The sequence below is a fragment of the Tachyglossus aculeatus genome, chromosome 14 (assembly GCF_015852505.1).
Source record: "Tachyglossus aculeatus isolate mTacAcu1 chromosome 14, mTacAcu1.pri, whole genome shotgun sequence".
Lineage (NCBI taxonomy): Eukaryota > Metazoa > Chordata > Mammalia > Monotremata > Tachyglossidae > Tachyglossus > Tachyglossus aculeatus.
The window spans coordinates 43,844,933-43,989,111 of record NC_052079.1 but is presented as its reverse complement, the minus strand read 5'-3'; the positions used below and the strand labels follow the sequence as shown (position 1 = coordinate 43,989,111).

The window sequence follows — 144,179 nt, the reverse complement described above, 5'->3', positions numbered from 1 at the left end:
TGCCAACTTGTACTTCCCAAGCGCTTAGTACAGTACTCTGCACACAGTAAGCGCTCAATAAATACGATTGATGACGATTTATTTTATTTTGTTAGTATGTTTGGTTTTGTTCTCTGTCTCCCCCTTTTAGACTGTGAGCCCACTGTTGGGTAGGGACTGTCTCTATATGTTCCCAACTTGTACTTCCCAAGCGCTTAGTATAGTGCTCTGCACACAGTAAGCGCTCAATAAATACGATTGATTGATTGATTGCAAAGTATAGCGACAGGTTGGGGAGGGGAAGGTCCCTTGGCGAAGCAGCATGGCTCAATGGAAAGAGCGCGAGCTTCAGAGGTCTTGGGTTCAAATCCCTCTCCGCCGAGTCACTCATTCATTCAATCGCATTTATTGAGCACTTACTGTGTGCAGAGCACTGCACTAAGCGCTTGGGAAGTACAAGTGGGCAACATATAGAGACGGTCCCTACCCAACAATGGGAAATTGTCAGCTGTGTGACTTTGGGCAAGTCACTTAAATTATCTGTGCCTCAGTTACGTCATCTGTAAAATAGGGATCAAGACTGAGCCCCAAGTGGGACAATCTGATCACCTTGTATCCTCCCCAGCGCTTAGAATAGTGCTTTGCACATAGTAAGCGCTTAACAAATACCATCATTATTGTTATTATTATTATTATTATTAAAGTCTTCCAGAGACACATGCTGATTGTATGTGCCATGGTGCGGTCGGCTTTTAAGTTCATTCATTCATTCAATTGTATTTATTGAGCACTTACTGTGTACTAAGCGCTTGGAAAGTACAGTTCTGCAATAGAGACAATCCCTGCCCACAAAGAGTTTACAGTCTAGAAGGGGGAAGACAGACATCAAAACAAGTAAACAGGCATCAATATGAATAAATAACATTGTAGATACGTACACATCAAAACAAGTATATAGGCATCAATATAAATAAAGTGTCGTAGGGTGGGGAGTGGGAGAAGAGCAAGGGGAGTGAGTTGAGGTGATGCGGAGGGAGCGAGAGATTATTAAAAGGCATTAAGGGATTTCGGAGGAACCGTTCCCTAGACCTTGGAACAGGGAGACGGATTTTTGTGGGGGGATAAAGGACATTTGTTTGGGGGAGGGTCGGAGTGGGGGAGGGTGTTTAATCAGCCAACACTCCATCCTTAGCACTTCTTTGGAGAGTGCAAAGAAAAGAGCCATTGGCTACCGAAAGTCAAGGTCAAAAACTGCCCCGTCTTAGTATTCCAGACAAGTGAAATCTTTCACGCTGACGACTACGTCTGCCCCCGTCGCACACGTTTTAAAATAGCTGGCTCGGACAGAAGGGAGCGGTAAAGTGTGTCCCAATACATTTCCACAGTTTGCATAAGCATCCAAAACTTGAAAATAGCCTACAATGCTAACCCCAAGACACCGTCTACTAAATCAAACTAGTGGGAAATGTCAAGTATGCAGTAACATTTACATTCGCAAATAAATTGAAAGCTTGCATTATTCTAACCCAGTACATAAACTGATTTAAAATCTCCGATTACTCACATTTACATAGCGTTTTCCGGTCAATAAAGTAGACATTGACAAATTGTGTGTAAATCACTAGCTTGCATGCGTGTAAAAAAAAAACTAGAAAAACTTAAGTTTTCACTAGGTTAATTTATTCTGGTTAACTGCCTAGAATTACTGACCTCGAGGACACGAGCCTGTTTGAAAGAACAATGATCAGAACTATTTTTTCCTTAAAAATAATATCTAGCCAATATTTGTGCACAACCTCAAATCATTTTAATGCATACTTTATGGGTTCTCCCTTCAGGAGGAAAGTGGGGCAGAAAGGGTGTGGGCAGTCAAAAGTCACCGCCTTTTCACACCTTCTTCGGTCACAAAAGACAGTAATTTCCCATTTTACCTGTTGAGCAAAGACGAATCAATTAATCAGTGCTATTGACTGGGCACTTACCATCTACAGAGCACTGTACTAAAGCGTTTGGTTTTTTATTATGTTGATGAGCTGGGTCTCTGAACGGTGAGTCTTTTATTTCTCTTTAATGGCTTTTCTTAAATGCTGTTTGGACTTGGTTTTTCTTGACAGACTGTAATTTAATCTAGGGGCTTTTGTTCTTTCTGATACTTATTTAAGCCCTCTCTTTGAGCAAAGCACTAGGTACTAAGATGTTAAGTCAAATGTCGTCCCTGGCCTTCAGAGGCTCTCAAACTAAAAACCGGGGCAAAGCACAGACAGACACTCTAGGGTAAAGTCAGTTAGAAGCAACACTACAGTGGTAGTGACATTCAGAAAAACTAATAGGCTCCTAGCCCGGCCAGGCAGAGCCGTCCCCTATCTAAGCAGACACAACTCCATAGTTGTTCTCTAAGTGGGAAAGGTGCAGTGTTTGGGGTTGTTCTAGAAGGAATTACAGGCCCCACCCCATGGCCCTAAACTCTGAACCCTGGCCTGTAGCCGACTTCTTCCTCCCTCCAAGGAGGACATGAACAGAATCAGAATCAGAAGAAGAGACATCAAAACTTCTGTATTGGTTCATTAATGAGGATAATGGGAACCGAAATTATTCAGAATCTACTGTATGCCAAACATTGTGCTAAGCCCTAGTGTAGATACAAGATTGTCAGGTAAAACACAATCCCTGTCCCACAAGGGACTCATAGGCTAGGAGGGAGAATATCCTCATTTTAGAGACCAGGAAACTGAGGTCCATCAGTTGCAGAGCTGGAATTAGAACTCAGGTCCTCTGATCCTTCTCTCAGCCTTCTCTCTGATCTCCCATCCTCGTGTCTCTTCCCACTTCAATCCATACTTCATGCTGCTGCCCGGATTGTCTTTGTCTGGAAATGCTCTGGGCATGTTACTCCCCTCCTCAAAAATCTCCAGTGGCTACCAATCAATCTGCGCATCACGCAGAAACTCCTCACCCTCAGCTTCAAGGCTGTCCATCACCTCGCCCCCTCCTACCTCACCTCCCTTCTCTCCTTCTACAGCCCACCCCACACCCTCCGCTCCTCTGCCGCTAATCTCCTCACCATGCCTCGTTCTCGCCTGTCCCGCCATCGACCCCCGGCCCATGTCATCCCCCGGGCCTGGAATGCCCTCCCTCTGCCCATCCACCAAGCTAGCTCTCTTCCTCCCTTCAAGGCCCTACTGAGAGCTCACCTCCTCCAGGAGGCCTTCCCAGACTGAGCCCCTTCCTCCCACTCCCCCTCATCCCCCTCTCCATCCCCCCATCTTACCTCCTTCCCTTCCCCACAGCACCTGTATATATGTATATATGTTTGTACATATTTATTACTCTATTTATTTATTTATTTATTTTACTTGTACTTATCTATTCTATTTATTTTATTTTGTTAGTGTGTTTGGTTTTTGTTCTCTGTCTCCCCCTTTTAGACTGTGAGCCCACTCTTGGGTAGGGACTGTCTCTATATGTTGCCAACTTGTACTTCCCAAGCGCTTAGTACAGTGTTCTGCACACAGTAAGCACTCAATAAATATGATTGATTGATTGATCCATCAACTAATCGTATTTATTGAGTGCTTAATGTGTGCAGAGCACTGTACTAAGCACTAGGGAGAATGCAACATAATAGAGTTGGTAGACAAGTTCCCTGCCCATGACAAGTTTACAATCTAGAGGGGAGTCTAGTCTGACTTCCAGTCCTCCGCCCTTTTCACTACCTCATGGCTGCTTCCCTTTATAGACAATCCAACAGCGTTTGATACCATCAGCGTTCTGGTAATTACAAGTGCTAAGTAAATTTGGCTGCCCTGAGAGGTTCATTAAAATCTTGAGCTGGCTCCACAGTGACATGACTGGTTGTGCCAAGATGAGGATGTTTTGTCTGATTCTTCTTCCTCAGCTAATTTACTGAAGAAAACCACACTAATGTAGCAAACTGTATCTGGGAAACTCAACCCTCAACCGAAGATCTTCATCAGCAACATGGAACTGCAGGCTGTCCGGGAAATCTGTTATCTAGGCAAATATCTAGGCAACGCTCCAACATTTAAATACTAGACCAGAAAATAGAAAACCAAATCATGATGGCCAGCACATCATTTAGGAGACTATCAGATGGAGTGTGGCAGCTCCCATGCTCTGCACACAGTAAACGCTCAATAAATATGATTGAATGAATGAATTCAGCTTCAGACCAAATTCAAGGTCTACAGAACTGAAGTTCAAAATCAGCCTACTCCCTCAGACACTGCTGTAATAATGTATACCAATGGCACGACTGGTAGCCCCAAGGGATTGGTGATGCATCACTGCTATATGAGAGATGGAATGTCAGGCCAGTGTGAAAGGATACCTGGCCTGGGCCCAAAGGAAACGTATGTTGCTTATTCACCATTGGCTCATGTCCTGGAATTGACAGCAGAAATATCATGCTTTACCTATGGCTCTAGGATTGGATACTCTTCTCCACTCCACTATTTGGTCAGCCCAGTAAAATTAAAAGAGGAAGCAGAGAAATTGTAGTGTACTCAAATCAGCATTTATGGCAGCTGCACAAAACCATAGTCAGACTGTATAAAACCGTTACAAGTAAAATCGAGAAGATAAAATATTTTCAGAAGATGCAGTTCAAGAAAGGCCATGACTATAAACTGGAACAGATTGAAAAAGGTTAGGCTGCACCTCTGTGTCATCTGCCTCTATTTAAAAAGGTCAAAGCATTGTTAATGGGGAATGTGTGTAGGATGCTGTCCGAAGGAGCCCCTCTTTCACCTCAGTCACATAGGTTTATGAACGTCTCTTTCCGCTGCCCAGTTAGCCAGGGTTATGGATTAACAGAAACATGTGGTGCAGGAACAGTTATTGAAGTTACTGATTATAGCACTAGCTGAGTTGGAGCTCCTTTTATTTGCTGGGAGATTAAAACTGGCAAGAAGGAGGCTACACATCTCAAGACAAGCCAACCTCCAGGAGTGAAATTGTAATTGGTGGGCAAAATAGCTCCATGGGCAATTTTTAAAATTAAGAGAAAACAGCAGAGGTTTACTTTCTGGATGAAAATGGCAAAGGTGGTTTTCTACTGGAGATCTTGGTGAATTTCATCCTGATGGGTATTTGCAAAAATAATTGGTCAGAAGAAAGATTTAGCAAAGCTGCAAGCAGGAGCACGCATATTGCTCGGGAAAGTGAAGTCGACTTTCTTCAAGCACAACATCTGTGCTTTTGCCAAAAGTGATCAGTCTTACATGATCAGCTTTGTGGTTACAAATTTAAAAAAAAACTGACTTTATTAGGAGCAGAGTGGAGTCAAGGGGTACTGGGTGGATGTCTGTAACAACCCTACCAAGGAAGCAGAAATACTGAAAGAGATCAAAGAGGCTGCAAATACAATGAAGTTGAAGCGATTTGAAATTCCAATCAAGATAGGGTTAAGCCCTGAACCCTGGACCCCAGAAACTGGCTTGGTAACCGCTGCTTTCAAATTGAAAAGGAAAGAACAGAAAAATCATTACCTCAACGACACTGAGAGAATGTATTGGGGCAAATGAACCTCTGTGCTTTGATGCGAAAGCTGTGCTGGAGGTGCCCTGGTCAGCTGTCATTTCTAACACTTGAAGCCTCCTAGAAGGGGAGCATCTGGTGATACAGATCTGAAGACTCATAAGATACCAAAACTCAAAAACAAAATTTGATTAAAACAGCTGTTGGAAAGTCATTCAACTTTGGGGGTCTCATGTTGTTCAAGTGAAACTGAAATCGGAAAATAAATGTTTTCTTCCATTTCCTGTATCGAACTCAAAATCCTCTCCCCTATGTGAGTTAGAGAATGAAAATAGCATTTTCTCCTTGGGCCTGTATGAATATCTAAAGCAGAAAAAAGTAATGGCAAATGGAGGTGAGGGATTTCAGGGAGTTTACAATCTAATGGGGAAGCTCTATTTCCTCACTGCTTTTTTTCTGCTTTTCTTACTTAAAAATATTTTCCTTTATTAATTTCCTGAAGGACACAAGCTACTGTTATCCCTATGAGCAAGATAATCTGGATATATCAATTGTAGTGATATGTCTCATTTCAGTTGAACTCTCCCAAGTGCTTAGTACAAGTGCTCTACACATAATAGGAGCTTAATAAATACTGTTGATTGAATGATGAATTATTAACTCACTAAAGAGTATAAAAAAATCTCAAGGACTAAGAGGATTCAATGGAAGGAGAAACTGAATCCTCTATTTTTCAAAAGAAATTAGAAATAAAAGATTAGAAATGAAATTATCTTTGGGACAGAATACTAGGAAAAATGGAGCAAAGGGTGTAATGCAGCTTCTAGAATTAGACATCTGCAAAAATTAAAATTATGGGAACTGGGGAAAGCTTTCACACAAAGAGATTGCATCTTGCAGGAGAAATCCACACTCAGAGGTTTGTGGATGTCCTCTAGAAAACCAGTCAAAGAAGAGATAATGTTGAAAATGAAAGCAGTGTGCATATCCTCAAGCTTTAGAAACAGCAGCAAAGAGGGGTTGACAAATTAAAGGCTGAAAAATCAGCCCTTTGAGTTAGGCAATATCCTTAAGGCATAAAGAGACTACAGCTCACCTGAGAAATTAGAATTGAGAAGAAAAGGAAAGGAAGAGGCAAGGGGACTTTATTGGGATTTGGGGGGCTGTAGAAGTCAGTTAGTAACACTTATTCATCATGTATTTTGGGCAGAGCTCCATGCCAGACACAGTGTGAAATTACAAAGGAAATAGAAGACCTAATCTCTGTCCTCAAGGATTTTTGAAGCCAATATGGAAGGCAGAATAGGCACAACTAAAATCAATACGTAAGAGAAGGAATGTGGCTTAGTGGCAAGAGCATGGGCTTGGGAGTCAGAGGATGTGGGTTCTCATCCCAGCCCCGCTACTAGTCTGCTGTGTGACCTTGGGCAAGTCACTTGGCTTCTCTGTGCTTCAATTACCTCATCTGTAAAATGGGGATTAAGATTGTGAGCCCCACATGAGACACCCAGGTTACCTTGTATCTACCCCAGAGCTTAGAACAGTGCTTGGCACGTAGCAAGTGCTTAACAAATACCATAAACACAAGTGAGCAAAACATAAATATATAAATCCCATGATAGTTGTATAATCAGTATTTATTGAGTACCTAAGCGTATCATGCCTTGGAGATAAGTTCTCCTAAAACCCGTGTTTTCATTATGCAATTTTGATAGAATGCTACTGAAGAATTAGGAAACTTTCTTTCCACAACACATATCTGTCCAGATGGAACATGATCACAAGTCAGCGCATAGGTGTGTTGTAGCAAGAATCACTTGTTGTGTATGCATGTGGTGTGGATCAAGGCTTGAATACTGTAATGTAAGAACACAACTTTCACACCATAGGAGAACCCAGTGAATATCCAGAAATAAATACTGCATGCTAACTTGAGAAGCCTAGGAGGTTGAAAGGTGGGAGGAAGATTACTGGAAAGATTGGAGTGCCTAGAGCCAGATAGAATTAGTCTTCTTGGAGGAGCTTACATCTGAGCAGAGTTCGAAAGCGTTAAGAATAGGGTTTGGCAGAGTGGAGCAGGGAGAGCAATCCCTAAGAGAGACTAAAATGGGCAAAGACTGTGTTTTGGATGAAGGAGATCAAAAGGCAGGAATAGCAAGTAGTTTTCCTGTCTGGAGTGGGCAAACTGGGATGTAGGCAGCTGGGAGAAAAGAACAGTGGATATGTGTTTGGGGAGTGTTGAATAAGTGTTGGAGGCAATAAGAAACCTGGAAAAATTCTATTATTTATGGCTGTGATTTGTAAGGATTAACCTTACCCCATCACTCCATCACTGCAGAGCAGTAATACCCCACTTATGGTCTGGCATAAATTAAACAGGATCTCAGAGCAGTAATTCCCTACCCAAACAACCATCTTTCTTTTCCTCCATAGAAACAGGGAGAGAAGGCTGAGGGAAACTCCTAAAGAATGTTAACCCAGAGAAACAGAAGGTGGAGGCAGTCCAAGAAGAACAGATGCCCCAAGAAGGTCACAGAACTCCTACTTTTATTGCACTCTCCTAAGCACTCAATACAACGCCCAGAGTGAATGTTTAATAAACACTACTGATAGACAGGTCTATTTTTCACTCTGCTGCCCAGATCATTTTTCTAAAATGTGATTCTGTTCATAACTATCCACACCTCAAAAACTTCCAATGGTTATTCATCCCTCTCCACATCTAGCAGAAATGCCTGACCATTGGCTTTAATAACTCTCTCCTCTAATCAATCAATTGATAAATGGTATTTTTGAGTGCTTACTACATGCAGAACACTGTACTAAGCACTTGGGAGAGTACAACAGAGCTACAGACATGCTCCCTGCCCACAGTGAGCTTAAAGTCTAGAGGGTCTAGAATCTCCTTCCTACTTACTCATTCTCTTCATCAACTACACCCCAGCTCACATTCTTCAGTCCTCCCAAGCCAACCCATCCACTATGCCTTGTTCTCATTTCTCTCACTACCAACCCCATTTTCATGCCCTGAACCAGCCTGCAGCTTCCTCCCCCTTCAAATCCTCATTTTCAAAGCCCTCCTAAAATCACATCTCCTCTAAGAGGCCTTCCTCAAATGAATTTCCAGGTCACCGCAGAATTTTTGTACCATCTGACCACGTTTGACCTCACAACCTCCCCTAGCACATATTGTATAAATCTTACATACCACATTACTCAAGCACTAACGTATGTACATATCCTTTTCCTTTTTCTTCCTATCTGTAAAATATTTCGATGTCTGACTCCCCTACTAGAAAGTAAGCTCTTTGAAGGCAAAGACTATGCTTATCAACTCTTTTGTGCTACCAAATGCATAGTAGTAGCAGTAGTAGTAGTTAGTAGTAGTAGTAGTGGTAGCCACCTCATCAAATGATGCTTCATTTTCTCTGGAGAGCAACAAACTATTATTGAAAATATAATCCTTGTACAACAAGTGCAAAACTGGTTAAGAGAAGGATAGATTTTGATGATGATGATGGAGTAGGCTGTCAGGACAAACAGCTTAGGATCTGAGACTTCAGGGCTGAGACCCTGTGCAGGTGAATTGATTACAGAACTACAGCCTTGGGTAGAGCACCTTAACTCTCTCTTTCCTGACAGTCCTATTTCTACAGGGCTTGAATGCTACAGATTTAATAATAAAGTGAAGAAGTGTAGCCTCGTGGAAAGAGCATGGGCATGGGAGTCAGAGGACCTAGGTTCTAATCCCGGATCCACCACTTGTCTACTGTGTGACCTTGGGCATGTCAGTCACATCTCTGTGCCTCAGTTACCTTATCTGTAAAATGGGGATTAAGATTGTGAACCCCATTTGGGACATGGACTGTATCCATCCTGATTAGCTGGTTCTATCCCAGTGTCTAGTACAGTGCCTAGCTCATAGAAAGTGCTTTACAAGCACATTTAAAAAGTAATATGAAATAAGAAGAAGATAGATGAAATATATTTTCAAAATTGAACTTAAGGGACCCTTTTATTCCTTTCTTCCTGCTCTCTCATTTTCCCTTTTCTTCTCCTCTGCCTTCCCCCCCAACCCCTGCCACCCCCGGTTCCTCCTCTCTCTTTCTGACCCCCGCCCTCTCCAGGCACCCCATCCCATCCACCTCTGGCTAGGGAAAATCTGGCCACCCTTCTGTAGAAGGAAATAGTTCCATAGAAGGGAATGAGGGGAGGAAGTTGACTGAAAGCAAGGATTTGAAGGGCCAGATTTAGAGAAGAGAACAGAGAGAGAGCACCATAAAGAGAACAGTGGAAAGAAGCCATCATTACCCCGATTAACACAGATAAGTTGAGTAGTGAAAAAGAGAGATGGAAGAGACTAATACAAAAGCAAAGGAATTTTGGAAAGAAAGAAAGAAGCGGGAAATGATTTAGAGGAAAGAGAGCAAACGGATTCAGAAACCGAGGAACTCGGAGAAATAGGGTGTGAACTACAATCACAACCAAGATAGAGAAAAATAGATCAGGTAATATTGGAAGAGCTGTACTGTTTTCCCTTCCTTTTATCTGGTTCCCGGTTTTCTCTCAGATGTATTGACTCCATTTTGATATTTTACATTGGATATTATTGTCATATTAATAATTATGGTATTTGTTAAGCACTTACTATTGTCAAGTATTGTTCTAAGTGCTGTGGTAGATACAAGTTAATCAGGCTGGACACATTCTGTCCCATATGGGGCTCCCTGAATAAGTAGGAGGAAGAACAGTTATTGCATCCCCATTTTACAGGTGAGGAAACTGAGGTGCTGAGAAATTAAGTGACTTGCCAAAGGTTACACAGCAGGCAAGTGGCAGGGACAGGATTAGAACCCAGGCCCTCTGACTCCCAGGCCCATGCTCTGTCCACTAGGCCATGCTGTTCTTATTCTAATATTCCCGTTCTCTCCCTTTGTTCAAGTCACCTGTGCGGATTCTCATTAATTGGAGGAAGGATGGAGGTTCTGAGCCTGATTGTTTTTGAGTTTCCCCTAAGGTTTATTATATTTCCCTGATGAAGTATTTCCCTCCAGTTGCTTTGGGGATTTTCATCTGCCAGAGACACACCTTACAAGGGTCCTTGGGAAAGACTTCCCTCCTCAATTGCCCCTTCTCCGCAAGAAGGCTCCTGGAATGAGGAAAAGGAGTGTTGCATTCAGGAAGGCATTGCTTGGCTATTTTTCCTCAAGCAAACTGCCTTTCAGTATGTCTGAAACCAGGCATGGGGATTTAAGTGAATAATAGAATGTTAACTTTTGTAAAGCACTGATTTGGGATGGTCAGAAAATAAAGAAACCCAAGAGCTTATCCCAATATAGACAGGTTAAGAAGAACTGTTGTCTTCAGTTTCTGTGGTTATAAATAAAGTATTAAATGGATTACCTCTTCGATGAAAGATCAGCCAGGTATTTCCACCCTCATTCATTCCTCTGCCTAGCCTTTACAAAAACTTTCTTAGATTCCTTCGCTCAGAAAAACAAGCAGCATGTGAATGGAATGTTAGATGTTTCTGTGACTCCTCTCTAGACACGTGAATCTATCACTGAGACTATGAGAATGGCTTTAAACGAAACAATAAAGTCAAGTCCAGAAACAACTCATTACAAAGACAGAGAACTTTCGATAGAATTCTATGCACCCTTATTGGGAGAGGATCATTTTTCTTCACGACTAGATCAAAGTAAATGTTACCTGAACTGACCGTTCCAAAGCAAAGAAGAAACTTAAAGAAGAGTTGATAGGCACGATTCCTGCCCTCAAGGAGCTTACAGTCTAATCATTCTAGACAGTGGATTGCAAATATTTATCATCCTTAAAACCCTACAGCCACAACACTTTACACTCCTGTTCATAAATCCAGTGATTGGATTGACTGGAGATTGAGGAAATGAGACTTTACGAAGGGGGCATATATGTCACCTTTGAAAAGCCCATGTTGGTGCTTTCCCAGATTCATTATTGAGTGCTTACTGTATGCAAAGCACTGTACTAAGTGCTTAGCATTGTACTAAGAACTAGCACAGATCCAACTGAGGTCCCATTTATAGTTGTGGAATTAATTCCAAGAAGGTCCCTCCTGAGCAAAGATTAATGACTGGAGCATGAGGAAGATGCCATCACTTAACCTGGAGCATGGATCAACTAGACTGTAGCCTTAGGCTAAACTCCCTGTGGACAGGGAACATGTCCACTAATTCTGTTTCACTGCATTCTCCTAAGTGCTTAGTACAGTGGTCTGCACACAGTAAACTCTCAATAAATACCATTGATTGATTTATGTACCAACTGGGCTCGCAGAGAATTTCCCAGAACTCTTGAGAAGCAGTGTGCATTCTGAAACAGAGCACGAACCTGGGAGTCAGAGGATGTGGGTTCTAATTCCAGCTCTGCCAATTGTTTACTGTGTGACCTTGGGCAAGTTAATTAACTTCTTTGTACCTCAGTTTACTCAACTGTAAAATGGGGATTCAATACCTGTTCTTCCTCCTACTTAAGATTGTGAGCCACCATATGGGAGAGGCACTGTGTATCAATCAATCAATTGTATTTATTGAGCGCTTACTGTGTGCAGAGCACTGTACTAAGCGCTTGGGAAGTACAAGTTGGCAACATATAGAGACAGTCCCTACCCAACAGTGGGCTCACAGTCTAGAAGGGGGAGACAGAGAACAAAACCAAACATATTAACAAAATAAAATAAATAGAATAGATATGTACAAGTAAAATAAATGTATGACCTAATTAACTTGTACCTGCCCCAGTGCTTAGAACAGTGTTTGACACATAGTAAGGGCTGAACAATTATGTTAAAACAAACACTTTCACCTTAGTCTCTCAAGCTGAAGGAGAGATAGGAGAGATGCAGTTTGTTTTTTAAAGAGAAAACACAAATCGGACTGTACTTAGAGGGTAGGGCCAAATCACTCAATAGCATTTATTCATTCATTCAATCATATTTACTGAGCACTTACTGTGTGCAGAGCACTGTACTAAGCGCTTGGGAAGTACAAGTTGGCAACATATGGAGATGGTCCCTACCCAACAACGGGCTCACAGTCTAAAAGAAGACAGACAACAAAACATGTGGATGGGTGTCAAGTCATCAGAATAAATAGAAATAAAGCTAGATGCACATCATTAACAAAATAAATAGAATAGTAAATATGCACAAGTAAAATAAATAGAGTAATAAATCTGTACAAACATATATACAGGTGCTGTAGGGAGGGGAAGGAGGTAGGGCAGGAGGGATGGGGAGGAGGAGAGGAAAAAGGGGGCATTTATTGAGCACTTAATTTGTGCAGAGCACTGTATCAAGCACTTGAGAGAGTGTAGGGTAATTAATGGACATGATCACTGCCCGTAAGAATTTTATAATCCTACAAAGTTGTATAATCCACAATTTTACAAGAGAAGCATGAGAAAATTTAGGCATAGTTGTAAGCTCCTTGAGGGCAGGATCAGGTCTACTGCCCCTATTGTACTCTTCTGAGTGTTTTGTACAGTGTTTTGCCCATAGTTACTATATTACTACTTAATAGTGTCATCAGCATCACCTGGATCAATGTTGAATGAGTGGCTTTGAAAGTTAAAAATAAATCCAACAAATCATTTTTATATGCTGATAAAGAATGACTAACGTATATGCAATGGCTCAAATTACTTCTTTGAATGTGGCAGAAGTGGAAGGGAGTTCACAAACATTCTGACACTAAACCTTTTGATTTCAGAGACTTCCCAAGTGGGAAAGTGGGCTTAAATAAAACATACATTACCATTATGGCAGGCGTGCTGACATTAATATTCCCAGACAGACTCAGTTGTAGTCATAGTATTAGTAGATAATAAGCTGCCACTTGCTTCAGTGCACTATACTAGATGCTTGAGAAGCACAAAATAAAGAAGTAACATGTTCCCTACCCACAAAGAGGAGACAGACTCAACAAATGTTCACCACTAGATTAGCCAAAATAAATAGCTGAATGTTCAAGTGAATCTACTGAAGTTCTGAAGATGAGTATAAATAAGTGCTAGAGTTGACAGATGTGGATTTATTTGGCTCAGGATGCTGGAAAATTAATCCAGGAAGGCATGTTGGAGGAGAAGGCTTTTTATGAAGGCTTTGAATGTGGGGAGAGCAGTGGACTGATGGATTTGGGGAAGGAGGGAGTTCCAAGTCAAAGGAACAACATGAGGGAGAAGATGGGGGCAGGGAATATCGTTATCTAGCTCTGTAAATGTTCATTTTGTCTTCATGACCCAACCATCAAAAACAGTATGTAGAAGCTAATCATACAGCTTGCCCTGTGTAGATGTGGGATAAAAATGAAATTTTCTTATAACAGATGATCTCTAAAACACAGCATTACCCTAAAATAAAAATCCAAATCTAACAAAATGGCACCTGTTTATTCTCTGAAAATGTTAAAGTCATACTCTTCTCTTTATTACATGTATTTCTTACTTTTTATCTTCTGTCAATGAGAACTATCATAATAATGTGATGATTACTAGAACAGCCATCGTAATATGACCCGTCAGTCACGCAAATTTTTTCTGTCCCTTTTACAACTGTCAGATTTTACATTTGATAGCTTCCTCTTCAGACAAAAAGGGCAGTGCTGTATAATATTCAGAATCCCATTCACCATTCCACAGTGGCATCCTCAGTAACTCTTGGAAATGCACTAGAGTCCCTTATGATAAGAATCTGTTCTATTATTTATTAAATTACTTCCTATCTTATTCTACATATATCAGAAGAAGAAAAAAATGGCCACACTTGGATCTGTGATTTTGTTTTCAATGTTTAATTTGGAATTACATTTTTACATTCACCCTCAACAGGCATCCTCAACCAGAAACAGAGGGGCAGACACCAGATGAAGAGTCTTTCCATTTGCTTCAGCAATTTACACTGTAATATCTTTACATTGGGAAAATTACTACTTCAAATTGCCCCTCCTGAGCCTCCTCCTATTTTGGCACCAAATTGTATAAAAAGCAGGCCGTTCCAAGCCAACTCCAACCCATGTCCCTGTCCTGTCTGTACAAGGCCAAAGCACAAACATCTTCATAATCAACTGCACTTGTAATACAGGGGAAATTTTATTTCAAAAGAACTAGGCAGACTGACAGGAAGTACAAAAATCACACGAGTGAAATGTGTACCCACAACTGAAAGGAAGGTTTAGAAGGAACATCACCTTAGCCTTCAAGGTCCTAGGTAATCTCTTTATTATAATGACGAACAACGGTTTCAGGAAATAAAAGAAAAACAGCCTAGCAGTAGGTGGAAACCAACTCAGACAAAAATTGCATGTAGTGGTTTGGCAGTTTGCAGAACAAGTGTAATTGAGGAGACCATGTTCAAACAAGTGAGGAAACACCAGAGATTTTACTGATTTTTTTTTTGTTTGTTTATTTGCCAGTATTCTTCTGATTGTAAGAATCGTGGCCATGAGGCGGTGACTTCAACTGTCTCTGCTTTGTGCTGGCCCAATCTCATTGATGACTTATAATAAAAATAAAATCAGTCTGAAAATAACAACATGTCAGACCCCTGCAGTTAACCAAATTGACCAGTTACCAAACTGCTTTTAGGTGCCTGGTGAATGTCACTAGATGCATACAATCTAGATCTGGTAGTGTTCTGCACACCTTAAATTCTCAATAAATACCATTGATTGATTGATTTACCTTTTCCCACCATTAAGCAGTACATTCCCTGAGGACAGAGACTGTGACTTTTGCTTTCATTATACTCTTCTAAGCATCTATTACATTTGGTGCTCAATAATAAATATTTCTGAATGAATTGAATAAATGAATGAATGAATGTATGCATGCATGAGTGAGTGAGTAAATGAATGAAAAATGATGAAAGGAAATGAACGAGTAACTTCTTGCAATCTCTTCCATCTCTAAGATTCTGGGTCAGTGTTGCACTAATTCTCTCCATATAGCCCTCTGTTCCATTCCACAGTTCCCTACTTTTCCAAAGCTCATTCTTCCAAAAGATTCTAGATCCATTTTTTTCTAATGAATCACCTGATCTTTAAAATCTTCCCCTATAGACTGCAAGCTCATTGTGGGCAGGGTAAATGTCTACCAACTCTGTTATATTGTAATCTCCCAAGTGCTTAGTACAATGTTCTGCACACAGCAAGTGCTCAATTGATATGATTGATCGATTAATTGATTCATCAACAGGTGGGTATTTTGCTCAGCATTCACTCCTTTCTTTGCCTCTCTCACCTTGGGAGTCAAAAGCCATTTCTCACCTGGGTCTCTGGAACTCCTCAGCTTGCAAAGCACTTGGACTTCAAAGAGAACTCTGCAGGGATCAGCTCCATGGACCCTGGAGCAAGACAAGAAACGGCCCCCTTAATGAATGAAATAGAATGAAAGGTCATCCAGTTTTCTGGCAGCTTCCGTAAGCACTCTGAATCCTGTGCTGACATGCCATTTTATAACTTTTTACCTCCCTTCAGTTTGGAGAACCACAGGAGATTATATGCTGCTTTTAGCAATAATACTGAGAGCAAACCGTCCGTTTTTCTTCCTCTTCAGCAAAATGACACCACTGCCACAGCCTCAAGTAGTTCTTAATCCCCCGCTGAATTATTTCTGTTACATTTGGTGACAGTGAAAAACATAAAAAACCTCACAGATCAAAGACATAGGATACACACCAATAGATATTTTTTTTCTATAAAGTGTTTACTATTTTCCAAGCATAATGCTAAGGGCTGGGGTAGATATCAACCTAATAGATCAGACCCAGATAAGAATAATTGATAGGTTATTTCTAGATAAATAAGTTATAACAGACATGGAAGTTAGTTTCTCTGGGAAAACTCTTACGATAACATTTTTAAAAATTGCATATTGATGAGATGCAGAGGGGTTGGAAGTGTGATTTCTGCCCTGCAAATAAAGTTGCATCTGCTAAACTAATTACTTTAATCCAGGCTTGTCCCTTCAGCACCTCAGAGCCCAGAGAACTGGGTTCTAATCTAGCTCTCCCACTGGCCTCCTATTTGACTTTGGGCAAGTCAATGAACTTTTCTGGACCTCAGTTTCTTCATCTGTAAAATAAGGATTAAATTCTTGTCCTTCCCCTCCCTCCTTGTCCTCCCCCTGTGAGCCCAGGTGGAACAGGGACTCTGTCTGACATGCTGGGGAGAAGATAAATATGTTTAACAATATTTTCTAGTGTCCTATTCTAGCTCAGCTGAAATGAGCTTTAACTTTCTGTTAGTTAATTTTCAAACCATTTCAGAATGTACTCCAGGAACAGCTGGTCAAAATTAGGCCTAGTGGCCCAGAATTTTCATTTTTTAAAAAATCCCTGGTAACAAATGTGAAAAACACCCAAAGACCAAAAACCCGACTTGAGTAGCTAAAACCAGTTGGATCATATGGTTCTGTGTCACCAAGAGGAGTCCCGAGCCATGAGCCAAGATCCAGGGAGGGCTGCCATCAGCCACTGCCCCATCCCAACCTGCCTTGCTCCATCCCCTCAGAAGGGGCAGAAGCAGCAACAGTGGACACTTTGGCCTTCCACTCCTCTTTATCACTGAGCCACTTCCCCGGTTACCCACACCTCACCTTGTGGCATTGACAAGTCACTTAACTTCTCTGTGCCTCAATTTTCTCATCTGTAAAGTAAGGATTTAAAACTTGTTTTCCCTCTAAACATCTATTTTCACTCCTGCTTAGACTGTGAGCCCTAGGGGTCCCAGGACTGTGCCCAACCTGGTTATCTCGTGTCTACCCCAGTGCTTAGTGTAGTGCTTGGCACATAGTAAGTGCTTACTAAATACCGCAATTATGAATATGATTATTATCTGGGGACTTCCTTCCAGACCTGCTTTGCTGCATTTCAGAGGGAAAGACAGAGGCAGCAAAAGCAGGCTTCCTTCACCAAGGGGAGAAAGTCTGTATGTCACAGCTGTGTGTGATCATTGTGGCTAAGACTGATGAACTCTGAGAGGCAAGAAGCCTGAAACTCTGATCTCCAAGTTACAAAATAAAATAAAAGTTACAGGTTATCTCTCCCTGACCTCATCTATTATGTTGATTTTGTGTTCTTATCCTATTTTTTCCCTCAGTGTCTGTCGCTAGTCCCCTTTCCCCCTAAATTTGTAGATTGTGAGCCGCTTGAGAGCCAGAAACCCTGCCTAATTTTCACCCATGTATCCTTTCCCAACACTTAGTACAATGCTTTCAGTAAGCCAATCATATTTATTGAGTGCTTACTGTGTGCAGAGCACTGTACTAAGCTCTTGGGAGAGTACACTACAGCAATAAACAGATACATTCCCTGACCAGAGTAGTTTACGGTCTAGATGGGGAGACAGACATTAATATAAATTAATAAATTACAGACATGTACGTAAGTACTGTGGGACTGGGAGTGGGGATAAATGAAAGGAGCAAGTCAGTGTGACACAGAACGGGGTGAGAGAAGAGGAAAGGAAGGCTTAGAGAAAGCTTCTTGGAGGAGATGTGTCTTCAGTAAGGCTTTGCTCAAAGTAATAAATATGATTACTACCATTCACCCTCTAGATTTTAAGCTTGTTGTGGGTAGGGAACATGTCTACTAACTCTGATGTACTCTCCCAAGTGCTTCGTAGAGTGCTCCACATACAGTAAGAACTTCTTTATGGTATTTATTAGGTGCTTACTATGTTCCAGGCATTGTACTAAACTCAGGGGTAGATACAAGCTAGTCAGGCTGGACACAGTCCTTGTCCCATATGGGGCTCATGGTCTTAATCTCCATTTTACAGATGAGGTAACTGAAGGCCAGCAAAGTGAAGTGACTTACCCAAGGTCACACAGTAGACAAGTGATCCACCTCTAAACTGTAAGCTCATTTGTGGGCAGGGAATGTGTCTACCTGTTCTGTTATATTGCTTAGTACAAGGCTCTGCATTCAGTAAGCACCCAATAAATACGATTAAGTGATGGAACTGGGATTAGAATCCAAGTCCTTCTGACTGTCAGGCCCGTGCTCTATCCACTAGGCCATGCTGCTTCTCATGACTTAATAAATGCCATTGATTGATTGCCTGAGCAGAGCTCAGCTTCCCTCCTCCTTTATTTTTTTTTTTACCTATATCTCTACTGCACCATGCAGAGTACCTTTAGGTACTGCTGCAGTTAGACTTACTACACACAAATAAATAGGATCTTCCTGAAGCTAGAAGCAGCTGCTCTGCTCTTGGTCTGCCAGTCTGCCAAGAGCACTCTGCCATAAAGCTAATTGTGTGTCCCCACCAAAGAACTCTTCAGTGGGTATGGCTCCCCTGCTAGTTTTGCAGTGCCTTTCCTCACCTGCCAGAAGGTCCTACAGGAAGCATTAGCAGTCACAGTAGTAATAGAATTTATTAAGCATCTACTGGGTGCAAAGCACTGTCCTAATTGTTGGGAAAAAATACCCAGGGGAGAATTAGACACAGTCCTATTTGCCTCGGAGGAGCAACTCTTTGCAGCTGTGTGACAGCTGTAAACACCATGTTAATCCCTTTTTTATTAAGGCCACATTAAAATGAAAGGGCTGTTTATCCCCCCTGGCTAGTATTTGCCAAATGCTGCTCACACCTGGTAATAATGGCCCTTACAAATGGGAGAAACCTACTGACTGTCCTCCAGTGAGGAAAATCCAGGAACTGCTTCAGGGGCCAAGCCAAAGCACTGCAAGTACACCTCTCCTGGAGAAGATGGAGAACCAACTCTGGCTAGCCAAAAAAAATAGTTAATTCTAATTTGTGAATTTGGATTACCTTGCCCGGTAACCTAGAGCACAGGTTCATAATAATAACTGTGATATATATTAAGTGCTTGCTATATGCCAAGCACTGAACTGAGCACTGGGGTAGTTAGCAGCACAACCAGATTAGACATAGTCCCTGTCTCACAAGAGGTTCACAGTCTAAAGGGGAGGAAGTTAATGCCCATCTTGCAGATGAGTAAACTGAGACACAGAAGGTCACACAGCAGAGCTGGGATTAGAACTCAGGTCTTCTAACTTCCAGCCCTGTGTTCTTTCTACTAGGACATGCTGCTTCTCAGGTGAAGAAACTGAGCCCCAGAGAGGTTAAATAATTTACCCAAAATAATCCATCAGATGATTAAAGAACAAGGTCACAAGGACTGATCTTCTCCTGCCATTGAAATATTCTGGGAGGGGACAGGCCTCTTGGCCAATAAAGGGAAAAAGTCCACTCTCCTGGGGATGGGGATGGAGCCGATCTCTCTGGAGAGCAGGGTGACTAATCGATTAACCAATCAATCAATAGTATTTAATAATAATAATAATAATAATGGCATTAGTGGGCAAGGAACATATCTATCAACTCTGTTATAATTTATTATCCCAAGTGCTTAGTAACAGTGCTCTGCACTCAACAAGCATTCGATAAATATGATTGATTGATTGACTAAGCCAAACACACAATATTGGAAAGGGGAGAGTGTTGCAAAGAGCAAGACAGCAAGAAATAATTCCTGAAACAATAAAATCACTCTGGAAAAGTGAATTTTTTCCCCTTGGAGAAATGTGAAGTTTGGTGAGTCACCAGTACTCTAACTCAAGCCGTACTTGTGGAAATTGTTAGACGAAAGGAACTCTTAACATTTTGTGCTTAGACTCATAGTTGAGTAGAGAAGCAGCATGGCCTAGTGGCAAGAGCATGGGCTTGGGAGTCAGAGGTTGTGGGTTCTAATCCCAACTCTGCCACTTGTCTGCTGTACGATCTTGGGCAAGTCACTTAACTTCTTTGTGTCTCAGTTACCTCATCTGTGAAGTGGGGAGTGAGACTGTGAGCCCTATGTGGGACAGGGACTGTGTCCAACCTGATTAGCTTGTATCTACCCCAGCACACAGAACGGTGCTTGGCACATAGCAAGTGCTTAACAAGTGTCATTATTATTATTATTACTAGCAGAAGCAGCATGGCCTAATGGAAAGAGTCTCCTTAGACTGTGTGCCCCTGAGGGAGAAGGACTGTGTCTGGCCTCCTTATATTGTATCAACCCCACTGAGTGGTACAATGCTTGTTACATAGTAAGCATTTATCAAATAGCACAATTACAATTATTATGAGGTGAACTTTAGCCTGGCCAAACCAGGAAGAGTGGCACTGGGTTTTCTCTACACTGTAAGCTTGTTGTGGGCAGGGAATATGTCTATCTGTTTATCTAAGGAGATGGAGAATAGGTATTGAACCCCCATTTTCCAGACGTGGAAACTGAGGCATAGAGAAGTGACTTACCTAAGGTCCCACAGCAGAAAGATGGTGAAGCCAGAATTAGATTCAATCAAATCATATTTATTGAGTGCTTACTATGTGCAGAGCACTGTACTAAGCACTTGGGAGAGTACAATACATCAAAATTATCAAACCCTAGAATCCAGGTCCTCTGACTAACAGACCTATGCTCTAGGAACACTAGTCTCCATTGGTTCTTCCTGTCCTCCTCCCTCCCTTCTCTGAGGGTCCAGACATGGCCAACTCTGGGCCTCTACTCCTCTCATTCAATTGTATTTCACTCAGTCATATTTATTGAGTGTTCACTATGTGCAGAGCACTGTATTAAGTGCTTGGGAGACGACAATATAACAATAAACAGACCCATTCCCTGCCCACAGTGAACTTATAGTCTCCTCAACGTTGCTCCCTGGCAGCCTTAACACAGGGTGTGAGTGGGAGGAGCGACTATCAAAATAACCAGGCAGTGAGCCCCTTCTCCTCCCCACCATGGCTGAGGAGGGTCCCCAAGGACAACCTCCCTGTCTGCCAATGATTAAAGCAGCTCTGGTGCCTGTATGTACAATGCGTGTTTATGTGAGAGTTTCCTTGTTTATTTGGCTGAGAGACTATGTTCTAGCTTTATTTTCTCTGCTTCTTTTCTCAGCCTTGATATATCTCTTCATTTCTGTTTTCTTTCACCCCAACCTTGTGTTGTTTACTTTTGTTAATCCCTTTATATAACCTAATGGGTGTGAGGGTGAAGGTTGGGAGGGAGAGAATTAGTCAAACCCTGATCTATCCTTGATAAAACCCTGCATTTTTCCCAAAGGAGATAGCACTTAGAGATTTTTCCTCCACACTGAAAAAACACAGTGCAAGGAAAAGTATAACCAAATCAATGTTCCTGCCTGTCCTTCCCACCCCTTCCCTTTCTCTCCTCTCCCCACCCACTTATAAACATATCATTCATGTCACATTCACCTCTTCTCAAAGAAAGCTTTTAATAACGGGCAAATAGCTCTAGTTTATCTCTAATTTACTAAGGGGTGCCTGCTAAATTAATCCTTGTATATCTACCATCCCCCAATTAAATGGTAAACTTGTCTACAGCAGGAACTCCATCTTCTGCATTTTCTGTATGTCAATCAGTCGATACTATTTATTGATCTTTAATCTATGTAGAGCACTGTACTAAGCTCTTGGGTGAGTTAGTAGCTATGGTTTCCCAAGTGCCCAGCACAGTCTTCCCTGTCCAGTAGGAACTTAATAAAACCTGTTTATACCGATTCTAATAATAAGATTCTTTGCACTTGCATCAAAAGAACCGCATATATTAACAATCAACAGCGGTATCATCAACAATGTTTTAATATTAAAACACCCACTTGGACCCCAACGCTGCACTCACTGCAGAGGCAAATTACACAAGAAAAATACGTCCCTGCCCTCAACGAGTTTAGAGTATAATGGAGGAATAGCAAACAATTACAAATACACATAATATCAGACAAAAAGTCCAGTCAATCTATCAGTTGTACTTATGGAATGCTTATGATGTGCGGAGCACTGTACTAAGTGCTTGGAGGCCTGCAAGACAGTAGAATCAGCAGAAACGTTCCCTGCCCAAGTCCATGGACATAAAATTTCTGAATTTGCATAACAGATTTACAGAACATACATAGAAGTAGTATAGCTGGAGACAGTGGCGTGTCTAGGAATCAGGGGAGAGTTAATCTGAGAAGGAGAGAAACAAAATGGCCTTGTAGAAGCAGTAGGCCTTGGGAGTCAGGGAACCTAGGTTCTAATCTCAGCTTCACCACCTGTCTGCTTTGTGACCTTGGGCAAGTCAGTTAACTTTTAAGTGCCACAGTTACCTCATCTGTAAAATGAGGATTAAATCCTGTCCTCTCCTATTTAGACTGTGAGCCAAATGTGGGACAAGTACTTTGTCCAACCTTATTATCTTGTATCTACTTCAGCACTTGGTTACAGTGCTTGGCACATAGTAAGCACTTGACAAATACCATTTAAAAATAGAAGACTTGCCAGGACAAAGCCCCAACACCTATAAACTCTGAAACCCATTGAGTGTTCATAACCTAGGTGCTTCCTCACTTGCCATTTTATGTTTCTTATCTGGCTTGTCGGGTTTTTTTAAAAAATGATATTTTAGTGGTATTTGTTAAGTGCTTACTGTGTGTAAAATACTGTCCTAAGCACAGTAAGGAGAGTCCCTGTCCCGAATGGGGCTCACAGTCTTAATTGCCATTTTACAGATGACTTTTCCAATGTCACATAGGAGAAAAGTGGCGGAGCCAGTATTAGAAACCAGGTTCTTCTGACTCCCGGGCCTGTATTCTCTCCATTAGGCCATGCTGCATCACTGTGGGTAGGGAATGTGTTTACCAACTCCATTGCATTGTCCCCTCCCAAGTACTTTGTACAGTGCTCTGCACATAGTAAATACTTAATAAATTCTATTTTTAAAACCCTCTGTTGTATGCTCTCAAGCACTTAGTACAATGCTCTGCACAGAGTATGGGCTCAATAAATTAATCACTGGTATTTATTGAGCATTTACTCTATGCAGAGCACTGTCCAGCGCTTAGAACAGTGCTTGGCATATAGTAAGCACTTAACAAATACCATTATTATTATTATTATTATTATTATTATTGTTAAGTCCTTGGGAGAGTATAGTACAACAGAGTTGGAAGACACATTCTCAGAGCACAACAAGCTTACAGTCTGGAGGGGAAGAGAGACATTAATATAGATTAAGAAATTATGGCCATGAACACAGGAGTTATGGAGCTGAGGTTGAAGTGAATTCCAAGCGCCCGAACGGTACAGATCCCAGTATATAGATGAAGCAGAAGGGAAAGGGAGTCGGGGAACGAGAGCTTAATCAGGGTAGGCCTCGTGGAGGAAATGTGACCTTAACCTAGTAGCTAATGTGTGACAGAATAAATACAATAATAATTCCTATTCTTATAAATCCACTCAGATTTTAAAGCTATAATGAAATTCCTGAGAGATCATTTCCAAATGGGTGTGGCGTCCCTACTGGGGAGACCTCTGCGGATCTAGAAAGGTCTGGGAGCTTAAGGAGGGGAAAGACTGAAAGGCAGGAGTCTAGTGGGAGTAGGGGGGGGGACATAATTTTATCATTGAAATTCACAATTCTGGACTGGGGTCTGGTGCGGAGGAGTTCAATCACAGCTCAGGGTGGTTTAGGGTTGGGCTGGGGGCAGGCTACAGCATCAAACACGATCTGGAGAGGCCTCAGCCAGGTGTATAAAAGTCAACCGACTCAACCATACCAACAATCAATCCTATTGACTGATTGATTGGCCTTCACATCTGGACCCCATGAAATGTCAATCTCCATTTCCAATCCCTGTATTTCTCAGAAATCAGGAAGCTGTGTATGTGTATCCCAAAAATACAACTATACAGAGAAAGAAGATAATAATTTTTCAGATCCTTTCTTTGGCTGTGAGTTTCCTTTGTTTCTGGCACATCAAGTATGGCTTGAAGTGTGAAACTCAATTAAAATCAACACTAGAGAGTAACAGAAAAAAAATCAAGAGCCTGGAGGTTTGATTTCATCTCCTGATGATATAATATTTATTAACCGTGCCCTATGTGAGCAACGTTGCTCTGATAACCAGAAGTCTACATAATGAGTTTTTCACCCAGGACTATAACATACCTCCATTCCTTAATACAGTTTCTGCAACATTCCTCCCCACACAACAAATCAGTGCCCATCTTAGATGATATATTTTGGAACTGGAGAGATTTAGTCCCAGAGAGATTAAAGAATTTGGTGGGATTACAATCCAGTCTGCTCTGCTTGTCCTGGGCATGGATATTATTGGTTCAGAAGAAACTCAATCAATCCATAAATAGTATTTATTAAACCCTTACTCTGTTCAGAGCACTATACAAAGCCCCTGAGAGAGTAATATAGAAATAGTGGAGATGATCCCTGCCCTCAAGGAGTGTGCAGAGCTCTGTACTACACACTTGGGAGAACACAATGGAATTATTAGACATGACCCCTGCTCTCAAGGAGTTTACAGTAGAGCAAGGGAGATGGGCACCATGATAGATTACAGGTCAGAGAAAGCAGCAGAGGTCCAGAAGTGCTATGGGGAGAAAAGCTAAGGAACTGAAACTCCTTAGTTTCTGAATTACTATTTTGGTTTTAGGCAGAAGGAGATGGGCTCTATAGAAGAAATCCCAACACCTTTTTCTTCATACACTGAGTGCACTGATATTAATGTGCAGATGAATTTTTAATGACACTAGGGGACACTCATCTAAGGGATAATGGGTAAATATTTTTCTTGTTTTTGTGTGAAATAAAAAATGGCAATTGCTAATCATTAAAAATAGAAAGTAGATAAATAAGTGGAGTAATTGCTACATTTCTCTTCATAGAAAACAGCAATATGCACTAGTTGTCTATAAATATTAAAAAATCTGTAATTATCACCGGAGATTTTTATAATTTATCTACTTTACAGATTTTACTTATGGAAACACAACTGGTTTAGAAAATAAAAAGTCACTCAAACTTATTATCTTTCTGATGAATTTGCTATTAGACTTACTGGCAAAAAAGATTTAGACAGGCTCTGGGGGCAGAGTTTATTGTTTTTAATGCAGAATGTCGACTAAATTGGAAAAGAAAAACAAAATATGGAAAAACCCAGCAAGTAATTCAGCCCCCCAGCCAAGACCTGCTGCAGTTTCAGGAGATCTAATTAATGCATGTGGAATTTATATAATAACTGAAAGGTTGGTTTTTCCTCCTCCAGCTCACAGTGCTTTCCTTTCATGTCAAACCCAGATTGAACTGTGAGGTTCTCAGAAAAAAAGTCTCTAATGGAAAATGAATATTTCTCTGTATTAGAATGAAACCATTTTCAGGTCTTTCAGTCCAAGACTTGAAACATTATTTATTTACTGAGAAATTTATAAAGGTAAACTTATAATAGAAACTGAATACATTTAAACTGAAGTGAACAATCTCAGTGCTCATCTCCTGATGGACAGACAGGGCTGGTTTAAGCGAGGGCAGAGATAATAGGTGACCATTGCCAAGAATTCCTCAGCTCTCTGATCTCTTGAATACCTACCTGGGCACACTAGCCAAGTTATCTACACACACTAGCCAAGCCACCAATACACACTAGCCAAGTTACCTGCACACATTAACCAAGTTATCTCACCTACTAGCCAAGTTACCTACACACACTAGTCAAATTACTTACACATTCTAGCAAAATTACCTACATGCACTAGCTAAGCTACCTATACACACAAGCCAAGTTCCTATGCACACTGGCCAAATTACCTATACACAATAGTCAAATTACTTAGATACTTTAGCCATTACCTATTTACACTAGCCAAATTTCTCTCATATGCATTAGCTAAACTACTTCTACACAACAGTCAAATTACTTACAACGTACTAGTCAAACTACCTACACATACTAGCCAAGCTATCTATACACACTAATCAACTTAGCTACGCACACTAGCCGAACTCCTTATACACACTAGCCAAATTACCTACATATACTGCTTACCTGCCCTTGCCAAGCTACCTATACACACGAGCCAAATTTCCTATATACAAGCCAAGTTACCTAAACACACTAGTCAAGCTACCTATACACACCAGCCAAATTATCTACACGTATTAGTCAAGCTACCTACACATACTAGCCAAATAAACTACTTATAATAGCCAAGATACCAGCAGGGGCAGTGTAATAATGATAATAATAATAATAATAATAATAACAATGATACTTGTGGTATTTGTTAAGCACTTACTATGTTCCAGGCACTTTACTAAGCGCTGGGGTGGATACAAGCAAATCAGGTTGGACACAGTCCCTTTCTCACATGAGGCTCACAGTTTCAATACCCCTTTACAGATGAGATAACTGAGGCCCAAAGAAGTTAAGTGACTTGCCCAAGGTCACACAGCAGACAACTGTCAGAGCTGGGACTAGAACCCACGACCTTCTGATTCCCAGGTCTGTGCTCTATCCATTATGCCATACTGCTGTGTAGGAGTGTAGGGAGTTGCACTCTGCTTCCTGGAGGAGCAGGTGATTTTGTCAGACCTGAGGGAAGCACGTGGAAGAGTTCTCAGATGTGGGATAATAACAACAATAATAATAATAATAATACTTACTATGTGCCAAGCACAGTGCTAAACACAGTGTTAAGCATAGTATTAAACTATGTTGCTGTGAGGGGTAAAATATGATCAGATTGGAAATAGTTACATTCCCTCATGGGCTCACAGTCTAAGGAGGAGGATGAGAAAACATTTGTTTTCCATTTTAAGGAAACTAAGCACAAAGAATTTAAGTGATTTGCCCATACTATGTGTCAACAGTATTGTAAGCGCTGAATTTGCTTAGCAGTAGAGTCAGGAAGATACCATATATTTTAAAAGTCATTCAAGATCTTTTGCGTTGAAGGTTCGAAGGAATGGAAATAACCCTGACTTACCTTTTCCCTTGGCCTTGAAGAGAAAAAGAGACAAGGAGGATCCTATAGACTAGGACTATTTCTAGATTGGACTCAATCCCAGCTGGATCCAGAATTGTCCCCAGAGGAGGTGGCCTGGGAAAATGCCCCTGGCTGTTCTTCGGATTGCATGTGTGGGGAGAAGAGCTGGCTGAGCTACACTGGGCTGGATTCTGAACTGATGCTTACTGGGAACCAGGGAATGTTCTTCCATGTCAGTTCAGGGAAAGCATAGGCCTGGGCAAAGAGAGGATTCTGACGGCTCGGCCAACGAGGGAGAGAGGGGGCGGGCGCCGGCCCCTGTGCTAAACGCAGCATGGCCCAGTGGAAAGAGCCCGGGCTTTGGAGTCAGAGGTCGTGGGTTCAAATCCCGGCTCTGCCAATTGTCAGCTGTGTGACCTTGGGCAAGTCACTTCACTTCTCTGGGCCTCAGTTACCTCATCTGGAAAATGGAGATTAAGACTGTGAGCCCCACGTGGGACAACCTGATCACTGTGTATCCTCCCCAGCACTTAGAACAGTGCTTTGCACATAGTAAGCGCTTAACAAATGCCATTATTATTATTATTATTCTGGAGACTGGCTAGAAAGTCACCTGAGGTACAGCTGTAGTAATTCTGTCAGGAGACTGCATAGGAATGGGATTACATATGATTGCCTCAGTTTCTCAAGCCCTGGCCTCCCTCCAGCCCTGGCCTCCATCAGGCTGTCTCTGGCTCCTCTGCATTATCTTGTATCTACCTCAGCACTTAGCACAGTGCTTGACACATAATTAGCGCTTGATAAATCTCACAATTATCATCATCATCATTAGCAGCAGCATCAAGCCTGGGACATTTAACATTGTTGCTCTGTTGCTCTGGCAATTCCTCTCAGTTACCAGTTGTTGATGCCTTGCTCAAAGTGTGGTTGGACTATAGAAAAACAGACATTCCCTGTCCTGCTCTGCCCTGCTCCCTGCTTCCCACACCCCCTGTGATGTTTACTATAGCTGAGTAGGGGAAGGAAGGAGCTTCTGTGTGTCGTTGGCAGAATTCTCCCTTGAAGGTGTGAGGCCCACCACCATGCCATGTGGTTTTCAGAGCTGGATTCATCAGACCCTCTCCCTTTCCCATACTGAAATAGGCTCTTTTCCTACTATTCATCCTTTCAGGTTACTTGGGTGGAGAAGGAGGGTTAAGAGCTGGGTTGGGTTCAGATTGGAGGCTGGTAAGGCGACAGGAACCCACTGAAGACTGGCTTTTAAATTTAACCTGAACTTAAATGTGTGTGTGTGTGTGTGTGTGTGTGTGTGTGTGAGAGAGAGAGAGAGAGAGAGAGAGAGAAAGATGTAAAATGAAATCTTCATAAATCACTAAATGTTGACTTCCTAGGAGAGGAGAATTTTCCACAGTGTTACATCAATTTAACACATTCTCATTTTTGGAAGCACTTTTCAGAGGATTTTCAAATAGTGGTGAGCTATGTGATACACGATCACCCTATGGCCATAACAAAGAACGATTAAAGCTCATCGTTGCTCCTGTAGCCCAATACTTCCACAGTCATTTCTGGGGAGGTAGTCCTGACATAAATTGTCCAAGTTTACAGGTCTGCTTTGTCAGCCAGAGGATTTGAAATGATATTTCTCCCCTCAGCGCATGCATCTACCATTGAAGGAAATGGGTGAATGCTGACAGCAGTCATTATGGTTCTGGAGTTATTTTGTTTTTTTGCACTTGATTATGATCTTTCGGCTGAATTCTAAACCCTCAGAGAGATGTTTCCAGATGGTAGCGGAGGCAGAAATGAAACTTCATTCTCTTGTGCTAATCCAAGGTGGAGAATTGAATAGTATGAAACACTCAGCTGTCTCCCTCTTACCTGTCCACTCTCCCCCCCACCCCACTCACATCCGTGAAATTTCATTTTTCCATTATTTATTATCATTAATTATTATTATTATTATTATCAATGGTAAGGACTTGCAGGATTCAGAACTGTGATCCTAACATAGTTTGACACAAGGACCTTTTTTTAAAAAAAAATGGTATTTGTTAAGCACTTATTAGTGTCAAGCACTGTTCTAATCATTGAAGTAGATACAAATTAATTAATTATTCTTTCATTCAATCATATTTATCGAGCACGTACTGTGTGCAGAGCACTGTACTATGCACTTGGGAAAGTACAACACAATAATAAAGGTCACATTCCCTGCCCTTGACGAACTTACAACCTAGAGGTGAGAAGGTAGACATACAATACAAATAAATAAAATTATAGATATGTACATAAGTGCTGTGGGGGTAAGAGGGGGGTAGAGCAAAGGAAGCAAGTCAGGGCATCGCAGAAGGGAGTGGGATAAGAGAAAAAGTGGGGTTTAGTCTGGTAATGCCTCCTTTTTTTTAACTTCTATTGTACCTTCTCAAGTGCCTTAGAGAAGCAGCGTGGTTAGAGAAGAGCATGGCTCAGTGGAAAGAGCACGGGCTTTGGAGTTAGAGATCATGGGTTCGAATCTAGGCTCCACCACGTCTGCTGTGTGACCTTGGGCAAGTCACTTAACTTCTCTGAACCTCAGTTATCTCATCTGTAAAATGGGGATTAAGAATGTGAGCCCCACGTGGGACAACTTGATCACCTTGTATCCCCCCCAGCGCTTAGAACAGTGCTCTGCACATAGTAAGTGCTTAACAAATGCCATTATTATTATTATTATTATTAAGTGCCTAATACAATGCTCTGCACACATCAGCTCAGTAAGAGCTCTTGATGATAATGACTATAAAGGACTGACATAGAGAAAGAAACAGTCACAAAGAGGAAGGCCCCCCACAAATTGAAAGAACAGGAAGAGTGGACAGAATTCTGAATTTGGTTACCACTTAATTTCTTCAATCTCCTTTCACATAAATTACGCAGTTTCTTTGTGTAAAGGAAGGAGGGAGAGGCAGTTATTATTATTCCCATTTTGCCAACAAGGAAAAAATACTGAAGCAAAGAGAGGCTTTAAATCCTACTTCCTCCTACTTAGACTGTGAGCACCAGTTGGGACAGGGGCTGTCTTCAGCTTGATTATCTTGTATCTATCCCAGCGTATTGTTCAGTGCTTGGCACATAGAACAAGTACCATTATTAGTAGTAATAGTAGTAGTAGTAGCATTAGCTTAACTCATGGCCTATGTGTTTCCAGTAAACTACAATGAAAGAGATGAAGTTAGAGAAACAGAGGCAGAGACAAAGACAGAGACAGAGGGAAAAAAACCAAGTGAGAGTCAATTTTTTTAGCAGTGGGGGGGGTACTTTTTGTGTTTAAAAAGTATACAAACACAAAACACACAAATCATTTTCTGTGTAAGTAAATTAAGCTTTATAGTAGGAACCTTCACACACAGAGGGCACTGCTTCTTCCCTCAACAATCTAATTAGAGTTGTTGATAACATTTCCCAATCTTCAGATTCCATTAGCAGCACCCTGGGAGAAATGGGAGGTAAGCTTCCCCTCAGGCAAAAAACCTAGGGCAGTTCCAACTCCAAGGACACCTTTGACCCAGTTGGCCAGAAATGGCCGAAAATAGAAATGAAATAAAATGGCATAAAATTTTATGTGAAATTAACTATAAATGAAATGGCATCTCATATCGCTTTGTGTGCCCATCATCAAAGCCTGTCTGGGTCTTGGAGTCACCAAGGGAATAAACCAGCTGACTTGAACAGGAAGCAGGTTATACGTTTTAGAAAGGTGCTAGCCTGCCAAACTGCTTTTTTCCAGATATCCCTATAATAAGGTGACTGAAATTGCCATGTGCCATGCCTGCCTCTGTGAATTGTTGTGTGCCCATGGCTGTGGCTGGCCTCTTTGTTTTTTTGGTTGCCCCAGCCCACAAGGAAGGGGATGAGTCTGGAGTCCCTGAAAGTCTCTGCAGGGCCCAATAGAGTGAGTGCTCCATCATGTTCCTATTGCCACAGGGCATGACTCCCAGGGCAAAGGCTGTTCTGGGGTACAGAGCCCTGTGGTTCTAGGCAAAACCAGAAATGTGGCCACCACAGCAGGACCAGAATGGCCTACGGGGATCCTGGGAAAATCCCAGTGAATTGGAACCTTAGGGAAACCACCAGAGCTGGGGTGAATTTCCGGTGCTCCTCCCTTTTCAGAGCTGCTTCCTGGACCCTACTCAGAGCAAGGGCCCTTGCTGTTTTCCGGGCTGAGTAAAGGATTAGTATAGCACATCCTCATTCCAGACAGGTAATGTAAATGTTCAATAAATACCACTGATAAATGATGACAGGAGGAGGAGATAATATTTTCTACTATAACACATCTGGTCCAATGACTTCTTACCGGTTAAAGTTTTCCATGGGCTCTGTTCTCCGAATCTGCTAGTATTTAAACGCCTCTTGTGAAGTTAAATAGTAAACTGGGATAGTTTCCTCTAGATTTCTGTTGTTCAGTAGGAAATGTCTGATAGATGTCACTAGCCAAGCCTCTCTCCTTTAAGTAATGCTCTTCATTTCCTGAACCATTTCACTCCCAACCAAACGCACATTCTGAGCTCCACCTAGTGGGGCTAGATGGTCGCCGTGATTGTTGCCGATTGAATGCTAATGTTGAAGGAGGAAATGTTGAAGGAGGAGTGGGAGTTTCAACCACTGTCACATGCCTAAATGTTCTTCATGTAAGAACCCATTTTGCATCCTCCTGCCCATTTCACTTTGCTAAGCACCAAGTCTAAAACTTCAGTGTGAATACAAACATACTGGAATGGCTATTCTAGAGTAATTGTTCACGATTCCAGCTTCTGCTTTTTACAGAGAAGCAGCATGGCCTAGTAGAGAGAGTATTGGCCTGGGAATCAGGGGACCAGGATTTAAATTTGGGCCCTTCCACTTGCCTGCTTTGTGACCTTGGACTTGACTTGACTTCTCTGTACTTCACTTTCCTCATCTGTAAAATGGGGATACTCATTCTCCCTCCTATTTAGACTGTGAGTAGACAGGAACAGCACATAGTAAGAGCTTAACAAATGTCACATTTACTACTGTTATTATTACATCACAAGCTAATCTGGAAAGCTTATGAACCTCATTCTCTCCAGTAATGGTCTTCATGAGGTTGATCAGACCTGGGACTCATTGTTTTATCAATGTGAAGGTTGGATCAGGCCAGGTCTCCCCATATCTAGAAAGGTTTGGGTCAGACTTTCAGTTTTTCCTTACCTCCACCCCTAGCCCTGGTTTAATAATAATAATAATTAATAATTGTAGTATTTGTTAAGCATTTACTATGTGCCAGGCACTGTACTAAGCGCTGTGGTGGATACAAGCAAATCAGGTTAGTCACAATCTCTATCCCACGTGGGGCTCACAGTCTCAATCCCCATTTTACAGATGAGGCAACTGAGGCACAGAGAAGTCAAGTGACTTTCCCAAGGTCACACAGCAGAAGAGTGGCAGAGCTGGGATTAGAACCCAGGTCCTTCTGGCTCCCAGGCCCATACTCTATCCACTAGACCACGCTGCTTCTCCACCCCAACAACTAAAACACCGCACCATACACATTTGCCGTGGAGGAAAGAGAGGGGGCACATTCGTCCCTCTTTAGCCAACATACTCAGTTATCTCGTAGACATTCTCATCTCTCCTACGGCAGACTTCTTGCTCACACTACTTGCCTCTGCTTGCCTACTCCAACTTCACATCCCACAGACCACTGCTCTCCCACAGTCTAAACCCTTCCTCTAAACTGCCAGCTCCTGGTGAGCAGGTAATGTGTTTACCAACTCTGTTGTATTGTTCTCACCCAAGCACTTAGTACAGTGCTTTGCACACAATAAGTGCTCAATAAATATGATTGATTGATTAAACAATACAACAATAAGCTCTGAATAAATACAATTGATAGATTCATTCAAAGTCCTTCTGAAGTCATATCTCCTCTAGGAGTTCTTTCCTGATTAATCTCTCACTTCCTCACCCTAGTTCTCAGCACTGTAAATCCCCTCCAACTATGACTTTAGCCCTTCCTTATCATGTAAACACTTGGATGCTTCACATATCTCCATTGTGGGCAGGGATCATCATCTACTAATTCTGTGTACTAGCCCAGTGCTTAGTACAGTGCTCTGTCTACAGTATCGTTTTTATCAAGTGCCATCTAGTTGTTTCTGATTTATAGCTATTCTATTGATATATTTTCTCCAAAACATCCTGTCTTCTGCCATAATCCATAATCTTCCTAACAGTTCTTCTTTTATCCTTGGTATGGTTTCTATCCATCTAGCTGCTGGTCTGCCTCTTCCATGTTTTCCCTGTACTTTCCCTAGCATTAGCATCTTCTCCAGAGAATTAGCCTTCCTGATTATGTGTCCAAAATATGCTAATCTAAGTTGAGTTATTTATTTGGCCTTCCAAAGACCACTTTGGCTTAATTTGCTCCAAAATCCATTTGTTTGTTTTCCGGACAGTCTATGGTATTCGCAAAAGCCATCTCCAACACCACATTTCAAAAGAACTGATGCTCTTTCTATCCTGTTTTTTCACTGTCCAGCTTTCAGATCCATACACTGTCTCTGGAAACACCATAGAATTGGCAATTTGTATTTTTGTGGCAATTGTTACAACAGCACGTTTCATGACTCTTCCCAGGCGCTTCATAGCGATTCATTAATCTTCAGTATATTTCTTGACTACTAGTTCCTTTACTATTGCTTATTGATCCTGGGAGAGAAAAATTGCCAACTATGCCAATCTTCTCTTCATCTACTACAAATGTGTTAAAACTTTCAGTTGTCATGATCTTTGTTTTCTTGACATTCAAATGTAGGCCCATCTTTTTGCTCTGTTCCTTAACTTTTAATAATAAGCCCTTCAAATCTTCTTCACTTTCTGCTAGTAGGGTAGTATCATCAGCATAATGAAGGTTGTTTATCTATCTTCCTCCCTCCAATATTTACTCCCAGGTCGTCTTCATCCAATCTGGCTTATCTCCTTATGTATTCGGTATAAAGGATGAACAGATAAGGCAATAAGATACATTAAGAGCTCAATAAATATCTCTGATTGAAGAATCAGACTCAGTGAGTGAAGAGTTATGCAGGGAGAGATACTGTATTTATTTAAATCATATAAAAATGCAGTTCTTTCATGGCCATATTTTAAACCAACAATAAGTACTAGAATTTGTTCCTCTTGACTTCCTGCCAGTACTCAGACAGTCTCTTTTTACACTCCAGAGCTGTAATTGTCTACACCAGGTGAAATTGACTGAAAACATAACCATTGAATGAGATTTAATGAGGTACAGAGGAGGAGTTTGAGGAAAGTTATGAATTCCTGTTATGGGTGATGCTGAAATAAGGACTAATCTCCACAGAGCTGGGAAATATCACCTATATTTATTGAGCACTTACTGTGTGCAGAGCACTGTGCTAAGTGCTTGGGAGAGTACAATATAACAGAGTTGGTAGACACGATCCCTGCCCACAACGAGTTTACAGTCTGGAAGGAAAATATTAACTGTGGCACCTGCTAAGTACTAAGCACCGTGGTAGATAGAAGATAATCAAATCCCACACTGGACTCACATCCTAAGTAGAAAGGAGGACAGGTAGTGAACCCCCATTTTGCAGATGAGGGAATTGAGGCACAGAGAAGTGAAGTGACTTGCCCAAGATCACTCAACTGTCAGTGGCAGAGCTGGGATTAGAGCCCAGGTCCTCTTACTCCCAAGGCCCATTCTCTTTCCATCAGGCATCACTACTTGAAAGAGCACAAAATGCCTCCTAGGTGAGCATTCTGCTGCTGGACAATTCTAAGTTGACCAAGCAAGTCAAGAAGGTCTGGAGCTGGAAGGAACCACCTACCTTTAATCCTGGCTCTGCCACTTGCCTGCTTTGTGACCTTCAGCAAGTTGCGTAACTCTGCCTCAGTTTCCACATCCTCTCTCAGGCTGTGAGCTCCATGAGGGACAGGGACTGTGTTTGATCTAATTTTATTGTATCTAACCCAACACTTAGTACTTAGTAGTAACAATAATAATAATAATAATAATGGTATTTGTTATGTGCTTACTATGTGCAAAGCACTGTTCTAAGCGCTGGGGAGGTTACAAGGTGATCAGGTTGTCCCACGGGGTCTCCCAGTTTTAATCCCCATTTTACAGATGAGGTAACTGAGGCACAAAGAAGTTAAGTGACTTGCCCAAAGTCACACAGCTGACAGTTGGTGGAATGGGGATTTGAACTCATGACCTCTGACTCAAAAGCCCATGCTCTTTCCACTGAGCCATGCTGTCTGAGTACTGGCATTAAGCAGACACTTAGCAAATGCTACTGTCATTAATAAAATCCAAATCAGTGTGTCCTTCCCCATTCCTGCTGCTTTGAACACTAATCTTCTTCTATCCAGGCACCAAGAGGAGGCTTTGGGGAGCTCTGGTGGTATTGTGCTGCCACCGACCCTCTAATAAAACAGAGAGGAAGTGGACAACAGCTCCCAAGGATTTGGTGTCAGTGGAGGGAAATAGAGAGGCAGCTTTGGGAAGGGTAGAAGCCAGGCTCATTTAGTGTCCCACATCCCCCCTCCCCAGCTCCTCCTGTTGTTGCTAGGTTGGTGAATAAAGTAGCAATGGAAAGGCATTATAATACTGTGACAGTTTATCCAATTGTCTTAAAGACTTTGTCAGGTAAATGAGTCACAGTTTAAAATGGCAATAGCTCTTCACGCATCCCATGGCAAGGAGAGTGGGCCGGGGTGGGGGCCGGGGCCGGGGAAGGAGACAGAGGCAGGAAAGGGAGACTGAGGCAGGGAAAGGAGACTGGGGGCAGGGGAAGGAGACTTAAGCAGGGGAAGGAGACTGAGGCAAGGGAAGGAGACAGGCAGGAGAAGATGGAGACAAGGGAAAGAGACAGGCAGGAGAAGGAGAGAGGCCGGGGAAAGAGACGGGGGCAGAGAAAGGAGAATGGAGGCAGGGGAAGGGGCAGGACAGAGGAAGGAAAGTGAGGCAGAGGAAAGGAAGTGAGGATGGGGATAGGGACAGGGGAAGGGGACTGGAGCAGGAGAAGGTTGCCTTGGGACTTAGGTGGGCTCCAGCATCTCAGAGCAGCCATTCTAACAACCTACTGAGCACAACCTGCGTGAGGCAATAATTAAGACCCTGAACAGTCTGGCCATTGACAAGTAAACACGGAGGTTTGCCAAGAAGCTCAGAGAGCAAGACTCTCTTTGTTGGGAATGGGTGGGTAGGGGAGGTGGCCGGGGACAGGGCGGAGGGGTGTGTGATAATGGGCAAAAGGTTCATCTGCTGCCGCTGTTTTCCTCTGCATCAAACCACAGACTGGCGCCCCGGGGAGGCCAGGACCTGGGGTAGCCACAGTGCTGTAGTCTGCCCCGGGAAACACTGGCAGGAGTGACGGACAGTGGGGTGGAAGGAGAGAGCAGGGCAGGGAAGGAACCTGGGCAATTTTTCTCCAGCAAAGAACTCCATGCTCCGTGGGGTTGTCTGCTCTCCTTAAAAAAAAAAAAAAAGTGGGGATAAAGGCTTGAAAAGCTCTCTGTTGAGTTCAGGCCGTTTTCAAAGTTTTAACTGAGCAGATTAGAGTCCTGGTACTGTCTATTTGGGCTTGGGTGTCTGGGTACACTGAGAAACCTTTCTGAAATGAGAAGGCATTTGCCAAGAACAACCTTTTCTGGGCTAGAGTGAATTTCCACCCCAGGAAGGGAGGGGGAAATGGAAATTTTTGGAGCCTTTATCACTCCTTTCTCATTGTGGAATACAAATATTCTCCAGAAACCTGATTGGAAATCACTGCTTATTACCTCAGGATCCTATTTCTTAGGATGATTCATGCTTTAATTATGTTCTGATCCAGTCTGAGTGGATTCAAAACGACATTTAAATGCTTATGAGCAAAACAGCTCCTGCTTTCTAGACCCTGCCAGTGAACTTCCTAGGCCACAAGGGGCATTTAAACAGATTTACTTTTATGTAGTCTTTCAATACTCACCCGGGATGTTTCTTGTGGAGGCACCCAGACTCTAGTTTGTGGTGGCTGCAGGCCAGGAAGCTGGGTGGACCCTAATGGCCCCCATAAAGCCTCCGTCAGCAAGGCTGCAGTCCCAGACTTTAGGTGGCTTTGCTTCTGCCCCCTCTGCTTTGCCATCTCCTCACTCTGTTCACCTCCCCAACCCCTCTGGCAGCCTCTCGGAGGCAGAAAAATTGCCCATGTTCCTTCCCTGCCCGGCTCTCTCCTTCCACCCCACTGTTCGTCACTCCTGCCAGTGTTTCCCGGGGCAGACTACAACACGGTGGCTATCCCAGGTCCTGGCCTCCTCAGGGCGCCAGGCTGTGGTTTGGTGCAGAGGAAAACGGTGGCAGCAGATGAACCTTTTGCTCATTATCACACATCCCTCCACCCTGTCCCCAGCCACCTCCCCTACCCACCCCATTCCCAACAAAGAGAGTCTTGCTCTCTGAGCTTCTTGGCAAACCTCTGTGTTTACTTTACTTGTCGATGGCCACAATTTCAACCTCCTTCACCAGCTTGGCCTCATGGAAAAAGCATGGGGCTGGGAGTCCAGAGGACTAGGGTGCTAATCCTGACTCCACCACTTGTGTGATCTTGGACAAGTCACTCAGCTTCTCTCTTCCTCAGTTTCCTCATCTGCAAAATATGGATTCAATATCATTCTCCTTCCCTATTAGCCTGTGAACGCCATTTGGGACAGGGACTCTGTTCAAGGAGATAATCTTGCATCTACCCTACTGCATGGTACGGTGCTTGACACATAGCACGTGCTTAAAAAATACCATTAGGATGATTACTGAGAGCTATCTCAGGATTTAGCAGGTTTGACTTCTACAAAACGGTCCTTGCTCGAGTGCTTCCGGGGCACTGCCACCAACCCAGAGTAGGTCCTGAGAGTCAGTCCAAGTCAGAGTGGGCAATTCTTTTGGCCAGAGGGTGAAACAAGTGGATGGTTACCATCTGGTTGCTGCCACCTGTGGAAGCCCCAGCTGGAATTCCACAAGCTTCTATTTTGTGGTCATGGCATGCCCAGAGGTAGCATGGCTTAGTGAAAAGAGCACCAGCCAGGGACTCAAGAGAGCCGAGTTCTAATCCCAGTTCTTTCCCTGCATTGCTGTGTGCCCCTAGACAAGTCACTTAAGTTCTCCATTCCTCAGTTTCCTCATTTGTAAAATAGGGATAAAATACCTAGTCTCCCTACCTCTTAGGTGGTCAGCCCTGTGTGGGACAAGAACTATTGTCCAAACTCATTATTTTGTCTCTACTCCAGTGCTTGGCATATAATCAACACTCTGGTTCTGGGTTCCTGAGGTTCAGGGTGAGCTCAAGACACCGCAAAAGCAAGAACAGGCTCTAAAAGACAAGCACGTCATTGTAGCATGTGGAAAGAAATGTTGGCGTTTTCAGCTTCCCCAAGAACACTGTCAATAATGTCCTCCTCAGAAACAAAGGACAGCTCATGGTGTCCTTTATTTAATAATAATTACAGTATTATTAAGTGCTTACTATGTGCCAAGCACTACACTAAGCACTGGGGTAGACACGAGATAATCAGGTTGGACACAGTCCTTGCTCCACACAGGGCTCACAGTCTAATTATTCATTCGTATTCATATTCTATTGCATTTATTGAGTGCTTACCGTGTGCAAAGCACGATACTAAGCACTTGGGAGAGTACAAGTAGGAGAGAGTAGGATTTAATCCCCAGTTTACAGATGAGGAAATGGGCCCAGAGAAGTTAAATGCCTTGCTCAAGTTTCCATAGCAGGCAAGTGGTAGAGCCAGGATTAGAACACAGGCTCTCTGATTCCCAGACCCATGCTCTTTCCAGTAGGCCAGGCTGCTTTACTTGAAAATGACATAATTGCAGTATTTGTTAAGCTTTTACTAAGTGCCAAGCACTACACCGAGCACTTGTAGACTGTGAGCCCACTGTTGGGTAGGGACTGTATATGTTGCCAACTTGTACTTCCCAAGCACTTAGTACAGTGTTCTGCACGCAGTAAGTGCTCAATAAATACAATTGAATGAATGAATGATATAGCAGATTGGACACAGGCCCTGTCTCACCTAGGGCTACTGACAGTTGAAGCATATGCCTGTGGATGTAACTGAAAAGACCAGTGCATGATTGATATTCCTTTCCATCTTTTGCTAAGAGTAGGGAAGGGAGTGTATATAATTTGATTTAGTATATAGAGGTGGGGATGGAGATTAGGGACAGATTAGCTGCAGGATTTATGTGTATTTGTTTATAGGTGTATATAGCTATGCACGTGGTAGATCCTGCTTGTAGTGAAATTGACCCTGATCTCCATTCTTTTCAGTGCTCATCTACTAGGAGAGTTAAAATTACAACTGACAGGAGACAGGTCTTCTGGGAAACGTTATTAGTGGGACAGATGCAACAACTTCTGTTATAATAAAACATGTTAGAAAGCCCATCATTGATTTTGGTTTGGTTCACCGAGGAAATCTCAGGAATCCATCTGAGAGCACAGTCTTGGAGAAACAAACCTAATAGAGGTTTGGTAGTGATTAGGATACTGAAACAACACATATCTCTTGGAGAGAGGGCCAGAGAGGAGAGGCAAGGAGGACAAAGGAAAAGTCCCATTTCAGAACACATGGTAGCATTTAAAAAGATAATTTTTCATGAATTAGCATGATGTAACGTCATGCGGGTTGTGAAGGTGACAGCTCGTTCACAGGAGTTGCTAGTTAAAATATTCCCAATCTTGTTTTTTGTTTCCATTTTTTTAAAAAGATTTCAAGCCAAACCGAGAGGAAAAACCAGTATATAAATAGAGCAGAGTCCTGAGGCATGAGATATAAACTAGTCCATGCCTCAGGAGCTCTTTATGAAGATGCTCAAAACTTTAACTTGTGGGCCCTGATTCTGCAAAAACAATTCATCTTCAATGCTATGTAAGGCCAGCAAAGTCCAGAAAATAGTCTTCTGAGGGCTTGTATGAGCTTAATGAAGGCACCCCGGTATAATCACAAATAATAATTAAATAATATTCGACTTGGAACGAAAAGTTTAAAGTGGGTTAGAACCACTTGCTTTAGAGATTCAAATACTACTCTCTTGATTGTTCTCTTCCAAGTGCTTAGTAACTGCAGTGTTTTGCACAGAGTAAGCCCTTGATAAATACCATTGATTGCTTGATTAGTAAGGAGAGAGCTAATGGAGTGCCTTGAAGTCAATAGTCAGGAGTTTGGGGAGGGTTGGGATGGGGTGGACCCGGGGAATGTTGTAGAGGAGAGTGCAAGGCATGGGAGGAGTCAAGGATAATGACAAGTGTGTGTGCTTCAGGGAAACGGAGAATGGTAATGTTGTCAATTATGTTGGGAAAGTTAGGTGAAGGAGCCAAAATTTATTGTGTTGGACACAGTCCCTGTCCCCAAGCTTTCCTGATTAGTTTCTCATCTCATGTTATAATCCTTCAACTAGCATTTCAACCCCATCTAGCCACTTGAACGTTTATATATTCATAACCCTTCTAGGCTGTGAGCACATTGTTGGGTAGGGACTGTCTCTACATGTTGCCGACTTGTACTTCCCAAGCGCTCTGCACAGAGTAAGTGCACAATAAATACGATTGAATGAATAACCCCCAAAATATCCTGGAAATTCTAGGCTCCTGAGGTTCTAGACTCCTGGAGTTCTAGATCACCTTGTTCCGGCTCTTGAGGTTCCAGACTCCTGAGGTTCTGGGCTCCTGAGTTTCTGGTTCCTGAGGTTCCAGACTCACACAGCAGGACTGGGGCTTGGGGGAGGAGAAGGTTGCTGTTGCGATTTACTTCTTAGTCCCCACTCCACCCTAAGTGCATGCCCCTCTCATGTCCTTGGCTCTTCCGCTGGTTAAAGTAGTAATGGTATTTATCAATCACCTACTAAATGCAATGCAGTGTACTAAATGCTTAAAAAAGGATATCCCCTACCTATAGTATCCCCTACCTGCGAGAGAAGCGGTGTGGTCTAGTTGATAGAGTACAGCCCTGGGAGTCAGAAGAACCTTAGAGAAGCAGCATGGCTCAGTGGAAAAAGCATGGGCTTTGGAGTCAGAGGTCATGGGTTCGAATCCCAGCTCCACCACATGTCTGCTGTGTGACCTTGGGCAAGTCATTTAACTTCTCTGAGCCTCAGTTCCCTCATCTGTAAAATGGGGATTAAGACAGAGCCCCCCGTGGGACAACCTGATCACCTTGTATTCCCCTCAGCGCTTATAAAAGTGCTTTGCACATAGTAAGCGCTTAACAAATACCATCATTATTATTATTCCAGCACTTAGAACAGTGCTTTGCACATAGTAAGCACTTAACAAATGCCATCATTGTTATTATTATTATCCCGGCTGTGCCACTTGCCTGCTGTGTGACCTTGGGCAAATCACTTTACTTCTCTGTGCTTCAGTTACCTCATCTGTAAAGGTGGGATTAAGACTGTGAGCCCCATGTGGGTCCAACCTAATTAGTGGGTATCTACCCCAGCGCTTAGTACAGTGCTTGGCACATAGTAAGTGCTTAACAAATGCCATTTCTTAAAAAAAGGAGTTTACATTCTTACTGGGGCAATAACAACAGAACAATGAAGGGATTTTTAAGTGCTCATTAAGAGCATAACACTGTTAAGCACTGGGGTGGTTAATCAAATTTTACATCCATTACAGTTCCCATTGCACAGTCTAAAATTGGAGGACAGTATGGAACTTATTCACATTTTCCAGATGAAGACCTTGAGGCCCCAAGAGTTTAAGTGATTTGCCCAAGGTCACGAAGCAGGTCTGGGACAGAGACAGGACTCAAACCCAGGACTCCTTTCAGGCTCAGCTTTCAGTGCAAGGGCTGGGGTGTTGATGGTGGTGCAGCCCCACCTCAAATTTGGGGGCAGTGAGTCTCCCTCTTTGTGGATAGGCAAGTGTGGCCTTTGTCACTCTCAGTAAAGCCTGGCTAAGTTAGGAAGCCCATGATCGACAACAAGGCATAGTATTTTCACCTTTCAGCTCCAAGATGTCCATGATTTGTGGGAATCCCTGGAGAACTGACATGTCCATAGGCACAGGGACCAAAGGGCACTAGGAAGTGTCAGGAAGAATGTGATCTAGTCCTTTGCTCCCAGTGGCCAGGCTTTCCAAAACTTCCCTCAGAGCCTTTGGCCAGCAAATGTGAGGATGTCGCATACCTGGGTGGAACGCACTACTGCAAACCTCCTTGACCTGCAAGGAAACAGAACAGCCCTGAATGAGCAGGAAACAGCAGGTCTGACATAACTTACCTTCACAAGTTGCAGCATGACGGAAGGCAGTTGACGAATCCCCCCAGTGTTCCCTTCTGGCACCAGAAGCCAAATGACAATGAAAGCATTTGGGTTTTCTTCATTACTAAGTTTTAAGATCATTTAAATGGCAGAATGTGCAGTCAGACAATTTCTTTTGAGAATTTTATGGTTGTATCTCTGCAGAAAATGGGGAACTAGGGGCTATGTTTTGTTATGTCTAGGCCGGCATTTTGAATGTTATCAATTTTATTCCCATTTTCGGAGGTCATTTATGCAGACCTTGGTTTTTAAGCCCTTAATTCCATTCGCCTCTTCATGGAAAGCAGCTTGGCATAGTGGAAAGGACATAAGACTGGAAGTTAGGAGGAAAGCTGGGTTCTAAGCCAGGCTCCGGCGCTTACCCACTGTGGGGTCTCTGGCAAGTTACTTAACCTCTCTGAGCCCTAATTATAATAATAATAATAGCATTCATTAACCTCTCTGAGCCTTAATAATAATAATTATAATGATAGCATTCACTAAGTGCTTACTATGTGCCCTCTGAGAGCTCACTTCCTCCAGGAGGCCTTCCCAGACTGAGCCCCCTCCTTCCTCTCCCCCTCATCCTCCTCTCCATCCCCGTCTTACCTCCTTCCCTTCCCCACAGCACCTGTATATATGTATATATATTTGTACATATTTCTCTATTTATTTATTTATTTTACTTGTACGTATCTATTCTATTTTATTTTGTTAATATGTTTTGTTCTCTGTCTCCCCCTTCTAGACTGTGAGCCCACTGTTGGGTAGGGACTGTCTCTATATGTTGCCAACTTGTACTTCCCAAGTGCTTAGTACAGTGCTCTGCACACAGTAAGCGCTCAATAAATACAATTGATTGATTGATGTGCAAAACACTGTTTTAAGCTCTGAATTTCCTCATCTGTAAAATGGGAATAAAATAACTGTTCTCCCTTCCCCTTAGACTGTGGCTATCTTATAACCACCCTACTGCTTAGTACAGTGCTTGACATATAGTAAGCACTTAAAGTCAACTATTATTATTATTATCATTACGGGGCAAACACATAGCACCCCTGAAAAAGACTTGTAGGACATCTCATTATTCCGCATGCTTGGAGTAACATATGTGATGCCATATTCTCAAATGTCACCAGGGCCCACCAACGCAGGTTGTCACCTGCAAACTTACCAGGGAATGCAATCACTGGTCTTTCCTCGGGGGAGAAGAACGGACAGTGTGTATGCACTTCCCGGCAGCTCTGTCTTACCTTCATAGAAGGTGATCCTTTACAGTTTCGACAGAAACTCTCAGAGGGCAAAGATAACGAGATCCAACTGGCTCAATTGCCCTGGGCCGGACTGGACTAATGTCAGAGTCCTAAAACCACTGGCTTGAAGAACTCTGGGAATCAAGTGGTTAACTCGCTAATTGGTCCCAGTAGTGGGAGAGCTCAGTAAGCTCTTTCTGGAAATGAAGTCAGTGCAATCCTTTTCTGGGGTGTATCAATGAGCATATAGAAGCGGGTATACAGCCTAGGCTGGGGACGTGTCAGCATAGCCAACTCAGTAAATATTTGCAAGGGAGGGAAGTGTCCACAAGTGAGAAAGCCCACATTATGGAGAGAGAATGTTTTATGTCCATCGAAAAGACATTCGAGACTTTCTGGAGAACAAGTCCAAAATGTTGTGCGTGGCTTGCAGGGAGTGGGGAGAGGAGGCATTGAGGCAGGGGAGGGAGAAGAGAGGCTATCTAAACAGTAAAAGATGAAATGTGGCTCAGTTTTTTTAATGGTAAAAATGGACTCTTGCCAAGGAACATCTTGTTGCACACATTGCCCCATTTGGGGGCTCCTATGGCCACAGAATCAAGAGGAGGAATGTATTTCTGCACCAGTCTAGCCTACCTGGACCAGCATTGGGAAGAATCAGGACCAATCAGGACTCTTGAGTTCTGTCCCCAACTTTGCCATCAACATTTGCCAAGCAGCTTCATTTTCCTGCTTGCTGAGTAGTGGAAACACCACTGGCTTTGGAGTCAAAGGTCAGGGGTTCAAATCCCGGCTCCGCCACTTGTCAGCTGGGTGACTTTGGGCAAGTCACTTAACTTCTCTGTGCCTCATCTGTAAAATGGGGATTAAGACTGTGAGGCCCCCGTGGGACAACCTGATCACCTTGTAACCTCCCCAGTGCTTAGAACAATGCTTTGCACATAATAAGAGCTTAATAACTGCCATTATTATTATTATTATTAATTCAGTTGAGTGATAGTCTTCCTTGCATTTCTCTCTCCCTCTCCTCCATTCAACTAAATTCTCCTTCACCAGAACAGAGGAAGTGAGCCTGAAGAGCACTGAGCCTAAAATGGGTATCTGTGAACATACACTGAAACCTGACCTCCATTCTTCCCATGGTGCACCACAACACATAATATGATCCATCCTCACCTGCAACACTTGTCTGCGATCCAGTCACCAGATTTTAGGAAGAACATAATAGAGAGTACAATAGAATTAGTAGATGTGATCCTTGCTTTCAAGGATTTGCAATCTAGTGAAGAAGACCCAATAAAATAAATTACAGGTGGGGAAGAAATATTATGTGAAGTCATGTACAAATGTGCCTCAGGGGGTAGGGGTGGGAGGGGACACAATTGAAGTTTTCAAAACATGAACATGATGAATATAGAATTGTTTTTCGCCCAATTCCACCACACCAGGAGGAGAGGATAATTGCTGAAGGTTCAAAGGGCTGGGTGCAAATTGAACAAAAGGAAACACTTCACAGAGCAAGGGGTAAAAATATGGAATTCTAGATCTTGGGACTCAGGCTAAAAACGTCATGGCTTCAAGAAAGATTTAGAGAAATTCATGGGTGAGAAGTCCAAAGGGATTATTGGAGGGAAAATCAGAGATCTTGAGGAAAATTTAGTCACATCGGGTAGTGTACCAATTACAGGTAAGATCGATGTCCAGGAAATGGATGTTAATTGATGGATCTTGGAGGCCAAATACTAGAATACTTGGCTGGGTGGACCATTGGTCCAATCCTGTAATGGCATTGCTCACATTTCCTTGTTTCTGTGTTCATTTTAGTGGGATATTTGGCTCAGATCAGAAATTTGATGGCTGAGAATAAGGCCACCCCAAAGATAGATTCAAATGGACATTTGTCCATGTTCCACCCCTGCAGGCAAGCAAGAGTGGTAGCACACTGGAGTCACCAGTGCTCTGTACAACTGCCTCAATCCCCCGCTGCCTTGAGCCTTGATCGCCAAGAGAATGGGGGGAGGTGACAGAAGTGGCTCTCGGGGAGGAAGGGAAATTTAAACTCCTCTCCCGCCTCCAACTGATAGGACCTCAAATCTCTTGTTCCATGCTCCAGACCTCAGGGGTCCCCCTGGATTGTCAAACCCATCCAATCAGTCTTCCTCCTCCTCAGTAGTTTTTGGGCATTTCCTATGCACCTAACATACAACTCCTCAAGGAGTCTAATAACAATAATGATGATGATGGTATTTGTTAAGTGTTTACTATGTTCCAGGCACCATTCTAAGTGCTGGGGTGAATACAAGAAAATGGGGTAGGACACAGTCCCTGGCCCAGGTGGGGTTCAGAGGCTCAATCCCCATTTTCCGGATGAGGTAACTGAGGCCCAGAGAAGTGAAGTGACTTGCCCAAGGTCACACAGCAGACAAGTGGCAATGCTGGGATTAGAACCCATGTCCTTCTGACTCCCAGGCCTGTGCTCTTTCCAATATGCCATGCTGGTTCTCAGTCCAAAATGACACTTCTCAGTTCCTCCTCCTCCATACCTGCTCCTGAGCATCAGCACCTGTGAGATCCCACTCTCTGGAGACCACAGAGGACGGCAGATGCCACATTCCGTCATGGGACATTCACGGAACAAACCCCCATGCAAAATCAGGAAGGGGTTCCACAACAATGTTGGCCAAGGATTTGTTGAGCAATGGACAGTTTACTTTCAGTGTCTTCCTCACCTTCAAAATCCGTTCCTCATCCAGAGACATTTGAATGAGAGACAAATGCTGAAGAGAGGGAAGGGGAGTGGGGCAAGGGGGAACAATCCATATTGTTTGCAGATGTCCAATTTTTCTTGCTCATTCGCTTAATAGTCCTAGATATAAAACAACAAAAACTGCCAAAGGAAAAAAGTGCATAATGAGCCAGAGACATTAAACTGCAGATGCCACAGGAGAGGCAAAGTAATTGCCTTGCTAATCATTTTCCTGTCTCCTACATTTACCAGAAGAAATATATTTCAATAACTATTATGTTCCAAATTGTGGCAGCATGAAGGGAGCAGAGCTGGTGGATATCCAATAATGTAGCTGATGGGCACCAATCCATCGTGGCAGGGAAACCTATTAGTACATTGCCTAATCTCAGCTCAATACTCTCCAGGAGTTCCTGATTCCTCACCAGGAGACTGCCTGACTGCACTGTTTATCAACCAGTCAAGTCATTTTCTCAGAGCCCAAGAGAAGAAAGAATGATCTGTGGGCGTTTTTCTAATTGTTCCCATCATTTTTTTTTAATGGTTCTTGTTAAGCACTTACTATGATGATGGCCTTTATTAAGTGCTTACTATGTGCCAGGCACTGTACTAAGCTCTGGGGTAAATGCAACAATATCAGGTTGGACACAGTCCATTTCCCACATTGGGCTTACAGTCTTAATTCCCATTTTACAGATGAAGTAACTGAAGCACAGAGAAGTGATTTAACTAAGGTCACAAAGCAGGCAAGTGGCGGAGAGGGATAAGAATCCAATAAACCTGTGCTCTTTCCACTAGGTAACACTGCTTCTCTGTGCTTAACTCAGAGGTGGAACACAGAAATTTGCTCTTAGCACAGAGCACCCCTCTGCCCCCTCACGCCCCCCGCCCCCAGACTGTAAATACCTTGAAGACAGAAATTAGGTCTACTAATTCTTTTCTACTCTCTCAAGCACTTAGTGCAGTCCAGTAAGCACTCAATAAATACTGTTGAATGAAACTCCCCTGCACTGGACTTTACTTAACTTTGACCTGCAAGAGTGCCTAGTCCAGGACTTAAATTGGCTAGCTCATAGGTGTCTGATTAAATGCAGAAGAGAGAAAGAAGACGCAAGCCTGCAGACTTTTAGAGACTTCAAAGGGTTCCAAACTGGGGGATTTAAATTGTTAACCCCTGCCCCAGATTCCTTTCTGTTTCTAGACTAGCCTGGGGAAACCTTCATCTATACCAGAAAAGAATCTATTAAAGGACATTCCTGCACACAGCATTGCACTAAGCGCTCTTTAGAGTAAATCAAACCAACATGTAGAGTAAATCAAACCTACCTCTTTACAAGCTTATATGTTAAAACAAATGTTCCTGAGGCAGGCACTCAAATAAAAATGCACTCAGTGGGTACCAGATAGCATAAACAAAAAGGAAGCTCAGAAGTGAAACATAATTAGTCAAATACAGGTTTTCATTTTGAGTAAGGGGGCAAGTGGGAGGTGGGGTTTCCAGAAAGGAGCAGTCCAGCCAGATATTAGAGGAGAAGCCAGGGACTCTGAGGCACAGGAACACACATGCTCAGAGTCTGCCACCAGAAACAGAGTGGGGTTTTTCTGCCAGAGATTGGGGGCGGAGGAGTGGCGGTGGTGAAGTGCAGCTGGAGCCACCATTTTGGCACACTCTGTTTTTTGGAACTATCTTCACCTGGCAATGAGCTGCTCCCACGGCCTCAACATGGGGGAGGAAAGGGAGATAATTGGCATCAGCCTCCCACCTCCAACCCCAAATCTGAACCCAGGAACAGATTTTGCAAGCTAAGGAGCCCTGTGTTGTGACACTGAGCCCTTGAGCATGGACAGTTGTCCTGGGAGACTGCCAAGTTGGCAGCTGCTGGATGTGTCATTTGCTCTCTTCTGCTAGAGATTCATAGAGATTCTTTCTGCTTTGATCTACAAAGGATGTTGGCAAAAGCAGTGTCAGGTGCTACAGACAATAAACACAACAGCAAAACAAAAGATGGGCTCTGTGTGGGCACAGTTTGGTCAAGGCAAGGGGACACACATTGGGCTTTTCAACCTCTCACACCCATTGGTGAATTTCACTGTCGGTGGCATCTTCTTCAAATGTGAAGGCAACTAAACAAGGATGTCAAGAAGTAGCATGGTCTAATGGTTAGAATGGGCTGGGTTCTAATCCCAGTTCTGCCACTTCTCTGCTGTGAGACCTTGGGAAGTCACTTAACTTCTCTGTGCCTCAGTTATCTTATCTGTAAAATGCACGTTAAGACTATGAGCTACATGTAAGCCCCATGGACACTGTCCAACTTGACTAGCTATAACTACCCCAGTGCTAAGTACATTGCCAGGCACATAATAAATATTTCACAAATATCATTAAAAAAGGATGTCAATTTAGAAAATGATAGCAACTGGAACATAGATTTAGTGAATTAGCATCATCTATTTTTTTAAACATGAGGCTAATTTTTCATCATCAGTAGCAACATCTATTGAGAGCCTACCATTTGCAGGGGAAGCAGCATGGCAGAGTGGATAGAGCATGGGCCTGGGAGTTAGAAGGTTGTGGATTCTAACCCTGGCCCCACAACTCATCTGCTGTGTGACCTTGGGCAAGTTACTACACTTCTCTGGGCCTCAGTTCCCTCATCCATAAAATGGGGGTTGAGACTGTGAACCTCACATGAGACAGGGATTGTGTCCCTGATTGCCTTGTATCCATTCCAGCGCTTAGTACAATGTCTGGCACATAGTAAGCACTTACAAATATTAGCACTAGATTGGGAGCTTGTGGAGTGACCCCTGACCTCTCTCCTCTGCAATCTCACATTTCCTCCTGTCTCCAGGTGAGAAAACTGAGGTGCTCCAAAACTGTGACTTGCCTAAGGTCACAAACCAGGCAAGTGGTAGAGATAGGATTAAAAACCAAGTCTCCTGATTCCCAGGTCTGTGCTCTTTCCACTACGCAACACAGCTTCTCAAAAGGAACTCCCACAAATCTGTCAGTTACTTTAAGCTTGGGCCCCAGTGAGAGAGAGCCAGAGGAAAGACACAGGATCTATATGGGCTGACATCGAGGTCAGTGTGCTGACATCACAGGTCTCTGAGGCTCATGTTACATTGTCCTAACATTGCCCTAAATAACCCTATGTTTAGGACAATCCCAGTCCACATAAGTTTTACACCAAAGGTTGGTAGATACTTATCTTGAGGTCTCATTACCTGCTTCAGTCAGGTGGTTGAGAGGCAGGGCATTCCAGGCCGGGAAGGGACCTGGGCCGGGGGTCGATGGCGGGACAGGCGAGAACGAGGCACAGCAAGGAGGTTAGTGGCAGAGGAGCAGAGGTTGTAGGCTGGGCTGTAGAAGGAAAAAAGGGAGGTGAGGTAGGAGGGGGTGAGGTGATGGAGAGCCTTGAAGCCGAGAGTGAGGAGTTTTTGCCTGATGCGTAGGTTGACTGGTAGCCACTGGAGATTTTTGAGGAGGGGAGTAACATGCCCAGAGCGTTTCTGCACAAACACTCTTAGTTCTCCAAAGAGACTGGGACCATGTCTAATCTCCCCCGAGGTATTTTTTCCCGCTACTTATTACAGTCCTTCTAGGCTGTAAGTTCATTATGGGCAAGGAAGTAGTCTACCAACTCTGTTACATTATACCCTACCAAGCACTTAGAACAGTTCTCTGCGCACAGTAAGTGCTCAATACATTTTATTGCTCTGCACACAGTAATAATAATAATAATAATGATGGCATTTATTAAGCACTCTTCTAAGTGCTGGGGAGGTTACAAGGTGATCAGGTTGTCCCATAGGGGGCTCACAGTCAATCCCCATTTTACAGATGAGGTAATTGAAGCACAGAGAAGTTAAGTGACTTGCCCAAAGTCACACAGCTGACAAGTGGCGGAGCCAGGATTTGAACCCATGACCTCTGACTCCAAAACCTATGCTCTTTCCACTGAGCCATGCTGCTTCTCTGCTTCTCAGTAAGTGCTTAAGACTATTATGATCACTACAATCCTGCCCAATTGTTCTCTTAGAGTCAACTTCCCATCCGTAGGAATTCATTCATTCATTCAATCATATTTGAGCGCTTACTGTGTGCAGAGCACTGTACTAAGCGCTTGGGAAGTACAAGTTGGCAACATGTAGAGACGGTCCCTACCCAACAGCAGGCTCACAGTCTAGAAGAAGAATAATGGCATTTATTAAGCGCTTACTATGTGCAAAGCACTGTTCTAAGCGCTAGGGAGGTTACAAGGTGATCAGGTTGTCCCACAGTTTGCTTCAAGCACCAAAGAGAGTGAGAGCATTAGACTGATGAAATGATTATGTCAAGTATTTAAAACAGGCACTCGAAGTTCTTAAACCAGTTCTGTCTCTGTTGGTGGTAAAGATTATTAATTTCTTAAACCTATGTAAATCTTCACCTGAAAAGGGTGTCTTTTTCTCCTTGAAAAAGTTGAGTCAACCTGGCAAGTAAAATAGCTGATGCAATTCATGAAGGAAATTTAAATAGGCCAAAAAAACCCCACCTATTTGTGAAATCTGAAAGCTCCAACACAATTTTATGGTAGAAAGACACTGCACCTTGGAATTTGTCAAAAGGCCTGTCAATTTCCCAAGTCAGAAACTATGTCGTTTTTCTCAAACATCAGTGAGACTCAGTCAATATTTTCCTGTTATTTGCTCTCTTGGGAAGCAGAATAATCCGGCTGAGGTGTCCAGTCCCTGCCTTAGTCACTCAATGTGCATAGCCCTTGTATCTCCTCTAGTTTTTCGCATACGTAAAACGTGATTAACACCCGCCCCTCTACATACCTAACAGGGATTTGGAGAAACTCAATCTAACGTCCATGCAATGCATTGAGGATCTTGCTATTAAATATTTTCTAGAAATTAAGGGTGCTATTAGGGGTATTTTCCATCTGAGAAACAGTATGTTGGATGGAATTCTAGCAGTAAATTTTGCTCCCAGAGTGGGTAGGAAGAAAGGATTGGAATGGAGAAAGATATGAATCATTCACCCAGCTCTAAATACCACAGCAGAGGCTTTGACCTTAAGTCACATGAGGATAAACTGAATCATGATTTCTAGAAGAACTATGGGTGGCTGTGAGCACACAGGCGGGTGGTGGTGCAGAAGCAATGAAGTGGCAGTTGGGGACAAGACATAACTGGGCATAAGATATTAATCAGGGAAACATGATTTAAGAAGGGCTTTGGAGGTGGGGAGACCTCTGTGTCAGATTGAAGAGGGAAACAGGGCTTCAGGGAGGAGGGTGTGTGAGCAGGAGGTTGGTTTGGGAGAGATGTGAATGAGAGACAGTGAGAGTCAGTTAACTTGACAATAACCATGAGCATGAGCTGGACAGGCAATCTTCCCTAGAATTTGGCTTGCATTCTCAGAAGGACCCCACCACCACCCCGCCCCAAGAAGAGAGAACACACAAAATGATTATAAATATTATTTAATAGTTCACATTCTTGGAGAGTTTTTTGACATATCTTTGAGGAAAAACTACATTTAGCTTGTCATGAATCACAAATTCTTTGCTTGGACATTTAGTTTGAAGTCCAATATAATGATCTCTTGCCTTCTTTTGACAAATGCGTAGACACCATATTAATTGCTACTAGCAAGACAGAAAGAATTATAACACGATGGGGGTACTAATCTTACAACAATCTCAGGACCATCTGCTACCTCAGAGATGAAGAGATTTGGATGTCAACATGTGAATTGGCAGATGGAGCACAGCCACTGACAACCCACCATCCTGAACGCAAGTCCAGCGAATGTTTCTCACTAGAACCGTGTGAGTGACTGGGAAGACCCCTCGGCTAAACAAGGCTCACCGTCCATGCTCAGATCCAGTATTTGCCCACCACATCTGGCCACAGGAGAATGAAAAATCTGCTTCCTTGAGGGCCTGTCATCCTTTGAAATAGAAGTTCAGTGCCACAGCCACTTGGAAGATAAACCTCCAGCTATTCAGCACAGAGCTACACCCTCATTTTAATTTTTGTTCCCCTGAGACAAAAAAATGCCCAATTCAGAGTACTGGAATAGATAATCAAATGGTCGGTGCCACCTGCCTCCAATTACTCCAATTTAGAGATCTAACAAAAGGATAAATACTTCAGTACAAAATTTTTGCCAACTACAGGCAACTAACTCAAAATTAATAAAAACAACTTCCCCCTCCTCCACTGGGTTTTATAAACAAATCCTTCAAATAGGTCTGTGGGTTTTAAAAAAATTAAATAATGTATGAAAATAAGTTTCTTGAAAAAGTATGACACATACAAACACATAGAGATTCAAATTCCAAGTGTAGAGAGCCCTGTTTCCCTGGAAATGAGGTTTCTGCAAACAGGAACAAATCGAGATACACACAGAATAGAGGAAAATAAACTAAAACCATTACCACATTTTTAGGCTTTCTGCCCAAACCAAAGACTTGTAGCAAAAGCCAAATGGCTTCTATTGCCAAAGACCTTCATTTGGTGCTTATTTTTGCCTGTAAGGTATTAGGGCTAAGGAGGCAAAGCCAAAAAAAAAATTTAAAGGAAAAAAATCAGTTTTTAACAACACAATTTTCACCATGACCTGCTAAAGGTCTGCATTTTATTCCTTTGATTATTTTTGATGGAAGTAAAAAACTGTTTTATGGAGTTAAAAAAAAATATGAACACAACCTTCAACGGTGGCATATCCTACTTCACATTACCAGGGTAACTGGCGACTAGTTGGCCTTAAATTCTAACTAAAATTTAGACAAAAACTCTTGATAGTGAATGTTTTTGAAAATTTGGGGGTGGGGGGTGTCAAACATAATGGTTGGATCAATAATAGAAAATAACCTGCAGAATTCATGTCTACATTATCTAGATTTCTCAAGTAACAAAACACTTTCAACTAAAATATCCAGATAAGATACATAACAGGGTACGCGGGAGCCCAAATTATTCACATAGTTTACTAGGTAAGACTCACAGAACAGTTGCTAAATGGATTGCTAAGGAAAATTTTAATTCTTAAAATCCAAAATAAACACTATAGTCTCTCCTCTGTAGGTGGGCCTGTGCTGCTTTGAAGTTAACTGAAATGCCCTAAGTTCCAGGAGGAGGAGGAGACTCTATTCGAATGTGTGACCTTTACAACACACTGAATCTAACAGCAAAAATCCATAACACTATTACAGTTGGTATTACAAATGCTGAGAATAAGAAACTTAAATGGGGGTGGGGGGGAAGAAAGTCATCCTAAAACTGCAGCAGGAGTTTTTCCATCACAACCAACCGCAAAATGCTGGCTTTTGGCTCTGACTTCATAAACGCAGCCCTTGGGTGCACTCCTGAAAACAGTTTAAAGTCTTTGAGAGTGACCCCAATGCTGTGCCAAACTGCCCTCTCCGATCATCACAGGCAAGTGACAAGTGCCAACGTTGTTCCGATCTGACGATGGAAGAGCCCAAGGGTGTGGTTAGATCAGACGCAGGCTCTTCTTCAGATTTTCCTTGATGTTAGCTTCAAAAAAAATAAAAAGAATCGGAGTTTTTGGCGGCAGCGGCAGCAACACTGGGGTTTAACCTCAGCAACCTGCCTGGATAACGTTTCCTCCAGAGCGCTTCGTCACAGTCAGGGTGGTGAATATCTGCCGGGAAGAAAAAAAATAATCTTAGAATTCCTGTGCAAATAAGCAAGAGGAGAGAGGGCAGCATAAGATCGATCACAGGTATTTATTGAGTGTTTATTGTGTGCAATCCCACGGACTATTGTGGGACGCACAGACAATCCAGATTTAACTTATAAGTCAATCAGAATCAGTAACTCGGAGAGGTGAAAATTTGCTCTCTCCCAACTCTGGTTAACAAGAAAATAGGTTCAGGAAAGGGCTGTTTAATTCTATAATTTTTCAATTAGAAAGAAACATGATATCCACCTACAGGGAAACCAGAACTAGAAGTAGAAGTACTCTTTATGGTTAAAGGATAATGCAGTAGGTTGGCTTGGAATTAAATTTTTACCCTGCACATTCTAAGTCATGACTGTCAACCTTGCCTAGAATTCACAATCTCAGATTATGCAAATAATTACCATCAGTGAAATATCTCAGTAGTAGTTAAATTTGACTTAAAGGAGGGCCAAACTAAGGCTTTTAGAAAAAATTATATAAGAGATACACAACTTGTATACACTACTTCCCTCACTTCAATGTTTCCATGTCACCTAAGCTCTTGGGTATTCCCCCCATAGCACTTCTGTACATATGTATACCCCAATACTTCTTCCTATCTGTAATTAATTTTGATGTCTGTCTCCTCACTGCGTTATAGGATTACTGAGGGCAAGGGATGTAGTCTACTAACTCTCTGCATAGGGTAAGCACTCAATAAATAATACTGATTGGTCTACTCTTCAACAAATAATCACACATACCCTTTTCCTTCCAAAGGCTAAATGGAGTTTTCATTCCTTAAATGAAAGACAATGGGAGCCTAAATAAATTGACAGTGCAAGTTTTGAACTATACAGTCTGTGTCTGTCTTACATTCGCCACCTGCCTGCTGTGACACCTTGGGCAAGTCACTTGACTTCTCTGTGCCTGTTACCTCATCTGTAAAATGAAGACTTAAGGCTGTGAGCCCCAGATGCGACGTGAACTGTGTCCAACCTGATTAGCTTGTATCTACCCCAGTGCTAGTGTCTGGCACACAGTTAAGTGCTTAACAAATACCATTGAAAATAAAAACAGTTTCAACAGTAACTCAATCCTTGTTTACTCTGCTCCAAACAACCCAGGGGAATGAGACCAAGGGAGACATTTTCATCCTCTGTCTAGAGTGAATAAAAAGGCTACTCCAGGGAAATATGGGCCATGCTTAGTTAATCAGTTGATCAATCAATCAATGGTATTTATTGAGCAATCACTGTGTGCAGAGCATTTTACTAAGCACTTGGGAGAACAATACAACAGAGTTGGCAGACACATTCCCTACCCTGTATATAAGCACCTGTATATATGTATATATGTTTGTACGTATTTATTACTCTATTTTATTTGTACATATTTATTCTATTTATTTTATTTTGTTAATATGTTTTGCTTTGTTGTCTGTCTCCCCCTTCTAGACTGTGAGCCCCCTGTTGGGTAGGGATCGTCTCTATATGTTGCCAACTTGTACTTCCCAAGTGCTTAGTATAGTGCTCTGCACACAGTAAGCGCTCAATAAATATGATTGAATGAATGTATGAATGAATACCCACAAGGAGTTTACTATCTACATGGGGAGACAGACATGAAAACAAATTATGGATATGTACATAAGTGCTCAGGGGGTAGGGTGAATATGAAGTGCTTAAAGGATACAGATTCAAGTGCTTAGACAACACATAATGGAAAGGGAGTAGGAGAAATGAGGACCTAGTTGAGGGAAATATGATTTTATTAGGGCTTTGAAGGTACAGAGAGTGGTGGTCTGCTGTATATAAAGCGGGAGAGAGGGAGTTCCAGGACAGAGGGGAAACATAGGTGAGGGACTGATGGCAAGATAGACAAGCTCAAGGTACAGTGAGTAGGTTGGCACAGGAGGCATGCAGGCTGAGCTGTAGTAGGTGATCAGCTAGATCCGATAAGAGGTGGTGAGTTGAATGAATGCTTTAAAGCTGATGCTATGGAGTTTCTATCTGATGCCAAGGTGGATGGGCAACCACTGGAGATTCTTGAGGAGTGGGGAGATGTGGACTGAAGTTGGGTTTTTTTAGCAAAATGAGGGAGCCATGGGGTCAAGGGAGTGTTTTTTTTTTTTAGGAAAGAGGCTACATGAGCAAGTTTGAAAGCAGTGGGGATGAAACCACTGGAAAGTGAACGGCTGAAGATGGCAGTTGAAGATAGCAGTCCCTAGAGAGAACACTGCCTTCAACCACACATTGCAAAAGCTTTAGTAATAAACATACAAGAGTGTGGCAAGGACTTCATATACTTAATCTAATCAAAGGGCTCTATTTCAGATACAATTGCAACTAAAAACACCTTTGTCGTGTCCTAGGCCCCTACCTAACAAAACTGAAGGAGAGCTGGAAAAGCAGTTCTGATTCTGAAGCATTCGTTGTGGCTTAGGGAGACTCAGTACTGTTGGAGGTGGAACAAAGAATTGCTGAAGTTACCTTTGGGGAATTCCAAATGGTTACCTTATCTTTCTCCGTCCACCAGTTATTCTCCCTCGCAGGGAACTTAAACTCCCAGAGTAAAGCAGAAACCGACATTCATTCATTCAATCGTATTTATTGAGCGCTTACTGTGTGCAGAGCACTGTACTAAGCGCTTGGAAAGTACAAGTTGGCAACATATAGAGACGGTCCCTACCCAACAGCGGGCTCACAGTCTAGAATGAGAAAGTGGGTAACTAAGGGGGACTTTTTGAAATTCCCCACTTCCATCACTCAAGCTTTTTGAAGATTTATTGTTATATGAGTGCCCAAGTCTGAACAGGACTGTGCTAAAATAGGTAATTTTCTGGATAGGATGGCTTAAGCATAGCCTTTTTGGGAGAAAGAGGAATTAATTGGGAAGGTCCAGCCTCAAAGATTCTTAGAATTTCACTAGGGTAGACCACTTGAAATGTAAAACTGAATCCTCACCTATAAAATGAGGATTCAATACCCTCCTTCCTCCTTCTTAGACTGTGAGCCCACATGGGACAGGAACTGTGTCTAATCTGTTTTACTTGTATCTTCCCCAACACTTAGAACAGTGCTGGACACATAGTAAGTGCTTAACAAATATCAACATCATCAAATGAATCCCATGATATCCCATGAACAAAGGAAATCAAACTCTTAATGGGCACAATCACATCAACTGTTCTATATAGAATTAAAGCTGAACACAAAAGGAAAATGGCAGCTATGTAATTGGACATCTAAAGTAATTGGGAGAACAGGAATGGACAAAATGAATTATAAAAACAGAAATGAACTAAATCTGCAACAGCTCCATTCTTAAAAGTTTCTGAAGTGATAGGGATACACCAATCAATCATATTTATTGAGCTAAAGTTTACTGTGTGAAGAGCACTGCACTAAGCATTTGGGAGAGCAATAACAATATAACATACACATTCCCCGCCCACAATGAGTTTACAGTGTTTAGGGCTTTTCTTTGAATCCAACAAAAAGGATGAAAAGAAAAACAGAATACAGAGAAGCAGTGTGGTCCTAGTGGATAGAGTATGGTCCTGGAAGACAGAAGGACCTGGGTTCTAATCCCAGCTCTGCACCTGCCCACTATGTGACCTTGGACAACTCACTCAACTTCTCTGTGCTTGCTGCCTCATCTGTAAAATGTAAATTAAGACTGTGAACCCCGTGTGAGACATGGACTGTGTCCAAATTGATTAGCTTGCATCTATGCCAGCACTTAGTACAGTGCCTGACACATGGTAAGCACTTAACAACTTGAGGAGGAAAGACAGAGAGTTGCCAAGATAAATATTCCAGTTAAAAACAGAACGATAGGGAATGATGGAAGGCACAAAGGGATGACGTGAAAAGGACGTCGAACTGAAATGGGACAAAAATAGTGAGAAGTATTGCCCAATGCAGGGAGGCATGATGGGAAAACTGGTAAGGAAGGAAAAGAGGATTTTCTTATTCCATTACTCATCAAAGCTTTTTGGTACTTTTTGACATTTAAACAAAACAATAAGGATGTTCAATTTTTAGTGCTAACGTCCTGGGACAAAAATAAAATGTATGCAATCCAACGGCTTCATTTAGTATTTGAGGTTTACTATGCAAAGGATAGCCTTTTCGGGAAAAAAAGGGTGTGCGCGCAGACACACGAGAAAGATTAAAGGAAATCAAAGCCACTTTGGTTTAAACTGTCCAATGCTGCAGTAATTAATTGGCATCAGATTCTCCTCAGAGAGAGAACAAAAAGTGAATACAAACTAAAACCTGCACATTTCAGGCATGATAAAAATATGGCTTTTGGATTCTTGTTAAATAAAAGTGTAATATGGACAGAATATAGGATAGAGACTAATAAAAGTTCTCAGAGACAGGCATCAGTAAATTATTCACTTCTTCCCCTTTTCAGTATGCAAATGTATCAAGGGAGAGTAGTTCATGTAAAAAAAACCTGCACGTTTCTTCCCACAGAGAAAAAGACAGAGGAAAAATGAAAGCATCCACTGTAGTTCTGTGGGAATTGGAATGTTGGGTTTGTGTTTCCCAATCACTGTTTTGGAAACAACAAAATCCAGTGGCTTTTGATGTTCATGGATGATTGAAATCCAAAACTCTACGCTACCTGCCACTGGGGATCAAATGCCTGCTCTGGTAGCTTAAATTGGAGCCACTTCTACAGCCTTTTAGTAATTCAAGTGGGAACACAGTAATGGAGCCAATGATGAGACTCTTCCCTTCAGGGAACTTTCAGATTGAGTCATGGCAGATGATTAAAGACAGGTAACCTCCAACAAATATTTATTTAGGATACAGTAAGAAAAAAGCCCCACATTGTGGCCTTTTAAAAACTTCTTATTAAAGGAAAAAACTGATAATAAAAAAAAACCCACCCATTTTTTTGAACCCTAAACAAAAGATCTGATGAGACGGATTCTTGCTCATCTCATTTTCATAACCACTTGATACACTTTCAATCCCATCCTTCATCTTCTCTTTACTGACTACTCTCCTTACACTTTGATTATTTTGTCAACACAAAAGCTGGAGATGCAGTATTAGGAGAAAAACCTTTTTGAAGCTGCCCACTAAAAATTCATCACAAAAGATCTCTAAAGGAGCATTTCAAAGGAAATTGTTCCTCCCAAGTGATTATTTTTTCCACAATACGACTGCCAGAAATTACCACTTTGAATTATATGTTCTAATCAGCTCCCTTCAACTGCAGCAGTTTAAAGTCCAAAATAAATTAGTCATAATATCTTCACACTGAATAATTCTAACATAGAACATGATTCTCAGGTGTGAAGATTTACTAAGACATCTATCACCTCAAGCACAATGAGAATATTTTCTTCGTTTCTGAGGGCTTCCACCAGGGTATTCTTGGGGATAAACACAAGATCATCAGATAGGATACAGACAGACCTACTGACTAAAATAGCCTACCAGTCAATCAATGCTATTTATTGAGCAGTTATTGTGTGCAAAGTATCTGTATTAAATGTGGGAAAGTACAATACGACAGAACAATCAGTGAAAATTACCCAGAATGAAGCCTAGAAGCTATCATTAAATGTCTGATTTCCACAAAGAAGGGAGGATTACAAATAATCCTGCTGAATATACTTAACCCCATCAGATGCATCCGTGACGTACTTAACCCAGAAGAAATGATAGGCACGGACCTCACACCTGGATTCTGGAAGGCCGATGTGCCATCATAACTCTGGCAGAATACCCAGGCTATAGTAGGCACAGCACCACTTGACTGTCAGCAGAAATGGTGAAGACAAGTTATCACTCCCACAGAGACGGCTGCTATTTTGAGACGTTGGGTGAAAACAAGGGCAATAAGCACATACCTCCGCACACACTGGGTGAATTCCTATTGTGCTGTCCAGCTGCTCTTTGGTCAGTCCACACTTGAGTGCAGCAGCAAATCCCTGAGTAACTTCTCCAGCATTGGGGCCCAGGACGTGGAATCCCACCACTCGCTCCTGAATATTTAACACAGACATTACGTTAAAGTTAGTTTGTTCCCCTCGAAAGTTGGTAAGTGTCCATGGCTCATCCTAAAACTCTGTCTTGAATGTTGGCAATATTGGGATCTCTGTTTTAAAATTAAGGCCTTACACAGAGGAATGATGAAAACACCACTATTCACAGGACTGAGGTGGCCTAACACAATTAAGTCTCTGGCCTGGTAGTTAGACCAGGTGAATGGTGAGTACTGAGGGATGGTCATTTTCAGGTTGCACATGTGTCCATTCCTCAAGCATCAAAGAGGTGAGGGCAGGTATGTCTTGCCCCAGGAGTTTAGGGTATATGTCTACAAGGAAATTTACAACCGAGACAAAAACATGTTTTTCGGTGAAAATTGATAGCTAGACACTGAATGTCTCAAATTCTTATACATTTTAGCATACAGGGCAGTGTGAGAGAGAGAATGAGAGGGGAAGAAGGGGCTGGAAACAAGAGAAGCAGTATGGCCTCGTTAATAAAGCACAGGCCTGGGATTCAAAAGGACCTAGTTCTAACCCTGGCTCAGCCACCTGTCTGCTGTCTAATCTTGGGCAACTCACTTAACTTCTCTGTGCTTCAGATCCCTCATCTGTAAAATGAGGATTAAGACTGTGACCCCAGTGTGGGACAGGAACTATGTCCAACCCAATTTGCCTGTAGCCAAACTGGCTCATAGTAGTGTCTGGCATATAGTAAGGCCTTAACAAGTACCACAATTATTATTATAATTTATTACTTCACAGATCTTCATGGCATCTATCTAAAAGCAGTGTGGCCCAGCGGAAAGAGCACAGGCTTGGGAGTCAGAGGACCTGGGTTCTAATCCCAGGTCTGCCACTTGTCCACTTGTGACCTTGGGCAAGTTTCACTTCTCCGGGCTTCAGTTCCCTCATGTGTAAAATGGGGATTCAATACCTATTCTCCTTCCATGTGGGACCTGATGATCATCTTGTAGCTACCTCAGTACTTAACAGTGCTTGGCACATAGTAAGCATGTAACTAACACCACAATTATTATTATATTACCATTGTTATTAATCAACATCATCATCTATCTCTAATTTATAAACCTGAAAAGGCTTGGCCCAGCTTGGCATGCCCTGGCCATGGTCAAGATGTGGGATAATTGCCAGGGGTCCTCTGTGTCAAAAACACACTCCTCAGCTTCAGTTCAGGCTGGAAACAGTGCTCTGCACACAGTAAGCACTCAATAAATACGACAATGAAACAGGAAAACAGACTGGCAAGGGTAGGGCTTGCCCAAGTTCTTTTCTTGGGCTTCTCAACGACTCTGGTAAACAAAAAACAAAAAACAAACAAAAAAAAACCCTGCTTGAACCCAGACTCTGATAGCATGGCAGCCTACACAGCAATCAACAGTGACACATATTGAATTCCCATTTTTGGTCCATGTAAAAATCAGTGGTAGGGGCTGAAATACATAGATTTTTTCTTATGTGGTTGAAATTTTTACTCATGTGAGAATTTAGATTCCCAGCTAAGATTCAACTGCTTTTAAATTTTAGACTGTAAGCCCACTGTTGGGTAGGGACTGTCTCTATGTGTTGCCAATTTGTACTTCCCAAGCGCTTAGTACAGTGCTCTGCACATAGTATGCGCTCAATAAATACGATTGATTGATTGAAATAACTCTTGAGAAGACAAGTTAAGAAGGACTCACCCAGGCCTTAGCACTGAATGTAAAGTGATATTTTAGCAATGCTGGCTGTAGGTGCAGAACTGGATTTCTCCAAAGGTGATTTTTAAAAAAAGACATTTTCCTTTCAAAATATCAATTTTACCATAAAAAGATAGCTTGCTATAAATCTTAAATTTTCTGTTTCAATTATTTAAATGCAATGAACAATAGTTCATTTCCCCATTTATTGATGGCCAAAGAAAATTCTCTAAAGGGTTGGCTAGGTAAAAATAAAAACATTGAACCCACATTCAGACATGTAAATCAAAATACATGGCACTTACATTATCTTTAATATTGCAGATTATCTTTGCATAGCATTTGTTGTTATCTCTGGATGGGACAGTCCACTCCAAAGGCCAGAAATAACTATGGTAAACCTGAAAATTCATAAGAACAGACGAATTAGGAAAAGAGGTGGGCAGTGCTAAAAATGGAACTCAAACAATTAAGATTGCTTACTTCTCAACAGGATTGCTTAGAGGGACCCTAGTCACAAGTCCCACATCAAGCCATGGTTCTTGGCATGACCAGCAGAAGGATAAAGAACTCTGATGGGAGGGGGAGTCCTCTTGCTGCCCTCTCACCTTCCTCAGCCTCTAGACTATAACCTCAGTGTGGGCTGGGAATGCTTCTACCAACTCTATTGTATTGTAATAATAATGATAACAATAATTTTGGTATTTGTTAAGTGCTTACTATGTGCAAAGTACTCTTCCAAACACTGGGTTGTACTCTCCTGAGCGCACAGTAAAGTGCTGTGCACACAGTGAGTGCTCAATAAATACCACTGATTGATTGATACAAGCATCTGTCATCCCACTTGTCCCTCTCAGTGACCACAGAAACAGAGAAAGGGTTGAACCACACCACACTCCACATCTTTCTTCTCTCCCTTCTTCCCCCAAGTGACCAACAAGGCCGAATCCTTCCACTCTCTCTACTCACACAGTTGGGGTGATGGAAGAGGAAAAGGAGGAGGCAAAACAAGGTTTGGCCCTTTCCAGACCCATCACTCACTCCCTTCTTTCCAGTCTTAAGCACCTAGAACTCCTGGATGGGGTCTGATATGCAGGTGAGGGGAAGCCATCAGAACAGCTGTTAGCTCAGCTCTGCTGAGAAAGCCTCAATTCTGGAACTGAACCTCAATTTAGCTGGTATAAATGAAACTGATATCTTCGCAATCATGGTTGGAACAATTCCTACACTCATCTTTCCACATAAGTTGGCACCTAAAATAATTATTCCTTTTTCAGATGTACTCCTAGCTCACTCTCCCATGAAATAACTTCAGGGAGAGAGCACAGCAGTGGTCAATTTTTCTGGTGTGTTTAGGCTATGTTCCCCCAGGAAAATAAAAGCTCCTAGTGGTCAGGGATCACAACTACCAACTCTCTTGTACTTTCCCAATCCATGGTATTTAAGGAGCACTTACTGTGTGCAGAGCACCATACTAAGAGCTTGGGAGGGTATAATCCCAAGTGCTTAGTGCAGTGCCCTGCACATAGTAAGCACTCAAATACCATTGATAAATTGGGGAAAAAAATTCCAAGAAACCCAGTAAACCCTCACTAAAAATGACAGTTGTCAATATACAAAAATCCAACTCTTTGAGGAGAAAACCCCTTGCCACCTGTTCCTTTGATAGTTCACTGCCAAAAGTTAATTCTTTCTGCTTGAGTACTCAATCCGTCCTTGAGTATTAACACTTGTTATATGCACAGAGCAAAACTATCATTCTTATGAATGCTCCTCCCAAAGCTTAAAACTGAAATGCCAGAAGGCAACAACTTTTCAGCCAATGCTGCCAATTGGTAATACAGTTCCATGTAAAATGTTGAAAACATGTTACCAAAAGGGGTACAGAAAGCATTTGTGTGCTACTGATATTCACATATAAAAATGGAAATTTAATAATTAAGGAAAGAGAAGAAACATATGATCAGATTAGAACTATTGTGTAAACAAGCAGGTGCCCATACAGCTTTGGCGCAGAATGTTCCACCCTTCAAAGGATTCCCTGAGGGTATGGGATTTTTGCTCTTGAATAGTCTAAAGCCACATCAAAAATATGAAACTTCATATAGACACCCACACATATATAGATATAGATATATCAGCTTCATATTTTGTGTAGCTCCAAAATGACATATGCATATATATAATTATGTTGAATATGCTTTTCTGTTACTAATGAGGAAACTTTATATTTTGAAATCAGGCTGAAAGCAACTGTATCCAGAGAATTATCCTGAAACCTGGAAGCACTAAGAGGCTGGGGTCATCAAAATTTGACCTAAAAGTAACAGGGGTAAAGAAAATGCTTCAGACTTAGTTTTTCAGTTGAAAGATGGGGTCTAAAAAGCAAGGGAAGAAATCATTTACCTCAATATTTTCCTCCCCAAATTTCTCTGCAGCTTTCTCCTCAGACAGTCCGCAAGCACCATATTCCAAGGGTGTAAACACAGTGGTAGGAACATTATCATAGTCACACTGTTAATAAAAATCAAAGTTAAAAGAGCATCAGTTTAATGACAGCTCTCGACATTTCAAGAGGTTTGCAACTGGGAGAGGACAAAAAACATGAGGACATAATAATAATAATGACAATAATAATGATGATACTTGTTGAGTGTTTACTATTTGCCAAGAACTGTATTAATTACTGCAGTTATTTAAACTCCATTTTACAAATGAGGAAAGCCTAGCAGCTAGAGAGTCAGTAAGAACTGGGTTCTAATGTTAGCTCCATCACTTGTCCATTGTGTGACCTTGGGCAAGTCACTTCTCTATGCCTTAGTTATGTCATCTGTAAAATAGGGATTAAAATTGTGAGCCCAATGTGGAACATGGGCTGTGTCCAACCTGATTAGTTTGTAACTCAGTGATTAGTACAGAACCTGGCACATAGCAAACATTTAACAAACACCATAAGAAAAAAAAAGAGGCACAGAAAAGTTTGTTGCTCAAGGTCACTCGGCAAGTCGTGGATCTGGGATTAGAACCCAGGTCCTCAGACTCCCAGGACCTTGCTGTTTCCATTATAAACCACGTTATTTCTCTATCAGCAATGCAGAGTGTACACCATGGGAAAGGCTAGAAATCACCAGCAGAGTAGCTTTAATCCTCGGACAAGGTAAGCATTTACCATTTCTCACCAGCAGTTCCCCTGCTGCACTTAGTGACACCCTGAAACAGTTTTCCTATATAACAGCTGGGCAATATTGGGGGCACAAGGACAAGCAGGTGCTCCAAGGAAGGAAAAATTAGGTCTGGAGGTACCCTGGCTTCAAAAGTTCAGGTCGTAAGCCAGCTCTGTCACAATCTTGTATATGGAACCCTGTGGGTGTGTGCAACTCCTTTTTCTCCAAAAAGAGGTACCGGACACTAGTTACCCACTGTGAAGCAAAAGGAAGCTACTGATATAGTTTCACACATTCAGGATTTAAGTAACAGTGACAGAAAAGCCCTCAAGTCAAGATCACTTTCTCTCCTCCTAGCCCTACCAACAATAATAATTGTGGTATTTGTTGAGCGCTTACTATGCGGCAAGAACTTTACTAAGTGCTGGGGTAGATACAAGATAATCAAGTCCCTCCTTCATGGAGCTTACAATCTAAGAAGGAGGGAGAACAGGTACTAAATCCCCATTTTGTGGATAAGGGAACTGAGGCAAAGAGAACTGACTTGCCCAAGATCACACAGCAGGTACATGGTGGAGCCTGGAGTTTTGACTTCCACGTCCATGCTCTTTCATAAATTCAAGCTGCAACCATTGCTAAAAAATGAAACCTCGCCCATGGAGTATCATATTTAACATGTCAGAACCAAGCAAAAAGGGGGGAAAAAGAATTAAATTACTTTAAAAAAAATCCTGCTATTTTAGAGGCAGGTATGAGACATGCCCAAATCCAACTGGCTCAGTTTGAGGTTTGTCTTTGTCAAGATGAACTTCACCAAAGATAAGGGTTGCTCAATCTGTACAAACTGTAGGCCGGCTGCTTTGCTTACAGACACAGGTAGGAATGTGTTTGTTAGTCCATGCTGTGCACAATTACGGCCTCAAAACAACTGTTTCATAAGAAATGATAAAATTCTTGTTTTAAATCCGATCGAATAGAAATATTGTTCTTCCTCGCTACTCTTCACCCGTCCCCAGCTACACAAACACAAGCATGCCCTGGCGTCATTATAATTTAACCACCATCTCAGTTTATTCACTATCCTGGGTATTAGGTGAATCATTTAGAAGATCAGTACCTAAGGCAGGATTCATATGTTTTTCAATATGGTAAAGTCCCCATGAGAGCCCAAACGAACAACAATACATACCACTGTTACTCTCATTCAGGGCAGATCATGTTCAGTGTTGATGAAGAAATAAGCTTGGGGGTCTTGGAAAACACATAATTACATTTAACCACTTGGCAGATGCGATGGGTGTTATATTACAACCACCCACAGAGTGAGGGGTAAGAGGAGACTGAGGGGAGAATGGAAAGCCCCAAAGAATTCTTTAACCAGTGATGGATTTGGAGCTGTCATGGATGTAGAATTTAATTATGGGCAATTTTTGTTAATCCTTTCCCCATTTTTGACTCCCTCAAAGATGAAAGTTCAAAAGTAACTGAAATGTCCTTGGATATACTTTATACACCTTCAGGTCATTTCTCTGCTAATCAGATACTCACAGAAATCATGACTGTCTTTCAGAGGTCTTCAAATTTCCAGGCAGTAAAATTTTGTCCCAAATCGTGCATGATATGACAATTCCCATTTGACCTTTAACAAAAATATTAAATCCTATTTCCTCAACCAGGTGAATTCCATTTCTTTTTTTTCCTGATCCCTTGCATTTTGAATGAACAAGATCTGAGGCAGTGTAATCAAAACTTTGGCTTTCAAGATCAGAGGATGTATTAAAAATAGGCTTGTTTTACTTGAACAGCAGTTACATGATTTCAGATATCTATTACCAGGATACTATCAGACTAAAATAGACTCAAAATTAATCACATCCAATAAACCTCTAATGACTAAAACAGTTAAGACTATGAATTTTACCAGAAATGCCTTTTTTTAAACTGGCTTATGGGAATTTTACTTTTTTATCAAGTTTCACAGAAGACTGGCAGGAACGTAACTGGCTTAGTGACACATTTTAATACTTTATCTATAAATATTTAAAATGGAAATACTATAATGCTTGCCTAACATATTTCAATAGTAAAGAAAATAAATGAAAGGGAACATTTTAATATTCACTCAAGAAACTTGTTCATTAACGCTCTCACTTTGATCACCAAATCCTTTTAAAGACTATTTAGAGCCACAAAAGGATTTAGGAAATTACTTTGTAAATCAAAGATAATGAAATTGATTTAAATGCAGCTACTATGGAGATTATATGGAATGCAGCAGTGCTAAACTTTAGTTAACTGAATTTAGTCCATTTTACTGTTAGTGTGCTCTCAAGGGGCGCATAATTTCACAGTAGATCATCACAGATTCATAGCTCCCTTAATTTGGGCTTGTTTAAAAGCAGCTACTATAGCCGGCTGCTAGAATCGGTAAGAGAAGGAAGCCAATTTTTTTGTTGTTGTTGTTAAAGGGAAGCAAAGATGTGAACAGCCACTGAAGCAGAGAGGACACAATGCTGGATTTAATGTGCCAGCGATGTTCTAGTTGCTACTGAGGGCTTACCTTGACTGTGGAGCCAGAATAAAGCCTCCGAGCCAACAGTCTTCCTGCCTGGATTGCTACAGGTGTGAGTTCCAGTTTGCCCTCCAACACATCCCCAATAGCATAGATATAAGGCACACTGGTCTGCTCTTCATCAGTAACAGGGATTTTTCCCGTCCTATTAAAAAAAAAAAAAAAAATGAAGTCCCAATGGAACCCTCCACCCTACACTGAATAAAAATCCTTCATTTTAAGGAAACAAAATTCTATAACCCCAATCATTCATTCATTCAATTGTATTTGTTGAGCGCTGTGTGCCGAGTACTGTACTAAGTGCTTGGAAAGTACAATTCAGCAACCAAGAGAGACAATCCCTGCCCACAACAGGTTCACAGTCTAGAAGCGGTGAGACCCATCTGACACCCATACACACTGCACTGCTCCACGGCCAGCTTGGCAGGTGGAATAAAACTGCATTGGGGTCTCAAGAACCCCAAGTTGAGCCTGCTGTCCAGTGTTGAAAGAACCGGAAGATTGATGAAGTTATAGGACTCAGAAGAAGCAGACTATCCTAACTCCAAACCTGGACACTGACTGGTAAAATAAGTGGGGTCAGAGAAGGACCAAATGCTAGATCCCAAAGTCTTACGCACTCCCTTTAAAAAAAATCATATAGACTATTCTTAGATATAGTAATAGTGTCCTCTTGAAAATAAATATGAAATATGAAATATGTGTCAAGTGGGGAGAGAGATTTCACACAGTGTCCAAGGAAGCTAGTGAATTGCAGCATATGCTCTTCTCTGAACACTCAAAATATGTTCCATGCTGCTGGAGAAGTGTTTTCAACATCTTCTTCTAGACCGAGCCACCATCATCTTCCCTGGACACTAGACCCAGGATATAACAGACGTCCTATATGATCTCAAGTTAAGGGAGGTGACTTTACTAAGTAAAAAAGAAAGGACAAATTTAAAACAGTTGACTGCTAGGTTACTCTCTGGATCCAATAAAGAACTAAAATATACTACATCTACATAATTTTCTTTTTTAAATTCAGGATTACTGAATGGTACAGAAAAAAAAAATCTATATCCCACTGTAAAAAAGAACTGCAGGTCTATAAAATGAAAGACCATTTTAAAAATCCAATTGGGGAATTTTGACATGGGTCAATCCTACTGAAATAGTAAAAATAAAGAAGACTTTTCTTACTTTTCATTGATCTTCACTCCAACATTTTCTAAGCCAATGTTTCTTGTGCATGAATCCCTTCCTACCGCTAGCAACACCTGAAAAATAATAACTGCATTAATGATTTTCTAGAATAGTTTTTACAGGGACTACTTAAACCTGATTGTCACTTCTCTCCTGCAGTCTTCTAAGTGTCTTTGAACAAGAAAGCATAGTTTGTAAGTGAAAAACTGAATAGGTACCTTGGTCTTTATTTTATTTTATTTTCAAAAATTAACCACTAAAAAGCCTCACTGGCTTTGGGTTTTTCTGGAGAGAATGGGAAGTCCTGCTTGAATCTTGTATTTGGCACGTTTTTACAACCTCTGATTATATCAGTATATACAGCGTATTTTTTTTTCCAAAAACCTGGGAAATCCCACTCCGGTACTATATGTGACATGAGCTGAACAACAAGACTATGATACAAAGGGAAATGCATTACCTGAATTGTATTTCCTGAGCATAGTTCTGTGTTTGCTATCTTTTTTTTTTTAAGAATCACATATTACAAATGAAAAATTGAAGATAAATTTGGAAAAAAAAAGCGCAAAAAATGCAAAAAATATTTTCCCCCTCTGGAAAACAATGAATATTACTTAAAACCTCAACCATACTAAATTTACCAAAAAATAAAAAAATAGATATTATCTGAAAGCTAGATCTAGACAAATGTGATGTGATTATTTATGAGATATTTGAACATGGACTGCTAAATAGTAATATGTTATGTGTGTGGCTATTCTGTGCACCACCCAGCAAAACAGTGCATAATTAAGCAACAAGACTTGTTTGTCTTGGAGTGAAGAAATCAACATAAATTACACTTACAGTGTTGTACTCTCCTTCAATTGTTTCTTGGCCATCTGTGGACTGAGCTACCACCTTGAGTTTGCCTGGCATTCCTTCTTCAATCTGTTCAATCTAGAATGAGGAAAAGCAGAACTTTAATTTCAAATGAGGACACGGAGCAGTATTCATGTCCAGTATTGTCACCACTTCCTTAAAAAAACCCAAAACCTTAGGATTCCCTATGTGTAGAATAAAAATCATATTTATAACTTTGACATCTCCTTTCCATCACTTTGACCCTTTCCTCAAAGTGCATGCTTGTTCTTATTTGGTTTTTATTCCCTACTTTAAAGTTTGCAAACTATAAAATGTCCACGCCTATTGTAGGACTTTTCATCCCTGTATTGACATTAATGAAAAATGAGTTGAAGTGGAGAGGGGGTGTTAGAGTGCTTTGAGGAGGAGAGTACAATGGGTGAAGACCAAAAGAAAATTACTGTAAAAACTGGAAATTAAAGGAATTTATTGTAAAAATTGGAAATTAACTGAGTTGCCTTAAGCTAAAGATCTAATATCCCAGATTTCCTCTCCACGAGGTAACTACATTGTCATTTAGTACCTCAATTCCACTAGCTTGACTTTAAACCAGAGAAGGCTTCTTGTGGATTTCAAACGCTTCAAAGTAACCACACTGAGAAGGGCTGCAAGTGACTCCAGAAAAAGTCTAGTCTAGGAAAAGGAGGGGCAGGAAAGGCACCTTAATGACAGACAGTGTCCCCACAACCAGGGTCTGTCTGAGCTAACAGTCTAGAAAAAGCACATGCTGATGGTAACCCTCTCCCATGAGTTATCAGCCCTACTACTACAAATAATAATTATGGTATTCGTTAAGTAAGGCATTGTACTAAGCACGGGGGTGGGTACAAGAAAATTGGGTTGGACACAGTCCCTGCCCCACATGGGGCTCAGAGTCTTTATCCACATCACACAGATGAGGTTACTGAGGTACAGATAAATTAAGTGACTTGCCCAATGTCACACAGCAGATAAGTGGCCAAATACTAAAATCCTATCTCCTCAAAGAGGCTTTCCCTGACTAATATATTTCCCCACCCTATCTGCCCTTCACTCTGCATCATGTATGTTCTTGGAATCTGCACTTTGATACTTCCAGCCCCACAACACTTATGTACATATATATCCTTATATTCTGCCAATTTCCCCTATCTGTAATTTATTTTAATTATCTGTCTCTTCCTCTAGACAGCAAGGTCTCTTTATGGTATTATACAGTGTGCTGCATTTAGTTAAACACTGATGAAATACCTACTGGAAAGAGCACAGTCCTGAGAGTCAGAGGACCTGGGCTCTAATCCTAGTTCTGCCAACTGTTTGAGGTGTGACCTTGGGCAAATCACAATTTCTCTGTGCCTCAGTTACCTCATCTGTAAAACAAGGACCAAATCCTCCTCCCTCCAATTTAGACTAGGAACCCCATACGGGAAGGGACTGTGCCCAACCTGACAAACTTGCATCTACCTCAGTGCTTAGATTAATGTTTGACACATAGTAAGCGCTTAAATACCATTTTTAAAAAAACCAAAACAAACTGATTGATTGGAACACCCTGAGTTTCCCAGAGAATGTGATGCACTATGAGTAAGACAACTTCAGCACACCCCACTGAGGCCACTGAATGCTAAGCACTTAATGTCCAGTAAGGAATTTATGTGGTTATTCCATCTTGCAAATTTCTTAATTCAACATGTAGTAGTTTCCACTGAATTCACTATGAGGATTTAATTGTCCCTGTAAAACATGCACTAGGTTAAGGATTGAAAGGGCCCTGCAATTTCCATTCAAATATTTTGACATATTCATTTGTTTGTTTAGGCAGAGAGGTTTCCAATCCCATCCCCTCTATACATATATATAGACCTCAGGGAGAATCCTGCGGGAAGGTTGGAATGGTCTTCAGGGGCAGGAACATAGGGCCCACATCAGTGAGCCTTTGCTCATATGGAGTATTTACCTTAATCACCTTTCATTTATTCATTCAATCATATTTATTGAGTACTTGCTGTATGCAAAGCTCTGTACTAAGCGATTTGGACATTTCAGTCTCTGTGGCCAGCAAAGGACCCTGCTTAACATGGCCAGAGGCAATCTGCCCCCTTGTTCCCCCCCCCTTCTCTTCAGCAAACCCCACCACCACATAATACAATGGAAAATCTGCATAGCCTTGGAATACATTCTCATCACTTATTTAGATTTCTTTTCAATTGAACAACAATATTAAAATACACAAAAATCTCTTCATCTTTGAGCATCCCAAAGGCTTTGTTCAGCATTCAAAATAGGTACTCAAATGCAGCATGCCTGCTCTTTTTAGTTACTGTCCACAGTTAAAACGCTTTTTTTTTTTATCTAGCCACATACCCTGGAGCTAGTTTAGTATTGGATTTCTCAAACATTTTGTTTTAAGTATCTGTATGCACTCTTGAATCTAGTAAGGAAAACTAGCAATGACTGTTATGATTGAGGCAGTCCTTTAGCCTGCCCAGGATGCTCTTATAATGGCAGTTTCACCACTAGAATGACTGTTTCAGTGTCCTTTTTTAAACCAACTCTCAAGGGCCCAATCAGAAAAATAAAAGTACATACTATCTCACACAAACATATTTCTTTTAAATATTTCTATGAATCCAAGAAAGGTTCGCTGTTTTCTTCAAAAAACCTTTCCCAAGACACAGTCTCCTGTATATCTCTTAGGATAATAGAAGACCAAATTTACTTCTATATGTGGAGAATTATTTCCTGCTCCGAATCTTTAGATCTAAAAACACTGATAGTCTGCAGTAGTTCCCCTTTTTTTTTTCTTGGTATTTGTTCATTCATTCAATTGTATTTATTGAGCACTTACTGTGTGCACAGCACTGTACTAAGTGCTTGGTAGAGTAAAATTATAATGATGGCATTTGTTAAGCGCTATGTGCCAAGCAATGTTCTAAATACTGGGGTAGATAAAAGCTAATTGGGTTGGACATAGTCTTAATCCCCATTTTACAGATGAAGTAACTGAGGCACTAATAAGTTAAGGGTCACACAACAGACAAGTGGCAGAGCACAGATTACAACCCATGACCTCTCACTCCCAAGCCTGTGCTCTATCCACTAGGCCACATTGCTTCTTTTCGCACTATGAACTTTATTTTATCTATTGGCTTCCCTAATATAAATGCCAGCTAATTTTTTAAGATGATGAATTAACTACAAGTTCTTCAGATGATGTCCTATAATTCATAAAAGTAGTTAAGATGAGTACTAGTCTGTGCTAGGACACAATTCTGGCAGACTGCAAGGCCCAACACAACTCCCACCAATGGAGAAACAATGAAACAAAAAATGGCAGAATACTGGGCCAATACTTCCTCCACAAGGAGGCCAGTTCTGGTGTGTGGAAGAAGAAGAGAAGCACAGCATGGAAAAGATTTGGAGGTTAAGAAATTATCAAGGTAAGAGACGGTAAGAGTGGGAAAAACATCAGACTGATAGCAAAAGGAAGTGTTTTAACAAATGAGATTGGACCTACAGCACGATAATGTGCCTGAAAGTCTGGTATGTCTCAGAAGTTCAGGATCTTTTTTGGAACCCAGCCCTGCCTCCCTCCAAAACCACGCCCAGAAATTTTTAGACCACACCGCTTACTTTAGTGGGCACAAACTTCTTTATAAACTTGATACCATGCTCTTCCATGTGTTCGCCAATTTTGTTGGCCATGTCCTGGTCAAAACCCCTCAAGAGGATGGACCGCACCATAACAGTGACGTCCAAACCAATACCAGCAAGAAACCCAGCACATTCAAGAGCAACGTACGATGCTCCAACCACGAGGGTCTTTCCTGGACAGTAAGGTAAGGAGAAGAGGTCATCACTGGAAAGGATGAAAAGAAAGAGAAAAAGCCATTAGATAACTTACCAAATAAACAATGATGCTTTATGGATCCTTTGCCTCAAAACATTTTCAGGACTAAGTAAGCACTGTTGCACAGCAACACATCCTTGAGATAAATCTGGCTCAACATTATTATATACAGAAGTCTATATAAAAATGGGCTTGATTCCCAGTTCTGTCTGACTTGGCAAACTTTGGGCAAATGTCTGCTATTATAAAATGAAGATGCGATAGGTGCCAACTTTAGTTCCTTCTTAAGAATTCTGAGAGGGATGAGATATGTGTCCCGGAGTCCCAAATGAAAAAGCATCGTTGAGTTCCAGGATGATAATGCAAGAAGGCTCTAATTCTCTCAACTTCCATCTTAAGTGACCTCCAATAGTTACTAACTGAAAGTCATCCTGGAAGAACCAAAAGCTAGTAAAATGTGGGGAGGAATTCTGCTTTGGTTTCAAGAATTTGGCTAGACAGGAATATTCAGGATTGGGGAAAAGACAAATAACAAAATCCATCTCTTACCTGCTGATGCAATATTTTTTATCTTCAGGGATGCCCAAATAGCGTGGTCTTTCACCAGTGGCAATGAGAAATTTCTCTGCAGTATAAAAATTCTCTTTGCCTTTTCGATTTGTTGCCTACAAAGTAACAAAACAATGATTTACACCAAAATGGAGTTTTCCCTGTCAAAAAAGTACCTCTAAAATGGTGACAGAAGACAGTGTGGGCATTCTTTAAAATTACCTTAATCCTGTGTGGCCCAACAAACTCTCCATAAGCATTCTCATATGTGACTTTGTTCTCTCTTAGAGCCACACGGTAGCCCCAGTTCAGGGAGCCAATATAATTCTGAACTGCTTCTGTCATGCTCTCCCAATTATGTTTAACTGTTGAGAAAATGGAGAACATTCAAATGTTAGTATATTTTACAAAATAATTTTCCCAGGCCATCTTTCTCTGGCATGTAAAAATCAGAAATTTCTGGTTGAAAGAAAAAAGTACTAGGCATCCTGGCCCCCCCTGCTGGCCAAAAGTGAACTTCCTCACCTCCTCAGTCTGAGCCTCTCCCAACAAAAAAAGGAAGATTTTTTCAGAACACAGCTCCAAATCCAATTCCGAACTGTGACAGCTTATTTATCCCGATCTTATTTTCTGTCTAAGGTGCCTAGCCTTCAACAGATAGATCTCTAATGCTCAAAAAGAAATAAATATAAAGTGCAGTTTTTGATCCCTTTTATTTCCCAAGTGCAGTATGAAGCCTTTCATAACAGAACTCAAGTTTGTGAAGGCAGCACTGTGAATACCTTGACTGCTTTTTCCCTTAGGTTGTTCCCTCAAGATTTCATGCATATTCTGTCATCTAAATAAAGGAGTGCCTGCAAGACACTAAACTATCCGAAATGTTTTCACAAGTGTTCTGATCTTGAATTTTCTAAGCTAAAAAAACCTAGCTTGTTACTCTAGCTCATAATCTCCAACACGTCTCTCTTCCAAATTCATTAGTCCCCTAGCTCTGCCCCATTGGGAAACAGTTTACTAATCTGTAAAGTTAAACAGCCAAAAGTTACTTTTTCAGCACACACAAACAGAAGTCACCATATTGGTACTGAGATTAAATGGCTTTTCCTTGCCTTTATATGTGTACAGAATCCCAAAATTTAGAGTCTGGCAAAAACGTTTAATTCCTATTTCATAATTAAAAAAATAGCATTTGTTGAGTGTTTATTATGTGCCAGGCACTATTCCAAGTGCTAGAGTAGATACAAAGTAATCAGGTTGGACACAATTCATGTCCCTCAGGAGGTCACACTCTTAATCCCCATTTTACAGATGAGGTAGTTGAGGATTTAAGTGATTTACTGCAGACAAGTGGAGGAGCTGGGATTAAATCCAAGGTCCTTCTGACTCTGAGGCCAATACTCCATTTACTAGACTATGCTGTTTCTCAAATTTTAAAATCAGTTCAAAATTTACTCTGATCAAAACTGTGACACTCTGTGCCCATAAAGTCATATGATTAGACCTGGTAATACATAAGGATGCTTCAACTATGCAGTAGGTATACCCAAATGTAGGTTTTCAATTAAGGTTTATGTAACTATCAGGCTGGATTATTTAAAAGAGTCAAAAATATAATAATGACCCAGTGACACAATAAACCCAATTTAGGAGGCCAGAACAACTTTAGCCTCAACTGGGATAATATTTTCTCTGCACAGTGCAATTCAAAATTCTCAAAAATATAAAGTTTCGTGTCAAAAGGAGGAGCTCTCCCTTTTTTTTTAGTTATGCAATTCAGAAATGATTGGCTCAGACAATTTTAATTAATAGATCACATTTAACACATTTATTGGCAGAGGAACAATTTAATCTAAATCAAAGCAGCTGGATTACAGATGGTTTAAGAAATTTTGGGATTTTTTTCCAAGCTCTCAATGTGAAAACTGATTTACTCTCAAATTGATTTGGGGTGGGGTGGAAAGACCTGTCCATCAGAATGCAGCTTCAAATCATTCAATCAACGTATATGCTTTGGATTACCTTAGGTCTCATTACACACACCAGAAGAAATTTGCGGGATTTTTTTTCCTGACATACAAATGTTTGAGATTGATTTTACTTTTAATATTACAACTGCTTTAGGACTTTTACTTGAGGGTCTAAAATGTTTTAGTAAAGAGGCAGTTGCAGCTTTATAAACCAGATTTTGTGCTTTACTGTAACATTTTTCAATAATAATACTACCAGTAATAACGGTATTTTTTAAAGTGCTTACTATGGGCTATGCACTGAAATAGATGCAAGAAAATTAGATTGGACACATTCTCTGTTCCACATGGGATTCACAGAAAGACAATATATGATCACTGTTCATTTTCATTTCAATAGCCTACAATTTGCTATTTTCTAGCTGTTACTGAATTTTCTGATACCATCCAACTTGGTATATTTTGACTGCTAAGTTACTATTCCAATGTTTATTATTCTGCCCAAAGTAAAAATAGACCACTTTATGACTGAATCCACAAATGGCTTATGGATCTGTTATTTCTCTATGGTTTGTTACTTCTGAGATTTTTGAGTCAGAGATCACCTTGTATCCTCCCTAGTGCTTAGAACAGTGCTTTACACATAGTAAGCACTTAATAAATGCCATTATTGTTATTACTGTAAAGGCACTTGCAGTATGTGAACCTGGGGAGTTCTTTTAGTTCTTTTGAGAAGCAGCGTGGCTTAGTGGCAAGAGCCTGGGCTTGGGAGTAAGAGGTCGCGGGTTCTAATCCCGGCTCTGCCACCTGTCAGCTGGGTGACTTTGGGTAAATCACTTCACTTCTCTGGGCCTAGGTTACCTCATCTGTAAAATGGGGATAAAGACTGTGAGCTCCACGTGGGACAGCCTGATTACCTTGTAACTACCCCAGCGCTTACAACAGTGGTTGGCACATAGTAAGCGCTTAACAAATGCCATTATTAAGCGCTTAGTACAGTGCTAAGCGCTTAGTACAGTGCTCTGCACATAGTAAGCGCTCAATAAATACGATTGATTGATTGATTGATTTTAGTGAGTCAAAATTTGCCCCCAAACATCTTCTTTTCTCCAGTTTTTAAATGAGTAAGAATTCATTCATTCATGCATTCAATCGTGTTTATTGAGAGCTTACTGTATGCACAGCATTGTATTAAGCTCTTGGAAGAGGACAATATAACAATAAGACATGTTTCCTCCCCACAACGAGCTCACAGTCTAGAGGCGGAGACAGATATTAATATGGGAAGACCTAAGGGCTGAAACCTGGGGCTACTGTTTGGCTTTCCAGCAGTTTTTGACCATTCCTGAAGTTGAGGGCCCAAGAAGTCTTTTTCTGGGAGCTTTAAACAACAGGAAAACACCATCAGCCTTTTCTCAAACCAGACTTTTTGGAAACATAGTCTCTCTCTCTCTCACATGACAAAGCTGTCTGAAGGAAGGTGGGGCAGCAGACCCAATCACGGCATGTTTCTGTCACCGGAACCCATTTCCTGAGGATCCCAACAATACAGTCCTCAGCGTGAACACAGAGAGGATGCACCCAAATGCTTTAGGGATCGATGATTCTGCTCCCTTGTATGACACCTGAGCCCCTGCAGGCCCTGTGGGAGAATTGGGTTGTACTGGTGCCATAGCTTTATTTTAAAAGGGAACATCAGAGGGTAAATATCCTCCACCTTTTCCTTACCAAGAATCATGCTATTAAAATGCACTAGGATTATTCTGCTTTCTTGTGATTGCAAGTGCTGCATTCATATTCATTTTTAGTATTGTTGCCCTTTTGAGTGACAATAGGGGAAGGCTGAACTTCACACAGGGTGTCCCAAGGGAATAAGTGGTATTCTGTTGTCTGTCTCCCCCTTCTAGACTGTGAGCCTGTTGTTGGGTAAGGACCATCTCTCAATGTTGCCGAATTGTACTTCCCCAGCTCTTAGTACAGTGCTCTGCACACAGTAAGTGCTCAATAAATACAATTGAATGTATGAATGAAAAGGGAACAAACATAATACAAATGTATTTCCCTACAACATTCCATAAACTATGAATAATTCAAAGTGGATATCTGAAAATGTTTTTAAGTGGAAGCATCTTTTGCTTTCAGTGATGGAAAAAAAAATACACTCTAAGTAGAATAATTTCTTTGGCCTCATCACTATTAATTGATAGCAACCTGAAATAATATGTTGCCAACCTGTACTTCCCAAGCGCTTCGTACGGTGCTCTGCACACAGTAAGTGCTCAATAAATACAATTGAATGAATGAATAAAAAATTTAAAAACTATTAAATACTTAAACTGCAGGGCTTTTATACATAAAAATACCAGGCATAAAAACAGCTTTCATTTTATTCATCAGAGTATTAAAAATAAGTAGTGCAGCACAAGATCAACAACCCAAGCCTGGTAAAAAAAAAAAAAATACACCACAGAGAATATTGGCTTTCATTAACTTATCATCGGTGGCATGTACTGAATGTCTACTAATTGTAAAGCACTAAACCAAGAGCTTACCTTTCTCTTCAACTTGCCATCCATACTTGCGAGAGTCTTGTAGGGCTTGTCCCAGTAAAGCAGCCTGGTGCATCAGTTTCTTCGGTATACAACCCACATTCACACATGTACCTCCAAGTCCTGGAACAAAAATAAATCCGCACCCCACTTCATTCTGGCTCAAAGTGCAAGCAGAGTTGAATAGTCATAACATATTATCTCACATCTTTCTTCTGCCCTAGATAGTCTAATAACCAAAATATTTTCATAAAACTCTTCTACATAAAATGCATTAGCCTAATAATAATAAAAAACAAGTCATTTTGTAACCTTTCTCCTGACCACAGGTGAGCAAAATCCTTTATCTATCTATACTCTTTCAATGATCCCTTGCAACAGTTCACCACTATCATCTTTTGTAATATTTTATATGGGAAAACATGTTGAGGGGAAAATAATTTGCCCAAGATTCACAATTACCTAAATGGCAAAGTCAGATCTTTAGTCACAGGACAGTGAGAACCCCTTTGAAGAACAATTCTCTCTCTATAATCCAACACTTGAAAAAAAAAAAAAGTAGCCCTTATAGTATGTATTAAATGTGAGCAAAGGACTATGTTCTGGGAAAGACTACATATAGATAAGAATTAGGCAGGGTTTTATGTAATCCTTTTATTTTATAGTTCTTTATGATTTTGCAAGGTAGGAATAGCTGTCAAAGTTACCACAAGTCTTAGTATAAACAGTACTGCCACTTCTCAAATTAACAGATGTCAACTCCTTAATCCCAGAATAAAGTGTTCTATAAAATCCAGGTGGAGTTTATAGACTAGGGGTCCCGGGGGTGACATGCAGTGATGGTGGCTATGTCCTTGAAGTTTCAGAGTATGAAAACAGAGTGGCCAGACTAAAGTTATATTTCCCATCTCTGCCTTGCCATGCCAAAAGTTAAATAGGTTTTATTCCCGTCTAGTGTGAACTGTATATTATTATTGAAAGTGAATGCCTGAGAGGCTATTGATCTAATGACTGAAATCTAGTCCAGATCATCCTGCACTGAGTCATAAACTACCCAGAAAGTATGTCTTGTTTTTCCTCACAGATTAAAAAAGGGAAAACATTACTGACCAGCTTCTCCAGAGCTCTATTTGGAGAAGTTACTTAAAGGAAGTCGTAGGTCAAATATAACAACCCCTAGAAAGCCTGAAAAATTCATTCTTATATTGCATTCTCCCAAGTGCTTAGTACAGTGCTTTGCACACAGTAAGTGCTCAATAAATACAATTGAGTGAATAAATAAAAATGTAATATGTCCTAGAATATGTCTGAATCGAAATGCAGCAGTGGAATTTATTTGTTGGTAATTTTGGGTACAAAGAATATTCATAGATCTGATTACACTGTCTGTCTAATAACAGAGGACCTGTTTTTCAATCTACAGCCACTTTGGTGGAGGAAAGAAATTTGGCTAGTGTCATTAACAAAAATGCCATCAAACCCAGTAACAATAAAAATAATAATAAGAAGAAGAATAGTATTTGTTAAGTGCTTACTATGTGTCAAGCACTGTTCTAAGTGCTGGGGTAGATACAAGCTAATCAGGTTGGATACAGTCCCTGACCCACATGGGGCTCACAATCTCAATCTCCACTTTACAGATGAGGTAACTGAGGCACAGAGATGTTAACTGACTTGCCCAAGGTCACAGAGCAGACAAGTGATGGAGCTGCAATTAGAACCCAGGTCCTTCTGACTCCCAGGCGCAGGCTCTATCCACTAGCCTATGCTGCTTCACTTAACCAACTAAAGAGTACAATTGCTGGGCTTTGAGATTCCTTTGGTTTTGGACTATTCCCATTCACCCAGGCTGCAAGAATTCTTACTCAAGGGTAGAAAAGTGGCAGGAAGAATGGCTCAGGAAAATAAAACCAGTGCTCCAGCTGCAGATAAGCATGGTCTCCTTTCCTTCATCAAGTTCAACTAAACTGAAATGAGTTTTTTAATAAGTTCTCAATGAGACCTGCTTGCCTTCAGGATGCCTGAACTGAGGTCTGTGTTTCCAGGCTACTGGGATATTTACTCTGACCTCTATATCTCTAGAGCCTAGTAACTGGAAGAACTTTAAAATAACTGCATCTTGCATAAAGTGAAGCTCACAGAAGAACTTCTAAATAAACTGGTGGAAATTAAGTGCAAAGAAATATATCTGTACCTCCTTAAAAGCAAAATGCCACTGTCATCACATCTGCAAATAAACCCTTTTAACAGAGCAGTCAAATATATTTATAAGCTCCCGTTGGTTCTCTATCAGTGCACATCCTAATTTATGAGAATTCTGAATTTCAGTACCATCGGTTCAAAACACAAAGCATGAGCTTCAATGAAAACCAGATTTCTTTTATTTCCATATATCCTTAAGATTCAAAATTTTAAGTCCTAATGAACTTGGGTCCTGAATACCCCTCAAGCAGTAAAACAAAACCTACTGTAAAAATATGAGTCATGAGTCATTTAGTCAATATACCCCGCAATTGCCAAGTTTTAAGAATCATCTTTGAAAGAGAAACAGTTCAAGAGCAACCTCACAGAATACATAATTGCTTCAGAGAAGCCTCTAGACAACTGGCTGAAATCTTTTGGTCTGCTGCCAACTTGGGGAAGGAAATACAAGGTTCAGTTCCCAATTACTATTACCCTGAGCAAGTTCAGTTGCCCAAATTGCTTTGATTGAACTTGCGTAGGGGTGCATTAGGGTATTTATTAATTGTGCTGCAGATGAGAAAAAACAAGCTTCTTCTGGTTAATTTATGCAATCACCCTGAATAATGCTTACCTAATTCAGCTAAGTTAGATTTAAACTAAACTTTCCAAAGTGCTTCATTAGTAAATTACAGTAACCCTCACTCCCATGGACCCAGCCCTCATTTACTCAGCTCTCAAGTCTATATAGCCCATTATGGTTCTTCATTCAGCAACATCCTATAGATTAATCAATCATATTTACTGAGTTCTTACTATGTGCAGAACACTGCACTAAGCATTTAGGAGAGTACAATATAACGGAGTTGGCAGATACATTCCCTGTCTTCATGAGTTTAGTCTAGAGGGAGATACAGAAATTAATATATAGATGAGTTTTTAAAGGAATTTTGTGTCTGTATGGACTGGGGTGTGTTCCACATCTATTTCCAGCAATGAACAATGCTCTGCACACAGTAAGTGCTCAATAAATACAATTTAATGAATGAATGATTTTATATTATGTAAATCATTTCCCTGGGTTAAATACAACTTCATTTGACCACTCAGGACTAGCCAGATTGTCATCTCCCTAGGGTTATTCCCAGGCCCAATAGCTCCTGATAGAGGAGGTTGACCTATAATTTTTTAATGGTATTTATTAAGTGCTATATGGTATTTATTAAGTGCTATTAAAATAGTGTATATGCTCAAGTACTATACTAAGCGCTGGGGGTAGACAAAAGATAATCAGGTCAGACACAGTTCCTGTCCCTCATTAGGCTCATAGTCTAAGTAGGTGTCTACCCAAAAAGTGGAATTCCCACTTGGAAATTTTGATGAAACTTACCCCATCTATTTCCAAGAGGAGTTGGAGTGACAAAATCCAGCACCATCACCTTCTTGCCATATTTAGCTGCCTCCTGGAGAATAAATGTAATAGGTTCAATTGCCCAACATGTGCTGACAAAGCTACATGACAGCCTACGAGCCCACTGGTTTTTCATTAACCAATAATGACTGAAGCATGACCAGTTATTAATCCCCAGAATATTTTGTTTGTCAAGTTCACTATTGTTTCCAAGTGATAAAAATTAAAACTATACACACTGCAAGCAATAAGAAAAGTGTAATGGGTACTGAAGTTTTAATTGTAAGTGCAAAACATTCCTAGAAAATTTATGTTAAAAATCCTTGGATCCTCACCTATTTATCCTTCTACCAATATTTAAGTAAACTATAAAAGATCCAGGGTATTTCCTAGAGATTGGCAGCCACCTGGGAAAAGTAAAACACTTCTCCTCCTCGCAAAAAAGAAATCAAGCAATCTTTACTTGGTCAGCTACTTACTAAATTCACAAATCTTAAGGCTGAGTTCATTCCTCTATCAATTGACAGAGTTAGTCAATTGCTGCTAAATTTAACATGTCGTACACTTAAATTTGCATTTAAAATTATTTGGTAGAATTTAGTTTTGAATATCAACCATGTTTATTGAACATCTGTATGGAGAGCATTTTATTAGGTACTCGTGAAGTATACAAAAAGATAGAAGAAACATTTGCTGCATTCAAGGAGCTTACTGGAAAAGACAACATGCACCCATTACTATGCATTATAGAAGAATGAGAGGGAATATATATATTAGGCAAGAGTAGACACCCTTCGGTTTCCTGAAATCTAATCTTTGTGTTTTGTCAGACTTCAAAGCTTTTTCAACTCAGAATTAAAAACAATACAATAATAATCGTGTTTGTTGGGAACTTACTATGTGCCAAATGCTGGGGTAGATAAAGTATTAGCAGATAGGGCACAGTCCCTTGCCAACGGACAGGAATATGCTTGTATGTTACTCGTGCATGGCAGAACACCCAGGTCCCACCCAGGCGGACTTATCATTCATAATAAGCACTTACTACAGTGCTCTGCACACAGAAAGTGCTCAATATGACAATGAATAATAAGTAATTTCTGACTTATGATTTACCAGTTATTCAACCGGTGAAAGAAAAATGAATTAGTGTGGCCTCTGGTTACTCTTGAACTGTTACTTATGGTTAAAAAAATATCCTTCTTCTAACCCAGGTCATTATGCAGCTAACCTCAAATGAAACAATTTCCTTGTGAAACAACATAACCCATTTCAAAATAAACAAGTAGGTCTAGTCAATGGTGACTTATTTTTGGCTTTTTTGTCTTGGACTTTCCTAAAATTTGTTTTAACCTTTCTTCCTGATTACCTCAGCAACCACCACCAATTTCCCCCTTCAGCATTTGCCTCTGGACTTAGGGTGACTTTCCTCACTTGCAAGATGCACCTCTGCTCTCAATTTGGTTATTGGGGGAATTCTAACGAAGCACGCAAACCCTCTCTTCTTTGTTGCCTTAGATCACCTGGGTATTCAATTTTCTCATGTGTAAACAAAGGATACACTGTCTTGCTGAAAATGTTATTTTCCCTGTAAAGTTCTTATTTGCCTCAACACCTCCAATGTAAAGTGATTTATCATCATCAGTCCAATTTTAAAGTGGTGCCACCACAAAAATATGGCAACTAAGAGAGTGGCAACACAAACTATTCTTTCAGAACTGGTCCAGACTTCACATTTTCATTTTCAAGGCTCGCAGATTTATTCAGTATGAAGAGCAGTTTAAAGAGCAAAACCTGACCGCCTCCAATCTTACCAACACCTAAAATAGAGGGTTCTGTGTCTAATTAGGCTAAACCCTCCCTGATAATGAAGACAAAGTGGGGAAGGAAAAAATCTCATGCTGTGCTAGAATCTAGGCTGCAAAGAAAATTAACTCTCCTAAGAATCTTCAGAGAAAAACTTTCAAAGCCTCTCATAAATCAAACCAAGCCAAAAATTTTAGAAAAACTCACCTAAAATAGTGAACTGAGTTTAGACCTTCCCATAAAGAATAAGCAAAGTAACTTTTATTTAATCTTCCCCAACAGCTACATTCACATTTCCCCTCTACATATATGGAAAGACTTCCGGCTAGAGCAACTTCTAAACCCTCAAAGAGCTAATCTGAAGATCTAATTTAATTTTCAAATCCAGAAAAGGTAGTCCCTTGGTAAATAACAATAGCATAATAAAGCTGGTAAAGCTGGAATACACACCTTCGCAGCTGCCAGTCCTCCAGAACCACCACCAATGACAATGAGGTCATAGTCAAAGGACTCGAGAATGTTGTTGGCATTATTCATTTTCAGGAGCTTTTGAAGTCTGCCTTCCTTATAGGCCTGAACAGCAAACACGGAGAGAAGAAAATTTATTTGAAACCAGCACACCTCTGTAAAAATGATGCATGCTCTATGTTTAAATTGTTACTTGAAACAAATAATTGCACAGGAATTTTGAAATCTTTTTTTTGGTTTGACGTATCAGAAGAGAAAGACATACATGTGACTTCTAGTTTAAAGCCAAAGTGAGTCATTGAAATTGAAAAACTACACCTTTTCAGAAACCCCAGTAACTCTTATGAATATAATTGATGCATTCTATTAATCCATCTGTAATTTAATTGTTTCTCTTACCACTAAACTGTAAACTCCTTGAGGCCAGAAATTTAGTTCCTTTTTATTGTCCAATCACTTAGTATTTACACAATAGGCTTTAAATGCTTTTGTTTAATGCCATTAACAAACATATTGCACTGTCACCATTCCCTCACACTCCTACAACAATATTTTAATCAATATTAAAATATTAATATTTTAAAGATATTCAGGTCTAAAGATATTGAGGTCTAAAGATACTCAACCAGTGCTCTTCCTCCTCTTTATCCACTTTCTTCTACCACTACACCCAACTTGCAAACCTCATTCTACTCTCCCTCATCCTGACCTCAGATTCACAACACCATCTGTGCCTGCAAACTGCGCACGTGCGCGCACACACACCCTCTCTCTCCCTCTCCCCTCCCCCTCATGGGCCACTGCTCTCCCCACCTTCAGAGCTCTTCTAAATCACTTCTCCTCCAAGAAGCGCCGACAGATTTCTAATATTCACCATTTTATTTCCCCACCAACTGCCACTTCAGTACTTCCACGCTAACAATACACTTGAGTCCCCATTACTCCACCAAAGCACTTCATCCTAGCTGTCATTTACTTTCGCATCTGCCTCCCCGCTCCACCTCCCCAGACTGTAAACTTCTTGAGGGCAAGGATCAAGTCTATTAATTCTATTGAACTCTCCTATAAGCTTGGTTCAGTGCTCTGCACACAGTAGGCACTCTGTAAATACTGCTGATTAAGTGACTAAGAAACTAACTTCTCTGGCCCCAAAAGGAAGCCCAAAAACCACAAGGAAAAAGTCAAGGAGTTATCCCAAAAGAAAAATTTTAAGAAACTTTTTTCTCCAGTTCTGTTTTGAGTTCACTAGAATTTCCTTTGCTGAAAGCAGATACTTGTTTTCTCTTAACTAAGACAGACATAAGCCAAGCCTAGGGAAAGTATAGAAATAGCAATTGAGGGTGGAGCCAATGCCAATTCAACTGGCTACTGGAACTTCAGGTTGTATTTTTAAATACCTACAGTGTATGCTGAGACACAAGGACTTTCAATTTCAGCATGAATCCTGCACATCTAACCTTTCTTGTGGTTTAATTATCTGGTTTTATTTTACTGAGAGAATTCCATCTTAAACCTACAACCATTTTGACAGTTAATTAATAAATTACACCATCAAAATCTGCATATACATTAAGTTCTAAGTCTCAGAATAAGGATGACTGAAATCTCAAAAATTTACACTAAAATTTTGGAGTGAACTGAAAAATCAAGTATCTTCTCTGCTCTCTCTTTTACATTAAACTGCATTTTAGGCAACTGGAAAAGCTACTTGAGAGGGTCTATCAAATTTTGTACTCGGTCTTCCATAAAAATAGCTAAGAAAAAAATCTGTTCCGGTAATACGGCAACGTAAAAATGACACTTCCAATTACACTCTTTCCTGCTCATGATTTCCAATTAATGTTCACGTCGCTATGATTAAATCAAGAAAACTTCAGGGAAATACAATTACCCTCTTTAAAAGAAAGTTCAGTCTTGAAATTAAAATGGAAATAAGAGAGGCCCTGAGGCTTACCTGCTCAGGCTGAATTGGATTCTCCTGCCTGTCACCAGAAGTAGAGGGAGGATGGCAGGGCGGAGGGCAGGACAGTGGGCAGGAGCTAGGAGGGTTAGTGGCCTGGGACTCTGGGGCCATGGGAGGGGGCAGGGGGCAGCAGTTTGGAGCCGGATAGAGAGCTGAGGGCCTGAGTCTCCTCGGCTGCCTCTCTGAGGGCAGCAGTGATGGTGCAGGGATCAGTCGAGAGGGCCAGGAAGACCACCAACGCTCTCCTCGGGCACAGCGTTGCCTCACTATTGGCCTGGCTGGTGAACTGCTAAAGGTCGGGACACTCAGCCAATGAAAGCCTGGACATTCAAAGGGCATTGTGGCTGATACTTCACCTTCAACTCAAGACACTGGAATGAAAAGAGAATAATAATAATAATAATAATAATGGTATTTATTAAGCGCAATGCTCTAAGTGCTAGGGTAGATAGAAGGTAATCAGGCTGGACACAGTCCCTGTCCCACATGGGGTTCACAGTCTCAGTCCCCATTTTCCAGATGAGGTAACTGAGGCACAGAAAAGTGACTTGCCCAGATTAAGTGGCAGACCCAGGATTATAACTCATGACCTTCTAACTCCCATGCCTGCACTCTATCCACTGCACCATGCTGCTTTAGTGAAAAAGGCCAGTCATAAGATCCTGGTGGATTTGAACTACCAGTACCAGGAAAACCCCACTCCCAAAGGACTCACTGGTCTCAAGACATGTCATCAAAGACATTTTCAATTTGTGTTTTCAATTACATGGTTTTGGATTTAGCAGTCCAGGTGTCCTTTGCTGCAGAACAGGAACACAGTTTACCTTTGGGACCCTGGGTTGTTGGAAATCATTAACTTTATTTCCCCTAGACCTGGCAACAGGATTAGAGGGTTAAAATTTGAACAATCTTATTAGCCATTTCTACTAACACACAACAAGATTCTTATCAGTATAGCAGAAGCAGAAACTTAGCTTGGGTAGAATGATCCAAGAAGATCATAAAACAGTTAAGAAAAATACAAAGTCATGATAATTGGACTGATACTTATGGACCATAAGTAGGGTTACAATGCTCCATTTAATCATTCATATTTATTGAGTCCTTACTGTGTGCACAACACTGTACTAAATGCTTGGAAGAGTAAACAGAATTGGTAGACACACCCCCTGCCCACAAGGAGTTTAGTCTACAGGAGAAGACAGACATTCAGTTATGGATATGTGTACATATAAATTTATGTATATGTATATAAATGTTGCAGGGATGAGGGTGGGGTTAATATCAAGTGCTTAAAGGGCACAGATCCAAGTGCTTAGACGAAGGAGAAGGAAGCAAGATTAAGTTTTAAAAGAGAGTGGGGAAAGGTTAGCCTTAATTTTGAAAACATTTCTTAACCCTTTGAGTTTCATCCAAATTTGAGATTAATATTCATAAATGACAGTCCTTTGCATTGAACCCTTAGTACAGCGCTCTGCACACAGTAAGCACTTATGAAATACCATCACCACTACTACTACCACCATATGACCAAACCCCTCTCCAAAAGTCAACCCAGACTTCTTGGGTCCTAAAAATAACTATGGGTTCTAAACATCAAGGTTAAACAATCGTCAAGTTCAAGGAATTTGTCCCTTGCAGGAAAAAACATCTATTTCTTTCATGTTTAGAAAGTTAAAAAATACAGAGGCAGTAAAAGTACTCCACAGTTTACCGCACAGTTCTAATACCCAATCCTGAATACATATGTAGAAATAACCTGTCACTAACTGTTTGATATTCACACTATAACTTCAGTCATTTCCCAGAGACACAGTCATGGACAAGTCCTCTTGCCATACCACAAATGTCATTCCTCACTTACAGAAAGATGATTACCATATCTTCCTCACAAGGGAGGTATGAAGATAAATAAGTAGGTGCCACATGCTGAGTGACTCCAAAGTGACAGAAGAATAGATTGGCAAAGCATCATCATCATCATGTTCTCAGAAGACACACTTGAATCATTTTTCTGGCTACAGGAAATACTACCTAGACTAGTCTTTCCTCTATGGTTCATACTATTCATGAATGGTTATTTCCGCCCCTGGGTTTGAAAAACCAGTGAACAATGGGACTTGTTGGAGAACTGGAATTGCCCAAATAAAATCTGACTGAAACTTATATTAAGTGGAAACAGCACACTCACCCTACAGGGTTTCAACTCTTATTGTAGCTACAAACAAGCATAAAAATGTAAAGGGAAGAAGGAAGGAAAATTAACCATCAAGGCATTTTATTCAATAAGTATGACCAATCAACCAATAGCATCTATTGAGCACTTACTGTGCGCAGAGCCCTGGCCTCTGTATTTGGGAGAGATGGTAGACAAGATCCCTGCCCACAAAGTCTGGAGGAGGAGACAGACATTAAGATAAAATATAGATCGGGGAAATACAAGGATATGTATATAAGTGCTTTGGGGCTGGCATGAATATCTTAATGTTCTCAGCCTCTTCCATCTCAGGAGGCAAAGATCCGAATTAAAAAGGCCCAGCTACTAGAAGTCCAAAAGAAATCAAGCTGGGGCTGGACCACCTTCAAAAGAAAGGGCATTATCAGTACTCTGATCAGGGGTTTTTTTATTTTAATCTCCATATCAGGTAGAGAAAGAGGAAATGGTAGAAAATGGTAGAATGGAAGCAGCACGACCTAAAGGAAAGAGCACAGGCTGGAACTCTAAGGACCAGGTTCTGATCCTAGCTCCATCACTTGCCAGCCATGTGACCTTAGGCAAGTCACTTAAATTCTCTGTGGCTCATTTATCTCACCTGTAAAATGGGGATTAATTCTTCTCCCTCCAATTTAGATGGAGCCCCATGTAGGACAAGGATTGTATCCAACCTGATTATCTTGAATCTAACTTTTCTCTGCCTCAGTTGCCTTATCTGTAAATTGGGGATTAAGACTGTAAGCCCCATGTGGGCTAAACCTGATTAGCTTATATGTACCCCAGCACTTAGTACAGTGCCTGGTAAATAGTAAGTGCTTAATAAATGTCATAAAAAGCCTACCCCAGTACTTAGTGAAGTGCCTGGCACATGGTAAGCACTTAATAAATAAATCAATGGCATTTATTGAGCACTTATGTGCAGTGCACTGTACTAAGTACTTGGGAAAGTACAACAGAATTAGCAGTCATGTTCCCTGCCTGTGTTAAGCTTACAAATGTCATTAAAAAAAAAAAAACTACCCCAGCACTTTAGTACAGTCCCTGGAACATGGTAAGCTCTTCAGAACCATAAAAAAATAAGAATTAAAAAAAGATATTAAGCACCCCATATCACACCTAAGTCTACAGGACAGCTGAAGTGATTAAGAGGTCAAGCCTGGCAATTCAAGAATGGTTATCAATGATGGGTTCACCTAGCAAACAATGAAATTTATTGAGCTCTTACTGTGTACAGAGCACTGTAACCCCTACTGTAGCCTGCTTCACCTTTGCCTCTGTCCTCCTCTAACCCCAGCTGCATTCCTCCCACTGTTCTGCCCCCTCATCATCTCACACACCCCTGCCCGGCTGGGGAGGCCAACTGCTGCTACCAAATGCAAAACACATCTCTCCTCCTGACAACTCCAAGCTACAACCACCAGAATCCAAGGTGAACTCACCTCTATACCTTTTTCTTCAGCAACCTAAAAAGGGCTCCACTGAGTGTGGCTCAGTGGAAAGAGCACGGACTTTAGAGTCAGAGGTCATGGGTTCAAATCCCAACTCCTCCAATTGTCAGCTGTGTGACTTTGGGCAAGTCACTTAACTTCTCTGTGCCTCAGTTTCTTCATCTGTAAAATGGGATTAAAACTGTGAGCCCCCTCCGGGACAACTTGATCACCTTGTAACCTCCCCAGCGCTTAGAACAGTGCTTTTCACATAGTAAGCATTTAATAAATGCCATTATTATTATTATTATTATCTTCACTACTCTGCTTCCTGCTGCTCAAATCCCTGTTTTCTCCATAACAACTGTACTACTATCATTACTTTTTTCATCCAGTTCTTCTCAGATTCATTCCTTCCATTGTTCCCTCAGCCCTAATTCAGGCCTAAATCATCTTATATTCAGATTACTGCAACTGTCTCCTTCCTGCCCTCTCTGCTCCCAACTCCTCCCCTCCTTAATCTACTCATGGCAGCAGGAGTCATCTTTCCCAAGTGCCCTTTCAACATTGCCACTCCTTTTTCAAGACGATTACAGTCAAGGGAGATTCCCTTACCTCCAGGACAGAGCAGATACTAGGAAACAACAATTTGCTCCTAGGAAGTAAATGTCTACTTCCTTCAGCAGATGGAAATTCTCAGACACACACTCATCATCTCCTCCAGGAGGCCTTCCCAGACTGACCCCCCTTTTTCCTCTCCTCCTCCCCATCCCCCTGCCCTACCTCCTTCCCCTCCCCACAGCACCAGTATATATGTTTGTACAGATTTATTACTCTATTTTACTTGTACATATTTACTATTCTATTAATGATGTGCATCTAGCTTTACTTCTGTTTGTTCTGATGACTTGACATCTGTCCACAAGTTTTGTTTTGTTGTCTGTCTCTCTCTCTCATTCACCCCTCACATCCAAGCCGTCACCAAAACCTGCCGGTCTCAGCTCCGCAACATTGCCAAGATCCGCCCTTTCCTCTCCATCCAAACTGCTACCCTGCTCATTCAAGCTCTCATCCTATCCCGTCTGGACTACTGCACTAGCCTTCTCTCTGATCTCCCATCCTCGTGTCTCTCTCCACTTCAATCCATACTTCATGCTGCTGCCCGGATTATCTTTGTCCAGAAACGCTCTGGACATATTACTCCCCTCCTCAAAAACCTCCAATGGCTACCGATCAATCTGCGCATCAGGCAGAAACTCCTCACCCTGGGCTTCAAGGCTGTCCATCACCTCGCCCCCTCCTACCTCACCTCCCTTCTCTCCTTCTACTGCCCAGCCCGCACCCTCCGCTCCTCCACCACTAATCTCCTCACTGTACCTCGCTCTCGCCTGTCCCGCCATCGACCCCTGGCCCACGTCATCCCCCGGGCCTGGAATGCCCTCCCTCTGCCCATCCGCCAAGCTAGCTCTCTTCCTCCCTTCAAGGCCCTGCTGAGAGCTCACCTCCTCCAGGAGGCCTTCCCAGACTGAGCCCCTTCTTTCCTCTCCCCCTCGTCCCCCTCTCCATCCCCCCGTCTTACCTCCTTCCCTTCCCCACAGCACCTGTATATATGTATATATGGTTGTACATATTTATTACTCTATTTATTTATTTTACTTGTACATTTCTATCCTACTTATTTTATTTTGTTGGTATGTTTGGTTCTGTTCTCTGTCTCCCCCTTTTAGACTGTGAGCCCACTGTTGGGTAGGGACTGTCTCTATGTGATGCCAATTTGTACTTCCCAAGCGCTTAGTACAGTGCTCTGCACATAGTAAGCGCTCAATAAATACGATTGATTGATTGATTGATTGTACTACTACGACTACTACTAATAATAATGATAGTGGCATTAATCACTTACTATCAAGTACTGTACTTGGATGCCAGGGTACACACAAGATGATCATTGTCCCACATAGGCCTTACAGTCTTGGTAGGAGGGAGAACAGGCATTCAATCCTATTTTGAAGATAAGGGAACTGAGGCACGGCGACGTGAAGTGACTTGCCCAAAGACACACAGCAGGCAAGTGGCAGACACAGGATTAGAATCCAGGTCCTCTGACTCCCAAGCCTGTGCTCTTTCCACTAGGCCACACTGAGAGCTCACCTCCTCCAGGAGGCCTTCCCAGACTGAGCCCCTTCCTTCCTCTCCCCCTCGCCCCCCTCTCCACCCCCCCATCTTACCTCCTTCCCTTCCCCACAGCACCTGTATATATGTATATAGGTTTGTACATATTTATTACTCTATTTATTTATTTTACTTGTACATATCTATTCTATTTATTTTATTTTGTTAGTATGTTTGGTTTTGTTCTCTGTCTCCCCCTTTTAGACTGTGAGCCCACTGTTGGGTAGGGATTGTCTCTATATGTTGCCAATTTGTACTTCCCAAGCGCTTAGTACAGTGCTCTGCACATAGTAAGCGCTCAATAAATACGATTGATGATGATGTCTCCCCCTTCTAGACTGTGAGCCCGTTGTTGGGTAGGGAATGTCTCTATACGTTGCCAACTTGTACTTCCCAAGAGCTTAGTACAGTGCTCTGCACACAGTAAGTGCTCAATAAATATGATTGAATGAATGAATGAATCCTAACATTATAGGGACATTTCCTGCCAATACCTGGCACTAAACATACTCATTGGAAATTTTCCCCATCTACTGTCTTGCATTAACATTTCCTGCATAACCACCCAGTACCCAGGACTACAGGGCAGTAAGATGAAAAATCTGTAGCTGAATTTGAGATCATTTTGTCATTTCCTTCATCATCATGTCAGGCTGGTTATAAAACTAAGACCAAGAGGCAAATGCTGACTGGTCTTGGATGCTGCAGTTGTCAATGGCTCCACCCCAACAGAATTCTGGGGAAAATGTATATTGTTCAAAGGAGAGATTACAATAATAATATAATAACAATAATGGTTTCTGTTACGATCTTACTATGTGCTGAGCACTGTACTATGCACTGGGATAGATACAAGATATTCAGGTCCCACATGGGGCTCAAAAATCTAAGTAAGAGGGAGAACAGACATTGAATTCCCATTTTGCAGATGAGGGAACTGATGCACAGAGAAGTGAAGTGACTAGCCCATGGTCACATAACAGACAAATGGCAGAGCCAGAATTAGAACCCAGGTCCTTCCGACTCCCAGCCCAAGCTCTATCCACTAGGCCACTGTGCTTCTCTATCAATCAACTGATTATGACTCAATCAATAGTATTTGAATGCTTACTGTGTGCAGAACACTGAACTGAGTGCTAGTAGAAGGGAGAATGGGTATTGAATCCCCATTTTACAGTTGCAGAAATTGAAGTACTAAGAAGTTATGTGGCCTTTTTTATGGTATTTGTTAAGCACTTACTATATCCCAAGCACTGTACTAAGTGCTGGAGTACACACATATTAATAGATTGGACACAGTTCACATTCCACCTGGGGCAAAATCTTAATACCCATTTTACAAAATGAGGTAACTGAGGCATGGAGAAGTGAAGTGACTTGCCCAAGGTCACACAGCAGACAAATGGCAGAGTCAGAATTAGAACCAGTTCCTTCTGACTTCCAGGCACATGCTCTGTCCATTAGGCCATGCTTGCACTCAGCAGGCAAGTGGCAGAGCCAGGATTAAAACTAGTTTATGCTCCAATCCATAATACATAAAACCTGGAGATTTGCGCACCACCGATAGCTGTTCCCCAGGATTTGCAAGCCCCACTTCCAAAGTTTCATCCAATCAATTTTCTCCCTCATCCCTCCTCCTATGCTTCCCTCAGTTCCTGCTCTCCATTGTTCCAAGCAAGTTTTCCTCCCCACTTGCAGACCCGAAACTTGGCCCTTCCCTTCTCCTGTTTTAGGTGAGGCCTTTCCTGCCAGTATTTTCTTTAACCAATGAGCCCCCAGTTCCTGGCTTTAGTTTCTCCCCCTGCTGCTGGGAGGAAAAGAGGGAGGAAAATGTTACTGGGATTCCAAATCAAGTTGTGGACTCCCCTGGGGGCTCATCTCAATATGTGTGGAAATCCCAAGGTAAACTGATGTTGCCATAGACAGATGGATGAGGGCTCAAATTATAAAATTAAAAAAAAAAGGACCTGGATTTTCTAATTCCAGCTCCACTGTGTACAGTTAACTTCTCTGTGCCACAGTTCCCTCATCTGCCAAATGAGGATTCAATATCAGCTCTCTCTCCTACTTAAACTGTGAGCCCCATGTTGGACCTGATAATCTTGTATCACCCCAGTGCTTATTACAGTACTTGGCATACAGAAGTGCTTAACAAACACCACTATTATTATTATTATTATTATAAAAAACACTCACCTTTCTGCTTATTTCCCAATATCTTTGGAGAACCACAAAACCACATGTTGGAAAATTCTCAAGAAATTATTCATGCCTTACAGGAGATATTTATGTAAACCACTTTTCAAATGATGACTAAGTGTCTGATGGCAGACCTTCATAATTCCCAAGAATTACACTGCTTGAGGGAAAAGAAGCTTATAGTATTCAAAATAATCTGCTTTTATAATGTAATCCTTTCATTCAAGACAAAATTGTTGGCAATGTTTCCAACCAAGGTGCGCAAATGATATATATATATATATATATATACACACACACACATATACTTCAAGCAGGGACAAGAAAATGCTTCTAGAGCTTCAAAGAAGTTGCACGAGAATGGATTCACCCAATCTAAGTTCTAAAAAGCAACTCCAGTGTTGAGAGATAGAACAGAGGAGTTAAATATCAGTCGGGATGAGGCATTCACACTGCACAGCTTGTCAAGAGAACAGGTGTACCTTCTCAAACATGTGGCACTGAACACCATTCTTCAGTAGCTTCACTTCTTGAGGGAGGGTTACATTTTTTATTAAACTAACATAGCATGGAAAACTCATGCTATGCAGCAATACCTTGACCAGCAATGCAGGCATGTGCACCACCATTTCACCCAACACTGCAATCACATTCTATCCTCTGTAACTGCTCAATAAATACAATTAATTAATCAATCGGTGGTACTTATTAAGAGCTTACCGTGTATACAGCACTGTACTAAGTTCTTGAGAAAGTACAATACAACAGAGTTGGTACATGGGACCTCTTCTCACAAGGAGCTCACGGGGGAGACAAACATCAAACAGATTAGGGACAGAAGAAATAGTAGAGCACAAGACCACTTATGCAACTGTTGTGGAGCTAAGGTTAGTATTCAAGTGTTTAAGGGATACATGGCCAAGTACATAGTCAATGCAGACTGGAGGACAGATGGGGAAATAAGGGGTTTGGTCTGGGAAGGCCTTTCAATCTACGCAAATTGTCAGAGGAAATCTCTCTAATTCCCAAACGGCCTATCCAAATCACACAGTAAAAGTGGTCTCAAAACCTCGGTGGCATTTTGATTACATAACTGAAGCTCAAGAAATAATATCTTAACCAGAGTTGAGGTTTTTTTAATGGCATTTGTTAAGTGCTTACTATGTGCCAGACACTGTACTACGTGCTGGGTAGATAAAAGTTACTCAGGTTGGATATAGTCCCTGTCCCCCATGGGGCTCACAAGTCTTAATCCCCATTTTACAAATGAGGCACAGAGAAGTTTGGTAATAATAATAATAATAATGATAATAATGGCATCTGTTTAAGCGCTATGTGCAAAGCACTGTTCTAAGTGCTGGGGGGAGGGGGGGAGATACAAGGTGATCAGGTTGTCCCACATGGGGCTCACAGTCTTCATCCCCATTTTACACATGAGGTCACTGAGGCCCCGAGAAGTGAAGTGACTTGCCCAAGGTCACACAGCAGACATGTGGCGGAGCCGGGATTCAAACCCATGACTTCAGACTCCAAAGCCCATGCTCTTTCCACTGAGCCACACTGAGAAGTTTGGTGATTATCCCAAGGTCACACAGCAGGCAAGTGGAAGAGTCAGGATTAGAACCCAGGTCTTACTGATTTCCAGGATCATGCTCTATACACTAAGTCATGCTGCTTCTCAATGGAGGTTAGCAATGGGTAGGGGGGGGTTGGGGGTGGGGAGAAACTTAAAACCGTTCAGGTATGCATTTGATTTTAAAGAATGCATTTTATGTTCTAAATTGTTGGCTGAGCAAAATCACCTCTGTGGAGGATACTGGTTTTGGTATTTATTCAAGGAATAACCATTATTCATACTATTTGCATCAACTCATACGTAAGTACTCCAATATTTTAACATCTTAGCAAAAGTAAATTATGCGTTTTGACTTCCAGATTCTCTGAAGTTTACATGGAAAAAACTAACCTGTCCTAAGTATTTCAATCAATGACATTTATTGAACACTTACTGCACTGTACTAAGCACTTGGGAAAGTAAAATTCAAGTAGTATTCTTCTACTTTTTTTAGAAAATATGGCACCTTGTTTAAATTCTCTTCGAACTAAAGACTGAATTTAGAACTGAAGGTTCAAGATCCATTTCACTATAAACTCCTATTATATCATAAAGCATTGTCTTTTCAAATTTTCTATATGGCTAGATCAGCCCTTTGCATTCATTCATTCAATCATATTTATTGAGCGCATGAAACAGGCTCTCAAGAAATACTATTGATGATGATAACTTAAGAGTGTTCCCCATAACACATTCCACTTGTGTGGATTTAACAAGAGAGAAATAAGAAATAACTCTGGACTACTTTAGTTAAGAATGAATTGCAACTCAAAGCTTTTATGATTCAAAACCTTAGGGTATGGTGTTTTCAGTTGCTTTTCCTCCTGAATTAATAAAGTCTGAGGTGGAAAAGCCATTTCCCTGCCACTGAAAGGATTTTGAACTTTCTACACAAAAGAAATTTAACATCCCCATCAGCAACACGAAGAGCAAAGTGTTTATGGTGTTGGGAATTGAGTCACTAAAAAGAAAACTAAATAACTAATACTGGGCTCCCTCAAGAACTAGGAAAAGTGTGGAGCTAGGGTATGCTGAGGAAATAACACCAATATTGAGTTAGCCCAAACCCCAAGCTTAATCAGCTGAATACTCTTTGATGTTATTAGACATAATTTAAGAATGCCAATGAATAGCATTGGCTGCATAGGCAGCAGAAGCCAAATGACATCTGAGTGAGTCCCAGAAGTAGCACTGAGATCAATGCTTTGCACTCAGATGCTTAAAAAATTCTGACGAATAACAAAATGAAGCAAGTTAGTTGTGTAGTATTGGTAGATCAGCTTTCAGATACATCTCCACCAGATGACTTCCTAGGACATTCAACTAAATTATTGAAAGCCATCCACAACTACCAGGGTCAAATGGCAGGGTCCTGTCATTTGGTCTGCACCAGCAAAAGAAGCCAGGCTTAAGGAACAACTGCTCTTGGCTATTATCTTTTATCTTTCATTTTACAGGCTGGCTTTAAGACTTCAGTGGAAATCTTAAAATTTTACTTTGAGTCCAGTACAGGTAAAGAGTCCAAGGCAGCTGGAGGTTCAGGCCTAGAAGCCTTTGAAAACTCAGTCAGTGAGTCACTTGTATTTATTGAGCGCTTACTGTGCGCAGAGTACTGTACTAAGTGCTTGGGAGACTACAATATAACAGTATAACAGAATTCTCTGCTCAAAGGAAAGCACCATCCTGGCCTCCCAGAACGACATTCTCATAAACCAGCAGATTTTTGAAATGCTGTTTTTAGAGACAGGCAAGAAAATGTTTTCCCCTTTGCAGCTTGGAGACTCTTACCTTTGAAGCTGCCACCATCAATCAGGGTTCTCGACTTGGCTCAGGGCCCAAATGTTCCCAGAAACACTTGGGACATAAAAGTCCTTCTACTCTCGGGTCTGCCATGTAAGTGACATGACTGAGAAGTGAAGGATGGAATGTTTTCAAAACTATTTGCCACTTGGTTTCCATATTCACTGAGGCTGACAAATTCCAGCAGCCATATTCCCACAGCCATTTAAATTTATGTGAACTTATGTGGGAGAACTCCAAAAAGATAAGCCAACATTTCTGTTCCCTCCAGTTCTTTTCCCATAATGCTCAGAGAGTAAAACAGTAATAACACTAATTTACTCTCTAGAGAGCCTTTCATCTGTGGATCTATGCTATCATTATCTCAAAGCTCCTTAAGAAATTCTCACAACTTGCTTGTGAAACATTACTAATCCCATTTTACAGATTATTCTCAGAGACTGAGTGCCTCCATGACAGGGTGCAGGCCACACACAGGAAGGACTGTAATTTAAGAAAGTTCTGATTTCCTGTCAAAAAGCCCATATAGTAAGAGATTATCTGGATGCCCACTCAGAAGGATCAAAAAAGCAAAAAAAAAAAAAAAAAAAAACCAGGATTTTTTTTTTTTTTGTTACTGGCCACTCCAGGACTATAAAAGGGTGCAAACACATAATTGTAGAAGCTGCTGCCCAAAGCACAAATAAGCAGAAGGCGGAAGCCTAATTCTTATTAAGGAATCTCGATCATTAGAGGAATGGATCTTGCTTCCTGAGAAGTCTTGAATCACAGACTGGCGCAATCACCTGCATTACACACCCACAACATTTTTATCTCAAAGACAACTAGCCCTGTATTTTAACTGTCAGGAAAACAACACATAGAGCAACTCGTTCTTCGACATAAAATATATTTCAGAAGTCTTTAAAAAGAGAAGGTAGCATTAAAGAGATGCTCTTATCAATTCAGGATTTTTGAGTATTCTAATTTAGTATGAACAAGGGATACTTGAAAATATTTTAAACTCACTGCATCCCACATAATCTAGTCAGTATCTTGATCAAGCAGAGAGAAATGGTATTAAGAATATAGGGAGAGAACATTTTCAACTTCCACAAATCCCACTGGAAACCAATTTCAGCTGACATTTCTAGATCTAGTGAGAGAAGCCTTTTGACACAATTGAAAGTGGATTTTGTGGCCCACACTGAGAACGTTAAATTTGAAGGTTTTGGGGTTACACAAAGTACGTAAGTGTATGAACAGGGCCAGCCTCCTGGTCAGGATCCAGAACAACAAACTGCTGAGGCAAGTTAAATGCCATCAGGCTCACTCCTGATGGGCCTCCTGCATGGCATTTTAAAAACAAGTTTCTAGAGGTGAATAGCTGTGATGGACTGGAATGTACCTGAAGCAGCCACAACTAAACAAACAGCCCCTGCTCACCCAACAGCTGCCTGTCTACTCACCGGTGCAACCTGAAACTTTTCAGATGAGGAGACAAGCAGTTACCCATGGCTCTTCTAGAGAGACAGAAAGCAGAGGGCAGGCTACAGTAGTTGAGGAAAAAAGCTGGCAGAGAGCCGTGGTTGCCTGGCATGTACAGCTAATAGTGATTGATAAATGTTTACTAAGTGTCTAGATACTCCTGTTATTGATAACCAGTAGCTCTCAGACTTTTCTTTTAGAGGGAGATTACCATGACCCCCAAAAAACCACATATTTCCATACTGTTGTGAAGGCAATTTCCTCCTTTGTTCTGACCAGGAGGCTAGCAGGGAAGGGCAAAGCAGAAAAAGTGATAAGGAAAAGAAGAGGGGATGGGTTACTGATCATATTAAGAAGTATTTCTACTGTTCAGAGCTTCAGACTGTTCAGAGCTTCTCTTTCTCCTTCCCAATGTAGGGCTTCCCCAATAACATGAGCAAATTGTCCTTTATTTATTTTCTAATCCAAATGTACAGACTGGTGGATAAGGGCTAGATAAAGAGACATTGGGAAACCCAGCTGCATTGAAGGTAGGAACCTCCACTTTAAAAACAAATGCTAATCGGTGGGGAGAAACTGAAAAAAATCAATTAAATTTATTGAGCATTTACTATGTGCAGAGCCCTGTACTAAGAGTTTGGAAGAGTACAATAAAACAGAGTTGGTATACACATTCCCTGCACACAAAGATCTTACACTTTAGAGGAAAAGGCAGTCAGGGCTGCTCTCCTGCCCACTCCAAACCACCATCACCCCCTACTCTCTACTCTCCTGCAGGTGGAAAGGCAGTGAAAAAACTGCTAGTGGGAACAGAAGGGAAGAGGCTGAAAGAGGACCACAGAAATGGCCTAATAATGCCACAAGAACAGCAATAACCAGTGCCAGCCAAGAAAGTAAACCATTTCCACCTCAGATCTGAAATCGTGTGTTTGTCTCTGACACCACTTCAGTATGGGTACATGCGGTGTGGCATGTTTCTAGGCTGGCCTGCAGTCCTAAAGTATGGGTTGTCAGTGGTTCAACTTTTGAAATAAATGGGGATGTTAAGCAAGAGCCAGGGTTTAAGAATAAAATGAGGCATGATGTGGATTAAATGAAAAAATATCCTGCGTTTATAACATTATGTACGCCAATGATAAAAGTCCATAAAGCAACATTTTTTCTCTCCTTCTAGTAAAATTGTTACTTCTTCCAGGTGAGAATCTAGCTGCAAAACTGAAAACACATTTTGGGGAATCAGTCCTACAGTTGCCTCTCTTTTAGTTTTGCTTTTACTGAGTGAACAGTAGGTATATTATTCTACACCTCAATGGGCCTGCCTAGAAGATTCGCCTGCCTCCAACTGCTCTATCTCCAACTACACTCTTACTCCCACTCTCTAAATTTACCCTACGCTCCACTCACAATTATCTTCAATTTTTTTCTGCACCTTCACCTCTAAACGGCCTAATTTTCTACCCACCCACCTTCAAATACTTCTTCCTAAATAATTTTTCTTAAAAAAAATAATAAATCCTGAACTAAATATGATGGCCTGAGGGAGGCCAGACATACCTTTGGAGCCTGCCGGATATTCATCTTTTCCCTGGGCAGAGTAACATACATTCTTTGTCACTTAGGTTACTATCAGAATTCAGTGTCTGCTAAATGATAAGATCCCATAAAGTGTATTTAGGAAAAAAAAACATGCTTCCCTTCAGACCGGATGGGTCACTTTAATCAAAACTTTCTATCTTCATTCTATATATAACTATGGATTCTACACAAAAATTAAAATTCAGTTGATGTCCTTACACATTTGACATAAGGAGGATGAAAACAGGGAAATTAACTTTTTTCTCTGCATTTGTAATATTTTGGGGTTAAAACTGGGGTGGATTTAGGCTCTGGATAAAGTGCCAAATTTTGTGGGGAAGTAATCAGAAAACATGTTAACATATTTTTTCAAGTGCAATTTGTGCCCTATAAAAATATCTGAGCACATTACAATACAATAAACAACACAAAAGGATTCCTTATAGGATTTCAGGGTCCGGAAGTGTGGTCACCACAGATAATGATGATGATGATGATAATAGTTATTATGTGCTTATTTTGTGCAAAGCACTGTATTAAGCAATGGGGTACAGACAAGAAGCAGCATGGCTCAGTGGAAAGAGCACGGGCTTTGGAGTAAGAGTTCATGGGTTCGAATCCCAGCTCTGCCAATTGTCAGCTGTGTGACTTTGAGCAAGTCACTTAACTTCTCTGTGCCTGAGTTACCTCATCTGTAAAATGGGGATTAAGATTGTGAGCCCCCTGTGGGACAACCTGATCACCTTGTAACCTCCTCAGCGCTTAGACCAGTGCTTTGCACATAGTAAGCACTTAATAAATGCCATTATTATTATTATAAGATAATCAGGTTAAACAGTCCCAAACCCACATGAGGTTCACATTCTAAACAGGAAGAAGAACAAATATTTAATCCTCCATCCAATAGACTGTGAGCTCGTTAAAGGCAGGGAACATGTCTGCTAATTCTGTAGTACTGTACCCTCCCAAGTGCTTAGTACAGCACACTGCACATAGTAAGTGCTCAATAAATACCAATGATTGATTTTACAGATGAGGAAACTGAGGTACAGAGAGGTTAAGTAATTTACCCAAGATCACACAGCAGGCAAATGATGGAGCGATGATTACAACTCCCAGGTTCCCTGACTCCCAGGTTTATGGCTCTTTCTACTAGGCCACACTAGTTGTCACAGATGTGATGAGGTAGTGGATAAGCACTTCCACTGAAGCAGCATGGTGTAGTGGATAAAGAACTGACCTGGGGAGTCAAAAGGTCATATGTTCTACTGTTGATTCTACCACTTATCTGCTGTGTGACTTTGGGCAAGTCACTTAACTTCCCTGTGCCTCAGGTACCTCATCTATAAAAAATGGGGATTAAAAGTGAAAGCCCAATGTGGGACACGGACTGTGTCCAACTTGACTAACTTGTATCTACCCCAGTGCTTAGAACAGTGCTTGGCACATAGTAAGGGCTTAACAAGTAACATAATTATTATTATTACTGGTGTGCAAGAGACAGATTCCTCTTTAAGTGGGAAAAAAAAATCACAAAAGAAAATGGTTATGAGGTTCAAAATATGAATTATTACTTTTTTCTTTAAATATTGAATTATCAATCCCTTTGCTAAAAAATAAAGGCACTGTTTTCAAAGTTAATACTTTTTTAATAAAAACATGTAACAATTTATATTTGAAATTTTTTAGCTATAAAGGGTGGCAATAAGATTAGAGTTTAAAGTGGTATTAATTCATTCAATCATATTTATTGAGCGCTTACTGTGTGCAGAGCACTGTACTAAGCGCTTGGGAAGTACAAGTTGGCAACATATAGAGACGGTCTCTACCCAACAACAGGCTCACAGTCTAGAAGGTGGAGACATGCAACAAAACCAAACATGTAGACAGGTGTCAAAATTGTCAGAACAAATAGAATTAAAAAGCTATATGCATATCATTAACAAAATAAATAGAATAGTAAATATGTACAAGTAAAATAAATAGAGTAATAAATCTGTACAAACATATAAAGAAGTGCTGTGGGGAGGGGAAGGAAGTAAAAAGGTGGCAAAAAGGTAAAATTCATGCCCGTGTTACCTGCTATAATTTAAACTTTAAAAAAAAAATGCAATATGGCAGGCATCTTTCCTCCCCTCACCCAACTCTTTTCTAGTTCATTTGCTTTCTGTCTTCAAATTCTGACCCACTTACAGCACCACCACTTCAAAGGTAATATAAAGTCCTTTTGGAATTCAGTTTCTGTGTAATGTAAATATAATAAACTAAAAAGAATCACACCTGGCCACTAATAAAAAAAAAAGTTGGTGCCAGTGTTGAGTCCTCATACATCTAAGAAGATATATTCCTGTATTTTGTTCAATTTCTCTATGCCTAGAAATCCCATCCCATTAGAGTATTAAAATTTGCTTTATAGTTTCTAATACCACTTTGCAAATCACTAACTTTAGTGGAAGTTCATAAGGACTCAAAGAAAACACATCCGACAGGGAAAAATGCTGCGAAGCCAAGGATCAGAAAACACTTCACGAACATTAATTCATTAATGCACACCAGTATTTTACAGCAAAGAAACCAAGTTGCGGGACACTGAAACATTCCCAAATTATGGGTGATCAGAACTGATCATTTTGAGCCAAACGATGAAACACTTTGGGCATCTATTTGATTCATCAAAATCCTGCCTCTGGAGAACTGGCCTGGCCTCTGTCTCTTCCTTTGACTTTCCACCTGGCTCAGGATCCACAGGCAAACTAGCAGGCAACGTGGTCAGAGCAGGCAAGCTAGCAGGTGGGGGAGGAGACAAGCAAGCCCACCCAAGCACACAACCTTCCACCTGCTGCTACAGAACTGACCTCTCAAAACTCTTTCTCTCCTTAAAGGGGCTTCTTTCGATCAATCACAGACCCACATTTCCTTCTTTTCCTCCAATTCCTGCCCCTATTTCTTCCTCTTTTTGCTCCCCACTCCAGAGGGCACCCAATGGCCCCGCCTCTCTCCCAGACTGCTGGGTCATCTGACCAAAGATCTGGATCAATACCACAATTTTCTGAATGGGTCCAAAATGTGGACCTTGAGGAAAAAACTTGCCTCCTGATCTTGTCCACTCCAAATTCCCACTCCTGAAGCAAGGGCCCCACAAAACCACAGAGTTCACATTTCTGCTACAAAAGTTACTCCCTTCAGGAAACACTTTTTTTAATTACAAAAAAGGACCCCACCCCATTTAAAACTAAAAACCATTAGAAATTTTTTTAAGCAAGTCTCATTTGAGTCACAAAATTATTTTAAAGGTCGTTTCTGAAATACTTTCAGTTACCATAATTTTCAACATGTTTTTTGTTAGAGACAAACACACCCACACAACTTTCCTATTACAATCACAAGCTTGGTTTACAAGTAAAATTTGCCGTAGTGTTCAACACATACAGCATTTAAAACACAAGGTGCTCTCTTGTGACAACCACGCCACATCTCAAACTACCGTACCGTTCACGTATATCCTACCTTCAGTGTTTTGGCATGACCTCCTATATATTCCTGCTTCACAAATACAATGGGGACTGCTGTTTCTGAAGTTAATTCCAATAGAGCTGCCTGGAGTTTCTGACAATCCTCTGTGACACAAAGTAAAAAAGGGCAAAGTCTGTAATGTCTTCCTTTATGAAGGCGCTAGGTGAACTGAAATCACGAGGGGGAGTGGCTTCTTTCACAATTCACTTCCCTGTGACCTTCATTACTTAACCCCGAGATTAAAATACAGTGTTTCCTCAGGCTATGATGACTCAAACTGCAACGTTGGCATGACTTGGCTTTATTTCAGCCAAAGACAGAAACTCCACATCCTGGGAGTTTAATTGATTTCAGAACATGAAGTTTATGGATTTATGTGGTTACAAACAAAAATATTTACTGTACATCCACAGAATTAGGAAGGAAGTCAATGGCTCAAGAAAACTAAATCCTTTACTCTTTTTTTTTGTGGTAATTTAAGTGCTTACGATGTGCCAGGCTCTGTACTGGGGTAGGTACAAACAATTCAGATTGGCCACAGTCCATGTCCCAGATTTTCTTAATCCCCATTTTACAGATGAGGTAGCTGAGACACAGACTCCAAGGTCACACAGCAGATAAATGGTAGAACCAGAATTAGAACCCCGATCCTCTAACTTCCTGGCCCATGCTGCGTCTCTTCACTGATTTCCATGAAGTGGGGACATTGTTATATTCCAAAAAGGTATTTAAAACATAGCTTTTCTAAGTTTTAAAATAGCCTTTCATTTGGCCTGAAAATATATTTGATGTACACAAAGTCCCAAATGTGAGAAAACCTTAAAATAGTTTTAAGGACATTGCAGATGGTCTCTTGAAGGTCCAAAAATTCAAAATAGTATTAGTGATAAGCACTAGGGTACTAAGCACTACAGTACATACAAGTTGGAGGTCGTGGGTTCTAATCACAGCTCCACCACTTATCTGTTGTGTGACGTTAGGCAAGTCACTTGACTTCTCTGTGCCTCAGTTAGCTCACCTGTAAAATGGGGATTAAGACTCTGAGCCCCACATGGGACAACCTGCTTACCTTGTATCTACCATGGCGCTTAGAACAGTGCTTGGCAATAAAGTAAGCACTTACAAATACCATAATTATTAATACTAAATCAGATACAGTCCTAGTCCCACATGGGGCTCATAGTCTACACAGGAGAGAGAACAGGGATTTACTCCCCATTTTACCAATGAGGAAACCAAGGCACACAGAAATTAGGTTACTTGTCCTATGTCACACAGAAGGCAAATGGTAGAACTGGGAGAAGCAGCATGGTGTAGTGGATAGAGCACAGGCCTGGGACTCAGAAGGTCATGGGTTCTAATCCCAGCTTTGCCACTTGTCTACTGTGTGACCTTGGGCAAGTCACTTCATTTCTCTGGGCCTGTGTTACCTCATCCGGAAAATGGGGATCGAGCCTGTACACCCCACGAGACAGGGACTGAGTTCAATCCAATTTGTTTGTATCCTCCCCAGTGCTTAGTACTGTACCTGGCACATAAAAACACTTAAATACCACAATTATTATTATTATTACTAGCTCATCTGACATACAGGCCTGTGCTCTTTCCACTAAGCTACACTGCTTCAGGGCTTTCATTCAAGGAGAGCAGAGCAGCAAGTCAATATGAAAAGCAGGCACTATCATCCCATCTTGCAGACAGGAAAATGTGTAATGAAAATGTGTAATTCCTTCATGCCAGGGTTTCCCCGAACCACAGAGTGATTCAAAGATGAGTGGACAACTAATCCTCAGCTGTTATTATCAAACTGTCATTTCAAGATTAAAAAGTTAACATTCTGGAGTACACTTTCTAAACCCAGGGAGGTAACAGTCAAACCACCTCACGACTTTCCTCTTGGGCAACAAGGCAGCCCTTGTTGAAGACAGAGCATCAGGCTGGACCAACCATTTGCCTGATCCAGTGCTTCTAGTTTTATCCATACATGCCAGCTCAGGGGTAGAAACCGGGAGAAGAGGAGGAGGAGAAAGAGGGGGAAGGAGAAGGGGAGGAGGGGGAAGGAGAAGGGGAGGAGGGGGAAGGAGAAGGGGAGGAGGGGGAAGGAGAAGGGGAGGAGGGGGAAGGAGACGGGGAGGAGGGGGAAGGAGACGGGGAGGAAGGGAGGAAACTGGAAGAACAGAAGGGGAAGATGAAGTGGAAAACAGAGAGGGAAGCGGAGAGATATGAAAGGGGAAAAAACTACAGGGCGAGGATGAATGGGAAGGAAGGAGAGGAGGATGGGAGAGGTCTGAGACGGGCGGGAGGCTGAAAAAATGGCAATTTGCCATTTAAGAGACTCAGCCTCCAGCACACCACACCGAAAGAAGGGCACCATGTTTACACTGTTACTATAAAGAGCCCGACTCGTTATCTAACAGCCCTCTCCCCAGCCCCAGAGGCTCCAGCCCTCTGCCCATCTACCCATCCCAGTCCCAGCGGACCCAGTTCCCCCAGCCCTTTCCCCGGACCTCTCCCCCACCCCGCCCCAGGCCCAGCTCCTCCAGCCCCAGCCCTCTCCCCATCCAACCACCTCAGTCCTAGCGGCCCCAGCTCCCCAGTCCCCTTCCCATCGACTCTCCCCAGGCCCAGCTCCTCCAGTCCCCTCCCCACCCACTCTCCCCAGGCCCAACTCCTCCAGCCCCACAGGTTCCAGCCCTCTCCCCATCTACCCACCCCAATCCCAGCTCCCCCAGCCCTTTCCCCAACCCCCTCCCCAGCCGTCCCAGCCCCAACCCTACCAGCTCTCTCCCCATCCACTCTCCCCAGGCTCAGCTCCCCCAACCCCAGCGGCTCCAGCCTTCTCCCCATCCCCAGGCCCGGTTCCCCCCAGCCCTCTCCCCATTCCCCCTCTCCAGCCCCCCCAGTTCTCTCTCCATCCACTCTCCCCAAGCCCAACTCCCCCAGCCCCAGAGGCTCCAGTCCTCTCCCTATCTACCCTTCCCAGGCCCGGCTCCCCCCAGCCCTCTCCCCGTCCCTTCTCCCCATTCCCCCTCCCCAGGCCCAGCTCCCCCAGTTCTCTCCCCCCCTCCCCAGGCCCACCTCCCCCAGCTCTGTCCCCATCCCCTCTCCCCAGGCCCGGCTCCCCCTAGCCCTCTCCCCATCCCTTCTCCCCAGGCCCAGCTCCCACAGCTCTCTCCCCCCTCCCCAGGCCCAGCTCCCCCAGCTCTGTCCCCATCCCCTCTCCCCAGGCCCGGCTCCCCCCAGCCCTCTCCCCATCCCATCTCCCCATTCCCCCTCCCCAGGTCCAGCTCCCCCAGCTCTCTCCCCCCCTCCCCAGGCCCAGCTCCCCCAGCTCTGTCCCCATCCCCTCTCCCCAGGCCCGGCTCCCCCCAGCCCTCTCCCCATTCCCCCTCCCCAGGCCCAGCTCCCCCAGCTCTCTCCCCCCTCCCCAGGCCCAGCTCCCCCAGCTCTCTCCCCATCCCCTCTCCCCAGGCTCGGCTCCCCCCAGCCCTCTCCCCATCCCTTCTCCCCATTCCCCCTCCCCAGGCCCAGCTCCCCCAGCTCTCTCCCCCCTCCCCAGGCCCAGCTCCCCCAGCTCTGTCCCCATCCCCTCTCCCCAGGCCCGGCTCCCCCCAGCCCTCTCCCCATCCTTTCTCCCCATTCCCCCTCCCCAGGCCCAGCTCCCCCATCCCCTCTCCTCCAACTCTCTCCCCATCCTCTCTTCCCAAGCCCAGCTCCCCCGGCCCCCAAGCCCGGAGCGGAGCCAGCATGCCTCCTTAGAACAGCGGCGGCGTCTCTTACAGAGCCCGATCAGCCGGGGCGGCGGCGTCTCTTACAGAGGCCCGATCAGCCGGGGCGGTGCGGGCGCCTCCGGGAGGAGGAAAAGAAGAAGAAGGAGGGGGAGGCTGGGCCCTGAGCAGTCCTGGGTCCTCGGGCCGGGGCCTGGGGGCGGCCCCTCCAAGCCCCGCCTTTCGAACCCCGGCAACATGCCAGAGTCACAGTGACAAAGCAAAAAAAGAAAAGGAAAAAGGAATCCCCCCCCCACACCCAGCCAAAAAGCACGCCTTTGCTCCCACGGGTGGCCGCCGGTTTGGGGGTTTGTGTTTTTTATTTGAAATTTTTACGGTATTACGGTAAACGCTTCCTAGGCGCCGGGCACTGTTCTAAGCGCTGGGGTCGATTGGACTCGATCCCTGTCCCACGTGGGGCTCGCAGGCTTAATCCCCATTTTACAGACGAGGTAACGGAAGCACGGCCAACTGAAGTGACTTGTCCAAGGTCATACCGCAGACAAGTGGCGGAACTCGAAATGAGAACCCAGGTCCTTATGATTAATAGTGCCGGTTATTTTTTTAATGGTATTTGTTAAGCACTTACAATCAATCGTATTTATTGACCGCTTACTATGTGCAGATCACTGTACTAAGCGCCGGAGAAAGTACAGTGCAACCGAATTAGCCTACATTCCCTGCCCATAACTAGTTTACAATTTAGAGGGGTACTATGAGCCAGGCACTGTTCTAAGGGCTGTCTAGGTAACTGAATTATATAATTAACCTGTCTAGCTAATTCAATTGCCTTCAAAGTGGTGCTTTTTGAACGAACACACACCACCCCACACCACCACCACCCCCAGATCTCCCTTCCCTGCCTCAATCACCTAAACAAATAGTCTTGGGGAATTCCTGAAACGGGAAGTAGAATTAAAAAACAATATTTCACTACAACCTGCCCTAAGGTAAGGGAGTCATCTGTTGGGGAATTTCCCGAATTAGAAGGATGTTGCCAGGCTCTTTTAGGAGGCCTTTTTAGTCCATCCTGACTAACCCTAAAAAGAAAAAAAAATGGGAAACGTTACAGAGGGAGCATTGCTTAGTGGATACAGCACGGACCTGGGGTCAGAAGGACCTGGGTTCTAATTTCGGGTCTGCCACTTGTCTGCTTTGTGACCTTGGACAAGTCATTTCACCTGCTTGTGCCTCCGTTACCTTGTCTGTAAAATGGGGATTAAGACTGTGAACCCCATGTGGAACAAGGACTGTGTCCAACCTGATTATCATGTTTTTACCCCCAGTGCTTAGTAGTGACTAAAACATAGTAAGAGCTTAACAATTCCATTTAAAAAAAAAAAGACGATAAAAACATTTCTGGCCACACACACCCGTTTATGCCTATTAACATTGCCAGTAAAGGAAAGCAGCTTCTTAGCTAAAATTGTGTTTTACTTAGCTCAACTACCCAGTGGAGGGGGTGGAGGGGGGTGAAAGCAGGGCATGCGTGACCACAGTCTAGACAACAATAATTAATAATCATAATTGTAGTGCTTTTTAAGATCTACTATGTGCCAAACACTGTACAAACTACTTAAGTACAGTGAGATCAGACCCAATCCCGTGCATCCTGGGGCGGTCACAGTCTAAGTAGGAAGGAGAATGGGTATTGACTCCCCATTTTGCTGAAGCCAAGATAAATGACTTGTCTAAAGTCATTTGCACACAGTAAGCACTCAATAAATACGATTGAGTGCATAAGGACATACAGCAAACAAATGGCAAGTGCTTAGGGCTTTAGTTCTCTCCCAAGTGTTTAGTACAGGGTTCTGCACACAGCACCCAATAAATACCATTGACTGATCGCTTTCTAAAATTTGGTTAGAGAAAATGATTTTTTTATGGTACTTAGGTGCTTACTTTGTGCTAAGCACTGGGGTAGGTACGAGATAATCAGGCTGGACACAGTCTCTATCCATACTTCATGCTGCTGCCCGGATTATCTTTGTCCAGAAACGCTCTGGACATATTACTCCCCTCCTCAAAAACCTCCAATGGCTACCGATCAATCTGCGCATCAGGCAGAAACTCCTCACCCTGGGCTTCAAGGCTGTCCATCACCTGGCCCCCTCCTACCTCACCTCCCTTCTCTCCTTCTACTGCCCAGCCCGCACCCTCCGCTCCTCCACCACTAATCTCCTCACTGTACCTCGCTCTCGCCTGTCCCGCCATCGACCCCCGGCCCACGTCATCCCCCGGGCCTGGAATGCCCCCAATCCCTCTGCCCATCCGCCAAGCTAGCTCTCTTCCTCCCTTCAAGGCCCTGCTGAGAGCTCACCTACTCCAGGAGGCCTTCCCAGACTGAGCCCCTTCTTTCCTCTCCCCCTCGTCCCCCTCTCCATCCCCCCGTCTTACCTCCTTCCCTTCCCCACAGCACCTGTATATATGTATATATGGTTGTACATATTTCTTACTCTATTTATTTATTTATTTATTTATTTTACTTGTACATTTCTATCCTACTTATTTTATTTTGTTGGTATGTTTGGTTCTGTTCTCTGTCTCCCCCTTTTAGACTGTGAGCCCACTGTTGGGTAGGGACTGTCTCTATGTGATGCCAATTTGTACTTCCCAAGCGCTTAGTACAGTGCTCTGCACATAGTAAGCGCTCAATAAATACGATTGATTGATTGATTGATTGATATGGGGCTCATAGTCTAAGCATAACGCAGTAGGATTTAATCCCCATTTTACTGATGAGGAATCTGAGGCACAGAAAAGTTTAGTGACTTGCCAAAGGTCACACTGCAGACAAGTGGCAGATCAGGGATTAGAACCCAGGTCCTCTGACTCCCAGGCTCGTGTTCTTTCCACTAGATCATGCTGCTTCCCTGAATGACAGATGAATGATGAATGATTTCCGTTCATAGTCATCTTTAATGTAGTAGCTTAAGGCACACATTATCATTCAAGTGCTAGATCCCTGCCCATTTTTCAGCCTGTCTTGCCCCGGAAGAAGCTGAGCTAAACTCTCCATAGTTTACTAAAAGGGAAGTGGGGGTGATGGGGAGAGGGAGGAAATACAAACAAGTCTCTCTGTTCTTCCTCCTACACAGACTGTGTGTCCGTATAGGGCAGGGACAGTGTCCATCTTGATTAACTTGTTCCCCAGAGCTTAGAACAGTGCTTCACACATAGTAAGCCCTCAACAAATATCATAGGTAATTATTATTAAATCTCTTTGGCTGAGACCCCATACCTTTCCTTTAGGAGAAGCAGCATGGCCTTGGGAGTCAGAGGACCTGGATTGTAATCTCAGCTCCACCGCTTACCTACTGCGTGATTTTAGGGAAGTCAATTTCTCTGTGCCTCGGTTCCCTCTGCAAAATGGGTTAATACCTATTCTCCCTTCTGCTAAAGGTGTGAGCCCCATGAAGAATCTGACTACTTTGTATCTATCAGTACAGTGCTTGGCACATAGTAGGCATATAATAAATGCCATTATTATTGTTGTTGTTGTTTCTCCAGGTGCTTTATGGTCTCACTGATCGACAATTATTCAAGGGGAAGGAGAGAGAACAAGAGCTATTCTTTGACCCGAGAGAGGATTGACTTGTTCCAAGCCAATTCTCAGACATGTCTGTAAAATGGGGATAAGCTACCTCCAACTACTCACCTTTTAATAAGTGACTTCAACTTTGAGATCCCATAGATGAAAGGGTCTATAGAAGTGCCAAGTGCTATTATTAATATTACAACCTTTAACATCATTATTCAGAATAGAAGTTAACAACTGAGAAATAGGAAAAAAAAATCCACTTCCAACTTCCCCAGGATATTAGGGATCAGAGGCATATTGCTCTCCGGCCTAAGGCAAACCAATACTAGAGTTTACCACCCTTAACAACTCAGCATTTGTGGTGGTTCTGAAGGCAGGTGGTGGCTGGCAGGGGTTGGAAGAGGGAGAAAAAAAGGAGCCCTATTCTGTCTAAATTGCTGGATTGGAATGGGCCCATACAGGTTTGCCTCTCTTGTGGGGTAGGAAATTTCACAGGTGTTGGACTCTCCTTCCAGGCTCTCTCTTCTGGTTAAAAGATTCTTCCTTCCCTTGAAGTGAACCCAGAGACTTATTTATTGCTTTGGGCCTAGTCATCCCATAACTAGTGGTGGGCCTTTACTGTCTCCTCCCTCCTCCCTTTCAAAAAGACTGAAAGCTCCCTCTAGATTGAAGACTTCATGTGGGCAAGGGATGTGTCTACCAACTCGGTTGTATTGTATTACTCTGCCAAGCTCTTAGTACAGTGCTCTGCTTATAGTGCATGCTCAATAAATACCATTGACTGATTAATTGACTGATTGACTAAAACAAGGAACAAGGAATCCTTCTTCCCACCCAACTTCCACCCTCCATCAGCTGCTTCCATTCAGGGGCAAACTGAGTTGTCCCTATCCTGAACTTAACATTACTGTTGGGCATCTCATTACCTCCTCAGATCTAGTCAGTTCTGCCTCACTCTGCCCCAGAGCTAGGCTGGAGCTTTGCTGGTCTCTTTTTTAAACATAAAAATGTTTCCCCAAACTCAGATGATGACTTTGGGATCCTTATTTTCCCCTCCAACTCTCAAAATTCCTTTGAAATTGATTATGTCGCCTATGGAGTTGATGATACCACCTGTAGCTTTCTTGTTGGGACTTAATGTTCAGTTAGTGAATGGTATTTATTGTACACTTACTGCATGCAGAGCACTGTAGTAAGCACTTGGGAGAGTACACTATAATAGAGTCTGTTGACACGATCCCAGTCCTCAAGGAGCAAACCCTATTAATGGGTTTGTTCAAAACCTAAAGGCTCCCTCAGATTCATTTTGAATAAATTCAGTTTTGCTCTCCAGGAAGCCTAATGACCTAGGCTACTCAGCCCATTCCTTACTAAATATGGCACTGGTTTTAAAAAAAGCTCTCCCTAGGATTCCACTCCTATGAAAGTTTCCCACCATTTCCAAAACATGACGATTTTCCTAAAATGCTACAAAAAGGACTCCACATTCACCCAAGTCATATTTATTTCTTTGTAAGTCAAAGGGTTATTGACGCAATCTTAAAACTGCCCGAATACTCTGCACGGAGCTATGGAATGAACATAATCTAATTTACCAAAGGCTACCCAAAATATGAGGTAAAAAAATCAGAATTGACTTTTCACCTTGCTATGGAAAAGAGATCATCATGTTATCACACACTGTACTTTCCCCCATGCAGTCTAACTAGTATCCTAAACTCATCACAAAGCACTCCTCAAAGAATCCCAAACTTCTGGGTTTAGCTGATTCTCAAAGAGAATATTGAGAGTGGCCCAGAGGCTCCATTAGTGTGATCTGAAGAAGTTTGCAAATTTAAGGGTTAAGAGCAAAAGCACTGATTTTATTTCTGCCCCTTTACTCTGTGGTTTAGTGGAAAGACTAGGGCATTAAGTCAGGAGAGCTGCATTATAATATAAGCTTTGCTCTGCCTGCTGTGTGACCGTGGGCAAATCACTTAACTTCTCTGTGCTTCAGTTCCCTCATTTGTAAGATGGGGGTTAAATACTTTTCTCCCCCATTGGACAGTAAGTCCTTTGTGGGCAGGAAACATGCCTCAGGTATCTGTTGTATTTCCCAAGTGTTTAGTACAGTGCACTGCATTCAATAGGTGCTCAATATATTCCCTTACTATTAAAATCTCCCCTGCACATGATCACGTTTCCATGCATAACTTGCAAAACAGTCTCCAGGTTACTGCTGGCCATATCCCCTACACACCTACTCACTATGTGTTTTGTATCAATGTTTATGTGCCCTTACTCATGTATTTTCCAGTACCGTTGTCCAAGCTTGTTCTTCATTAACATCATTGTCGTTTACAAGAACATACAGTTATCCTTAAACACTAAGGTTTTGTTCTTGTAAAACGTTCCATTAAGGAAAACTCAGTCCTCACCTGCTCCAATGTTGTCTGCAAGCACACAAGCAGTTTTTTCAATGATATGGCACGCTGAGCCCAAACTGGCTTGCTTTGTCAGAAGAACATTCCCTAAATATGAAGCAGCGTGGCCTAGTGGATAGAGCACAGGTCTGGGAGTCAGAAGGACCTGGGTTCTAATCCTGACTCCGTCACTTGTCTTCTGTGTGATTTTGGGCAACACACAATTTCTCTGTGCCTCAGTTCCTTCATCGGTAAAATGGGGATTAAGATTGTGAGTCCTATGTGGGACAGGGACTGTGTCCAACCCAATTATCTTGAATCTACCCCAGTGCTTACAAAGCACATAGTAAGTGCTTAACAAATACCACAATTATTATTATTACTATTATTAATTCCTTAATCACGTCCCAGTCAAATGCATATTAAGAACATCCAATATGGTTATTGAGCTCCTGTGGGGTCTCTACCAGTTTTGCTGGCTCCAAATATATATTTGTCTGCCTTATCTCTCCCTTCAGATCATAAGCTCCCTGGTGGGGAGGAACTATATAGCTCGCTGCACTCTGTGGTGCCATTCAGATGCAGGGAACCCCCTTCCGTAAAAAATTTTGATTGATGACGATGCCGGGACAGTTGCTGGAAGTAGTGGGGTAGCAAGCTAACTAAAAAGAGGGGTAGCAAGCTAACTAAAAAGAGGGGGTGCAGAAATAAATACCTAATAATAATAATAACTATGGTATTTGTTAAGCACTTACTATGTGCCAGGCACTGTACTAACCACTGGGGTGGACACAAGCAAATCAGGTAGGACAAAGTCCCTGACCCACATGGGGCTCACAGTCTCAATCCTCATTTTACAGTTGAGGTAACTGAGGCACAGAGAAGTGAAGTGACTTGCCCACAGTCAAACAGCAGACAAGTGGCCGTGTCAGGATTAGAACCCGTGACCTCCTGACTCTCAGGCCTATGCTCTATCCACTACACCATGCTGCTTCTCTACCTGAAACAACCATGGTCTGCAGGGAAGCCTGATAAACAATGTCAACAATGCCACGCTTACTGCAACTACTCACATGCTGAGAATGGAACTCCTGAGGAATCCGGTAGCTAGGGTGGGGTGCCCAGGGAGAGAGAATTTAGGTGGAACAAGGACACACTGAACAAACCGAGCAACAGCAGTATCTGAAAAATAACTTCAGTAGCCAGGCCTTTGGGTCCCTGGTTAAGTAAGAGGCTTCATTGAGCCAGCAGGCCAAGATTCAAAAACATGAGCATCAATAGGCCCTATGGGCAAAGCAGTAGTCATCATCCAGATGGCAGATGAAAAATGCAGTTGGCAAGTGAGACAGATTACACAGTTTCTAGTTACGACAGCCACATCCTTGTCTTCAGAATGCCTGCTACGAGTGTCACCTTTAAATAAGAAACTCATTGCAAACGGGATGCTACATATAAAGGATAGCAACATTGTGCCTGATGAGTCATCTCTGGAACTCAGCCACGTGGTAGAGCAAAGTGGTGAGAAAGGAAGTTATACATATCTTTAAATGATACATTAAAAAGTATTCATTTATTTTAATGACTGTCTCCACCTCTAGACTGTAAGCTCGTTATGGGCAAGGAACATGTCTACTAATTCTGCTGTATTGTGCTATCCCAAGTGCTTGGAATATTGCTCTGCACATTGTAAGCACTCACTAAATATCACTGATTGATTGAAGATTAGCTAGCCTAGGAATTATGGGTGGAAAGATGCTCTCACTATTTGATATAGGGCAAGCTAAGAACCAGAAGGCCTAGGAGAGGTCAGCAGGGCTCAGGAGCTATCTAAAGCACAGAGGTCTTGGGTTAGAAGACCTAAGTGGGAATATTAGGGTTTGAGATGGGCCTGGAAGTTTGAGGAGCTGGATACAACTAACGCAAACAAAATGGTTATTTTCCAGCCTAAGGCCCTTTCATATAGTCACAGCGAAACCTGAAAGTTGAGTCAAACATCATGAAAGTGGTTCTAAAGTAACAATCAGTATAGTAAGTTGGCAGTGCCGCAAATGCTATATACATTGGCAAAAACCGATAAACAAATAATCTGAGCATTTTGAGAGTAAATCATCCCTGAAGACAAAAACCCAACTCAAGATGGAGAGAGTGAGTTACAGCAGAAGGAATCTGAGACAAATTATAATAGCTCTGGAAGAGTCACCATGATCTGGAAGAACATGAACTGTGAGATGCAGCTGGTTTCCCGAGTATTCTGCGGTATGGTGAGATTGGGCCTGCAGATGTCTTGGGATATTACAGTTCCAGTACCTAGCTATGCATCATTAAAAGATCTACAAATGATGTCCACTCTATGCACATCATTTAACCAGATAAAAAGACAGGAGGCTCAGCAGTGGTCTTTGAGTTTCTGACCCAGTAATGGGGAGTTGGGTCTATTTTGTAATTTTAGACAATCACCTAGTAAAGGGATCCGAAGTCCCGTTCAAAAGTTGCCCTTTGGGGTTTTCATCAGTTGCATATTTGGAGTTCAAAGATTAAAGGATTTGGGCACATGGGCTACACCAACAGGGGTTCACAGAAGTACCTACAGCTTCTTTCTGATCCAAGCTCATGCTGTAAATCCATGCCCCGGGCCCGCCAACCCGCTCTTGCCCTTTGACTTGTGGCAAATGAAGCACCTCATGGTTTTGCATACAAGTACCCTCGGTACACTCTGCCATAACACGGGTTTTCACTAGGTATTTTCAGAGACCCTTGTTAGGGACATCCTCTGACAATGATGCACAATAGGAAGAGACAGCTGTGCTCCTGGGTGCAACATCAGAATGGACAAGTGCTGGAGCAGGTTTCCCCCACTGAGTAGTTCTGCCAGAATATGCACTTGGATCTGTGCCCATTAAGCATCTGATATTCACCCTACCCTCAGTCCCACAGCACCTATGTGCAGATCCATAATATATTTTAATGTGTGCCTCCCCCTCTAGACTTTAGGTTCCTAAAGGGCATGGAAAATGTCCTGTACTCTCAGAAGTGCTTAGTACAGTGTTCTGTACATAGTAAGTGCTCAATAAATACCACTGATTGACTGTTTGAATACAACACCCCCATGTTATAGGAAAACTGGGTATACTCTAGCCCTTCCCATTCCCCTTCCATATATTTACTTTCAGCCCCTATAATTAGCACATCTTAGGACAACCAGAAGAGAGTTAGAAAGGGTAGAGAAGGGCAATCAAAATGTTTGGGAGTAGCTTCCATTCCAGGATAAAATGACATGATTACAACTCTTCTGTTTAGAAAGACACAAGCTTGGAGGGGACATGAATTTAGGTCTACAAAATCAGGAAGGGCGTGGACAAACTGGAGACTGTAACCTCATTGTAGGAAGGGAACGTATCTTTCGACTCTGTTGTACTCTCCCCAGCGCTTTAGTACAGTGCTCTGCACACAGTAAGTGCACAATACCACTGATTGATTGATTAATTGATTGACCAAACACAGTATTGTTGTTCAGCAAATCCTACCTAAGCAGGCCAAGGGAGACTATAATGAAGTCTGAAAGTGTGCAAGACAAGTGTGCAGGAAGGTGTGCAAGAAGCAAGAAACACTGAAAGGTCCAAGAAGAGTTTGGATATATTTCATGGCCAAGATGTCTATAATGAGCAATAGAGTAAAAAATTAGAGATGTCAGAAGGCTTGAGAATGGTTTAAATAATACATGAAGGGTTATTGGAAGAAAGCATTAGGGATGTCGGAAGATACAACCTGAACCGTGAAAATAGATGTCGTGGAGGGCAGCCAATGACCCTGTTCCTCCAAGTATCCTCCAACATCACTATTGGGAATAGAACACTTGCCTAGATGGACTAGGTATAGTATATCTTTTGTTTCAATGACCTGTGCCAGCTGCAGTTTCTAAAATCATTCTCAAGGGTGTGTCGTAAAGAGAACACACTCTCTGAAATTCATCAAGAGACTGAATTATTTTGCATCAGCTAACACTGTTGATTTAATTTCTCAAATGGATTACCCCCTGCAGTACAGAGGAAGAGCAAAAATAATTTCAAAACTCTTTCCCTTCACTAAAAACAAACTGCAGGGTAAAATGAGTCAACAGAGTTTACTACAGACCTTCACAGCACAGCATCAGCCTTGGTGTTGTCAAATGGGGACAGGAGGAAGTGTTTCTAAAAACTACGAAAGGGAGGAAATACGAAAACTGGAATCCCATTAAAACTGTGTAGATAAACTTACAGTCAACAGATCATATTTGCATATGAGAAACTAAAATGTAGGGAGGGCCTTCGTACCTGTTTGGTCCAGTTCAAGTGAAAAATAAGGAACCCTCATAAATTGGAATACTTCCTTCACCTGCAAAAATAAGGTCAACACATATTGTCAGACCAATGCAGTGGTTTAGGGATGCTTCCTCTTAGCTCTGCTTTTTCCCTCTCACCCAACCTTTCTCTCACTTGAAGAGTTTCCAACCCATTTTTATGTAACCCGCAAGATTCTCCAGAATGCTGGCTGTTTACTGGAGAATCTGGGACTTGAATTAATGATTCACTTGTGTAGCTTCAGGAAATTCATGAAATGTTCAGTGACTCAGTTTGCCATTCTATAAAATGGGCATAATATTGACCTTCCTTAGAAAGGTGTTGGTAATCAGTATTTGTAAAAATTCTGAGACCTAAGGAAGAGATGAGTCCTGTACAAGGTACTATTTTATTGACTCAACAGTCATCAGGGATTATGTACCAGTCATATAAATCATACATTCAGATAGTGCCAAATACAGTATCCAGGCAGAAAATTCAAGTCCTAGTCCAAGGAACCATAAGAAAATGATTTTTGCCTTAATTTATTTGACTCAGCAAGACTGCTTCACCCCCTAGTTTGTTCCTAGTAAACTCCTCATTTAAAAGCATGTCCATCAAAGTAAAATGCAATTAAGAAGCAAGAGGCACTTAGAGTGTGTTATGCAATGAGTGGGAAACAAATTTAATGCAGAAGTGGATTTCCTCATGGGCATTTCCCAACTTGAATTAATGCAAATGACATTACGCATTTCAAAAAGAAAACCCTCTATTAATCAAGCTGAGTGTAAACACAAGAACAAAGTTTCTCCATTTTGCTTTCCTCAGAGGGTAAATTAAATAAATTAAAATTGTTAAATGAGATGATACGATCAAATGACCTTGGAAAACTATGCTTCAACACAGGAGAAGATGATATGCTCTTAGCAGCAAAGTTAAGGATTCCACACATATTGGAGCTCTGCCTGGGCCCCTAATCCCTAGCTAGACACAAACCCACCCTGGCTGGTTCCAGCCCACCCAACTGGAGCCCCAGGACTGTGGAAGCCTGCCTGGAAGCAGCGTGGCTTGGTGGATAAAGCACCATTCATTCATTCATTCAATCATATTTGTTGAGCGCTTACTGTGTGCAGAGCACTGTACTAATCACTTGGGAAGTACAAGTTGGCAACATACAGAGACAGTCCCTACCCAACAATGGGCTCACAGTCTAGAAGGGGGACCAAAGGACTCTTCTGTCCTAAGTCTGATTTCTGGGAGTCCGAAGGACTTGGGTTCTGATCCCAGCTCTGCCACTTATCCGCTGCATGACTTTGGGCAAGTCACTTGACTTCTCTGGGCCTAAATGACCTCATCTGTTAAATGGGGATTAAGACCATGAGACCCATGTGGGACAGGGACGGTGTCCAACCTGATTAGCTTGTATCTGGCCCAGCGTTTAGTACAGTGCCTGCCACATAGTAAGTGCTTAACAAATAGCATAAAAAAGAAAGTTTTAAAAAAGGAGCGGCAACAGAAGTAGACCTGGCCTCAGTTCTTGTGCCCATATTGTGGCACAGTGTGCCCACAGGGTAGTTTCACTGATGTGTCCCCATAGAGCTAACCGCTCACTTGAGAAATCGTTGTTCAAATGTGACCGCAACCCTGCCTCTGTGCCACAATCCCCAGGCCCAAGTGAAACCTTAAATTTTATAGAGTGCTTTTCTCTTTCCACAGCGCTTTCTTATTACTTATCTCATTTTTGCCTCAATTTTTCTGTGAAAATAGGGAGGGGTAGTCATTATTATCCGCATTTTACAGATGAAGAAACTGAGGCCCAGATAGGTTAAGTGACTTGCTTGAGGTTATGCAGCCAGTTGGTGGAAGAGCCAGGACTAGAACCCAAGACCTCCGACTTCCCATCCTGCACTCTTTCCACTAGACCAAATCAGTCTGCAGCCCCCAAATTAGTCAGAGAGAGGCTGAGAGAGTAGCCACACCCAAACAAGTTCATTTTCAGTTCAACACACCCTGACCTGCCGGACCTGAGAGCCACAGGCACAAGTCAGTTCTACATTAGGACTCCATACAAAATAGAGTGTAATCCTTTCTACTGTGTAGCAATAATTGGGTTCTTGAAGAATCTCATGTTGTGGGAAAATTGCATCAGACTAACCATCGATTCATCAGGCATTAATGAGCTGGGGGGTAGATGGTTCAAAGTTACAATCCTGACTCACATTTTTTAATACAAATTCCTCTTTTACTGTTAAATGACTACTCAAGAAAATTCACTTTGGTTCCCTAACTACAAAGTAGTATTCATTCCCAAGGAAGCCCAGGACACTGAAAGACTAATTGCTTTAAAGATAAACATCTTTAGGGTTCCTAAAAGAAGGACTCAAAGGTGTTGTTTTTTTTTCCTGGAGACACTGTAACCTAGACACAATGGTTACATCTGAGGTTCAAAAGAAGACAGCACTTAAGGTGAATAATATGGTACAAGGTATTACATAAAGTCAGTGCCCAATAAATACTGTTGACAATGCTGATGATGTTATGATTAGTTCAACAGAGAAAGGCACAGGATCTTAATTCCTGAAGGGCTTACAGAGCTGGAAGCTGTGGAACTGGGAAAGAGAGGGGAGAAGAGTGAGGAGGGAGGGACCTAGGACCCGCCCCTGACTCTCACTCTCTCTCCAAAGTGAGCTTGGGTTGTGCCCAAAAAGCAACCCTTCCCCTCCCTGCCTCGCCAATGCCAGCGTTGTTCTTAGAGCAGTACACAGTCTGCGATAAATCAGCTACAAAAAGCCTCTGCCACCAATATCAAACCATCCAGGTCATGGGGATTCAGGGTAGCAGAAGGCCACTACTGCTGGAAGCTGCTATTTTCTGGCAACGCTGCTGCTTCCATTCCCAGGGGTGGCACAATGAGGGGCAAAGTGAGCAATCATGAGCTGCCATGACAATTATCCGAACTTAAGACCTACACTGATGGCAGGAAGTATAGACACATGCCGGGTCAACATGTCCTGGCCTTTTGACTCTGGGGAGTTTGAGTCACCCAAGCTGTGCCCAGCACCGAGAAACCAAGGGTTCCCAGAAGCTCCAAGAGGGGACCCGGCTGGGAAGGGGAGGGCCCCTTGCCACCCCAACCTAGAGGATTTTTTATTATTACTATTATTGGGAATAATAATAATAATAATAGTGGTATTTGTTAAGTGCTTACTATGTGCAAAGCACTGTTCTAAGGGCTGGTGTAGATACAAGATAATTGGGTTGGGCACAGTCCCTGTCCCACAAGGGGTTCATAGTCTTAATCTCCATTTTACAGATGAGGTAACAGGCACAGAGAAGTTATTTAACTTCCCAAGGTCACCCAGCAGACAAATGGAGGAGCTGGGATTAGAGTAATAATAACAATAATAATAATAATTGTGGTATTTGTTAAGCACTTAATATACGCTAAGCATTGGGGTAGATACAAGGAAATCAGGTAGGACACGGTCCTTGTCCAACATCGAGCTCACAGTCTTAATCCCCATTTTACAGCTAAGGTAACTGAGCCACAGAGAAGCGAATTGACTTGCCCAAGGTCACAAAGCAGACAAGTGGTGGAGATGAGATTAGAACCCAGGTCCTTCTGACTCCCGGGCCCATGCTCTATCCATTAGGCCACGCTGCTTCCCAGGCCTGGGCTCTACCCACTAGGCAATGCTACTTCTGCTTCTTCTCCACTACTGCTCTACAGCAGCACGGACTTCTGCAGGGGAAAAGCCAGGCGGTTTCCTCGTTTCCCCCAGCCTTCCTGTGACATCCCAGTTGCCAAGTTTATTCATGTTTATTTATTTATCAAGTTTATTTATGACTTGGGGCAGAGGCCAAAAATATCACAAGCACAGGGAAAGGTAGGAGGAGAGAAAATCCAGCCTTGACTAAGGAGGGGAAGAGCTAACGCTGTGGGAACTGCAAGTCAAGTTCCAGACTTGGGGGGGCCTGGCAGGGAAGGAATAATAATAATAATGATGATGATGATTGTGAAATTTGTTAAGAACAAGTCCTTGGCATTGGTATAGTGCTTAGCTCCGGAAGAGGATAATTCCAGGAGTTTTATCAAAGGGAGGTTTGGGGGGGTGGGATGTCACTGAGGCTAAAGAACTTCTCAGGATTAAGTTGAGAATGCCAAAGAAGGAGCAAGGAGACAACTTACCCCATTTAAGAAGTGGCCATAATGGGTAAGTAAAATTGATCGGGTTAAAGTTCCTGTTCTTCTACGTTTCCTCGGCTGTCCCCAACAGAACTGTGCTGGCCCATCTGGACACCAGGGAGCTTAAGGAAGCCACTGCCAGTAAGTACTAGTGCTGCCCCAGGCAATAAATTATGGGGCAATATATCCCACCTCCAGACAGTGGGACTTTCAGGGCTCCAACACCCATGAACAAATTGTTTCTAACTTTTCTTCTAACTTCCTCTAGACTGTGAGCTCCTTGTGGTCAGGGAACGTGACTACCAACTTTATTGTAAGTTTCCAAGTGCTTAGTGCAGTCTCTGCCCTAAGTAAGGGCTCAACGAATACCAGTGATTGGTTGATTCACACTTTCTTACAGAAAAACTTTCCCATGTTAAATATTCCAGAATATTATTTTAATGCACTCAGTTCTTCCATAACATGCTTTCATTATGGATTTTGGATAAAACACAGTTGGGAGATTAGGGAACAAGCTTCTGACAACTTGCATCTGCCTGAATACAGCACAGCTGTCGCATAGGAAAAAACGGTTGTGCGGATGCACAAAGTGCCAGTGAAGACACACATACGATAATGTGAGTTTCCCCTCTGCATGAGAATCATCATCAATTGTATTTATTGAGTGCTTACTATGTGCAGAGCACTGAACTAAGGACTTGGGAGAATACAATACAACAGAATTGGTAAACACAGTACCTGCCCTCAACAAGCTTACAGTCTAGAGGACAAGCTTATGCGACCACCCCCTTTTTATGGTACTTGTTAGGTGCTTCCTGTGAGCCAGGCACTGTTCTAAGCGCCGGGGTAGATACAAGGTAATCAGGAGACCTGGAGTGCTTCACAGTTCAGTCTCTGGGAATCCCTGGAGCTCCTGAAGCAAACTAGGGGTAGAGTAATTGAAACTGGAATGACTGGGGGGCAGGGGGCACATTGCCAATCACCCTCATTTTTAAATAGGGTTTGCTTACACTCCGATTTCTATCAGTCACATTCGAATAATGGTGTTCGAACTACTCCAAGAAAACTCAAGTGCTGAAGGGGGGTACCCCAAATCTGCTCTACAGATGTAGGTACAACATTTCAATAACTTCCTGCCCTCAGTGTGGATATAGTCACCTGCTACAACTCCTCCTAGCCTAGTGTTTTCTCTCTGTTCAGCATGAGGTCAGCATAATAACAAGACCTCCTCAAACAGAAACAGTGTGACCTAGTGGAAAGAGCACAGGCCTGGGAGCCAGAGGATCTAGGTTCTATCCAAGCTTTGCCACTTGTCTGTTGTGTGACTTTAAGTCACTTCACTTCACTACTGAATTAGTTCACTTCAAGCAAGTCATTTCACTCCTCTGTGCTTCAGTTTCCTCAACTGCAAAATGGGGATTCAATACCTGTCTTTCCTGCTACTTTTACTGTAAGCCCCGTGTGCAACACAAACTGGACCAGCCTGATTAATTTATACCTACCCCAATGCTTTAACAGTGCTTGACACATAGTGTTTTAAAAATACCATGAAAAAAGGGGGAAAAAAGACAGAAGTTACTTCATCTACTGGCAACCTTATTTTTGGCAACTGCTCCCTGGAACACTAGCAACTTATGGCTAGGATTCCAAATCCAGAGGCATCTTAAGCAGTAGCAAAGAAGTTCATTTTCTAATTTTTTAATGATATTTGTTAAGCACTTACTAGGTGTCAAACATTGTTCTAAAGTTCTAGGGTAGACACAAGTTACTCAAGCTGGAGACAGTCCCGTCCCACATGAGGCTCACAGTCAAGTAGGAGGGAGAACAGGATCTGAATTCCCATTTTGCGGTTGAGGAAACTGTGGCGCAGAGTAGTGAAGTGACTTGCCCAAGGTCACACAGCAGGCAACCCAGGTTCTCTGGATCCCAGGCCCATGCTTTATTCACTAGGCCACGCTACTTCCCAATTCCTACCCTCACCACCCCTTGATCCCATCAGCTGGAACAACTAATTCAGTGACAGTGCTCCATAAATATTTCTCAATCAAGTTACAATTCTTAAGTTGCCCATTCCTTTTCATATCAGGCAGAAATTACTGACCATCAGCTCTCGCTCCCCACCATTAATCCTCGCTGTTCTCCCACTTCAGCTCGGCACACTTCATTTCTTTCTAACCAACATACTCACTGTACCTAATTCTCATGTCTTTCGTCACCGACCTCTTGCTCACACCCTCCTAATGCCTGGAAATCCCTCCCTAAATCTTATACGGCAGACATTGCTCTTCTCATCTCCAAAGCCCTTCTAAATTCTCATTTTCTCCAAGAGACCACTAGGCTGTAAACACCTTGAGGGCAGAGATCATATCTACTACTTCTACCATGCCCTCTCCATTGCTTAGCACAGTGCACTCCACCCAGTAGGCACTCAAAAATACCATTGATTGATTGATTAGGGACCACTCAGTAGACTGTTCAGGCAAAACATTAAACACATTTGTCTGCTGTGTGACTTTGGGTAAGGTAGTTCACTTTTCTGTGCCTCAGTTACCTCACCTGTAAAATGGGGATTAAGACTGTGGGACAGGTACTGTGTCCAACCTCATTTGCTTGTGCAGTGCCTGGCACATAGTAAACGCTTAACAAATATCACAATTGTTATTATGTATTAACACACTCTCCTTCTACAAATCTGCATGAAAATTCCTCCATTATACTGGAGGAATTAGAGTAAAAAACTGGAGGAATTAAAGTAAGACTCCAAAATCATTTACCCCTCAAAGAAGACATCTTACCTCAGTACACAGGCCGCAGGTAGTTTGACTGAAGATGACAACAGTGTTGGCGTCTATGTAGGCCTGAACACGGGATCGAAGGTTTGCATTTGAAGTGTTCTTTGAGGAATCAATGTTGTTACTTAAGCTGTTGGTAAAAACTGTCCTGTTTTTGTTTTCTGGTTGGATTCCACTGCGGTGATGATCTGATGCGACATGAAATTAAAGCAAAGAAGATCATCATGAGAAAGGAAAATATTATGACATAATAGTAATACTAGGGTCACCTGAAAACAGCTACATTCTTAGCCCAAAAGTGTCAATTAAAAAAGGAAGAAACATTGCAAAAGGATGAGAGTGGGAGCCTCAGAGTCAGGACTCTTTTAAGTTGTATTAGTGCTTAGTGCCATGAGTGACCTTGGATACACACTTCCTGGATCAGTGTGCCATGACTCAAGGACTCCCTTGGAGTAGAAGCTTGCCTGGGCCCTGGCTGGCCTAAGCCAGAGAACAGTGACCCAGAGTAGCCTATGGTCTCCTCCCCTTCATCCTACGACACTTTCTGGTTTCCTAGGCTGAAGGGACTCTGACCCCCAGGAAGCATAGTGGCAATGGCACCATGAATCACTCCTGTGTGAAGTCCTTGGGCATTCACTGGAACACCAATTCCCAATAGACCACAGGTTCACTCAAGTACGAATGCACTGTGTGTGTTCTGTCTCACTCTACCACAGATGTCAGCCCATTGGATGTGGAGCCGGGGCTTGGCTAATAATAATAACTATTATTACTCGTGGAACTGTGTTCTGCCAAAGTGTTTATTTTCCTGCCTCAGTGTTCTCATCTCTCCCCTGGTCCCTATCATCTTTGACATATTTGTCATCCACTAACTAGCTTGATTGGCAAAACTAAATACATTTCCCGGTTCCACTTCTATCGCCCGTTGATTAACCAGTAACTGTTGCCAATGCACAACACCTCCTGGTCCTCTCTACAAGGAACTATCTCCCCTCAGTGGTGCCTAAAGCCAAATGCCCCTTTATACCAGACTCTGAAATTGACATCCTGAGAGTCTTCCAGTCTTATTTCCAATCCTCTCCTGTACCCTTTCAAATTTCTCCTGAAGTCTCACTTCTTTCAGAAACTGTGATAATCAATCATATGTTGCAAATTTGTACTTCCCAAACGCTTAGTACAGTGCTCTGCACATAGTAAGCGCTCAATAAATACGATTGATGATGATGATGATTTACTGTATGCAGAGCACTGTATGAAATGCTTGGGAGAGTACAATATAAACTTTATCATTAAAGGTTTCCCTCTCTCATCGTTAGTGTTCTCCAAACTGTGGCCTGGGAGAGCTTTTCGTAGCCTTGACCAACCTAGTCCTTTCTCAATCAATCAAGCAAGCAATCATCTGGTCTGCCCCCCATCCACTACAGAGATAGCACCGGATGACTTTCCGTCCAGTACTTTTATTTTTAAGTGCCCAGCCCCGCTTCTCCTTGGTTCCTGCCACCGAGTTCCGCGGCTCAGAAGCAGAGCCCAGGTTTGGAGAGGCCTGGCAAGGGAAAGCAATGGCTCTGGAGAGAATGGAGGTCAGAATTCCCCCCCTCCCGGGAATGCTCTTGGTAAACCCCCTCTAGATTGTAAGCTTTTTGTGGGCAGGGAACGTGCCCACCAACTCTTTTACAGTGTACTCTCCCAAGCTCTGCACACATTAAGCCCTCAAATATTGATTGAGATGGACTTCTGCAAAACATCCCTTTTGACCCCATAACCCACAAGGCATCGGGTGCCTGGGTGTCCAGTATTTGCAAATACTGTCCCTGACTACCTACACACACCTTCTGCTTCTAGTTTGCCAACCTTCTCAAATAAAGACAGTCGGATTGGAGCTTCCTGTGACCGCAGAGTTGGGGAAACAGGAGAAAAGCTGAAGCAAGTCTAACTTTTAATGGCTAGCTAAGGATCCAAAATTGTGAGAACAATGCTATTCATTAAATGCTGATTTTATTATAATGTGCATTCGATTTGATTACTTTCTGTGGGCTGAAAAGGCTCAAGTTTGCTGTTTGATATCAGGTCACAGTAGGCAAGCTCTGTGTATCTTTCTGATACTTCCAAAGCCACCTTGTCTTCCTGCATAACGTCAAAGCCACGCCATAGAATGACAGCCCACGTCATGCACTGCTAAAATAGTTTAGGGCATTGGCAGAAGTTGACTAGCTGGTTGGGCCCACAGGGCAGGATTGAAACCCAAATTGAGTGGGAAGTCTGGCAAACTGCAGCCTTCGGGGTGAGGCTGAACTGCTGGGAAAACTGATGGGGAGGGTGGGAGATGAGGGAAGCAGGGAGGTCTAGTAGAGGCCAAAAACAGAACATGAACAGCACCAGTCAATGCACTGATGTCTTATTTTCATCCCTTGCTATGGGGAAGTTGGCAAAAACTCTGGTGTGAGCTAGACTTGGCGGGGGGGACGTTGAGGTATGTTACGTAATGGGTATTTTTACGGCATGGCTTGCTTAAAAACCTACCACACACTACCCACATAGCCTGAAGGAAGTTAAGAGACTAGCCAAAACCCAAACTATTTCATCTGTAGAGAAACTGAACCTTATTCATTCCCTCCAAAAAACATCCTTTATGGAAAATCCAGGGCCGTGGCATTTTCCTTGAGTGGTTCCCTTAAAGACACAAGATTGTCTGAGGAATGACATAAAGTATTCCATAAACAGTGATGAGTTTTGGGACTTCTCCTCAGACCTGCAGGAAGAAAACATCCCAGTTCAAGGAGCAGAAGCAATTTAAGGACTCTGTTGTCATTAGCTGAAGTCCCATCACCCGAAGAGGCAAAGAAGAGTCTCTTCAGTAGTTTTTCCTTTCGAGGTGACCTGTGGTTCTAATCTCAGAACCCTGACAGACAAATCAAGTACTTCAGCACAGTAATGTGAATTTCAATCCACCGTCCTCAAGGAGTATGGTGTGCAGTAGACCTGCTTCCGATTATCAATGCTGCTCCATTTTCATAAAACTGTACACCCTCCAATTTCTTTCCCTCAGAAGCATAAAGGGAAGCAGCATGGCCTAGTGGATAAAGCCCAATCCTGGGAGTCAGAGGACCTGGGTTCTTATCTCAGCTCTGCCACTTATCTGCTGTGTGACTTCTCCGTACCTCAGTTACATTATCCGTAAAATGGGGATTAAGACTGTGAGTCCCATGTGGGACATTCATTCATTCATTCAATCGTGGGCTGTGTCCAACCTGATTAGCTTGTATCTACCCTAGGGCTTAGTACCACATAGTAAGTGTCTAACAAATACCATAAAAAAATTCTATGCTAAGGTGGCAAAACCTTTTCTTGGGGAGAGGTGAGAAGGGGTAGGAAATATACAAAGAAATTGTAGCAACATTTCCCTCCAACTTAGTCTGTGGGCCCCATGTGGGGCAGGGACCATGTCCAACCTGATCAACTTGTATCTTATGCAGTGCTTAGTATGGTGCTTGGCAGATAGTAGGCACCTGGCAAATACCACAATAATTATTATTAGCTGGGTTCTTCCAGTCGGGATTAGAAGGAATGACAGACGACAACTCTTTCAGCAAAAAGCGTGACACTTACTGGCAGCAGTACTGATTGAGACATGTCCACACAAGAAGGCATAAGCCAGCAGAGTACCACATACTAACACACATTGCTTCTGTGCCAAGCCAGAGAGGGTGAAGGCACTTGCCTGCTGGGAGATTTCAACTTTACACTGGAGTTTCGACTTTTTCTTTCTTGCAAAACAGTAAGGCTGACAAATGATGGTAAATTCATTCATTCAATCATATTTATTGTGCGCTTACTGTGTGCAGAGCACTGTACTAAGCACTTGGGAAGTACAAGTCGGCAACATATAGAGACAGTCTCTACCCAACAACAGGCTCACAGTCTAGAAGTGGGAGACAGATCATCTCCATAAAGGCTCACGTGCATTCAGGGAGAAAAACCACATGAAGCAAGAAGAGAAGGAACAAGAAGAGGAGCAAATGAAGACCTACAGCCCCTAATACGGTCCCATCCACTCCAAAGGCCCTCAATAAATATCAAATGAATACAGATAAATAATTACTCCAGTGCTTTGTTCCAGACTTTGCACACTGTTAATAGTTAATAGATGTTAGCAATAAGAAGAACAATAAATCTGAATTTTGATAGCCAGAGGAGTTCATTAGGATCCTAAAACTACTTTGTATGAAACTGCAGATTGGGACAGCTTTAAAGGCATTATTTGAGGCTCATTCATCATGAAAGAAGTAAGACTGTGCAAGAGGTAATTTTATTCAACTTATTTTTATCCAACCATATGAGAGAATGCAACAGAAAACCTGAAAAACATTGTTAAAATATGCTTCTGGTCTCCAGGGAAACATTCCCAACACAACTAACTGCAAAAACGATACAAATTCCTTGAGAAAGTTTCTGAGGGCTGCTGTGTGGGTGTCTCGGTGGGGTGGGGGTGAGGGGGAGGGGAGGCAGAAAGGGTGGTCTACATAGTGTTATTCCTCATTTTCAAAAATAGCTCCACTGATGAAATTGCTCAAGAAAAACGATGTGATTTCTGGGCAGGGCCCAAATCTCCAGGCTATATACTAGATTGAGTTATACAATAGGGGCCCGGCAGCCCGGCATAGTGGAAAGAGCAGGGCTGTGAGTCAAGGAATGAGGGCTCTCCACCCATCTTGGCCATCTGTCTGGTGTATGTCATCCGGCAAGCCACTTAACCTCTCTGGGCCTCAGTTCCCTCTTCTATAAAATGGGGATAAAACAGATTGAGAGCCCCATGTGGGACAGAGACAGTGTCCAATCTGGTAACTTTGGTATATATCCTAGTGTTTAGTAAATAGGTCAGCAATCTTTTTTTAAAGAAAAGACTAAATAAAACCTTCGAGCAATTGGGGTGCAAAAAGCAACACAATGTATGCCCCTCCCCCTCCCAAGTGACATGTGACCTCATTATATCATGCTGGGGACAGCACATGGGAATGACATCACTGCACCAACCGCCTGCTTCATAGCAACAGCTGCTGCTGTCAATGGGGATGGGAAATTGGAAGGGAAACTAAAGAGAGGAGGGGAAGGGATTCACAACTTCCCTCTTTCCTGACAGCTCTGAAAAGCTGCTTAGTGGGAGGGAAAAAGGAAGGCATGAGGATACACTCTGGCCCCTCCCCAATCCAGTAAACTGGCAATGTTGTAGAATTAGGGTTCACCTTCAGTTCTGACTCTCTGATCAATCAGAGGTATTTACTGAGTGCTTACCGTGTGCACAGCACTGTACTAAGCACTTGGAAGAATATACTATAACAGAGTTGATAGACACTTTTCCTGCCCACAAGGAGCTAAGAACTTTAAGTACAAGTAAGGTATCCTGGGACAGGACCTCAGTCTTCAGGCTTTCCGTTTCACACAGGACGGAAATGATTCTGAAAATGATCCTGATCTCTTGTCTGGTTATGCTAAGGGAAAACACCTCTTTGACCCATTCCTTATAATTAATGGGGTAAAGCAGAATTGTTTAGTGCAAGCTTAGTCCTTATTCTAAACAACTATGCCTGAAGTTTTTTTGGTTTGGTTTTGTTTTTTATGGTATTTGTTGTTAAGTGCTTACTATGTGCCGGGCACTGTCCAAGATAATCAGGTTGGACCCAGTCCCTGTCCCACAAAAAGCTCACAGTCTTAATCCCCATTTTACGATGAACAGTGCTCTGCACACAGTATGCGCTCAATAAGTATGATTGAATGATGAAGTAACTGAGGCACAGAGAAGTTAAACGATTTACCCAAGGTCACACAACAGACACTTGGCAGAGCCGGGAATAAAATTCAGGTTTTCTGAGTCCCAGGCCCATGCTCTTTCCACTAGTCCATGCTGCTTCTCATTTCCAGGAGCATCAGCTCCAGCACCCAGGCCCTCAATCCTCGTTGCCAGTTGCCGGGGGATAGGGGTTCAAGGGGACAGGGCTGTGTCTTTAGTTGCTCTTTCACCCTGAAGGCCAAACCCACGTTGAAACAAGAGTGGTGATAAAATTTGTTTCTAGTCTTCTGAGAAGGTGTTTGATGCTGATGACTGGTCCCAAGAGGTGCACACAAATACATGTCCTAAGTATGGTGATCATTCCACCTTTCCTTTCCTACCTGAGGAGGAAAACTGGGGCAAATCTAAGCAGAGCAGGTGGAAGAAAGTCTATAAAAACTCAATGAAGACCCTCAGTCAGCCCCTCTGGGGAGCTGAGCCAGCAGTCAGACCCAGCTGGGGGAGAGCAGAGAAGGGGTGGCTTTGTCTGCCAAAAAAGCCTGAGTGGCAAGACTCTGCCAAGACCGGATAAGGATGCTACCCAGTGGACTAGCCTTGCTGGTCCCCAGGGGAGAAAGAATTATGGGCCATTCACTGGATTTCACAGACCTGCTTAGATATCCAGGATAGTAACTCAGCCAGAAATTGTGTTTCTGAATGAGAGAGACAATGGTTGACAACTAAACATTAGTTGAATAAATGGCAGGCTGCATTCTTAATCCCTGAAAACAAATTAGTTCTGGGGCCTCTTGAAAAATGATCAATATGGCTTCTCCATGCTTACAAACAAAATAAAGAGAATGGGAACAATGTGAAGAGAAAACAGGGACTGCAGTGGGTAGTCTATTAACCAAAAGTCTAATTTGCCTTTTTTTTCCAATTTCTGAGAGAGACAGAGTTACCTACAAAATAGGAGTCATGAAATTGGAGAGGGCATTTTGGGAAACCTGAGCCTTTTCTTTTCTTCAGTCCCAGCAGGAGACCAGATTAACCCACTGAAGTTCAGCAGGCATAGAACAGACTAGCTGGGACACCTCTAAACTACTAAAGACTGAAAGGCAACTAAAATATTAGAAAGATAAGGGAGAAGGTGCCAGAATTTCAGTAGCAAATGGGGAAATACCTCTGTTAAAAAAACACCACCACAAATCCAGAGAATCTACTGAAACAGCGGAAGTCCCTATTGTTAAGACTGAGTACTCTGAATACAAATTTGACCTCCCTGCCTCACCCTCCCACCCCCGAAAATAAAAACTATGTAATAAACAGTATTTTCATCAGTTCAGGACCACAAAAGAACTTCATATATTTATACGACACCACCAACAGTAAAATTCACCTGTGAGTGTGGCTGACAAGGCCACTGCAGGACCCACAGTCGCTACCATATTGTGCACACAAAAAGGCCGTTCCCTTGTGTTGTCATGCTTAGTGGTTTCAGGGCCTGGTGTCATTTTCCCTTTGCCTTCTTGTCTCTTGTTCCTTGTGAAGTTTGGCTCAAAAAGAGACACTATTTTCCTGACAATACACTTACACATAACCATGAAGTCCAGAAGATGGAGAGTTCCAAATCATTAGAAAATGAGGCTGATCACACTTTTAGTGTGGAAATAGTTATTACATTCTGATAACAGTGACAACTGCAAATAGGAGGAAGAATTTGAAAAAAAAAATGGGGGGTCTCCTCAAACTAAAAGAACTGCCTTCCCTCCCGGTCACCCAGGGCCCCTGCAAGCCATGCTAGGAACTGGGGAACCGGCACCAGTTCCCCTCCACACCGTTGAGGGGGCCCCACCCCATCTTGCTTTCCAACACCTCAGCAGGAAAAAAAACAACACCTGCAGGCTGAAGCCTCACACAACTTCAGCAAAGGTAGTGGCTGCGGTAGGCGTTTCTGTGGCCACAAGTATGCCCTGGGTTCTGAATCACAAGAAGCCTGAAATTCTCTTCCTCCAGCCACAGTTCCCTTCTGACTTTTTTTTTATTTTTGGAATTGTGCGTTTGTCCTTGTCTCATGCTGTTTTAGCATGCTATTGTCTCATTGATCCTGATGTGTCCATCTCCCGTCCTCTCCCCACCCCATAGTCGTAGACTGTGAGTCCATCATGGGACAGGGTCCATGTCTAATTCCCACATGTATATTCTTTCCCAGCATTTAGCACAGTGCTCTCTACTTAGTAAGTGCTTAATAAATAATACTACGAGGTTGTGTAGTGTACGATAAACAGAGCCAAAGGATCTCACCAAATGGCAAAACATAACTCCGCCTGTTGGAACTTGAGGCTTTACGATTCATAAGCAATGTGGTCATTCCAGACATAACAATAAAACATGTAGAGCATGCCAGTTTGTCAGACAGACCCTTGTCATCACATCCTCTCCTCGTAGGTTCGTCATGTGCATACTTAGCTCAGTCAGATCAAGGTGAAAATAAAAGGAAGCACCTAGGTTTAAAGCATTGTAACTTCAATAAGCTTTGAAGTTGAAAGAGGCAAGAGAGGTTGTCCCTAAGACTTCTAATTGGTCCTTTGGCCTCTTTGAAATTATTTTCAAGTGCTAAATATAAAGAGTTCTGTTTACCTGAGGCTGCTGCTGCTGTAGGAAATGGAAAAATAGTACAGCTCAATAGGAAGTTCACTTCTACATCAAACCGTCACTCTATAAAGGGATAAACACACACCCACACATATATTTTAATAGTGTTTCTCCCCGTTCACATGACAGGCAACGCGGCTATGGAGGAAGGTTTATAAAGAAACAGCAGTAGATGGCAAACAAGGGCACTGATGATATACATCACTTTGGAAAGCTTTATAGTGTCTTCAGTGCCACCATGTGAACAATGCTGTGTGACACAGCTACAGCGACTCTTGAAGAAATCTAACTATGCTCACCATGTTTGACGAAAGTCATGAAATATTTTCCTAAGCTCCCCTTCTAGACTGTAAGGTCCTTGTGTATAGGAACCGTGCCTACCAACTCTGCTGTACTGTACTCTCCTAAGAGCTTACTTAGTTCAATGCTCTGCCGGTGGCAAATATTCAATAAATACTATTAATCGATGCCACTACTAGAAAATACATTTCACAACTGCTTTTAAGATTCAATGTATTACTTCATAAAATCAAATCAGATATTACTGAACAGCAAGTTTAGGCCAAAAAACATTAATAAAGTAGAAGCAGTAATAAGCTTTACTATTTCCTCGCTTCTTTATTCACTTTATTCTCAATTTATTTGAGAATAAATCCTCAATTTATTTTAAAATGAATACATTTGCTAGCTTTCTTAAAGCATGACAGAAAAAAATGAACGATAACCTCAAGATACATGCAAGTTACAAAAAGGAAATCTTGGTTTTAATTCATGATATGTGAAGGGAAATCATTCTGGCTGTCACATTTTTTTTTTAATGAATAAGTGGCAGGTTCAGTTAAAATTTGAAATGACATTCTCCCCACATCCATCCCTGTGCAAAACCAATTTTTTTTCAGGATTTTACTGAACAAACTTTTGTGAATAGTTCAATCACCCGACTGGAGCCACTGTGGTCTGCCAGATGAATTGTCTGCATTTTTCACATATTCCCAAAGCTAATAAGACCAATAATGAGCTTTAACAATAGGCAATAAACTGAGTTAATAACCACATGCTAAAACCATCTGGACAATCTGCCCTAAAGACCTGTACATGGGGTAAAGAAGAAAACTCTCCCCCAATTCTATTAACTATTTAAAATGGTATATTCTCAGAGTTCTGCAAAATATTTCAAAATGCACACTTTGCTGCAAGGTTTTAGATAAACTAAAAAAAAAGATATACTTTTTAATGTATAAGGAGCTATGCAAAGCTTCAACTATAGTATTTTCTCATAAATCCTAATGAGAGCTATGCACTTGCAAAAGACTACTAAATCAGCATATGGTATTGATTTTTAGTGGGAGGGAAGAAGTGTGGACTAGTGGAAAGACCACAGGCATAAAAGCCAGAAGAACTGGGTTTTAATCTCACTTTTGTCACTTGCCTGCTGAGTGACCTTGGGCAAGTCACTTAACCTCTCTGTGCCTCAATTTCCTTATCTGTACAAGGGGGATTAAATACCTATTCATTAAATCAACCAATCAGTGGTATTTGTTGAGCGCTTTCTGTGTGCGCTCACTATACTAAGTGCTTGGGAAAGTACAATAGATTTGATAGACACATCCCTGCCCACAAGGAGTTTACAGTCTATGGGGGAGACATTAAAATAAATTACAGATAGGGGAAATCATAGAGAATTAGGTTGGTTACATAAGTGCTATGGAGCTGGGGTGAATATCAAACTGCTTAAGGAGTACACAATCAAGTACATAATTAATGGTGAGGGGATGGCAAGCTGGGGAAATGAGGGCTTAGTCAGGGAAGGCCTCTTGGAGGAGATGTAACTTTATGAAGGTTTTGAAGGTGAGGGGAGTGGTGAACTGTCAGATATGAAGGGGGATAGAATTCCAGGCCCAAGGGAAGCCACAGACAAAGAATCCATGGCAGATGGATGAGATTGAGGTATAATGAGTAGCTTGGCTTTAGAATGTGAGGGCTGGGTTGTAGTAGATCAGCAAGGTAAGATAGGAGGGAGAGAGCTCACGGAGTACCTTAAAGTCAATGGTAAGATGTTTCTGTTTCATGTGGAGGTGGATGGGGAACCACTGGAGGTTTTTGAGGAGTGGGGAGTTATGGGGAGATATGGACTGAATGGTTTTTCATTTTTTAAGAAAAATGATCCAGGCAGCAGAGTGAAGTAAGGTCTGGAAAGGGGAGAGAGTGGAGGCAGGGAGGTCAGCGAGGAGGCTAATCCAGTAGTCAAGGTGAGAAAAGATAAATGCTTATAAGCAGTGTGGTTTGCTGGAAAGAGCATGGATTTAGGAGTCAGAGGATCTAGGAGCTAATCCCAGCTCTGCCACTTAACCACTGTGTGACCTTGGACAAGTCACTTAAATTCTCCATGCCTCAGTTCCCTCATCTGCAAAATGGGAATTCAATACCCGCTCTCCTTCCTACCCAGACTGAGACCCATGTGGGACCTGATTATATTGTAACTACCCCACTGCTTAGTACAGTGCTGGGCATACAGTAAACATTTAAAAATACCACAATTATTATTACTATTAATATTTATCAGCTTGACAGCATTTTGGATATGTTGGAATATGTTGTGAAGGTAGCACTGCCTGGATTTGGTGACAGATTGAATTTGTGGGGCAAATGAGAGATGAATTGAGGATAATGCCAAGGTTATGGGCTTGTGAGACCTGTTCTTCCTCCTAATTAGACTGTGAAAAGTGGGACAGGGACTATGTCTAATTGATTAGTTTGTATCTACCCCAGAGGTTAGTACAGTGCTTGGTTCATAGGAAACATTTAACAAACACCAAAAAAAAAAAAGAAAAGAAAAAGAAACCTGAGTTTAAGGTTCAGTACTTCAGATGACTTGTATTTTTTAAATAAAACTGAAAATTAACACTAATTCAAACACTAACCAAAACAGTTCCAAGGTTCTTTATGAAACTATAAAATTTGAGATGATTAAAAAATGTGTTTGATCTGCAGCTGTGGAAAAGCTAGGCTTCTTTTATCAAATTAAAAGGTTGACAAAATATGATGTTAGTAGGTATACAGCTACTAACAGAAGTTTCACTGAGGAAGCAAATAAAAAATTTCATAGCAAAGTCTTAAATGGCTCAAAAAATTATCATTTTTAGGCATTTTATTGTAAAAGTCTAGCATTAAACTGATTGATTATCACTACAAAACTATTACTTCTTTGGACCTGGAAGTCTTTACAATTTTCTTCAGTTTTGAAATGTTTTCTCTGAGGCCAATATTTGCTTTACAGAACTGATATGCAGTCCTAGATAAGCTCAATTTTCAAGTGTTTCCAGTCATCCCAGGTTCCTAACATTGCAAAAATACCTTTCTAGACATAGTAAACAAGGTACAGGCACCCAAGAACTTAATACAGTACCCTGCATACAATAGGCACTCAAAAAGTATCAATGATTGATTGACGGATTTAATCAAATATTGTTTGAACTCCAAGTAGTTCCCTGACTAGCAAAGTGAATGTTGCTGTTTTAGGAACCTCAGAAGTGTCCCACCTGTTTCCTCTCAAACGATGTAGAGCTGGGCCTGTCCCCTCAACTAACCCTGGACTTTCCTCTATTTTTCTTACATCTAGCTAGCCAAGCTAGCAGGACCCATGAAAAATTTCCCAGAAATCCTGCTGCTGACCCTGGGGAATGGGGAGGAATAGTACTGGCCACCAGAACTCCCATCAGGTTTGCATCAGAAGGATGTCTTTTACTTCCTGTCAACATAGGCTGAATGTAATAGAAAAGCAATGTGGCCTAGTGGAAAGACCACAGTTCTGGGAGTCAGGAGACCTGGGTTCTAATCCCAGATCTGCCACCTGCCTATCGTGTGATCTTGGGCAAATCATCTAAATTCCCTGTGCCTCAGTGTCCTCATCTGTAAAATGGGGTTGACATAACTTTTCTCCCTCCCACTTAGACTGAAAGGCTCCATATGGGACATGGACTGTAGCCAAGCCAATTATCTTGCATCTAACTCAGTGCTTTTTTAAAAAATGGTGTTTGTTAGGCCCTTACTATGCCAGGCACTGGACTAAGTGCTGGAGCAGATACAAGATAATCAGGTTGGACACAGTCCATCCCTGTCCCACACAGGGCTCACAGTCTTAATCCCCATTACACAGATGAGGTAACTGAAGCACAGAGAAGTGAAGTAACTTGCCCAAGGCCACACAGCAGACAAGTACGATTGATGATGATGATGATGATGAAGTGGCGGAGCTGGGATCAGAACTCACGTCCTCCAACTCCCAGGCCTGTGCTCTATCCACTAGTCCGCACTGCTTTCCTGCTTGGCTCACGCTTAACAGATACCAAGATTATTATTGTAATTCTTAGTAGCTACTCCACCTTTTCCCTAGGTAAACCATTTTTGTTTATCTTTCCTTACCCCTCCTCCTGCCCCCTTGGCCACTGCCATCACCACTGGCCCAGCCCTCCCTGCAGTTCTTTCAAACCTCTGACCCTGCAGCTGCCCTGCACTCCCATGCACCTAACCGGGTAACCCAGACCTGATGGTGGGTCCCCAAAGTTCCCCTGCAGTTCTCCTACCCCCTGCCCGGTTGGCCCTGGGCCTGTAATTGGACCACTCTGCTTTTGCTTTTCTTCACCTTGTCCCTTGTACAGTCACTCCTGTACCTCTGGGGACTTCTGCAAAATGTGCATCTGACATCATTACGTTACACATGCACACACAGTGTAACTGAATCACTGAATGACATCATACAGCATGGCAAAGGGAGGAAAATGGTCCCTCATCTCAGGGTGGCCAAGTATCCCAGGCCAGCCCTGGCTACAGAGTGTGAAGCCAAGCCCAGAGGAGGGGTAAGAGGACTCGAGGGAAAGTAATAATAATAATAATAACGATGGCATTTGTTAAGCACTTACTAGGTGCCAAGCCCTATTCTAAGTGCTGGGAGAGATACAAGATTACCAAGTCGTCCCATGAGGGGCTCACAGTCTTAATCCCCATTTTACATATGAGGTAACTGAGGCACAGAGAAGTTAAGTGACTTGCCCAAAGTCACATAGCTGACAAGTGGCAGGGTCAGGATTAGAAACCCTGACCTCTTACTCTCAAGCCCATGCTCTTTTCACTAAGAAACACTGCTTCTCTTAAAAGTAGGTTTTAGTTACAGGGTGAAGAGAGAGGGAACCATGGATAAGGAGGCTTAAAACAGCTGTGGGGGGGGAGGAAAAAACCACATGGGAAAGGAAAAGAGAACAATGGATTGGGGGAAGTGGAGTATGTATGTACAGATTTATTACTCTATTTTACTTGTACATATTTACTATTCTATTTGTTTTGTTAATGATATGCATCTAGCTTTACTTCTATTTATTCTGATGACTTGACACCTGTCCACATGTTTTGTTGTCTGTCTCCCCCTTCTAGACTGTGAGCCGGACCGTCTCTATATGTTGCCAACTTGCACTTCCCAAGCACTTAGTACAGTGCTCTGCACACAGTAAGCGCTCAGTAAATATGATGGAATGAATGAATGAATAAAAAGACCTGCCCTGGTGACAGATGGAGTTGCCACCTAGAATTTCATCCAGCAGAAACTACATGGCACACCACAAAAGATGCCAGGCAGGGCTGGGACCCTCCCTCCTCACCCCTCTAGTCCGTGGACACTGTCCACAGAGATACTCTGTGGTACTTGTGCTCTGTCAAGCTCTTAGTATGGCATCCTACATACAGTAAGTGCTCTTTAAATACCACTGATTGATTGATAAGAGCAGAGAGACTGGGAAACCAGTGAGGAGGTTGATACTCTTATCTAATCTTGGGATGAAGAGCACTTGACCTTGGTCCACTGGGTTACCAGAGCACCTGCAGACATAAGCACATGTGGATGAGCTAATAATAAACATATACACACATTTCAAAGAGGTTGAGAGGGAGGACAGGGAGAAATACCTCTTCTAATTAAAATACCTGGGTCAATCAGAAGAAAGCAAGTTTCTTGCCTGAAATGCAACTAACTACCTCAATTCAACATTTTGCCAAAAGGGACCAATTCTATCCGTTTGCAACTATTCTTGCCCCAGACCTAACCCTGTTTCCTGTTTTTTGGGAGGCATATCATCTGTGTCAATGGTCTCCCTCAGTCTCAGCCCTGTTCCCCAAAATTAGGCCTGAGAGATAGGGAGACAGTTGGGTCTTCTTGGCCAGCAATTACATTATAGAATTCGTCTAACAGCTAAATAAGATAGTGAATCTGATGCACTTGGATATGTGACCTTTGGGCATTTGATATTCACCCACCCTCAGTCCCACAGCACAGTACATATATATAAACTATATATTATAAATTATTTATATTAATACATGTCCCCCCCTCTAGACTGTAAGCTGGTTATGGGGAAGGAACACACCTACCAACTTTGTTGTATTGTATTCTCCCAATTGTTCAGTACAGTAGGTACGCAATAAATACCACTGATGGCAATGAGTGATGTCAGATGGCTGACTTCTATAAACTATGCACTTAGAAAATATTCCCCCACCCACCCAGTAACCATTTACTCCACCTAGACCACTAATGACTCGACCTTCTTCACTTAATTTGAGCAATAATCAAACCTAAACAAGAAAAGCCTTAAAGCCTCTTCCACCAAATCCCTGAGCCCATTGGCTGCCCATTTTAAACTCAATACTGGTTTGTTTCTAGACTGTGAGCCCGTTGTTGGGTAGGGACCATCTCTATATGTTGCCAATTTGTACTTCCCAAGCGCTTAGTCCAGTGCTCTGCACACAGTAAACGCTCAATAAATACTTCTGAATGAATAAATGAATGTTGAATTTTACACCATTTAGTCGGTTGCTCAAGTCACTCATTTGGAGAGCTCCCAGCAAAGGTAGTTTCTTCTTTTCTCGGAGGAATTTTGGGTAGAGCTGAACACTCTAGGGAGTCAAATACTCAGAGGAATTTCCCATTTCAGAGCCAACAGTGATTTAGCTCTATGGCCTGGGGCAAACCCCTTAACGAACCTCCAAATCAAGTTTCTTCTATTGTAAAAGGAAGATAATCACATTTTTCTGCCTCGAAGGGGTGTTGGGAGGGCTAAATACTGTTTGTAGGACACAGATGAAAGGCCCAGGATCATTCTAAACCGCCCTGTTCCTATAAGGGAACTTAATGATTCACAGAGGGCAAGCAGGGACTGTAAAAAGGGGTGAATTAGACACTTGTTTCACTTTTGGCTCTGATATTCCAGGCTTCTCATTTAACGCTGCCGCCCTTTATCGAAAAAAAGGGGGAAAAAAAGCTTTCCTTCCTTCCTTCACTCAATCGTATTTATTGAGTACTTACTGTGTGCAAAGCACTGTACAAAGTGCTTCGGAGAGAGAGTACAATATACCGAACCTTGGGTAATACCCAGCAAAAATCAACTGCTCAATTTCCGACAGCAGATTAAAGTTTAAACCCAATCCTAATCTGCATTTTCCTAGGCGGTTCCCCAACCATCGTTCTGGGACCATTTCAGTTTCTCCCAATCAATCGATTGTGTTTATTGAGCACTTACTGTGTGCAGAGCACTGGGGGAGTCCAATGTAACAGAGCGCCCTGCCCACAACGAGTTTACAGGTTAGAGTGAGTCAGTTAATCGTATTTACTGAGCACTTACTGTGTGCTGAATACCGCACTAAACGCTTGGGAGAGTACATAGAGTACTGGATGGAGCCCGGGCCTGGGAATCAGAAGGTCATGGGTTCTAATCCAGACTCCGCCACTTGTCTGCTGTGTGACCTTGGGCAAGTCACTTCACTTCTCTGGGCCTCGGTTCCTTCACCTGTAAAATGGGAATTGAGATGGTGAGCCCCACGTGGGACAGAGATCGTGTCCAACCCGATTTGCTTGTATCCACCCCAGTGTTTAATACAGTGCCTGGCACAGAATAAGTGCTTTACAAATACCACTATTATTAATAAGGCTTTGAAGGTGGGGAGTGCAATTGCCTGACAAATATTCAGAGGAAAGGGGTTCCAGGCCAGAGGCAGGATGTAGGCTAGGGGTTGGTGCTGAGATAGACGAGATCTAGGTCCAGGGAGAAGACTGGCTTTTGAGGGGGAGGAGGAGGAGTGAAATGTGCAGGCTGGGTTGGAGTAGGAGGTCGACTCATTTCTTATTTTTCCAGAAAGACCAAGGGTCCGGGGCCCTCGTGGTTCCCTGAAGCCCATAATAATAGCAATAGTTATTATGGTATTTCTTGAGCGCTTACTCTGTGCCAAGCACTGAAATAAGCGCTGGTTGGATACAAGCAAAGTGGGTTGGACACAGTCCCTGTCCCACATGGGGCTCACACAATCTCAAACCCCATTTTCAAGTGAGGTAACTGAGTACCAGAGAAGGGAAGAGACTTGCCCAAAGTCACACAGCAGATGAGCGGCAAAGCTGGGAATAGAACCCATTGGGCAAGTCGCTTTATTTCTCTGGGCCTCAGTTTCCTCATCTATAAAATGGGGATTACGACTATGAGCCCTATGTGGGACAAGGATTGTGTCCAACCCGATTTGCTTATATCCACCCCAGCACTTAGTACAGTGCCTGGCACAAAGTAAGCGCTTAACAAATACCACTATTATTATTATTATGACCTTCTGACAGCCAGATCCCTGCTCTACCCACTACGCCATGCTGCTGGCCCCTAGTTGGCAAGCACATCTGCCCCCCATTTTGGTGATTGGGAGGAAAGGGTCCAGAGGCAGCTGGAAAGAGCCCGGGCTTGGGAGTCAGAGGTCGTGGGTTCTAATTCCAGCCCTGCCACTTGTCAACTGTGTGACCCTGGGCAAGTCACTTCACTTCTCTGTGCCTCAGTAACCTCATCTGTCCAATGGGGATGAAGACTGTGAGCCCCTCATGATGATGATGGCATTTGTTAAGCACTTACTATGGGCAAAGCACTGTTCCAAGCGCTGGGGGGGGGGAGGGGGGAATCAAGATGATCAGGTTGTCCCATGTGGGGCTGTCTTCATCCCCATTTTACAGATGAGGTAACTGAGGCTCAGAGAAGTTAAGTGACTTCCCCAAGGTCACACAGCAGACGTGTGGCGGAGGCGGTATTAGAACCCACGACCTCTAACTCCCAAGCGCGGGCTTTTTCCACTTGGCCACGGTGCTTCTCTAACCCGATGACCTTGTATCTATCCCAGCGCCTAGAACAGTGTTTGGCACATCATCATCATCATCATCAATCGTATTTATTGAGCGCTTACTATGTGCACAGCACTGTACTAAGCGCTTGGGAAGTACAAGTTGGCAACATATAGAGACAGTCCCTACCCAACAGTGGGCTCACAGTCTAAAAGGGGGAGACAGAGAACAAAACCAAACATACTAATAAAATAAAGTAAATAGAATAGCTATGTACAAGTAAAATAAATAAATAAATAAATAAATAGAGTAATAAATAAGTACAAACATATATACATATGTACAAACATATATACATTGAATGACCTTTAATATTCTAAGTTACCATTTCGTGACAGACTAAAGTCTGTAGTTTAAAGAAAAGATGTAATAAAATTACATATTAGATGGCACATAGTAAGCGCTTACCAAATACCAACATTATTATTATTATCAGACCCTCTCGCCCCCCTCCCAGAGAGCCGGGAACAGAGAGGCCCACGGCCCCTGGGGAAAACCGTGCCCACCCCGGGGCCCATTGGAAAGCGGGGCATCCCCGGCCCACGTCATCCCCCGGGCCTGGAATGCCCTCCCTCTGCCCATCCGCCAAGCTAGCTCTCCTCCTCCCTTCAAGGCCCTGCTGAGAGCTCACCTCCTCCAGGAGGCCTTCCCAGACTGAGCCCCTTCATTCCTCTCCCCCTCGTCCCCCTCTCCATCCCCCACATCTTACCTCTTTCCCTTGCCCACAGCACCTGTATATATGTATATATGTTTGTACCTATTTATTACTCTATTTATTTATTTATTTATTTTACTTGTACATATCTATTCTATTTCTTTTATTTTGTTAGTGTGTTTGGTTTTGTTTTTGTTGTCTGTCTCCCCCTTTTAGACTGTGAGCCCACTGTTGGGTAGGGACTGTCTCTATATGTTGCCAATTTGTACTTCCCAAGCGCTTAGTACAGTGCTCTGCACATAGTAAGCGCTCAATAAATACGACTGATGATGATGATGATGGGGCGTCG

At 42.3% G+C, this 144,179-nt stretch overlaps 1 protein-coding gene and 1 pseudogene across 5 annotated transcripts; one reads left to right on the top strand and one right to left on the bottom strand.

Moving 5' to 3' along the window:
* Positions 1-5,522, top strand: part of LOC119936611 — a 6,067-nt pseudogene extending 545 nt beyond the window's left edge.
* Positions 5,523-52,087: 46,565 nt separating this feature from the next.
* TXNRD1 (thioredoxin reductase 1) lies at positions 52,088-125,729 on the bottom strand. Of its 5 annotated transcripts, XM_038756234.1 has the most exons (16): positions 125,567-125,729; positions 118,580-118,640; positions 104,554-104,663; positions 84,596-84,718; positions 82,319-82,391; positions 78,751-78,870; positions 74,454-74,596; positions 74,232-74,347; positions 73,466-73,691; positions 69,797-69,889; positions 68,948-69,024; positions 67,754-67,910; positions 64,436-64,543; positions 62,335-62,430; positions 60,192-60,326; positions 52,088-54,292 (listed from the first exon to the last, which is right to left on the bottom strand). In XM_038756234.1, the coding sequence occupies exons 2-16, from the start codon at positions 118,617-118,619 to the stop codon at positions 54,230-54,232; spliced, it is 1,680 nt and encodes a 559-aa protein (XP_038612162.1). In that variant the 5' UTR covers positions 118,620-118,640; positions 125,567-125,729; the 3' UTR covers positions 52,088-54,229. The 5 variants fall into 5 exon arrangements, with proteins under 5 accessions (XP_038612162.1, XP_038612159.1, XP_038612161.1 ...); XM_038756231.1 differs by lacking the exons at positions 118,580-118,640; positions 125,567-125,729 and adding an exon at positions 108,340-108,391; XM_038756233.1 differs by lacking the exons at positions 104,554-104,663; positions 125,567-125,729 and having other exon boundaries at positions 118,580-118,594.
* Between the last annotated feature and the right edge of the window lie 18,450 nt (positions 125,730-144,179).

Coding starts and splice junctions, on each gene's coding strand:
- TXNRD1 (XM_038756230.1), bottom strand. CDS start 86,915: ATGCCCTTTGAATGTCCAGGCTTTCATTGGCTGAGTGTCCCGACCTTT. Junction 84,719..86,567: donor ATCCAATTCAGCCTGAGCAG/GTAAGCCTCAGG, acceptor TTTGCTGTTCAG/GCCTATAAGGAAGGCAGACT. Junction 78,871..82,318: donor TCCTCTTGGAAATAGATGGG/GTAAGTTTCATC, acceptor TTTTTGTTCCAG/GACTTGGAGGTACATGTGTG.